Source organism: Opisthorchis viverrini (assembly GCF_000715545.1).
Source record: "Opisthorchis viverrini unplaced genomic scaffold opera_v5_1, whole genome shotgun sequence".
In the NCBI taxonomy this organism is placed as follows: Eukaryota; Metazoa; Platyhelminthes; class Trematoda; order Opisthorchiida; family Opisthorchiidae; genus Opisthorchis; species Opisthorchis viverrini.
The window spans coordinates 7,315,302-7,442,618 of NW_008751657.1; the positions used below are offsets into that span (position 1 = coordinate 7,315,302).

The 127,317-nt window shown below is 42.7% G+C and overlaps 5 protein-coding genes across 5 annotated transcripts in view; 3 read left to right on the top strand and 2 right to left on the bottom strand.

The window, feature by feature from the left end:
• Positions 1-3,341: 3,341 nt before the first annotated feature.
• Positions 3,342-29,821, bottom strand: T265_00124 (hypothetical protein; the record flags this gene model as incomplete). The annotated part of the gene is made up of 5 exons (XM_009163781.1): positions 3,342-3,962; positions 7,037-7,171; positions 9,273-9,419; positions 25,240-25,367; positions 29,681-29,821. 5 exons carry the CDS (start codon positions 29,706-29,708, stop codon positions 3,837-3,839), a joined length of 564 nt encoding a protein of 187 aa, XP_009162045.1.
• A 4,225-nt stretch (positions 29,822-34,046) lies between these two features.
• T265_00125 (hypothetical protein) lies at positions 34,047-42,566 on the top strand (the record flags this gene model as incomplete). Its single annotated transcript, XM_009163782.1, has 4 exons — positions 34,047-34,222; positions 39,714-40,445; positions 40,625-40,820; positions 42,247-42,566. The coding sequence occupies 4 exons, from the start codon at positions 34,047-34,049 to the stop codon at positions 42,430-42,432; spliced, it is 1,290 nt and encodes a 429-aa protein (XP_009162046.1).
• A 1,237-nt stretch (positions 42,567-43,803) lies between these two features.
• T265_12456 (hypothetical protein) lies at positions 43,804-75,287 on the bottom strand (the record flags this gene model as incomplete). The annotated part of the gene is made up of 6 exons (XM_009163872.1): positions 43,804-43,985; positions 54,223-54,543; positions 56,678-56,859; positions 61,990-62,151; positions 71,305-71,500; positions 75,101-75,287. Coding segments are annotated over 6 exons (1,230 nt in total), but the record flags the coding sequence as incomplete, so codon positions are not given.
• Positions 75,288-77,264: 1,977 nt separating this feature from the next.
• T265_00126 (hypothetical protein) lies at positions 77,265-83,764 on the top strand (the record flags this gene model as incomplete). The annotated part of the gene is made up of 2 exons (XM_009163783.1): positions 77,265-77,377; positions 83,533-83,764. The coding sequence occupies 2 exons, from the start codon at positions 77,265-77,267 to the stop codon at positions 83,762-83,764; spliced, it is 345 nt and encodes a 114-aa protein (XP_009162047.1).
• A 24,614-nt stretch (positions 83,765-108,378) lies between these two features.
• Positions 108,379-127,317, top strand: part of T265_12457 (hypothetical protein) — a gene marked incomplete at both ends in the record, with an annotated part of 25,014 nt that continues 6,075 nt past the window's right edge. The window contains 8 exons of the mRNA XM_009163873.1: positions 108,379-108,452; positions 113,566-113,641; positions 115,689-115,831; positions 118,584-118,686; positions 119,798-119,896; positions 122,343-122,441; positions 124,064-124,159; positions 125,605-125,695. Of these exons, the coding sequence (XP_009162137.1) occupies positions 108,382-108,452; positions 113,566-113,641; positions 115,689-115,831; positions 118,584-118,686; positions 119,798-119,896; positions 122,343-122,441; positions 124,064-124,159; positions 125,605-125,695 (778 nt within the window). The remainder of the gene's footprint in view (positions 108,453-113,565; positions 113,642-115,688; positions 115,832-118,583; positions 118,687-119,797; positions 119,897-122,342; positions 122,442-124,063; positions 124,160-125,604; positions 125,696-127,317) is intronic.

A 127,317-nucleotide genomic window follows, 5' to 3' on the forward strand; every position in this document is an offset into this window, starting at 1 on the left:
CAGTGAAGCATCAGTGCCAACACTGATGTTGCTGTCATTGATGATGATGATGTACTCTGAGAGCACGAGTGCTGTTCGACCCGAAGACGGCTAGTTAGATTGGTTGCCACCTATATTATGCATCCCGCAAAAAAACCTACCTAAACACCATGATAACTCCACTGTCTTTGGCTAATGTGTGCATCTCCTGCGTGCTGCCCGGTGCGCATCAATGGAATAAGAACTCTGGTTGAGGCTTATATTGTAGGGTACACCAGACGAAAAAACTGCAGCAGAATTACTTGGATACGTAATTCCGGCTGAATACTTGTTCTCACTTCGACCTAGAGTCGCGCCTTAAAGCTTCAACCTCCAAGTTGCCAGAATAAGCATCAACCACACTCAATGGCAAAGTAAAAATATGATGACTGTGTCAAGTACATATAGGATTATTCATTCATCCAATCACCCAATAGGTGATAGGCACTAATGCGGACGAGGTTTTTTGCACGGCGAAATGAATATACATATCAGGGACACTGCACAGCGAAAGATTGCTTGAGTCCAACAAGCCAAGGTCATTACCATATGTTCAGAGGCTTCTTCGAGTGTCACCCATGAAACTGTTGACTGTCGGTGATGTTTTCAGTATACATCAATAGTTCTTACTACCAGTAAGTCCTCATCGTCCCTGTTATACTGTTGTGCCATAAACTGGGCAATAACCGTTTCATTACACGACTCATAATGATGTTGAAACTTTTCGGGCAGACTACTTCCGGTTTCGCTCCGTTTAGGACACACTGGGTAAGCCAACCCCTCTACTTTCCGTCGATCCTATCTCGTATCTTAACAGTAAGTTAGTCGTACGTGGCGACAAACCATTGCCTGCAAATTGCGATGATGGTAGCGGATGATCCAAACGGATCTCACGTTTACGATATCCGTCTGGTTTTTCTCCACAAAGGTTGCCTCATTATTCAGTTTGAACGACCAATTAACCAGACTTATCGAATGAACCTTTGAAAGGGCAGGTTCAGGGATGGTGATTTGATCATCTTTTACGTCATGTCGGAGGAATTGCTTCAACACCTCGAATATCGTTCGAACTGAAGCATGGGATGGCTTTTGTATGGCACATTTAGTTGAAGAATCTCGAAAGGGGCGATTTACTAACTGTCCACTTAACACGGACTAATTTTTCAAATGCCTGTTAATCTCCACCTTTGATCACCAGCCTGTTTAGAACGGATACCTTAAGAGCAGGTGAGTATCATTGGCCACTTAGCGCAACTAGGTGGCTAGATTTAGCAGAGGCGTGCGACTGGTCCGCGGTACCGGTCGACATGAAGTCCTAGTGGTTAAGAGGTTGTATCTGGTATCTCGATGTGATTTTTTAGATCAGCCTTATATCTGTTTTGATGATAGCGTCATTCAGCGAACTCCAGACAGATTAATTGCACCCAAGCGGACGCATTCCAAATGGGTGATATGGATACAAAGACAAATTTAGCCAACTGAACCATTTGAATAACAGCTTGAGCAGACTGATGCTGAAGAACTGCGGAAATATCACTGGCCACTATGAAAGCTCTTTTCTATAGTTTTCTCAAGGGTGCGCATTGATCTGAAAGACGGGCGGAGTACTGGTTCATCATCGATTTGTCGGCAGCACACGAGCTACTTAAAATGTGTACAGTAGTGCGTGCCCATTGATTTTTTCCACGACGATCCGGCTTCAGTGATTGTCAGTCTCCTAGCTTGAGTAGACCGACCGAGTTATGCCAACTAAAGGGCACTTAGTCACCCACTAGAGGTTCAGCCAACGGGCTGTCGAATCAGAGTACACGCTCAAGGTATCACATCCTAAAGGATTTTAACTGTGTGAGCTACTTCAGACCTCAAGATGCTCAGTATAAAAATACTCAGTGTTTACTAAGTCTGGTGGGCTGGCATTCGTTCCCGGACTTGCATGCTACGTCGAACTAAGCCGATCGACCCATATGCTTAGTAGGTGGTGTCACGTGCGATTTTTGCCGAGCCACGTGTGCAATCGACTGAACGTCCCGTATATCCTGTGTGGACCGACAGAATAAGACCAAACGATAAAGAGGGACGGTTCTAAAACCAACAACACGCCGAACGGATAACGCATGATTGTAAACCCAGAAGGGGACAAATAATTACTTGGGATCTGCAGTGTGTTCCCAGCGTGACATGGTGACTGACAGTACTCATAGGACGCATACGCGGTTGACTAGTGCCTGTCAGTACTCAAATTCTCACAACTGTGGCCATGGAACGTCATTTCCAGTGACATCACAAGCTTAACAACAGCTCAGCGAAAAACGTAGTATAAAGACGATCCCCCTAACATGAAGTACTTTGTTTTTAATATACCCAGGGTATTCACACCTTTGCCGTTCGTAATTGGCTGACTGGTTACCCCATATGACCCACCTGTATGGACACAAAACTATGAGGAATCAGCAAAGGAAAGTTGAATTGTGCTGATGGGGAGGTACACTGACCTTGGAACTCTGATGTGACAAAACATAATTGGACCGTTAGTCTGTGGGTTTAATTGCCCAAACACTTAACATAACGGTGAGAGGAACGACATCGCTTTTTGGTGAGTTATTATACCCGAATTTTGTCTAACAGCTGATTATTTGCCAACTATTGCGCAATAGACTATTCTTATTGCGTCCGACATTGTGTGAACCGAGAAGTAACCTGCTAGCTCCTGGTCCAGTTTCTGCTTAGCCTCTCGGCCCAATAAAATTCCGCATTCATTTGATGATGTGCTTCAGACTGGTGCAGATTATGTGACCTGTCTAACTGAACTGCCAACAAACATGAGAATTTGGAGTAGGTAATTTATTAGTTACTTTTTCACCTAGTGGTTCTTCTTTTTGAGTCAAAAAAATACGTTTTATGAAAGACCGTTTTCAATCGATAGCTTTCCACACATGTACACATAACCACACAGGTTTACGTGGCAAGAAATGACGTGAGTTGCTTGGTTGTATGAAACATTATGTAATTCACCTTTTTTCCTGAGTTGCAATATAAAGCGAGTACTATACCGTCGTCGTGATAATTTACGGCGTTTAATGGGAGCGCAAAACCCATAGTTCTGGTTAACGAGAAATCCGGAATGAGCCGAGAATATCACGCAGGAAAAGGTGGAATTGATCACTTTGAAACGTTGAAAATAGAACTTTTTAGCTTGGGAAGCACTGGTCCCTGCTTATACTTGATAGTGGATCAAGGGATACTGCTTCGAGATTTTGAATATCGGCCCAACTGGATGTAGTCTTTGTGAAGCATATACATGAACCAGGGATACATTCGAGAATACCAGTAATAACATCTTCATTTGCAGGTGAGTGTTCAACTGTGCGAGGTTTCCGATCATTTTTTCACAGAGTTTGCTTCCTTCGCCGGGATACACTCATACCAAACTAGTTTTCAAAACCGTTTTCTTGAGTAAAGCCACGAACGATAACGGAAGTGAGAATCGCACAAATCAAAAGACTCCTGAGATGTACGCGGAGGTTTTTTGCGTGAAAATAGTGAGAAATATATCGTTCAAGTGAATTCAGTCTTCCTTTCGAGGAAACTTCAAATATAGAAACATATGGCTCCCACCAGATTGACCATAAAGACCAAAGGGGTTATTAATAACTTTTTGAAGAGCAAATTTATGATGTAAAGTGGATTTATGATGTGCTCGGAGATGATGTGTATGAACATCCGTGCTAATGCTATTCGTCATGAACGTTGACGGAGGGATGCGGAATGGAGATGTTGAAATGGATCATGTACACCAAATCAAGTGTGTCGACAGAAGTCTAACGCAGTTCCTGGTCCATCAAGAAGATTGCACTGTCACACAATTCCATGCGGGCAGCCATCGAGCGCAACTTGCTAATCGATTCAACTTGCTCCGTCAGAAAAGGATCCAAGAAATTCTGGGCCTGACGCAAAATAAATTAAAAATAGGGTGCATTTCTCGTCATTTGTAACAGCTATTTGCTAAGTAGTGTACCACTGACAAACCTTCGGTTAAGACCTCGAGCTACCTTGAAACACTACGCCCAGTTGCTCTTGATATTTTTCGAACAGGGTTCTGTATCATCAAGAACACTTAGACAATCCACTAGTGAAGACGGTTCAAGGTCATTCAATAAACGGTGCATTCACTGATTGGTCAAAGAATGGGGAACTAAGGAAGAGAACAGCACTGAAGATGGAATCTAGAATCTCTCGGACAGTTTATAAGGCACGTTGGGATGTAGCGTCATTCTAACCAGCTGAGTGCTAGTTTATGGCTAATCTCAACCGTAAATTCGGGAATTATCTTTGGTTCACGCGTTTACAACCAAACAGATGAAGCTCCCCGAACTAAACCAGATATGCGGTCAAAAAGTATTTTTCTAGAAAAGACTAACCAAAAGAAATGCGAGTGGTTTGTTGGCATTGTTCAACTTTCTCCTGGTTGGGTAGTTGGAACCTTAATCTTTGTACCAACAATCTGAGAAGACAGTTGCAATAGGCTTATTGTTTATTCACTCGTCAGTAGTTGTGCAACCCGCTTAGTGCGGTCAGGAGAGGACCACTGGTGTGCCTCTAGATCATATTACATGACAGACGCGACCGCGTGTAGAACAACACTGACCGGTTAACCATCAACACTCAGTTGAAAGCCAATGTGTAGATCGAAAGAACGAGGATAGTCTATACCTATCTGCAGTGGAACAGTGAACGTTCTCATAACTTGGTTGTTGATTTGTTCGCGGAGCTTGGAAGTTGGATTGCAACAACCATCGAAGAGACAGCATCCGCATGGAAAACAAACCAACGGCTTAGTAATGCACTCGGGAACTACCATATTTAGCATGTTGTGATGACCATTACGACATTCAGCGACTTCTTTTCCACAAGATATATCTAACTATGAGGAAAGGCTGGGAATCACGAAAAAGATGTTTCATCTTTTATTGGGAATCATCAACAGTATGCAGCTCACAAGACTCTTGGGAGACTGGAACTCACAACCCTCGACACAAAACTTTGATATTTCGCTGTCCAACGAAAGGTGGTCATCAAACAATGCGTGTATCTTGCACATTTTAAACTTGTATCAACCAAGAAAAACGTAACGTCTACCTAAAACAAGGTAAACCTATAATTGATTCGTTTTAAATGAAGGCATTCTCAACAAAAAAGAAAGTGTGGCTACTCGGGAAATATCGACCTGTGAGATCCATCAGAACGGAGAGCGTCAAACACACTGAAACGGGTAGATAGTATTGTCATTACCAAGGTCGATAAATTTAAAGCCACAGCAGTAATGAACAAGAACGACAATCTTCAAAAGGTCAGGCAAGACCTTGCCGATGAACCCTACCGACAAATTACCCGTAGCAGTAGTGGTTCAATAATGAATAAGAGTAAGGCTGAAGCTGGTAGACATTTAAGATCCATAATAAACCATTTAGGGCAAGGTAAGTGGTGTGGGTTGTTTCCAAAAAAGTGCTATTCAACCGCGACTCTATGGACTGCCGAAAATCCATAAAGCGGATTCCCCAGTAAGGCTAATAGTGGGTGTTATAGGCTAACCATCATATGAACTGGCCAGATTCTTAGCTGGTATACTAAAACCGCTCACGAGGAAATCAAGCACCTTCATTAGGAATCCGTACAAGTTTGCCAGCAAGGTCGCAGGGCTTCCTTTGGAGTTCTCGTGAGTTTTGACAATCTCAGTGTACACAAACATCCCTTGGGCAGATGCTCTGGAGATAACTAAGAGGTACTGGCAGATTTGACAATCTCAGTGTACACAAACATCCCTTGGGCAGATGCTCTGGAGATAACTAAGAGGTTGTTACTGGCAGACACGACACTGGGGGAACGGACACAGCTCTCGGTGGATGAAATATTTGAGGACATAAGAGTGTGTTTGGATCTCGATCAGTTTGTGTGGTTGTCAATGCACGGAGAACCATTAGCAACAGTAAGGGGTTGGAAATCCCAACCCGACCAAAGTTCACGGTATCCCTCTTTCCTATACAACTATCGTAGCGCTTGCTCATCCACGTAGACGGACAGGAAGTGCAAATGACCTTCAAGAGGGGTCATCAAGGGGACCGAAACAGAAGAACCAGACCCTAGACAGGACCCAATTCCATGTAGGTTTCCCATCGGCCCAATACTTGGGGACCCAGCCCAACACACAATATCCCTCGGCCGACACCTAATAGAGATTTAGCTTGAATTAGCTGATTGGTCCTCCTTGCACCTTAAATATCGACCAGCTTCTTACCCTGGCACTTGGAATCGACGAAGCTTTCGTGTCAAAAGCGAAACCCTGCCCAGCAATAAATGTACCGATTGTTACCAAACTTTTCCGAGCCTATAAATGATTCGTTTTAAAGTAGGCAGTCTCAACAAGAAAGGACGCGGTGCTGCTCGAGAAATATTGACATGTAAGCTGCAGGTCGGAAGTAACGATCTTGGCGCAGCTCATACGGTGAAATTGTCCAGAAATCGGGTTGTCTGAGAGCAGTCAAATGTTATCCTTAAATTCTCACGGCCCTCACAGGATGTCTAGTATTTGCTGCACCTGTGTGATATCGATGTTACGACGCTAGTTCTAATGACAACACTAACTACTATTGGCATCCATCCTTGGTGGAACAGACTCAAGCTGATACACTAGTGAGACTGCCATTACTGACACTGCATATTCCATTGTTTCCTTGTTCCTACGGTATGCGGCGGAACCAACGGACGCATGCACGTCGGCGAGACGATCACGTGAGTTGCCATGGTCTCGTCGATGCCGATCGCATGGATCAGCTAAATGACAGATAGACAAAAAAGTGATCGTGTTTCCTCAGTCTACTCAGCGGTATTGAAAGCTGAGTGCCCCAGATAGATGCGGAATGTTAAAAAAGCCAAAGGGAATGGAATTGAAGAGAACGTCTGTACGATAGTCCTTGGCTTCTATTAACTCGATTCATTCACTCTGTTAGTGCAAGCCACCTACCTCTGAATCCTTGTTTTCTCCAGCAACCATATGCATTGTGTGGATTTTCCTGCCAACTTCGATTTCTTTATCGATCGCTAGAGCGATGGCCTGCTTGACGGATGTAAACGATTGCGGAGTTGACTCTGGAGTTGGCTGAAAACAGTAATGAACATTAGGAAATGAGACACCATAAAACAGATGAACAAATATTGCACAACCCCTCACCCATCTGTCGACAACTTCTGTACTGGGTTCTTAGTCACCCAAAGAAGAGGTATAAATAGAGCAAACAAAGACCAACCATATAAGCACTGTATTTCAACAACCAAGGATGCCCATCTGATGAATTTATATGAAGACGTTGGTTCTTGTCTGTTGTTCACTCGTTTCATTCGTGGGGTGATCTATGTGGTTCTGGGACCAAAACAACTTAGCCTGAATTTCTCGTATACAGTACTGTAGTCTGAAGGCCAGAGCATCAGGGTCTCAGAATAAGCCCGTATAAGAAAAGTCTGAATTGGTGAATTGTACGGAGAAACATGTCCAACGGGTACGTGGTAACGTTTCAGATATCAAAATATGAATCTCAGGGTAGACAGGGTAGGGATTCCGCTTTCGAAACATTGTAACATTTGAAAAATTGCCTCAGTGGCTCCGGTGATTTTTATGTATTGGTCATGTGTCTCGAGTATTCTACAACTTGATTTCACTTGCATGGGGAATTCATACGTTGACATCGTATCAGCGGCACATGAACACACCGTCCAAGTTTGCCAAAGGACATGACTCCGTGTAACTGGTTAAGAAGGTGAATATAAGCTATCATTAAAAATCAGGCATGATTTTCTTTAAGACACTGCGCGACCAGTTGCTATACTCAGTCTTCATCAGCATGGATGCTTTTAAATTGGATGCTGGCCTCCATCATGGTGATTAGTATATGTTTTTCGGGACTAAAGAACTAGAGAAAACTCTCCATGTCTCCTTCTCGCCTGTGTCCGTGTGATCTGCAGCATAAGGGGTCGCGCTGGGATAAGTCTATCCTGTAGAATTTAACGCGTATTTTCGCGCTTCTGTAACCGACGAATGGATGAAACGGGAGCATGTTTACAACTTATCGGGCTCAAATCACGCCCAGAAATCCAGACGTGATTGTGTGCTTAATTTGAAGCCGCTTGTGGAGCACGTGTGTGCATGCACTAGTGCAATTGCGTGTACATATGCATTTATAAACTATAGTTACAAGGAACTAATTGAATGTCAGTCAGTATTGGTTACTGCAGCACAAAACACACGGATACTATCAATAGGAGTCAGTCTGTCGTCAAATGCGATTGAGGCATTTGAGGCTCGAGGGCCATTTGCTCTCTTCTCTGGATGAGGCGGAAAAGTTTCCACCTGACTTATTACCAGTGTTCTCCAAATTGTGTGTTGTGATCGTTCAAGTACCAGGTATAAAGTAGAGAATCTCAAACGGAAAGAACTCTGTCTTCGGCAATGGCGCTCAACTGAATGTCCCGATGTTATCACCTACATAACGAAAGGTTCGACAAGCAGCAATTCGCAAGACATGTTTGTTTCAGTGGATCAAAGCTAGTGGAAGTTTGGTTGTGATTTTCAGTCTCAAAAGTTCCAGGCTTTTACAGCGAGCTTTTATGCCTGACTTTCTTGCAGTGGGAAGCCTTTAGGTTGCCACTTTTGATAAGCTTCAGTGAATGGCGTCCACTTTAACGAAATACACTCATTTGCTGACGAATTCGGTTTTGACGGGAGACTCGTCTGGATACCAGATGAATCTCTCGTTTATCATGTTTTTAAGCGTCCAGTTTAATTTTTAGTCGGATGATCATAAGAGCTTTATCCAAGATTTCAGGAAAAGCTGTAAAAAGTTTCACCATGAAAAAGTATGTCGCATCCTAGTCAGAATATCCTTGGAAGGGGATGAGGAGGATGAATGGAACGGAAGTGAACCAACTGAGATATTGTCCAATCTCGCAACTATCCAACAGGATGAATTCGAGGGCCCATCAGCTTGTTGCGGTTTTTTATTCGGCCGTTCTTTTCAACTGTCCTTTTACAGAAAACCACCAAAACGGTCAATACCTGAGACTTCAATTGTTTGAATAACAAGGTGCGGGAAATATGAGGTATCCTTCGTCCTACCAAGCTACTTTATTGATCTTGGCACTTATCACTTGTTGGTAGCTTAGTGTTACTGCACCAAAAAACAAATCTCGAAAAGCAAGCTAATTACCATAATATGCTTCAACGTGACAACGCCTCCTCGTCGGTTGACAAATTCTGTGAATTTTCTGGCATGTTCCACCTCTTCATCGGCCGCCTTGCGGAAAAACTTTCCAAATCCGGCTAGCCCAACTGAAGGACGTGAGAAGTATGCCGCCTGAAGGGAAAATGGGAAGTAAAAAAGGGAAAAGTAGGCTTGAGGTACTCTATCAGCATTTGACTACTCAGTACCAACACAGACAGGACTCCAGGTATATGGATCCCTAATGTCACACCTCATACTATCAGCTAAGATGACTCCAGCAAACGCAGTGGTTTTCTGTAAATTACCGGCAGAACGAAAAAAGTAAAACCCTCATTTGCAATGAGTTTAGGAAAATCAACATTTTCATGCTTACTTTCAGGCTTCCCGAAATGCCACTTGAATAAGTAACATAACTAACCAAACACACTCGACTCAGCCTCGATTAGATGAAGGGATGGCGCCTTAAACTTCTTTTAACAGATATTACTCACGCGTTTCATTAGTAGCCTATGCAGTTACATCAGTGTCCCGCCATGCCATTTTACGTCGAAGTATTTGTGGTGAATCACTCACCCTATATCGACTCAGAACGAGTGTCTTTCAATACCTTTACGACTCCATCGCTGACAGCCAATTCAACTACAAGAAGTCCACGTTCTATGGTGCAAGCCAAAATTGTCATCCAAACTCAGCATTGATTCCGTTTAGGAGTCGACACTGGCCGTTGCCGTCTGCATGCTTCCATGTTTCCAAGTGTTCTTAAGTAGGCTTAGTAATTATCTTCCCTGCAGAACATAGGTTGTCTTTCCAAGATTGCGGGCTCTAACACACAAGGATTGAATCGACCGGGTAAAGCGTAAGGTTAACCCAATGAACTACTTGAAAGAGACAGGAGGTTAGGACGCGATTATCTAGCTGCGGCTGACATTCTTTGAACTCTCCTTATCAGGCTTAAAGGCTGTTGTATTATCCGTAAGATACCCTTTATTCACAAGCAGACTTCAAGTGAACCGCCACCAGTGCGTCACCATGCGTTCTGGTATTTCACCGAAATCTGCCACAAACTCAGTTGGATTGCTGCTCGTGTTTTTTCCCTTTGCAATTTATCTAGCAGTGTATGGATACGAATTCTAAGTGACATGTGAGTGCTTTTCGATGTCTCGACTGAAACTTAAGAAAGGCTTTCTCAAACGATTTTTCAGTCTGTAGCGTGAGACTCGAAGAGGTCCACATCTCTTAAGACTGTAACTTCACACCGTCTCGGCTGTAACTTCGCGTTTGGTGATTTAGAAAATCTTACTGAAATATTTCGCAACTGTCTAAAGGTCCTGAAATGGTAACAGCAAATGTCTGGTTGATGAGCCCGTATATCTTACTGCGCAGGAACAGGAAAATTGGTTGTATTTTTCTGAAAAGTAAGCCTGTCCTGCAGTTGCTGTCTGTTAAGAATGCTAGTGGTAAAGGCGACCACTTTCTGGACTTTTTGGAAGGTTTTACTGAGTCTTCAAATCAGCAAAAACTCGGGTGGCATGTTAAATACTGTTTAGGTACATTGACATATGATTTGATTGACAAATACAGAATGCCACAGTAATCCGTCCAAATAGTAGTTTAATTCAAAGCACCTGTCTACTGAAGGATTCACCCTGATCGTGTAGTTTTCCCTCTGAGTGAAACGAAGCTGCTGAATGTTGTATGTTACTTGTTCTCCCCATCGCCCACGCATAATCCAAAATGGCTGTTGGTCCCGGTCGCCATGACAAATCAAAGCTGACCCCTTATTCGAACCAGCCTTTCATTATATCGGGGGCTCATCAGCCGCTCAATGCTCTTAACTGCAAAACCTTTACGAGTGGAGTAAGACCTTTTGCGCCAAAATGTTGCATTTTGTTGCGTATGTGCTCTAATCTACATTCATATTTTCGCAACTCACCAAATTTCATTGTCCACCGAAGAAATCATAACTCTGGCAGAAAAGTCTGGTGGAATAAGTTCCCAGCATCACTGAGACCCCGAGATGCCGTAATGGGGCTCAAAAGTTTGGAGTGGTACTCTAAACCCAATTGGCCGATTGCTTTAATCTAGCAGAGACACGTCGTAGCTTTCATTGTGCGAAAACTGAGCGCCATTATATCGTTTACAGGAAAACATAAGTTGATTGAGCGTATTTCCTTCCATATTTTGTGACTGCCTTTTCCAATACTTAACAGGAAAGTCCACATGGCAACGGACGATCGTTATTTTCGGCGATGACCCTGATTCATTTACGCGGGAGGTGGCAGAAAACCTGTCATCCAGCCCGAACCGCAGTCGATCCTAATATGCACAACAGAACAGAGGATACGACAAACTCGAGAGGCCAATATGACAGTCCCACTGCAGGTGACCAAATACGCCAACACCGGGAACAATTCATGTGCAATCTGAAGGGTCTCCTCAGTACGTCAAGGTTTTGTCTTGTCAATGTTACACTAGCGTAATTAAAATCGGTCGCCAAAAGTGCGTGCAGACTGAATGGATAACTAGATTAGGCGCACAGTATGTCGGTAAAAAACAAACTCTGCTTAAGTCACCCCATATCCGGATGTGTGCCGTCGTCCACGCTGCTGATTACTTAAAAATCTTATGTTCTTTCCTTAGATTACAGGTTCGACTTTTCATCAGACGCTTTTTCTTCCCATTCAATAGCTACCAGAAGTCATTCTACGTAGCCAGAACTCTGCGCACCGAAAAAGCCTGTGAAACGTTTGGATGTGTATTAACTTGAAAAACTGTTTAGTTGTACACTCAAATATGGTATCGACTAAATTTGATTCATTGAGCGACCTCCACTGATCCATTGTTGCTCCCTTCACTAGTAAACGTTTACATGTAATCGAAGGTGCATATAACCACTGTTTATTCTAACATAATGCCGTATCTGTCTCCATGGTAATCATGAAAATTTAGCATTCCCCCAATGACTTCTACAAGTATCCTCTACTGCCACAAACGGTGATATTGTGGATGTACACTGTCCAAAAAGTAGTCTGTCTGATGTTGGAAGGCTTGGTCGCCAGCAGATGTGGCATTACTACACTATGTTGTTGGCGAAAAAAGCTAACGATACTGACGAGTTGTAGGAGTGGAAGAAGTCCTCGAAACTGTACAGTCTGCCGAAAAGAGACGCCACAAGCAGCGTCTTTTAGGTGCCCATTTTTCGCACAATGCTCTCAGCTGCAAAATCTTTCCAAGTGGAGTAAAACTTTCCTCGCCAAAATGTTGCATTTTGCTGCGTATGTGCTCAAGCCAAAAACCGTCCTAATCAACGTTCATATTTTTACAGCTCATCACGTTTCACTGTTCACTGAAGCAACCATGCCTCTAGCTGAGAAGTCTTTTGGGATAATTTCCCAGCATCGCTGAAACTCCGGGATGCCTAAATGGGGCTCAAAAGTTTGGACTGGTACGCTGAACTCAATTACCCAATTGCTTCGGTCTATCAGAGACACGTCATAGCTTTCGAAAATTCAATTCCATTGTGCGAATACTGAGCACCCGTCTTTTATTGAGTTATAAAACCTACTACCATTTGCGTGATGGACTATTGTAGATCTTTTTGAACTATGTAGGCACATAGTGTTTGACAGAATAGAGCCTGTAGCAAAATATTGTGTAAAACGTCATTAAACAGAAGACTTTTTCTATGGTACATGAAGACTTATCAGATATATGGAAGCGTAGCCCATTATCGCACGACGACTCTTCCAAACAGTTCAGACTACCTTCAGTAGACGTTTAGAACTGTTAACACCAACTAGGTTTGACAAAGTATGAATATGCCGTATGATTAGGAGCGTGTGTTTATCTCTCTTGTAAGGTTCCATCGTGATCCATTTTCATAACAGCGTGAGTAGCGCACAGAAGAAGAACAGCAACAAGACCTATACTGTTTCCCTGAAAAATGGGTTTCGTCTACCGACAGTTTTTGAAAGAACACAACTTCTTCGAGAAATACACATATTTGCAAGTCAGTTTGGTTTTCACAAGAGATTCAACCGAATTTCTCGTTTATGATACTCTGCAACTACTGTATACAGGCCGCCTTATGTTTCATTTGGCACGATTTTCAAGATGTCGCAGCATTTTTCATGAAGGAAACTACTCGGTCGGTCGAAGAGTGTTCATCAACCTTGTGAGTAGTTTCCCTCACGAAAAATCAACTTCTTGCTTCAGAAGGATTTAGTGAACACTCGGGGGATGTGTTTGTCTTTGATACAGAAACTTCACCTGGCGTGGTGAACAGTTTACCAGATCGACCGAATTTTAAGCTGAACGGAGAACCAAGCGATTAGATCATTTGTAACTAGCAGAGTTACTGAATGCTGAATGTTGAATTCGTCACACGTTAGTATGGATTACTAACACTTGTAAATTATGGGTTCATAACGTAAGGATAAATAGATTTTGGAGTCTTCCCTTTCGGACTCAGACCACCTTAATAGGAAATTTCTTCTAAGTGGATTCAGCCGATTCCGTTGAACTTTATAAGCTAATAAGTGCTAGGACAATCAGGGAAAGTGTGAATACCGCCATTTTCCGTCTGTTCGGGGTAATGGATTTCATTATGAATGTGAACGCCAAGCTAGCAAGACATTCACGCATAAATCACTTAGATATATCGTTTGTGTTTAATTGGAGACTTTAAATTCGATCCCAAAGAAGTTTCGTTTTCATTCGCTGAGGTTTCGTCCGAAATGCCACTTGAATACGTAACATAACTAACCAAACACAGGCTGATGAGAGTCGTTCTCTGAACACGACGTGACTCCAATTTACGCCCTTAAACGTTATGAAGAATCCGCTTAAATTCTAACAGGACCCTCAGCTTTACAGAAGTCAAATGAAAATCATCCAACACTCCAATGAACTTCAATCGGACTCCATTCCGTTGGGACATCTGTGAATCGTATTCAAACGGTTCAGCCAGGTGTTGGAATGTAACGGCCAGGGTATGAGTCACTGCTCGCGGGTTCTTCGATTTACCTTCCCTCAAAATAACGATTATGAAGTTTTCATTTGTCGTCAACACACCACCGTTTAGGCGACCCCCAACATGTATGGGTCGAGTCATTTGTGCATTTGTGTGCCTCATGAGCGTTGCTCACAGGTATTTCCAAGGTGGACATTCTCTTCTTCAATCGTAAAAGTGCACTGTTAGACTTCGTATTTGTTGTTCAATCTTAAGGTTATGGGCAATGGTTGTACCTGAATGTAAACACCTATTTTCCTTCATTTTCACAGGCCTCCGTGACCTCGATCACAAAACTGCCTTTGTGTCCAACCAGGGTAACGAGGTTACTTCGCTGAGACGAACCACCCGATTGCCAGATGCTGTTTATTTCTATTTCAGCCCTAGGCAAGACTGTCCGGCCCACCACGGTTCTACTTGTAGTTTTACATGAAAATGGGGGACGCTGACTTGATGGGGTATAGAATGGTGAGGACAAGAGCATTGAAGGAAACTATACCTTGCATTGAAGTACCACAGCCATGTTTAAAAATATGGATGAATGACCAAACTTGTGAAACTGCCCGTAGTGATTTCTTGGTAACGCCAATGGAAACCAGCTTTAAAGCTTTGCGTCAGACGGCATCCTCTTCAACATCTTGGCACGTGAAAGAGAATGCTCAGTACAGTTCACGTGAAATACACATACGGTTCAGTAAATGGTAGTGGCTTAACACCAACGTTAATCACTTAACATGTGGTCTTCATGAGACCGAATACCCACAGAACAGAATGGAAAGTGGATGGGTTTGATGAGTGTTTATCAGATATACACATCGAAAACTTTTTGGAAAAGTCATCTTAGAGATCTGTTGAGTAGTCCGTGGTAGAGAGATCAGGGAGAACCACCTTATTGGGGAAAAAAGGAACAAACAATTGGTTTCTAGTTTTACATTCAAAGAGAAAACACTCTTGGGAGAAGTAATGTAGATAAAAAAAAGTGCCAGTCTACACATTACGCAACCTGATTGAAATAACTTCACACTCTTCTGAACCGAAATGGGATACACTGTCTGAACACATGTGTTGGAAAAGATCTTTTTTTGGTGAGAAGAAAGCTATTTTGAGCAGTTATGTTACCTGAGGCTTCTACCGGTATACATCTCCCGGAACGCACTTGCTTGTCGTGAGATAGCTATACTTATTGCAAATCGCTAATTCCAGCGGAATTAGTTGTTTCAATTCAAAATCAGACCAGTTTCCTAGCTCAATACAGCTCAATATCTTTCATCATTGTAAAGAAAAATCAAGGGTGCCTACATTACTTAACGTAACCAAACATTCCTCCATGATTTTTCCATTGAAGAGGCATGAATTCGGTGCATAGTATTCCGGACATAGTTCTCACCAGCCTTGAAATCTTCGCAGTCGCCCTTTCGGACTGGAAAGTTAATCATCCCAGGCTCCTTGGCTCGCAAATCGGACCTTGAGGGATTCACTGCTTTCGGTTGAAGTGTGACGAATCTGGGGCCAAACAACGAAGTAAACAAAATGGTATTGTATTCTAGAACTCAAAGTCTTTCTTGCGGTGCTCCGTTGATGCTCCGTGGCAGCAAGATAAGCCTTCGTCAATTGAATTTATGCTGCACCGGGTGGTTAATTCTGGTTTAGTTCCGAAACAGCCGGCTGTCATCAGAAGCTAGACGCTCATTAGCAAACTGAAGCGTTGGTGACATTCAAACGAATGTGCTTCGTGAAACCTAACTTATGATTTATTTAAACCAATGTTCAAGACTACGGAGTAACACTACTTATAAGTTTGATGAGAATTAGATAATAGCCCGATGCAAGTTCCGATTACTCTCTGCTCATCCGGTAGTTCCAGCGCCTTAATTTGTACCCAAACACTAAAACGTAGAGGACGCCTTAGTTTCTAACTTTCTGTTCAACTCCGCGTCTGTCCATAAGAGTGTTCCATGTGAGAAGTTTGGACCGTGCCATCCAATGAGCTACCGAAGCGCAAAAGTGGCAACGGACTCTTGAAGTGTTTTATTAAACGTGACAAAAAATACCATATCAGAGGAAAGTGGCCTCTCACTTTGCGCGGGTACTTGAAACAGCTCTTGTTTCATCTGGTAACCCCACATCGAAGTGGATGAGGCAGTATTTGAGCACTAATTTCCCAGAAAACAAGCTTGTTAGGCCGCCATGCCTGTCCGGGTCATCCTATTTCTCCTGCGGCTCGACTGATGTGATGTTAAGTCAAGGGGGTGGCTTAATTGCAACTCACCTACAACCAATTCGTTGGTTCACTTCAAACTATCTGCTATAAAGCGACAGGTTGACTGCATTTTTCGGACGTCTCGCTAAATAAATTGCCATAGACTTTTGCTATTCATCACTTGTCTCATGCCAGTGGTTCTTTAATCATATGAAAGGAAGGATATGGAACTCCCCATGAGTTTCGGACGATGTAATAATGGTTAACACTACTCACTCCCTCAAACACACGTTGCCAGTTTGGGACATATTGACAGTTCTTTCTATCCCTTCGCGTGTATTAACAATTTAGTACATAAGGCGAAGAAGACAAGTTCTGGACAACTGTTCGTTTCTTAAAACCTGTTCTGGTTACTGAACACCCACTCCTTGTGCTGTACAAGTAGTCGTGGTCTGGAGTTGGAATCATACTGAGCTCTGCGATAGTAGTATAAAGGCAGTAAGGTGTTTCCTGCAGGTGGTATGCCCATGTTTATGCGGGCAGCCGTGTTTCCTTCTCCCGAAAAAGAGTGGGCTAAACAGCTCTCTCTAAAAACGCGGTTAATCGTCACCATAGGCGAATTATGCAATACAGTCGAATTACAATTAAAACTTGCCGAAAGCCCGATTAGGGTTCGAACTGAGCTTCCGTAATTATTAGCATCAGGAGTGAAACATCTGCGCTTTAGCTCTATTTACTCGGATCAAGTCGTCTCCCTACATCACAGCAGGTCGGATTATTGGGATCTGGGCAAGGCCCCTCAAGTGAAACCCTTTTACCTGCTGCTCCGTGGGTCAGATTGTTGAGCTCAAGGCTTCGGTAAGGGTACAGGAAGTAAAACCCTACACCCTAAAAAATCCTAGGTCAAACTTCCAAGTCAAAGCTTCTCCTTCGGTTGAGCAAACAGGAATTATCATTTGCCCTTGAAACCGGCCCTCAACTCAACCCCGCCCCTCTTTTTTCAACTAATCCATGGCAGTCAATCTATCTGCAGGCCCTCTAAACTTTGACACTTTTAAATTATCATCCGGATTGAAATATCTTCTTTCTCTAGACCACCAGGACTGATACGTCTACCCAGGAAGACAAACTTATCTACCTTCTCAGGCGGCTCATTCGCAGGCATGAGGCCAGGGTTTGAGCCTAACCTGTCTTGCAGTAGCACTTTAAACTTTGCAGATGTGAAGCGCATGCCGAACCGTGAGACAGAATTAATTAGGTTATTTAATATTGTTTCCACTACCAAGGGGTCAGACACAAGAAGAGCTATGTCGTCTGCGTACTCATTATCTGTGAGCGGACGACCCAGGAGATATTCCACCCCAAAGGCATTGGAGGCTGGTAGTGAGTCTTTCAAGATCGTATCAATGAAGAAGTTGAAGAGCAAAGGTGAAAGAGGACAGCCCTGCATGACACTTGATGTGGTGAACTCAGGTGAGAACCTCCCGTCACACGACCGCGGGAGTCGGCGTACAGCGCCTTAAGGAGGGTAACTAATTTATGAGGGACATTTTTGCTCCACAGACACTGCCATGGTGCTTGACGGTCTTCAGAGTCAAGAGTAGGTTTCAAGTCAAGGAACACTACCATTGTTGGCTGCTGGAAACAGTGCCGCTGTTGCAGAGTCTGTCGCATCGATGCATCCTCTAGCAGGACGGAATCCAGCTTGATTTTTGTGGATCTGTCTCTCTGTGTTTAGTCAAGGGATAAGACCAGAGAGCACCTTCGATGCCACAGCTACCAGGCTGACGCTACGGTGGTTTTCACACAGCGTCCGCGCACCCTTTTTGAAGAGAGGAATAACTGTCGACAATCTCCATTCCGCAGGCACCTTCTGTTCGTTCCATATAACACCAATAAGCTGTCAGATGGGTCACCAGGCATTCTTCGTCTTCTTTGAAGATGGCTGGATACAAACCGTCTGGTCCTGCTACCCTGTTACATTTCAGTACGGATATTTTGTACTTTATTTCTTGTTCCGACGGGCAATCAAGGTTAACATTACATTAGCCCGTATGCACTGTCTCCACAGGCTGGATTGTAGGAGGCCAACTAAGCTGTTCTTCAAAATGTTAGACCCATCTTTTCAGTAGACGATTTGCGAGTGAATTGCTGAGCCTTTTTTCACTTATCGTTTCACTGACCGCTGCTCTCCTAGGGCCAGTAGACCGTAACAGTTGATATAGGGTATGGCAGGTTTGAGTAGCAAAAGACTCCCCCATCTCCCGAACTTTCGATGTCCACCAGAGCTCTCTGTTATTCCTGAGGATCTTCACTATTTGGCGTTTGAGGGATTTGGGCGCGCCGTCGTACTCGGAGGCGCAGGGGGTAGGACATTACTCTCTCACTCCTGATGCGTTCGTACATAGTAAATGCCTTTTGAGCAGCACCGGGCCCTTTAAGTTTAAAAGTATTTCGACCGTATTCAATAATTCGCCGGCGGTCACGGTTAACCGTTGGGCGATCGGAGTGTTCGGTTTTTGGGGCCGACCTTTTCTAACCCGTCCTTCCTCGAGGGAAGGCAGCATCGCTGCTTCCATAAATATGAACATGCTGATCGCCTGTGGCGAACACTTTACTGCCTTCACACTCCTATTGCAGAGGACGGTATGACTTTACCCCGAAACTGCTTCGCAGCACGATTACTGGTAGTACGGGGTCTCGCTGCTCTTGGTTTGGCTGCTCCCTCAGGCCTTCCTGGCATGGTTGCACCTTGTGGAACGAATTTTTAGCTAGTGTAGCCCGCAGGATTATTGAAACACCCAAACCCGACCACCACATTAAGGTGGCAGCCTTAGGTCTGGAACTGAACTGAAGTGCGTTGAGGATACGTGGCTGAAAACAAGCAACGTCCTGTTTGTGACCTGGTACCTCACCTCTTCCGACTTCCAAACATTCACAAACTGACATAATTAGTTGTGATTGCGAACCTATTCAATTAGGACAACGCAGGACTCCTGTAAACATCGTCTCTTTATGAAGAACCCGCCTTCGTTTGCTACAAAACTATTCTTTTCTTCCTCTATCCCAATAGAGTCCAGTAGATCTGAACTTTTGTCTGTTTCTTCGGTTCGCAATCTGGTGCTAATTGTAATGGGAGTGACATTCGTCTGGTGCGCATGTCGCGGAAACATTGCGTAACTTTGGTAAAAAAACGGTGCTTTTCCCAGCCTAATGCAGGATTTTTGGGAACAACAATTGGGGCCTAATGCTGGATGCAAATAGTGTCCAAAAAGGACCAAATCGAAAGAAAACGGATGGTCAACGAAGAAGACAAAATAGGACGCAGCGAAAATCGTAAATAGACTACATTTAATGGTATTTTTTGAAAACTTGATACAATAAGGGAGGAAAATTAATCGGGTCTGATTATATCTTCTAGAGTGATGAGGCAACGTTTGCAAGGCAATTGTCAGGTTGAGTCAACAGATAAACAGCCATTAAAATAAGTCCCGTCATTCTTAAGCATTAAGAAAATTTGAGTCAGCTCGGATAGCGCAATGGATTATACTTAGGTTTTAAGTTTGAAAATACTGGGCAATCCGAACATGTTCTGGCTACGGACCATGAAAGGAATCAAACAGAGAGACGCTGATGTCTTAAAGCGTCTCTTGAATTCGGTGTTCTACGATGTCAAATCACTAAACCAGCCCCCCTGGACACATTGCATTTAAGGACTATGACCTCTGTGTGAGCTGCGGATAGCTCACTGATTTGAACGAGCAACATTGTACATGGTCATGCGACCCCAAGTTTCACTGAATTTCAAGATACGGCAGCTATTGTCTACCAACGAAGCTCTTCCTCAGAAAGACTTTGTGTAAATATTCGGACATCAATTCAGTTGCAGGCTACTCAAGAACGGGGATATCAGTAAGTACTTGGAGTATAAAATACCATCTTAATGATGCGTGACTGGGAAGGGGTTCCTAGGGAAATTTCTACGGTATTGTGAGGGAGGAGTTGTGTTTTTCTGAATCTCGACGAATTGATGTGAAAACTCTTATTTTAGTGATAAGCTTGTTTCTATTGATTTTGTCCCACTGAGACTGAATGATATTAAACAGCACGTCCCTACTCTGCCCATCTTGTTTCTCAGCTGACCCAACGACTTGCGTGCAAGTCGTTCGGTTCGGCTCCGAAACAACCGATTGTTGCTTAATACTTATTAGTAGGTGTCCGCTAGTTGAGGAACAAATTCGTGTGGAATAACAGTTACTCACTCAGCACTCTTTCCATAGCAGTCCTCCAAATGAAATTAAAACATACACAACCTCCGCGAATCACTGAAGTGAAGCATTATTGACAATGCGGCTCTCCAATAGCTTTTGTTATTTGGACAGCCGAGAAGGGACGAATCACTAGTTAGTTTGTTAGTAGCATAGACAAGTTTCAAAGATTTATTGTGGATTTCGTCCTGTAAGTGAAGTCAGTCACTGCCTGAACACCGATAAGCACTGTATGGCTGTTTCATTCGTGTTGGGAATCACTGGCAGTTTGCATGTCACGAACCTACAGGAGGTTCGAACTCGCAACCTCCCGGCTGTTAGCTGAATGCGCAAACTTTCGGTCACGAGCGGCTGCTCATTGGTGTGATTGACGGGAAACAATGTCATCCATTCTTCGGTCCTGAAATTCAAATCACGTGGTCACATGTTAACTTTTTCTTCGAGTGATGACTTCACAGACAGTCAGGCACGCCTTTCCGTTTGAAGTGTAGCGTTTACAAGAGCTGCGTGACGCATATTTTTTTCACTAGATTACCCCAATTGTGCGCAAGGGGGTAGTTGTTCGATCGTGCACCCTTACTCGCCCTCCAACCATCCGCTCTCGTAGTCAGATTCGGCCACTTTTCTTTTGAAACTTAGATTATACCACCTGTTTCTCATGACGTAACTTTGTTCATCCGACTGGTGTGTCGCGTGTACGTGTCAAGGTAGCTTGTCGGGTACACGTACGCGTCTCGTCTTGGTAACTTTGTTACTCTCATAAACGCTGCACTGGCGAACGGAATGTCTATCTGTTAACTAAGGGACAACATAAAGCAAACAGAAGGGTTAACCTTTAAGTAGACACACCTTTTTGAGGGGCCACATGATGTGAAGATGATGGGCGGTTCTTAGCAGGTGAAATAATCCGGCATGCGCTGGTCCAGTATCGGATCATGCGTCATATGCATGTCATAGTAATCACTGGTCGCGTCATTCCGTTTTTGGTCAGACATCTTCTCTTGCAGAGTGTTTCATCCAATACGGGTTAAATAGTAGGGAACCTCGAACCAGGACTAATCATCCTCATATGATAACTTCTCTCATAAGGGGTTCTTTTCAAATGATGTTGACCACCTTACAATTTGGTATTCAAACGTGACATAAGATTGATGGCGATTCGGGGACTGGGCTGACTTGATGGGCCCCAAGAAAGACAGATGTGGGCTGCTCGAGTTTTCACTGACCTTATGTGTGGTGCCATGTGAAGGAGCATACTTCACTACTTTGAAACTGAAACAAGACCTTTAGGTAGCACATTCGTTTGGGGAATAAAATACACGAGAAATGAGCTTAAATGTCAGTTGAATCTCCAGTCTAATTTGTTGACTGATTGTTTTCTGTCACATAGAATGAGCTTCACTGTCAAGTCCTCATATACAAGAGCTGCGTGACGCATAAGGCGTTCCTGTTGTGGAATCTGTATTAAACAGAGCACTTATAGGAGGAAACAGTAGACTATATACTTAATTACTCGACCAGTATTTAATAAGGTTTCTTTTCGTTATCAGAATTTTTAAAACATGATCAGTATCGTCTGAGTAAACTCCAATATCTGTGCTTAACTAACCGGATGAGTAAGACCCAGACATGTGGTGCAACTAACTCAGTGGCGAGCACTTACTCAGGTGGGTAACTGTATCTGATCTTATCAGTCCCGAAAAACAAAAGATATTGTGCTTGTAACGGAAAGAAGCTTTCATTTAGGCGTCTATTCCAAGAAACAAAGCGCAGTGCCTTCAGTGTGATCAAATGGCCGTGAAGGTATCTTGATACCGCTGCACTTCTCACCTTTTTGATCTATGCTGCTTCCATCCTCAAGCACAATTTCGAAAAGGCTACACTTCTCATCCGACGAACCGATTCGTTCACCTTCACACGGTTCAGCATCTCAGCAAGATTAGGACTAGATTATCTTATTTTCGCCCAATATGCCGGTGTTTGCTTCGTCATTCGTCATTTTCAACAAAAATTCCTTCAATCCTTTTTCCCAATGTTCACGGAAGGATGGATGTTGGCACCACGCCACGTCATGCTATACCAATAAATTTGTGACACATCGCAGCTACAGGAAGTTCAAGGTCTCCTGTGTACTTCAACTTCTATGCATTGGTAAACAATGCACTAAATTTACGATTACTCTGGGCTAGGGTTGTAAAACCCTCTGAGCTGAGTGGCTGACCAAACATGGTGAAGTGCGGCGGATTAATCACTTTCATGTCAGATGAGTGTGTTCCACTCTACATGACCATCGCTCATGCTCTATCTCAGAGAGGAAAATATCAGCGAGACCATTCGGCCAATTTCTCCGTCCATGTGAGCTTAGTCCTTGTGTGGGCTGCCCCGGTGGTCCGCCTTAGAGGGCTTTCTCTTCAGCCCACTGTGTACTTCTCACAGAATGTCTGCTCCCCACCCGTCCACCAATGCCACCCGCATGTTAGTTTTTTCACCTTTAGGTATTGCGAAAAGTACATTCCCACCCCACCCTCTGCCCCGGTGGGCGGGATTGCTTGTTCGAATTCTAAGGTCAAACAGTTGGCATCCTAGCCGGGGTCGCCAAACTGCTGGGTCTAATCAGCTCATGTCGGCCGAAGTGTTCTGTTGATTCGCACAATGTGGAAGTGCTACCCTGTGTAGAAAAAGGCATGGTTTTACCGGGTTGTGCCACATAAGTACCGATCTGACAATTAATTCCGCTCAGCGGTGAGTCGCTTTGTTGTTCGCTGTCCCAGTTCTGAAAGAATTGTGAAATTACAACTTCACAATCTCAGTTGTGGATCACTATTAGGTACCCCAGCCTTGGGCCGTTCGTGATCATTAATTACCAACCTAGCGGTAGCCAGGTAATTGAGTTTGAGCACGAGGCAACAGGAGGAGGGGGTTTCAAATAAAAATATCTTTTGAGTACTATATGTGGAATGCCATCGGTCCTATTTTCGTGCAAATGCATATAACAAGCTTGTATATGATGGCTGTGGAAAGTTATAGGATGAAGTGGACCGACCTGAGCCCAAAGTAACCACTGCAAGCTCCGTTAATGTCAGTGCGTACGAATGTGCACAGTTAGTTTGTTTGGGCAGACAAAGACCATAAAAAACCCAAATTGATTAAAAGAAGTACATGAATGCTCAAATAGTGAAGCAAACAACTCTGTTAACATTGCTGAATGCTTTGGATACATCCTTGACCAAGTGGGATACGCAACCGATGGGAACTTTGAGGGTATGCCTACCTAAGAAATATCAGGCGAGGCGGAATCAGCAGCGAGCTGTTGAAATGTTCTCACAAACCGTCTAGGTAGTGTTGCGTGAAGGAAGGCCGACTCTCATTTGGAGGGGATTTTCCGAAGGAGGAAGCACTATTCTGGTTAGTCTTGTGGGTGTGCTCCTGAATGCGAAGTCAATGTATCGTAATCCAGATCAAAGAATTTCTTGTCAAAAAAACAAATTTTTCCCCTAAATATTATTTGCTAGAGCACAAATCAACCAATTGGAATCGGCTAGCTGGTACGAAATTAAACGGTATGGATTCCAGGGAAAGATTTTGTCGGTTCTGTCCTTGTGGATTTCAGTCTCCCGAAGTTTTTACCATTTTCAAATAACACACCAAGATGGTAGCCCCTTCTTGGGAGACAGGGTAACTTCTAAAGCATATTTGAGACCAAAGTTCATCGTAGTCCTCAAAATTACATTTTTTATGGAATAGCTGTTTCGGATAAAAGTTTCTGTTACTGACAGTAGCGTAGACAAAAGATCTGGAAATCAGGTTTGAGTTGCTTTTGCTGACCACAAGACAAACAGCTAAATCTTCTGGTCGGGTGGTCGGTTTGCCTGTCAGTTCTGGCTCGGTAGAACTCAGTTCAAACAACTTTTCTAAAATAAATGTTGTTATGAACTTCGTTCAGTAACAACTTAGTCAGTGGGTAAAGTATTTTAGGAGTAACTTAGTAGAAGTTTGGTATTTGAGAATCGCCAACAACTTTGTACTACAGAATTCGAAAATCATGTGCGGGGAGAGACCCTCCAAGAAGTGGTCATTCTGTTGAGGAGGCGAAAAACTCTTTCTTCTGGGTCGTTTACTATGGATCATTTTGCCTTCTTTTAAAGTGCCTAATTGATCCAGCAGCCGGTAGTTAATCCGTTGGTACCAGTAAATGAAGATGTAGTTAAACTTTATCCGAAGACAGCCCGATTTCGCAACTTTATGGTGTGTGAAAGACTTCCTCGGGAAGGTTAACGAGAAATTTGGTTTTATTTCCATTGAAGAGTCACTTAACCCTCCAAAAGTTAAGGAACATTTCCCTTAGTAGGTGTCCATTCCTAGCTCTCCTGCGCTCAAAAGTAAACAGGCAGTTAAACTTCTAAATAATCCGCAAAATAGAAGGTTCATCAAAAATAGACGAAGGCGAAAAAGTGTTCAACGTATATAACTCACCATGTTTTCGTAAACATAAAATGCGTCGTATTCTGCAGAGATTTGTTCGTTTAGGTGACTTTGCATTTCCTTCGTTAGTGTGAACACATTCGGTCCGGATGTTGTGAATACCACGGTCCACTGCAGTGCTGCTCAAAGAATGGGAAGGTAAGCCAACTGAAGGTGAACAGACACAGAAATCAGACGCAACACGCTACTAATAAGGCTGCTGAAAACTCTTTAACAACCCTCCTTGACGATTTCGTCCCTCTTGAGGCTGATAAGACTGGTGAAGTCTCCTAGTTTCTGTCAAGCTTGTATACCGGTACTCTCATATATACAGTAATTGGGTTTGAGGAAGGATTTAAGTGAATCTCTCGTTTATGATGACCTTCTTTAGCTGGATATGGATTACAAGACTGAGAAATTCACGTCTAGCTGTAGAGCTCAAGAAGAATCAAAGTGGTCGTGGCCGTTGGAGGAGTTTTTGAGCAACCTTATGACTATTTTCTTTCATGAAAATATACTGCATCATCTGGAATATTGTGCGAACCGAAACATGAAGGAGAATCACATGCTATTAGAGAAGAACATCATAAACGGGAATTCGGTTGGGATTCGGGATATGTCTCCCGAGAAAACCATATTGTTATGCGAATGATAGTATTAGATGAGGCCACAAACAACTACTGTACACTGAGTGCAAAAAGAGAGCACCAGATGCACCAAAAAGACAAGTTATTCTTACGTGGTGAGTGTGAACAATTAAACCCACCTGGACACTGGTCATGTGTTACAGCAGGGATAACTATTAGGAAATGTTAACTAGAATACAATTAAGTAAAATATCCGCCCCCACGTCATCATCAAGCATTTTGACGTTGGAGAGGTGCGTGACCGTCAATTATGGTATACTGTGCGTATCCTTTCCGTTTTAACATTACAAGGTCAGTTGTAGCGCAAGCAGATAAAGCTGCATAGATGTCATTGCGATACCACCTAAACTATCGACCGACCGGAAAGCGAAAGGACATACGAGCGATAATTTGGAAGAGATTGCCAGAACCTCCAAATCTAAAAACATATTTTCACACGTGCATGAGTTCTGAAAGTCGAGAGCCCTGTGAGCTTCCTAGATGAAGTTCCAAGCGATGCGTGTATAAAGATCTCCAACATTGACAGACAGATAAAACACATGCACAATTCATCTCGAGAAAGTTAATGCTGATGAGTTGGTGGAGGATCAGTGGGGTTATGAGTTATCAAGGAACATGACGTTTCAAAATTTCTCTTGTCGCTCTGAAGTGACCAACACAACTGGCCTCTTCTGGGAAAAACTCAGTCACTGGAAGAATTGCCGCCGCCCATAGAGAGCATACCCTCAGGGGAGATTACGTTTCAGGAACCTTTACTTTTGGTCGTCCCTTGAAGCATACTTCTACAGTAATGACATTTCCAGAAGGGATCATCTAGCAGATCAGTCCATTTTTGCTTAGCTAATTGAATGGGTCCCTCTAGAAAAGCGTAAACTATTACGTATGGTACCGCAACCTACCCCATATAGATGACGCTACTCAGAAATGATTGATTCTGGTCTGTTCCTTGAATAGTTTATTGGTATCATGAGGCGCCTTGTAGAGGCTGTCAGTAGTCGGCCCTCTCGTGTGGCCCTCATAAAGAGAGATGACTGAATTCTTGTCATGCGTGTTTTCGGGCCATAATCACATGGGGACGCAGACCTGGCTGCGCTTATTCTGTGCACTGCGAATTCGGCAGCAGAATATCATAGAACAAAATATATCCTGATATATATATATATATATATATATATATATATATATATAAGGCGTTGTGGACCGGCCTGTCAGTATGCATCAATCTTTACCGGACTGCTTTTAACTGGAGGGGTATTCTGTCTATTAGGAGGGCTTATTGAGCAGGACGATTTACCTGCACCTATCTTGAGTGCCAGTGAAGACATACTTTTAAGCTAACGCAAACTTCTGGCACCTCCCTTCTACCATCATGCCGGTAAATCCTTCTCGGGACACGAAACCTTAATGAGTAAGAAATTTTTGTGTTGCACCAACATTAAGGCTGATTTTCTGGTGGCACCTATTATGAAGGAATGTTTTGGATCGCCATGCCAGATTTTGTGGATTTTGGTTACCGGTCGATATTAGCTTCAGATGTAATATTTTTACTGAGGGAAATTCGCAAATCAATGCAGATTCCAACGTGAGTGTTCGTTGAGTAGGTAGCCCGGATTCTTGTGGAGTGTGGAGTTTGGGAGGGTTTAACCGGAAATAAAAACTTAAAGATAAAATTGCAGAAATTGCAATCAATTCTTATTACCCTAGATTGTGTGTATCAAATGAGGCAAACCGAACTAAATTCATCCTTTATCTGAGTCATACATTGCTGGTCAGATGGGCCTATAACTACTATCCAACACTGGAGAATGATGTGATCACCTGATGTTTTTTTGTCCAAATCTAATCGTTCCATTGCTAGCCTACCTAAGCTGTTTTCTGCTAATTGGAGTTTGAATACCCGCGCTTTATGTGGTAAGTGATAACGTACTGTGCGGTTCAATATATAGATGAAAAAGTATTTTCCTGCCTTGTAAACTTTCTCAGTTTCCCATCCGGAGCATAACAAATGAGACCTTATAAGATTATTTGCTCTCTATTTTACACATGCTCTTCATAGCGGTTAGATAGAAGAATAGAAGAAATTATAATTAGTATAACATAAGAAAAGTAACATCTAACAATTATGGGGCTCCCGAACGTTTGCTGGAGAATATTAGGGATTAAACAGCACGCATGAGAGAAAACTGGAACAAAAGTCAATTTCGATAGGTTTGTTCCTATCACAAATTGCCTGTATAACTGACTGAGAAACTTCAGAGAAGTAACTGTGAAGACTAGCTACAGCAACACGTCAGGCACGTTTCAAAAGAAAACGATCACCAGGTGGAGAGAACATCGATACTCAGCCTCTGTGTGCGGTATCGTGCCAGAGTTAAGCATTCCAACTGATGTCACAGCTCATCTTGATTCTCCTCCTCCTCCTCAAAAGGAGGTAAATTCGATTACAACAAGCTGGTACAACCATGAATGGTTGTACGGCAGTGAAGCATCGGTGTTGAACACTGATGTCATGCTGTCGATGACGATAATGATGACATACGCAATGAACCTCAAGAGATATCGAACTAATCTACAAACGTCATTCAAATGTGAGTTTGATCTGGGTGAGAATGCATGCTCCTACTCAAACCAGTCACTAAATCACACAGGTTTATAAGATACCAGCAAGCTTATTAGATTGAACAACTTTGCATAAACGTCCAATATAATCTACCGGATGAGACATTCATAACTCAACGGTGCTTGCCTAGTGTTTTATGGAGACTTCGAGATCATTCCTACAAAAGGTAGATCAGTGACATTTTGTTCTGTTACAATGTTTGCTTTTTGATTATTTTCCTTGACAGCGAGAAATTTTTCGAGACCTAACACTGCTTCCCTACTTGAAACTACCTGATTTTCTCGCTCGCCCACATAGCTACGCCAGCTATTTTCACTGAACTATGACCATTATTAATACCAGGAAACCATTACTGCATACTGGAGATTGACTGTCATGCCATGGACGTAGGAAGGAAGAGAATAGCCGTTTTAAGCCCCACGGGAAGGTTAGATATTTTGGTGAGCGACATACGGACCCCTGCCAGCAAGCCGTTGACGGAACAGTGAACCCTGATGCTCTTTGATTTTCACCCCATTTCGGTTTAATTCCTAGACATCTTAGTGACAAAATCGAGACTTTTGGCTCACGGTCCACCTCCCTCCACAACCTTGACGATGTAGAGGTCAGGCTTTGAAATCGTTCGAAAAAGTCAACTGGGCTTTGAAAGTCAGGTGCATCGTGTACATTCAAATGGCAATCTTTTTGTTGACAGCCCACTGTTCCGTTCGCATTTAGAGCGGTCCATATTATTTCATAGTTGTTGATTTAGTTTCTAATTTTTAAAGGTTTCCGTATCATCTGGAATGAATTTTTTCGGGTCCGCGAAAATGGTAGATGTAGCCACACGCTGGTGTGGCTATACGGTCTTCAGTAGGTTGAGAACCACAGTATTAGACCTGCACAAAATAGTACTCATCGGATTTAGCTGCATACACCACGAGCCTGCGCTTCCACAGGCTTGCGTGGCGTTGTATCAATTAGGGTTGGCATATGTCCCATCTTCCTAGCAATTATATCAGGTATTTATAGAGGGTAATCATTGGCCGACCTCGTGGACCTATTTATCCACTTCGGTCATCTGCTGGAAACTTCATAAATGGACGATTTCGTGACACCAAGGTGGCTAAGACTTATGTTTATCCAACGGTTGGTTGCGAGCAAAACAATAATTCATTGTTTATAGAACCCGAGAGAGTAAACTCACCAAGAATCAAGCAAATCTTAGACATCATCACGGATTAAGTTACGTTTTGACGCACACAACGGCCGGTTGGAATTTGTTCAGTTCAACACTAACTGTCCGTTTTATATCTCACGCCAAGTCAGTCCACAACCAAACATTAGGTAGGACGTTAACTTTGTTATAACTCTGTCCACAGCTATTCCGCACTTGATTGTCATCATAATCGCTACGACCGTGTGTGCACGTTTGTATGTATAAATACATGTATAAATGGGCGCACGCATGGTGACTCGATGCAAGCTATTCGGATTGCTACTGCCGTCATATGTATCCTTCAGTCGAATCTGTATACAAACTAGGTATTGGGGTAGTTGAGCGAGACCAAAACGTTGTGAATAGGCACCGGCAACATTCGGAACCGGAACCATACAAAGTTCACGAGTGCAATTTTTCTGGTAGTGATTTGAATCGACCGAATCGGTAATCCGAGTGATTGGGTTAGAACAAAGATACTTGCCTACTGTGTCCTCGAAAAACAGTTGTAACGCTTGACTCCTCTAGCTTTACAAACTCCAGAAATAAACATGTTTTCAATCTATCTGTCAAATACAGTGCTGCCCCCAGTTTAGACCAGAATATAAAACTCACCCCCAGTAACACCAAGGTGGGCTAAAAGTCCTTCCGAAAATTTGCCGCGACTACAAGTATCGCTACTTTGACGGCTGCAAAACAAGAATTCCGCTTCTCTGGAACCATGCATACTGATCTGTCAACCTATCGAGCTTGTGCGCAAAATTATATTTCGACCTATTTGGATACCCTAATGAATAGGATGCGAAAATTTGGTGTGCCGATTTTATGTTCTTTATGAATGGGTGCTGACCTCAGATCACACGCTACGTTGAACCCGACTGATAAAGAAGAGAACACGCAGTTAACAAACGGTGTTTTAATGCGTGACATTAAACTAAACTGACAGAGGCGCTTGCTTGAAACGTAAAGAATTGGTTGGTAGTAGGCAAATAAATATGAGTGCAACTCATGCATGCATCATCGGCATTGTTGGTACGAGTCTTGAGTAGTGTTAACGATCACACCACCTTTGTTGAGTATGTTACTTTATTTTTTTAATATTTATTTCGGTGCCTAGCCGCCATCCACACGAAGGAGGCACGAGGTTGGGATACTGCCAGGTTGCCCAAGCCTAGACAGGGGAAGTCGAGTGGCAGGGGTTGGGTTCGAACCACGGACCTTCCGGTAAATTAATTCGCGCTCTTACCACTTGAGCCTGTTACTTTAATTGGGTGTTCTGAACTGAAGGAATCCTGTGGCGCTTGAAAACTTTATATATCCCTTCACACTCGCAGCAATGTAATGACAAAGATCGCATCGTTTTGCAATCTTTCCCGTCCTGCACCGATCAAACGTTTTTCCCACCCATGAAGTTAGTTCAACTTTCACCTCAGTCGCAAAGCATCAAAGACACTTGTCTTCTAAGGAAATTCAGTCTTGTGAATCATGGACAGGCGCAGATGTAATTCAAGCTGAATGAATTGTTCATTAAAAGCGCATTTGAAAGAGCACTGAACTTCATTTGTTTCCCCACTTTCCGAAACGTTTGTTCCAAGATATCGACAAATCTTCCTGATCATTAAACTGGAGATGGTATGCTGGACTGGGCATGTGATCAGCGGCTGAATTTAGACGATATGACTAGTAGATAGTGAATGATGCGAGCGAAAAGTGTTGGGCGTCAGAGTGACTTTCTTCGTAATTGATCAAGTGGCTGTCGACCTGTTCGCCGAGCTTGGCTATTGATTTGCAAACGTTTCATCACCATTCGAGGAGACATCTTCAGTGCGCTGTTTGGTGGGGTCTTGACTTTCTATTCATGGTCTCCGAGACCGATTCTATCTCTTTCTGACTCTGACTGTAGTTTAGCCTCGCATTAGAAAACGTACAAAATATGAGCGAGACGGCTTTTTGTGGTTCATCTAGCGATCGTAACGGCCGCTACAAGTATGGCCAGCTTAATCACAGTCGGATGTCTGATGCTGAAATACCCGCAAACGCTGCATGACGGTAACCCAGTTATGTCCTGCCGACAGATAATGGTGGAAACTTAAGCGTCGAGTTCTTAGGCACTAGAAGCTGGCTTTTGTACATCGAAACCCTATTGCATTGCAAATGGCTTTTTAGGAGGTTTAATTGTTTTTGTGGTTTTGAACTGCGTAGCCTGAACCACTGGGCATCGCTTGTATGGAAACTGCTGGCGCACGTTTTATGTTGAAAGGAAATCGCTGATAGGTGAGAAGTCTTGGTGTGTATTAATTTTTGTCAGTTATCGACTGATATCGGTGATGTAGAGCTGGGGATATGGATAGGATAAAACTATCTTTTTCAAAAAGCTCTTCTGGTGGATGCTTGTTCGCTCTCAGCACATGATTTAATTCTGTGGAGAAGCCCCAACTGAATCATTTGCTTTTAACACTGCGGCTATTCAGGCTCACTAACTTACTCAGTGGTCAAGTGCAGTAGCAGGATTGGACGTCTTGGCCGAAACAAAGGTCATACATTTGATACGAAAAAACGGTAATTAGGTTTCTTTGTACATTCTTTATTCCTTGCTTTCCATGGTCTTACTTTCAGACAAAACCGCATATAACTTCAAATAACTTCCCACTTTACCATATTAGTCAAGTAAAGCGAATGTTGTCCTTTTTGTGACTGGGGTTGTCCTATCCGGACAAAAGTCTGTAGCTCGAGTTGGTACCCGCTAGAATATTGGGAAATGACGAGGGCCATAGAAGGTCCCATCAACTCTCTCTTACCAACCAGAGTACTGCTGCTCAATACAAAGGAAAAATCAGATGAATCTCAACTAAATTTTTAGAGCAGTCCATCCGTTACTCAACCGGGGGTTTATTCACTGTACGGAGAGAACGTACACACGAGCGCATTACCTGAGGAGGGTCGAAGTGTCCTGCCAGCCCACGAAGCAGCGTGACAGTGTTAGCACGTCCAGCTAACGCTATGGTAGCTGGGCCCCGTGCTCGAACCAGAGCACCTTTCGAAAGCATGCACTAAAAGGGTGCATCACACAAAGAAATTCTACACTGGGCTCATACACCCAGCCAACCAGAGCACTAACGGCCAAACAAACCCTCACTCATTGGCTACGCATTGTGTAGGAATCAAGTGAGGACAGCACCAAGGTTGCAGTTAGATAAAGGGATAATGCCACCAACCTATTCAGTAAACTATCACGCTGACAACCAAATGGACCCCTCTACCAAGAGATTTTACCTGTCAACCTGAGTTGACCTTCGCTGTCTAGGCGATACTATCGGAATATTTAGCTGGTTGCAAAACAGTTGTGGTGGACCGATCTTTTAGAGTAGGCTCCTCAGTTAGTTTTTACCTGTCAGCCTACGATCAACCTGCAAAGCGCGCTTGTGAGTGCGCTGCCTTCTCACGGTTTCTGCCTGGACAGTTGCTGATATGACATGAAAATCTTCTAAGTGTACGACATTTCTGGTTATTGCAAAAGCACTTCGTGTTGGAGCCTGGAATTCATTTCTAGAAGATTCCCCATGATTATACATATAACATTCCAGAAATTTTTCTGTCCACCGTAGATGTTCCCTCCAAAGGAATCTCTTATGAAATACTACTGTAGTGCGGATATTCAGTTTTGATGACATGGGCAGGAAAAGTGAGATCATGTTCTGGAAGAGAGTTTAATCTTCTCGGAACGGAGCACTTTTACAGAAGCTTTGTTGGTACGCTCATTTTCAGTATACCATACGGTATTTTTCAGCATCCTTCAACTCGGGGGGGGGGGTTCGCATAAATTTGGTGGTTCATTCAATTGAGTATCGAGCGGTTCAACGAGGGGTCGGTGGGGCGTTCCCCCGACCATACAATATTCACGCATAATTTTCATTTTGGGAATGAACAGAGATGAAAAACGACGGAGTCTTTTACGGAAAACACCACAATCCTATATCACCACCTCGCCACAACGGCGACAGCCCAGGGGCCTTTACCCTACCTAACTAATCTGATCCAAACCATGACCTTGACAGCTAAAACCGACCCTATCAAATCAGAGCTAAGACACTGGGATCGAAAGTATCCAGGGCAGCGGTGGCAGCCAATCAGACGGCAAATAGCTCATTTCGCAGCTTATTCATTTGGGACTTACGATCGATAAGATGCACGCCACACACGCACCAGTTATCCAACGTCAACGTACTCCATTCGACTGGACCAGGTGCATACATCACTGCGTGGGTGACGTAGCTCACCGGGTTTTGAGAGGGGGAGAGTATAACGTGACCACCGGTGTTGCAGGAACACTTACCGGTAGAAAAAAATTCCTCAAATGGATCTGACCCTATTCGGCACATGTGATTCGCCCATTGGTCAAGACAAACCTAGTTCAAAGCCTGAGCTGGACGAGACTAGCACAGTACCCGGGCTCAAGCCTTCAGTGCCAACGCTTGAGGATCTCCTCACGACGAGCCCTAAAGAGATTGACAGTGGCTACAATTCACTCAGGTGAGTTACAGACTTGTTTTGCGCATGCGTCGCTGCTTATCATGGACTTGGGTGTAGGTGGTAGGGAATTCCAGTCGAGTGACTAAATTTATGAGAAGTTAGAAAACCCTGAATGACCTTCGATCGCCACATAGAGCTTGACAGTCTAGGTGCGATCACGTCTTGATTATACAATTTAGTAAGCGTGCATCGTAATGCGTTCGCAATCAAGGGCCATATGGGATGCTGTAGCACTCATGTTAGAGAACGAAATAGCGTTAAGCGAACAAAACATGAGTTACTGGAAAACGAGTGCTAAAGTAGCAGGATACGAACAATAACTATGCTCGTCGTTCAGCTTTGGAAGGCCTTTGGAGACCCATGTGTTCAAGCTTGGTCACGAAGGAACTGACGGTGTCTGAAATCTAAATATGAGCTGTTTTGCCTCGATATAAAACGCTGTTGTTCACAAGAATCGCTGTCGTTTCAGAGCCACTTAGATTGTGCTCAGTTCTCGCTGAGTGACTTACAGTATCATGATAGGTAGCTGAACCTCACCATGCGTCACCAATTGGTGCATCTGAAATATGCAGGTTTTGAACTGAAAACCCCCCAAAATACAGAGATATTCGGACAGCTTTCCATCCTATAGCCCCTCGAAAAAATTAAAATCATAAAGTACTTGGTAAATCCACTAAGTAAGTCACCCAACCGGAATGATTTTGCTGATCGGTTTGTGATTGTTTAATGATTGTTGTGTCCCTCTGGAGAGACCATTCACCAGAAGCGATCACGTTCCACTAGACTCCCGAAACTGACCTGAGCAGTGAACTTCCTGCTACAGGAAGCCACCTTTAGCCAACCCAGAGGGAATTACTACTAATCTGCCGATCAGGGATTGCAGTTGTTTCGCACTGTGCCCTAAATTAGGCAGCAGAGAACCGCATATGTACACGACGTCACACACTATTGTATTTAGCGAAGGCACGTAGCTTATAAAGATTAAGACTCGTTGAGCAGCAATTAACTTAGCTGGAGACAGACAGTTCTGAGCTATGCACTGTCTGTTTTGGCTCCTGAAGTTCAATGGGAAAGTAAAATTGCGACCAGTAGGCTCTTTGTCCCATCCGGATAATAAAACTAGATGTGTAGTTCAGACGAGGATTCTCTCCATATCACGCGTAGTTCGAGGGATACTTAATATCACACGAATTCGTGGTAGTTTTGTTACATTATCGTTGCGCGCAGGTAGTACAAACGAGATTGTCATATTTTCAGCTGCTCACGTGGCAAAAGCTATAAGATGGATTGTTTTACAGGGGTCCTTAAGGGGGTTATCCGCCAATAAAACCAAATTAGATTACAAATGAAAGTACTTGGTGATCCAGGGCAATACAGATTGACTGGTGATATCCGCCATCTTCTAGGAATTGATTTAATTTGCAGAAAACTGAGGAGGAAGTTTATAAAAAAACGCTGGTGAATAAAACCCCGCAGTCAACACAAGTAATGGCATCACATTTGTTGACCCATCTAGGATAGCTCCATTACCAGATCGCACCTATGAGAGACTACCTTTGGGTGAGCTGCAGGTCAGAGCGTAACAGGTATGCAATATATCGATGTTTTTGGCTATCATCATTCCACGTATGGTTTCGCTATGGTATCCTGAGTATCCTATAAAGTTCTTCGGAATGGACAGAACCTTTCCTTAGTCTAGTTTTGCTGAGAAACGTTTGAGAAATGCTACTTGCTGCACGGACTCCTGGAGCCCTTTTCCTAAATGAGCATCTGACATCTATGAGAGGTTAGCTACCAATTAAGCATGAAACGACACCAATTACCCGACCGCAGCACGTTGTCCTGATAGCATTACGTTAGTCTCCTTTTCCTTGACAGAGGAGTTCAGTTGTTTGAAAGGTATCAAATAAAAGCCAGTAACAGTGAAAGGTCTGTGACTGCTTGTCAAAACTAATCCACACAAAGTGTTCAGCCACAATTTCACGAGTTTACACCGAACTGACTGCTCAATATGAAGAAGATTGTGGCGAGTCTAAGAACCTAAAATCTGTTGTCATATAAGTCATACTTTCAGCAGGTAGCCAGTTTCTAGAGCCCTGCCAGACTATGAATTTCACGCACGCGTACCGCTCTATGGGGTCGACGAAAAGTCTGTTCCACGTACCAGGAATTACGCTCACATATACAACTGTAACGGTACATCCACGTGCTCTGTTCCACGTACCAGGAATTACGCTCACATGTACAACTGTAACGTGCGTTGTGAATCAATGTCTGTTTGACCGGTATACGGACTATACCCAAGGGACCCATGGCTTCGTAACCATGAACCAGCAAATTCACATCCCTAGTGTTGTGTTTCATCACCGTTTACTTTGGAAAGCTCGACTATAAATGTATGAATGCAAACCTAATAACACTTGCACACATGAGCATGCAGCGCATCACATCCAACCAAACCGCGGGGAGACAGTCGCTAGAGCCTACTTAGAACTGTAGGGCAATATCTTTTGACAGCCTATCTGAGGCTGGAGCACATCTGCTAAGGCCTATTCACGCCAGAGGCGACAGTGTCCTGGCGGTCCGAACCTTCGCCAGTGGGTTGGAAGAAAATGGCCGTGACCGATGTATCGCAGTTTCATCTATTGCATCTTCATCCCATATTTTGCTCTGATATTGCCACAGAAACCTAGCTACAAACTGGCTATAGACATTCACGTCCAACGATGAGGCTACGCTTTTATTTCTGTGAAAATCGACCGATTTTGGTCGAAAAGTTAAAAGTTTTATTTGTGTGCACCTCACTAATGACTGTGTTTGCCAGAACCTTCAAACCTTGAATTCCGAAGTATTGCACTCCGTTTAACGTTGCGCTGGCTCGGTCCCACAATATCTGTATTAACGCCTACATCATTCCCAAGAACTCTTATTCAAAAGTGTTATGTGGTACAACTTGGTCCCATTTAGCCGTATTTTTGCCCCTTTTTCTGTGCCCTTTTACACCTTTAATGTACGAGGAGTACATTTTGCGAAATTTTTACAGATATTTCAGAATGACTAATTAGGGAGTTTTTCAACCCTAGTTATGCGATCTTAAAGATGTCATCCCTGAATGGCAGCCAACAGTCGGGCATGACTGAAGTGTCGTCTTCTCTGTTAAAGCGACATGAGGATACAGTGGTCCCTCGTTGTAGGGTGCACTCAACCTTGATCATTTTATTTCAGTACCGCGAAATTTGTCGCGTTTCTGATAAACAATAGTTAAAAGTTAAAAGTTTTAGTTGTGTGCACCTCACTAATGACTGTGTTTGCAGCTGGGTTCCAGGTGAATCTCTCGCAAAACCAAATTTGTTTGCAAATGAGTGTATTTCGCTAATTCCGTGCAATTCGGTTTCAAGTAGAACATAAGGTTGACGGAAACTTGGGGACTGCGCCTACCTGATGAGCCCTAAAGAAAGCGAAACCGGTCGGACTGTCAACGAATTTTCAGCAACCTTATGAGTAGTTCATTACGAATGTTAGTGTTCTGTTTATGAAATTCAGACTCAAGTTGTCATCCATAGTACAGTCATTGAATCACCACGTATTACAATGTCCGTGGGTTTTGGCTTTTTGAATGTGTGCAAACAAATCCAGGTGGTCTAAGCCCAGTCGAGGTCAACGAACATGCGCATGCAATTACGCTTACCCACTTATCCATGGTTTGGTGGTAGACCTTATTCTGAAGCTCGTTCGTCTGGAATAATCCTTTTTTTAACATTTACTGTTTCACTGTGTACAAGAACAGAAGTCTAGCGGCTGACTAAATTTTAATTGCTTTTATAAACGTGAGATCCAGCGACAAGTGAAACAACTGAGGCTCTTGGTTGCATGACCAAATGGACGGACGCTACTCTGAATTTCAAAATGAAGCAAATTTTTGTTCATGATGTTTCCGAGACCATATTCAGTCGTGATGCTTGTTATTTTTGTTGACAGGTCACCTAACTGTCGGAGTAGACTCCACAGCCTTCAATATGGGAATCCCAGTTGTCTCATGAGTGACTATCAACCTAATTTTTGTATGCTGGTATCCTTCGCATTTTTCTCGAAACACTAAGTTCCTGAGACAGGCCATAGCGGGGAAAGCTGTGTAAGACATCCGCGGGGGTCGCCTTTTTTCCCGGACGGATCGCACATTATCCTTTGCCTGAAAAGGACACTTGATGTACTTTCCAGGGGGGGGGCTATCTTCACAGGGATTTCTCTTGGGAAGTTGCTTTTTCCGTTCATATAACGCACATTTACTGAGGGGGCATTAGCATCGGTTATGGGAAGAAAGGGGACGATCGTCAGGCAAGTCTGAGGACCAGTACGCTGGAAGAATGTTTGGTCAATTGTGGGAGCCACACAAGAGTTCACCAGCAGGGCTCACACACTTCCGAGGTAACGTGCTCATTTTCATGTTTGAGGCAGCAACATGCAACTCAAAAATCACCATGAGAATAACTTTTTTCGAAAATTTTGGCCGTTCAACCTTGGTATTTGAAATTTTCGTCTTCAGCGCGAAAACCCCTAGTATTGCGATTACTCACCTTTTCTGGTAGTATTAATGGAACTAACCGAAATCTTGCTTACTTGTGTGGAATGTTCTCTCTCTTACTTGGGTAAAAAAAACTCCTGCCAATAAGTCTAGTGTTTTTTCATTTTTCCGGTCGTTCATTAAATTTATTGGTATTCTCGTGACTTATATGAATCACTCAGTAAATGCAACTCCTCTCCAGCTGTCAGGCGTTAGCAGGTTATTTTTCATGATCCTCCTAGAGCATCTCACTAACGCCCATCTTGTCGGTAATGAATTTATAGAAACGGATAATGATTGAACTTCGTTATAAAAACACTAGCGATTTTGGTGGAAAACAAGCCGATAAATGATAGTATCGATACGCCAAATCCGACCGGCTAGTAATCTAATGAGAGACCAAATCAATGATGGCCGTGTTGAGTCTTGATAGAATCTCACAGCAGTTGAGTCCCATGTGGCGAAGCGATGAGGGAAAACTTTACCGACCTCATGGTTGCACCTAGAAATCAATCAAGACCATGTGGAGATAAGTAGCTTACTCGTATTGAGTTGATAATTATTGCATTCTGGAAGCCATTGGCGCCCGCAGAATCTCTTGCTTAAATAACATTGGCGATAAATCAGGATTTCGGAAACGCATACAACAAGTTAGGACTATTCATCCTGAGATACTGTGGAGCTAACTCTGAATCTGGGACTATCTAAAGAGCAACGGCATGGTTTCTACCTGAGTAATGAGCTGGGTGCGTGCAATACAAGACCGATTTGGAAAGTCTCGTCGCCTTTGACAATGTTCTGTATCATTCCCCCACTGCTTGATGGTTTAGTTGGTCTACGACCGATTTGGAAAGTCTCGTCGCCTTTGACAATGTTCTGTCATCATCACCCACTGCTTGATGGTTTATGTTGGTCTACATTCTCGTTTAGCTACATTCCTTCGGACTCTGCTGGAGTTGAGATGGAAACTCCCAGATTGCCATTCGATTCACCCGTATGCAAAAAGGATTCTCCTCCAGTCGACATGAGTTCTGCTGCTCCTCAAGCATCTAACGAAACATGGAACCTCGATAAAGGCAGACCGAACGAGACAGCGATTGCCGTCGCCTCAATTAGCGAATTCGCTTCAATACCAACTGCCGTTGAGAAAGGCATAAATAAGGTCGAAGTTTGCGGTAGTTGCTCACCCACATTGCCATGGGAAGGACCGGAAAACGCTGCTGGTATAGGAATCGCACAATCGGTACATCCAAGTGGAAACGGGGAACCTCAGCTTGTGGTTTCAATGCCGAACATGCCAACCAGTGGTCAAGAGTTTTCAGAAAAGAGCATTTCCATACAGAGGAATGACTCAATTGCCACATCCTATACGATGCACAATGAAGAGAATAGTTCTCCGACCAACTCAGAGCAGCCAGTCTCCTTCAGTGCATTCCAGATGAGACCACCACAGCAGTCAAAGCACCACGGGGACTACAGTATTTTTCAGCTACCATACAACGAAACTACTGGATTGAACAATGCTACCCAGCTGAATGGAATGCCTTTTACCAATGAAGATGCTATTACTCTGCCCAGCGTAGCGCAAGATATAGGATTTTCGCAACCCGGCAATTTTGGTCTTGGCACTGAACGGTTTTGCGCGGACGAGACAGCTAAAATGTTAAACCCCGGTTGGCACTTTGCACTACCCCTTTGATTTCGGATAATGGAACCAACCAACCGGCCCCAAATTTAAAATTAGTTGATAAAAAGTCAACAAAATCGGGCAATAAAAAGTATAATTTAAGAACTGGTATGAGAAGGGAAATTCGATCCCAGCCCATGTCATCGCATGGCAGATACAGTGATGTGGCGGAAGTCTATAACGCTGACGAGAGATCAAGCAAGAATCAAGGTTCGTCTCGAAACAAACCGCTGAATGAACTTGCTTCAAGTTTGATGGATCAGTGGTACTGTGGGCATCTAGATCATCCCTATCCAACAAATGAGGAAAAATGGCAATTTGCTATGCTGGGCGGTATTACCGTGGCACAGGTGAGTTGATGTGCGTAATTTCATTGTTTTTGCCTGTGGTCAGCCACAGAAACTTTGGATTTCATCAAGTAGTTAACCTAGTCCACTACTTTTATCGGGTGGCAGCTCTACGTAGAACTACCCTACCTCTTCTTAGGAATCTGCTATAAAACTGTCCTCCATCACTGATACCATTTGGCTCTAGAAAAACCCGCGAAATTAAGGAGGTGCTCCCCCCAAAAGGGACTATCAAGGGAAGAGTTAGCGTTTGTCTTATCGGGTGGTCCCTTTTCGAGTTACCAAATACCAGGTATTGGCTGATGAGAGATCATTATGGGCTCCGTAGGGAGTGGTTTGGCTTCCGAAGACCAGTTCTTAGGTAAGTGCTGTATAAAGACAACAGCATTCTGATACTGTTTACGTTACCATTCTAAGCATTGCATTGAACGTTTTGATATCAGCTTGTCGGATATGCTATTTAGCAACAACTTATCAACCAAAACATTTGTTGAAGGCTGTTTCATATGGTGGCTGTTTTTTCATATCAAGTAAACATATGATCTATGCGTATCGCTTTTACAAGTTTCTTACTGTTCGTGTAAGTCCCTATTTTTAGGACCATATTTTAAGACACAAAATAGTCTGATGAGACAAAACATGGTTTCTCATGAAAAACGACCTACTGCAATTTTGCTCCTGCTTGGAACCCCTTAGGTGGATCTAGCAAAATAGGTTGCGTTCTGCCTCTTCTGGCTACAAGCGCTGCTTTACTCATATGGCTAACATTTCCATTCTGTAACTTTACGTAACTTGAATGACCCATTTTACTGGGGGGAGGGTTCGATTGAATACGTAATCTTTACCAATGGAGTATAAGTTTTCAATTTTAAGCCTGAACAGGCTTACGATATTTCAAAATAGGAAACTTCAAGGGATTAGCCGGACACCTGAAAGATGACGAGCATCACAACTCAAGTGAAGTGGATCTCACTTCCTTTTACGCGCTTTCAGAAGTAACGACCCTTGAGTGCGTAAGTCTGTGGCCCCTAGTCAAGTAATGGAAACCCTTCGAAACCTCTCAGTAAAAGCAACCCCATTTGAGAATCCGTTGTAAATTACAACTAATTTTCCCCATATTTTCATCACACATTTAGCTTGGGGAATTTTCACTTTCGTGGAGTTGTTTAGCCCGAAGGAGTATGTAGAGAGCTCTTTAAACAGGCCAGATATTACGTTAGCCGTGAGTTTTCGTCGAACGGAGATATGTTTACTGCCATAATGTTGCTGAATCGAACAGCAGACAAAGATCGATTAGAGCCATGATCCTCATCGCTCATGCTTAAGTTTGTAGAACCCATTGTTTGCCCACTAGAGGGAGGGTATAATACAATATTCTGAAACATTTTTGTGTTGACAACAAGCACACGCTTCTGATTCATTCTTACAGGTCTCCTCATGGTTCGCCAACAGGAGGACTCGCACTTCAAACACAAAACCGAAGAAAAATCGTTCACTGCTCTTACGAAAACTACAAGACTTTTGCGGTGAACTGGAAAGAGCTAGCCATGGGCTGCTGAATGCGTCTGAGATAGAACAGCGATTTCAGGCGCTGTTCAACGAATTCCATCCTTAACTGCACAACCATGACAACTGTGACACGATGTCACGTAATATTCAACATCTTGAACTCAGGACGTTTATTTTTGTTTCTTTCGTATTTGTTTCTACAGTGCTTTGATTGAACGATTTCGTTTTTGTTGATCCAGAAAAAAATTGTCAGTTTTTCAATGTCGAAACTTTTGATCAAGTTTGTACCCAGTGGGAGAAAGCAGGAAGCAGATTGTCCTCACTTTAATTATTCCTTTGGAATTCCCGTTTTCAGGAACGCGATACTGATAGGGAAAGGGTCACAAAAATGGAGCTTTCCTAAAATTCACAGTTACACGCATGTAAGAGTAGTTGACAAGACCGTACAGGGTAGTCTCCAAATCACTCGTTGGAAGTACAATGAGCCACCTTCCCAGCGTATCTCTATTTCGTGATACTTTCTGTTGATTCCGATATTGATTTTTCCTACCGTTGTCGACAATCGGCCAATCCAACTTTCCTGCGGTTCATCAGCTACACTTAAAGTTCGACAGAGAACGTAAACAAGATGTCAGACAGCTTATGGATAAATGCTGATTCAAAACACCCTCCAGGGTTTGCGGCTGCAGAGGTGCTTCATCTTGGGTCTTTGACACCATTTCATTTTCAGTGTATATTCACTCGTTCCAGAGTCATGTAAAAAAAGATACCGGAAGCTTTTTTGCTTAGAATCTCGTCAAGCTGTGTTAGTGAAGTCGCACTGTTATAGTGTTTAACGAGTTACCTGAAAGCTGTGGTGGGAATCTTTATCAATGGCTTCAGAGTATGCACTGTCTTGTAGGTTCGGAGGTCTGCTAGATGCAGTCGAATAGGAGATCAATTTGGTGAGAGTGGCATTACCTGTTTGTACCAGTTTTGAAGAGGAGACATATCTAGTTTAAGAGTCACGTCTGAGCCGCTATGGCATGGTTACTTTTAATCATTCGTGAAACAAGCCTGGCTTATAAGTAACGATGTTCTGCCATAACATGCAAAGGCTTTGAAAGCTTGTCCTCCCTCATAAATACCTATGCCTTTTCTCTTCGTTGGTCTGTTCGCTTCATGTGCCCCCAGTGACACTCGGTTGTCACCACTGACGTGTAGTGACTTGGAACTACTGCGTCTGCTGATGGACGACTGTATCGGAGCAAATATGAGTGAACATGACATCGCTCTTCTTCAGAAAGTTCCACTCCATCGTATGCATCCCAACTAACTTCAATATTAATCCCCGTGTTCCAGAAACTCCGTGAGCGCGATACCTTGTGGAAAAGTGACTTTAAAGTATCATTAATGTATCTAATCTGTGAATGTACATTACAACGTTCATATCATAATCCAATGTTTGCTTCACAATAGAAGAACAGTTCACAAATTACGATGCCATTTTGGGATGAAAGACAAAGTAGCTTTCCGCTGGACCTCTTGTAAGCCCACGAGTTGCAGGATGAGGACTATTGTCCTCCTTGATGACCTCAATGTTGAATCGGTTGCTAACGGACTGAATAATATCAAGCAGAAGTTTGTTCGCAAATCGACCTCCAGGACAGGATCGAGCACCTGTATGAGAATGACAACACCAATTAGTGATACAAAGTAATTCATGAACTGTAGAATAAAAGCTAGAGTATACAACACCATAAGTAATGTTTACCTCTGAAAATGGGAGGAGAGGAGGCGATTATATCCAGCTTAGATATTTTGATGAATACCTTCACAAATGTGCGTCAAGACAATCTTGAAAGCTAGGACTCGTCTTATCGTAGGGAAATGATGACTGTACCTCGGATCACTGTCGATATCAATTGTCAGAAGGTGGAAGTGCCCATAGTGGTCTCTGCTGTTCGAGATTGCTCCAAAAGGCTGTACAACGGAATTAACTTTGAGGCTTATCTTGTACGATTAGCTTCGGGTTAAAAGCCATCCGACTGAAGCCTAGAATAGGTTTACCTGAGTGTTTTACATACTACATCACCGTGCGGGTTCTGATGCACTTTACCATATTTTAGGTGGACCATGTGCTGAGCGACTCACGAAACAGGGTTACTGGAAACAGAATAACCTCTTTGAAATTGCACCACTTACAATGGGGAGACGTCAAAATACAAGCTTCGTATACCTGCCAGGTGTGTTCTCGTCCAGGAATTAATCTCCATGCTTTGTATCTGCTTCACTGCATTGACACAATTACACCACACGAATGGGGCAGTCATCCTTCGAACATCAGCTGGCGGTTATTTACGTCATCGCTCTGGCTTCACAGCCTTTCAAAAGGCTGGGTCTGTCTAGTCGACTCGACGACATTTAGGTTGTTTCAGTAGGATAGTCATCCATTTATCCATAAGTCAGCTTCTAGTTTTGATTAGATGACTTGTATCAGTGGTGCATACACGTGTGACACACGTCGGCTACACTATCCGGATTCGCATCGCTCGTAGTGCACACATCCGGTGAGGGTGACAATTAATCAGCTATTTACACAGGTATTTCCATATAGAGTTAAGACCTAAAGAGATTTAAGTACCACAAACCGCGTGAAATCCACTTACAAGAACATGACTGGGCGGACAACGATATTAGAATGTATAAGAAGAGAAAATAAATCACCGCATCGAAGTCAAACTGATGACGGAAATGAAACATGTGCAACGCAGCCAAATAAGCTTGCCACACCGTGTTTCCGCTGCGATGCGCCAAAATAATGACTCAACTGCGGCCAGTATTCTTAAACAGAGGAATTGTTCATCGCCACACAATCTTTCGAACGTGGAACAAAAACACCGCCATTGTATACACCTTAGCATTCTTCAGAATGTCTACAATTTACTTAAATGGCTGTAAGTGCGAAAATTCGCCAAGTACGAAATAGCACAGCAGAAGGGCGGTTTCGTCCTTTGCGTTTTTCACGACTCAGAACAATCCACACACGAATTGTACATGTAGAAAGGATCCAGGAGTTTTACCATGTTACAAAAATTGGACGCAACTTTGACCTTGTTAGATCCCTCTATTTAATAACCGTTTGGTGTCCAGAAAAAGGAACACACTCGTATAGGACAACCTTGAAGATATTGTGATCGTGGTACGTTCGGGAGCTATACAAATCACCTACATATCACTACAATCAATCTAAACTCGAACTATTGATAATTCGTAGTGGTATCGAGTTGTATGCAAGTCGAATACCATCGTAATACAGACGTTACTGCAGTAACATAACCAAGAAATTTTCTTTTGGACATAAGTGACCTCAAAACAATTTTGTATTCGACGTGAATGGTTGAGACTTTTGGTTTTCCAGATCATGGTATCCATTGACGTCTAACGTTGATAGTCAGCTTGCAGGGGTGGTTCAAACTAGACAAGGAGTACACTTTTAAACAGAGTTTCGAAACATGTCGCACGGTGCAACAAACAGGGAACCTTTAAGGTATGCATCTCTAATCGGCCTGTTGCTAGGTTTTTATGGCACCATACAACCTGTGATATTTATCTGAAAGTTTGTTTGTGACAGTCCGGTCGATCAGCTACAGCCATTCTCGTTCGAACCAGAGATTATGGATGAGATTTAAAAAGCGCCAACAGTTATGACTGTTGATGAAGCTTTATTCATTAACTGGGCTCATTGTTGTCCGGCTCACGAGCAGCAAATAACCATGGCTGAAGTACCTTCAAGCAGCTCATAGTTGGTACTGCCGCTGTTACTATAACTTGACCACCGGAATGCAGTTATTTTGTGTAAGTATTATGTGATCAATATTGTCTACCACCTCACTGAGGGTTGAATTCAGGGGATGTACAATAGCAAAATAACACATGAAAAAAACGAATTTCCTTTTCACCACGCCACAAAATCTGCCTAATTAATACGTACAGTGTAAATTTACGTTCGCTAACATCACTATGTTTATAAATGGCTTGGCGAGTGTTCTGTGTCTCCTCCATTTTTTGGTTCCTTACGCGATTAGGCATCTGTTCTAGCGAAATACACTTAGTTACATACCAACTAAGTTTTCACGGAAGACCAGACTGAATCTCTCGTTCATGATGTTCTCATCTGAGTAAGCGTTTGTTTTCATCACACACTGGGTTCCACTGCAGTTGTATGCGTAGTTGTCTTCAGCAGCTATTGTCCAGAAGTTTCTTAGCACCAAAGTGGTTCAGTCCGTGAAGGCCACTTCAAATCGACACATCATTGCAGTCATTTGATGATCAATGACAAGAATTGATTTATATTCTGTGCCTAGTGAGTACAAAAATTAAGTACAGGAATTCCCGGGTCTCCATATTGACTACATGTAGTTCAAATCATTCTCTGGCAGTTCTGTGGAACGTAAAGACAAAAGCAACTAACCGACTTTTGTGATAAAAATCTCGCCATCTTTGGCCCAAGACCGAGGCAAGTTACTCAAAGCAAGTAGGGATTTTTTAAGTGCCCAGTTAGAAGGTGAAATATTTGTTAAGTGGTTAAAACTACCGGTACGTTCTACGCTATTTTGTCATTTTATTTCTGTAAACTCGCGCTCAGAACTGACCAGCGCCAGTCATATCAGAATGATGAGTTATGCCATTGTCCTAGTGTTTATGATTCTCTTTTTGATTGATAAATTGTTGGGAGAACAGTTTTCTGAATTCGCCAATAAGGCAAAACATCGAATAAACTAAGATTATATGCAGGCGTGAACAATCTTTGTTGATCGCCTGGCATCACCATACCCGGTGGTTTGTATGTACTGTAATACGGGCTCTATGTTATTCTGAATATCCGAATGCTTTTATTCCGGACTTTCCGTGTACACCACTATTTCAATGCAACGGATTGCCCATTCGCTTTGTATTCCACAAACGCACATAAATAGGGTGAACTGTTTTTGTCAGTGATGTGGATACGAATCAGACAAACGCCACAATCACTTATAAGTAATAAGACTTTCTTGGTAGGCCATGAAGACCCTAAAAGCTCTGACAGACTAATTAGGATTGGTTTCCTTTTGAGACATCGAACAAACCGCATTCACCAAGTACGAGCATGTCAACCTGTTCACGCATGATAATTCAGTTGGGTCTAACGACTGCTGACGTAGCATCGGAAGCGGAAGAGGATGTACACATGAGATAAACTTTAAAACGTACAAAACTTCAGTCGGTTGTTTTTAAATACTGGTGAGTCTTAACCGAAATAATTGCATCAGGTTAGGAAAAGAGCCTTTTAGCTTTTGGCTGTGATAGTGAATGTTCGACTCTGAGCAGGAACTGCAATGACTTACTTTCCTTACGCTCTTGGAAGTTAAAAGAAGCACAACCATGCCCATATCCCTACTAAGGTATCTTCCCTGAGACATAATGCAGGCACATGAGCTTCGGTTATTGGTAGAAGGTCGTCCCGGAACATCATACCGTACGTCCAAATTAAACCGCACTTTCATTCAGTGTACTCAGCTCTTAGTCAGAGACAGCTGTTTGAAAATGGTAATTCGACAACCACCCATAGCTCTCACATCCGAGAGCTGTACGACGGGACGACGATGGCAACGGGATTGTACTTGAAGGTAGTAACTTCAGTCGGCTGCATGACTGCATAACCTAGTTAGAGCTGCCCAGATTTCCCCTACAGAGTAAGTTGACTGACTCGCTTACACCAGGCAAGTAAGTCAGGTGGTTTCAAACTTCCTTATATATTATTATCGACAAGATGTCTGATAGTATTGCTTGTCAGTAGACAGGTGAGTTTGAATTCTCTACTGTTTAATGAACCCGATCCGGCTCAGACGAGGTTACGTGCCCAACTTGCGTGTGGTCTCAGCGTAACTCTCTGTTTATAATTGGATGCTGTTTCCAATGCATCGAACCAAACCTGTGACTGCAGTGAGTTTGATTCAATTTGTTGATAAGACAGCACTCTTCAGGATACGGCACTGATTCCGTCGTCAATTTGTTACGGACCAAGAAAGTTGAACGACAGCTTCCTTCCTAAATGCCTAACTCCCAGACTTTGATTCTCATCTATTAGGCTGAATTAGCTCTTCTAGTCGAATTCCACCCAAAACAAAATTCCACTTAATTAGCTTTCAACTAAAGTAGCATGGGTACAGGCTATCAGTCTACTATTATGTGAACTAAAGTGATTATTTTCACACTGGAGCTATCCAAACTACCAACTAGTCACATGATTATCCACTTCCACCTAATGGAGTATGTAGTAACAATCCCCATTTTAATCGTAATTTACTTGTTTCTGTTTGAAAGCCAATGGATGACGTTCAACATCTTGATAGCGCCTTTAATGCCGACTCTTAGCTTTAAGTTGACCTCTCAATCCCCATTTTAATCGTAATTTACTTGTCTCTGTTTGAAAGCCAATGGATGACGTTTACAATCTTGATAGCGCCTTTAGTGCCGACTCTTAGCTTTACGTTGACCTCCGCTTGCCTGATCTTATCCCCGAGATATTGATGGTTTGCGCTTAGCACCGAATTCGACTCCGTGTAAACCTTTTGGGAGACGCAAAGGTGACCAGTGCTCCATTCACCTCTGACAGGGGGATTCACCTGACATGTTAATCAACCATTGCTCTTTGGGTCCAAGAGCTACGACGCAATATGGCGAAACATAAAGGTTTGCGGATTGATGACGTTATATTTCTCACTATTCTCATGTTAACTAAAATCCTTGATGATGTCTTTGTGGTCATCTAAATTTCTAACTCGTTGATCACAGCATATGACATGCGTAAACCTGAAATAAAACATCAGTACGACGTCAGTGATTCTACCCGTATTGTTTATGACCACTATCGAGTGACTGTAGATCAACTCGAATCTTCGAACCGACGCATGCTTATCGTTCCACTTGCTACGTAGCCGGCTGGGTGTGGTTTGTCGCTTACGTATTGTCCCGATAGTTCATACACGCAATGTTCTTCCGGGAATTAAATGAACAATGACAGTGATCAGGTGGTGTGACGGTAGGTCTGATAAGTTTAATAATAAAGTGGTAAGTCATCTAAATTGTAGTCTGAGGAGGCCGAGATAATTGGGACAGTTTTAACAAAAGTAGCGGTGTAGTAGAGTGGGCAGTTACCTGAATCAAGTGCACAGAAAGTCAGGTCTCCGTCGAAATATTTTCTGAAGCCTTCCTATCAGCACCATAGTGCTAGTCATGAATGCCATTTTGTTGCTAACAGATAAGTGAAACTGTACAGAGTTTCCTTCCTCCACAGACCTGTGAGACAGCTTTTTCCTCCGTTTACTGGACGGTACTGCATGTTGGAGTAACTTCAAGAAACCCAAATCGTGTCACCTTTCTTCAAGTTCATTTTACGCTTTGATTGATTTCTTATTTTGCAAAAAGGACGTCTGTCTACGCTTTCAAAAGCTTCAGGATGGTTGTGGATGGCAGTCTTGAAATAGAAGTATCTTCCTTCAACTTAAAGCGAAATACTTCTGAAGTACCTGATTTCACGCAGCTGCCTCAGAAATTGTCCTTTACTACTTAATGTAGCTTTCTTTACTTTCAAGGTACCACAGTTTGTGAGAAGAGAGAAAAAAACCATTGGTGCGAAAGATACAACCGGTTGAACGAGCAGAAGCCCTCTGTGTGGTGAACAGTCATCACTCATCTAAAAACCAAACGAATAAATCGATACAACGCACACATCAATAAATTGATGCGAACATACGAATAATCGATACACGGACACGCATCTAACAGTCTGGATTAAGACGAGATGAGGACTCAATCACGTAAATTGTCATTGTTTGCGATCAGCCACTCAGCTTACTCAGCTAGATCAGCTGTATGGACAACGGTGGTAGATGCGTTAGTGTTGTATGATGGCTTGAGCAAGTGAGATTACATCCGTTTTCAGAAAGTCATGATAGCTTGCTGGCAAACTGTACAAATGCTGGGAACAGACGTTCAGATAAACATCGTCAAGCATTTTTATTTCCCACAAAACTGTACTGCTGTAACCAACTATCTTGCATGGGTATAAGTATAAAGTAAGTCTGAAATATCAGCTCATAAGTAACCAGTTACCACTTCCAAGAGGTGTGCTTGAGTCACTCAATGTCCATACAACTCAGTTAATTTTAACAAATCAAGTACTGTAAGCTTGTCACGGAAAAGCGGAAAAATGTCATTAAACAGGAAACAATCCTATAAAACGAGTGTTTTGGGTTCATTTGAGAATCTGAAACCGTCGTTAATCAAGATAACGGGTTTATCTGGTGTAAACTTTCAATAAATATGTGTTGATAGGTAAACATTGGAATAGCCTTAACTTTTTGTGAACTTCTTGAGCATCATCTGATGCAGGCTTGATTGCAAGCGCTAGCTGAAGCCTACCCACGTCCTCGAACCCGTGTATCTCTTTTCAAAATACTGGAGTAGGGAGATTATATCTAACTATTATATTCTGTCGGCCATTATCCCTAAGGGTTAACCTGGTTAGCAGCACCCTGTGATCCAACAATTTGAGCGGGTATTTTTTTACCGATGTCATACTGAGTGGAATCCGTAGCTGCTGGTAAGACCTGCAAGACTTCATTATGACTGACGTATTCACGGTCCACAATCTGATTTTCTGCGATCTTGATGCTACATTTTCAGATAATTCATGTACATGCTTGAGAACGTTCATTATCGATAAAAAATTTTCCACATCGCTTATTGCCAGGTCGCTACCGCACATTAATAGTTGCGTTACTGTAAACAGAAAACACTTACTGATGACAATCTTTAGATTACTTTAAACGCTTTCCGTTTAAGCAGACGTTAGAATTAACTGTTTGGAAACACTACTGTGGTAAAGCAGAAAGTGCTGTTAAATGTGCACAAAAATAGCATATCGACTCAAAGATCCTCAACATGAATTTCGCAAACTAGTTACGTCACTGCAACAGGGACAGTGCAATGGTGGGTGATATAGCGCATCAACCAAAGAAAGTCTCAGCAAAGCGGTCAATTCATGTATGGAATGAGTGCAACGTTATCCTTTTACCGAACAGTAGAATATACCCGAAATTCATCACCTCCATGGGATGGATTGCAGCCGCTTCTGACCCGCGGCACAACTAGCAACCTATTGACGGCGTCACATTGATACAATCAAGCAATACATTCCTTAGAGGACTTAAAGCACTTCTCAAGGGCGTTGCGAAACGCGTACAACGATGGAACATTTGCGACTGTCTTATTTGGAAGTAGCTGATACATGTGATTTTGTGCAAAGATTTCGAGGGTACTTGGTTTATTCCCACCGGACTGCCAGAAAAACTGATATATATTTAACGACAAACCATTAGTCCCGGAAATTTACCATTCTTCCAATAAAAAAAACTAATGGGTGTCTGTAGACCGTGTCCTGCTCTTCTCCAGAAGCGGAACCAGAACGCTTATTAAGGCTTAACGTTGCATGCACACTCACGGGTTGAATAAAGGGGCTGGCTAACAGTAACGAGTTCTCCGTTAAAACTCGGCCAATGAGACGATAAACTTTGTTTGGCCATATGCAGAAAGCTTGAGACGTACCCGATAATGTTACCTACCATGTTGGTTGAACGTCTGTGGACACACAATGTGCCCGGTCAATGAGTCCGTGAGTGTCACAAAGGAGAACTTGTTGCATTCGCAAGCAGAGCTGAATCCGGTGGTACTGAAATCAGGAGTTCTTGCGACAATGTCAGCCACCCAAGATGAGCAAGTTTTATCTGGTACTGGGTTACCAAGCAAGCTGTATACGTAGTTCTGTTGCAATGGCAACAGGACTCCGGGCTGGTTCAATACAATCACCTTTAGGACATGACCAGTTTGTGGCGAAACATGGTCTCAGTGGCAGGGTGCAGAATGACGTTCGCACAATGTTGCAGACGAACGGATTTTTTCTCTTGTGGTTCTCCAGGAAGTAATTGATAAATAAGAAGAGGGTTTACAAAAAGCTTCTCATTAGTGCAACGTCCAGCACTATGCGCTGTAAGATCAGGCAGGTCAACTAATACTTTCGCAGAGAGAGGATTTCGATAGTGGACATATTTCCTTTACTTATTTTTAATCCAAACCGGCGTAGCTTGCACTCCGATAAATTGGACAGTAGGCCTTACAATTAGATTTCGGGCCACGTGCAAGGAACACACTTGCACGTAAAATATGAGGGTAATTTGATTACTCCTACCAGTATGGTGCTGCCGCAACTGTTGGGCCCCTTATTCTTTTTGGACTGCTCATAAATAATCTGAAAGGTGAACACAAGCTCTCAGTCTGGGTATCAACGAGTTTGAACCACAATTTTTTTTGTTCCTGCATGGGCATTAAGCCGTCAAACCAAACGGTCAGTTACTTATTTGAGACATCGTATGCGTCACTTGGTGGATTTAGTGGCATGCAGTGATCAGACGTTTCGCCTGATGTAGTCTCCACTATGATCTTCCAGATAATCGGCAATTTGACAACTCCAGTGAAACAAACGCATGTTGAATCTTTATAGTCAATTAATCCTTGGGCTTTGGTAGCGCAAGTAGCCTTATGAGCCTACCATGCTGCTCACGACCAGGCCCAGCAAACAAAAAGAACATAAAAAGGGAAAAGGTACGGACTACCTACTGTGGCGTTCAAACAGTGATTTTTCGGCTAAGAATGTCTTTCTAAAGAGACGTAGAAAAACTACTCATATATTTACTGAGCACCAAGAAAGTCAACATTGCTTTTGGATGATGAAAACAGATGATAACGAAAAGTCATAATTACAATAAAGCCAAGTGTCCCAGCAAACCAACTCAGTTATTCCGAAAGTGCTTTTCCATTCAGACGTCGTATAAGGCGCTATTACACCGCTGGTACACTTGTTGAAAAACAAACTCTTTCCATAATCCTTGAGAACTGACTAACGCTGAAAAAATCAGTCAATTTCGCACTTTCACTCGTGAGCGGGAGACTCATTCGATACTCCAATGTTTGTGATTTTCTTCAACCGAACATATCGTCCAACATGGTCCAACATTCACGATATCAAAACAATTTTATTTCACAAGAGGTATTTCTTAAAACGTCTTTGTCGACTGATATCGCACCACCATTTTTCTTGTGCCTGCTCAGTCACGTGATATGGAAGACAGGCATTTTGAGGGATATACCATTTGTTGGCTGACTAGTGAAAAATCATTCTGAGAAGTCATTCTGGGTGGGATTTCGTAAGCACTCCTCAGTGTGTTAAATCACCCACCAAGCAATAAGACAAATGATTCCGTGAGACACTGATTGCTAGAGGGGGCTATTCTGATCCCAATTTTTAATTTCTTGAATTGCTACTTTAGAGGTCCGATTGAATATACTCCACTGTTTCCCTGCATTTAAAGTAGCCAGGGGACACATGTGAAACCTACAGATAGCGCGTTAGTTTCACCTTTTAACGTAAAGAACATTTGGCGGCTTTTGGACTAGAGGCCTACCGGTCGTGTTCGGTCGCCATGCATGGTCATATTACCTGACCATCCACACCGATGGTCAGTGATATATGGTCTGCAGACGGATGACTACACGCTAAGTTTGTCGGCGGAACCGTGAAAATGTCTTTCCGTCGCTGCGAGGTCAACGTATGTATGGACCAGTTACTCATATCCTGTGAGGTTGATAAGAACTGCCAACTTACCTCTATGTGTCTCAGGTTGATTTGTTTCGGCATTTCAAGCAGTCTAACTATAAAACCCCAGGCTTAGATGAAACGATACCCCATCCTAACCGGTCTCTTGTGAATACGCATAGATTTTAGTGACCGTAGCGCACAAAATGCTAATCAGCTCACCCAGAGAAAAAGGTATTGGTGGTGTCATGTTCCCAGCGGTTGAACGTTGTTGCTGGTGTACTGCATACAAGTTGAAAATGAGCATAGACCGTCTTGGAATATGGAAACCAGCCACCGTCATTGCCTCTTGGGCAATGTGGGGTAAGCCGAAGGGCACAACGCTAGCATATCGATGTATCGCGTCCATATTTTTCGTGTTCACGCTGTCGCTGAACTGTTCGGGGTGAGCTGCCAGGTAAGTGAACGCCCAAGTGAGTGTGAGAGAACTTGTATCGCTCCCTGCTGCCATTAGTTCGAAAGCCAAACGATGCAGTTCTGTTGCTAAAGTGGGGAATAGAAAAGATTTAGAAGAAGGGTCTTGAAAACTGAACAACGGAGATTCAGCCGCTTCTGACTGAATCACTGTCCTACAAACTTGTGGCTTGAAGAGAATCCCAAGGGATGGTATTTTTGCAAGAAAGCTTTCTAAAGAAGCAGGTATTGGGAACTGGATTGTTATGAACTGACAACACGTAAGTAGTGGCGTCTAACAAGCAGGTTTTTCGGAAGTTTGGAGAAAGAGTAAAGTTCAAGAATCTATATTGCGTGGATTAAGTCCAACTCAAAGTCCACCGCCGTTTACTGTGCATATGTTTTCTAACAGAATATTTTATTATGCCGTAGATCTGGTGCTGCAATCGTACAATGTCTGCCAGAACGAAATTGGATCCCAGAAAACAGCAGACTGTCCATTCAGTCACATTATAATGTTACCAAGTTTTACTAAATCTACAGGCCATCAAACCATTAGTGGACGATATGGTCGGCGTTATCCGGTCTTCTAGGCTAGGTGGCGCAAAGAAGGATATCTGAAAACCAGCTAACAGAAAGAAAAATAAAAAACAAGACACTTAGTGGGGATGCGGATGTTTGTTGCTAGACAGACGTCGAAAGCCTGGACCGAGAGCGGGAAGAATTATAAACGAGACAGAATGAGTTTAACCTCAAACGGATACTTATAACCGGGCGAAGCTAAGTATGAAATAGTAGTAGCAAAAAAGCTCTAAGAAACCAAATACTAAGAAATTGCACTTGTAATAATTTTGGTAAATCACGTCACCGGCCGATATTAATTGACTGCCGTGAAATGCTCTTTGATCGTTCGCGAAATCAGCTGGCAGTTTTAATGGATGCATTGCTAACACGTAGGTAGTCTACTAGTTTTCGGAAGAAGTCAACCTCTCTTGCAAGAGTCAGAGTATCACATCTTAAATTTTGTCGTTCGTCAAAACCTATCACGGATGGCGAGTGCATCCAAGAATTCAGGCAGCACAGGGCAGGATTCCTACTCGTATCATATCCATCCCAAGTAACTCGAATTACTTGGATCCGTTTGGGCTTTGCATACTTGACGTCCAGTCGATCGCTGATCGACATGGCATGTCAACGAGCTGTCTTAACTTTTGATCACTGCAGAGGGCAGCGATGAATAAATATGCATTTATGCCTGTCTAGAGGATTGTGATGGTGAACAAATCACACATCTTGAGATATTGACGGTTTGTTTGAATGAGGGATATCGCTCAGACACTGCGAGCAAACGACGCACGAACGGACAGTGGACGGGTGAAGGTGAAACGGGTTGTTAACTGATAGGAAAGCGCTTCCAGTCGTGTTGACGAGTCAGCCGTGGATAACAGAAGTTTATGAGAGAGATTTATATCAAATCATTGAGTGTGAATGTGTAAATCGAAGACAACTGTACTGCCAAACAGAATTTGTTTCCAGTATCACCTGATGAGAAAGAAGCTGAAATGTCTGGTAATAAGTGAGCATTGGTTGGAGGACAGATTAATACTCATTTGTGAAGAGTAAACGGATTCTAGTGACATTATTTGACTACTGCTGGTTGGGTGCAGTTCGTAGGATACATGGTCTGGCAGTGTCCTTGTTTTCAGTAAGCATCCAATAAGCTGAATAATTTGAGGTACCTTGTGGTCCACGGCCCCCTGTTCCCTTCCTAGTTCAAATAGGCCCACCCACAAGCACGATCTCGAAAGTCGAAAGTACCGGTCGACCAAGTTCACCTGGCCGTTGACAGTTCGTATCACTTGCTGGTCTGTCGCCTTTAACGCATCATTTGCTCGTTAGTTTATTGCTCACCCATAACGAAAATCTCAGTGAGTGTGAGTAACCCCACCCAACTAACAAAACCACTGACACTATTTCACGATATGTAGTTTGCCCACCAGGGTTATCAGCAAGACGAGGCTACGTTTGTACTCATGCATTGGCTACCGAATACACAGACAGCCGGCATCGGTTGTGAATAACAGCAATGCATATGAAAAGCCCAGGTAAGGACGGGACCGTCTCACAGTGTCCATATTTGAAGACATTCTATCAAGTCTCAAAAAGACTATAGGGAAACAAAATGCTTCTAAGGAAAAGTGCTCTATCACACCATAGAACTCACGTGTTAGCTTCAACTTATCATCCTCAGTAAATCGATACAATAGTGATTCCGGTTTGAGTCCGGCCTCCATGGATTTTGTGATCTCTTGTTGCATTGTACAATGAATAATCTTGTAGCGCTCTGTCAGTTTGTCCACTTTGAAGAATCGTTGAATATATGGGAAATATTTAAAAGTTGGCAATCTATTGGAGATTGACGAAAAATCTTCTGTTAGCAAGTATAATGCTACCAGACGCTGTGATAATGAAATGTTTTGAAACCTAGTACAACGGTTGTTTACTTAGGCGAGTCTCATGGTTGACCGGGATAAACAGATTCCAGTTTTAGAGGACATTTGTGGAACTCCAAAAAGTTGTTCTGTTGAGCGAGGTGTTTCATTTAAGCGTAAATGTGACCTCCGTAACCATAAATCAATCTATGAAACTTAGTCACTTGTCACTGGATAGTTACTTGTTTATTTGGTCATTCCTTAGTTTGTGTTCCTTACTTCAATTGGTTTACATGCATTTCACCCTCAAAAACGGGTTTCTCCTACCCTGGGCGCTGAGCTGCATCCATATATGTGGACCTGTGCTAGCATACCTCAAACATTTCTGTGCTGGTGGGTGTCAATGAAAGATATCGCTATACGACAAACCTTTTTTTTCGCTGACCGGAACACATTGTCAATTCCTCGGCGAGCAACGACGAAACCGAATACGGATAACCTAGATTACTCGCTACATAAATTACTTAAAAATAAAGTTCAACAGGACTCTCTTGCATTTACCCTAAAATCGAGGAGAGTGAACAAAAGCGCAGCTCAGTCTTGAGTAACTCTCACTTTCAGGTCTCATCTGCAAGGAGCAACCGGTAGACTTAGGTCAGCTTGCGGTTGTCCTCTTTATTCTGTGATTCTATCTCCTGAATCTAGTGTCATATTCAGCTGAACAGCAGTTTGTGGTGCAATCGGTCCTGTGGGCGAATGAGTTGACCAAAGGAATCCTATACTTTTATGATCGTAATACACCACTCATGAGGATGATGAAAACGTCGATAACCCATGACCGGTTTCGCCCTGTAGGGGCTCATCAGGTAGACGTGGTCAGCGATTTCCTGTCAACCTTGCACTTGAACTCAAACTGCACAAAATTAGCGATGTACACTCACTTGCATAGCAGTTTGGTTTTGACGGAAGACCTACCTGAGCACATACCTGACACACCTGAACCTTTCGTCTGTGATGTTTTTCAGCATTCTTATGAGTAGTGAATTACGTCTATGTATGTATCGCGACATCTCGAATATCGTACTAACTGAAACACGAGTGGTCTGGTGCAGAGAATCCAGTTGTTTAAAAATATCATAAACGAGAGAATCATCTGGTTTCCAAACGAGTCACCCGTCAAAACCAAATTAGTAAGCAAATGAGTGTATTTCGCTAAAGTGGACACCATCCACTGAAGCTTATCACAAGTCGTAATCAAACGGTTGCCCACTGTTACAAAGCCAGGCACAAAAGCTCGCCGAGAAAGCCTGGGACTTTTAAGACTGAAAATCACAACCAAATTTCCATTAGCTTTGATCCACTAAAACACACATGTCCTGCGAAATGCTGCTTGTGGAACCTTTCATTATGTAGGTGATAACATCGGGACATTCACTTGAGCGCCATTGCTAAAGACAGAGTTCTTTCCGTTTGAGATTCTCTACTTTATACCTGGTACTTGAACGATCACAACACACAATTTGGAGAACACTGGTAATAAGTCAGGTGGAAACTTTTCCGCCTCATCCAGAGAAGAGAGCAAATGGCCCTCGAGCCTCAAATGCCTCAATCGCATTTGACGACAGACTGACTCCTATTGATAGTATCCGTGTGTTTTGTGCTGCAGTAACCAATACTGACTGACATTCAATTAGTTCCTTGTAACTATAGTTTATAAATGCATATGTACACGCAATTGCACTAGTGCATGCACACACGTGCTCCACAAGCGGCTTCAAATTAAGCACACAATCACGTCTGGATTTCTGGGCGTGATTTGAGCCCGATAAGTTGTAAACATGCTATCCAGACGTCGGTTACAGAAGCGTGAAAATACGCGTTAGATTCTACTGAATATGCATGTCGCAGCGCAGCCCCCTATACTACAGACCAATTGGACACGGGCGAGAGAGACAGGGAGAGTTGTCTTTACTTCTTCACTCCTGAAAAACATGTGAATTACTTATCAGGACAGAGGCCAGGATCCAATTTGAAAGCACTCATGCTGATGAAGACCGGATATAGAAACTGGTCGCGCAGTGTCCTAGAAAAAAATCAGGCCTGATTTTCAATGATAGCTGATATTCACCTTCTTAACCAGTTACACGGAGTCATGTCCTTTGGCAAACTTGGACGGTGTGTTCATGTGCCGCTGATACGATGTCAACGTATGAATTCCCCATGCAAAAGAAATCAAGTTGTAGAATACTCGAGACACATGACCAATACATAAAAATCACCGGAGCCACTGAAGCAATTTTTCAAATGTTACAATGTTCGAAAAGCGGAATCCCTACCCTGTCTACCCTGAGATTCATATTTTGATATCTGAAACGTTACCACGTACCCATTGGACATGTTTCTCCGTCCAATTCACCAATACGGACTTTTCTCATACGGGCTTATTCTGAGGCCCTGATAGCTCCGGCCTTCAGACTACGGTGCCGTATACGAAAAATTCAGGCTAAGTTGTTTTTGGTCTCAGAACCATATAGATCATCATACGAATGAAACGAGTGAACAGCAAACAATAATCAACTCCCATATATGAATTTACCAGACGGGTATTCTTGGTTGTTGAAATACAGTGCTTATGTGGTTGGTCATTGTTTCCTCTTAATATCTCTTCTTTAAGTGACTAAGAACCCAGTGCGAACCTTGTCGACAGATAGGTGAGGGTTTGTGCAATATTCGTTCATTTGTTTTGTGGTGTCTCATTTCCTAATGTTCATTACTATTTTCAGCCATCTCCAGAGTCAACCCCGCAATCGTTTGCATCCGTCAAGCAGGCTATCTCTCTAGCAATCGATAAAGAAATAGAAGTTGACAGGACAATCCACACATTGCTTATGGTTGCTGGGGCAAAGAAGGAATCATAGGTAGGTGTCTTGCGCTTACGACTGCCCCCACTTGTCGAAGGACAGACGGAAGGCTTTGGGTCCTCTACCAATAACCGATTTGAAACCTTGAATCGAGGTTTTATCATGGGAGAAAAGTTCAGAAGCACGCTTAAAAGTACAAATTTCAGTGTCCTTCATGCCTGTTTCAAAGTTAGGAACTTTGTACAGCTGGCTAAAAATTAGTACTGCATGCAAAACGTCTCCCCATATCTACCGAATCTCCTTGTAGAAAACGACTTTTGAATATAACATATAGTTATATATATATATATATATATAGTTATATAGTTACATACGACAAAACGGGTACTATACATCAGTACACACGATGGTGTAAATCTGTGTGCAAGTAATGAGTTAACGTTTGTCAGGCTGTACAGAAAAAACAGGCAGTGTTTCGGTCTCCAGCGTTGCACGAGTCTCTTTTTAACTTGTTAGAGTTGTGACAACTCATGCATCCCAAACGACGGAGTGCTGGTAAGACTGGTGGCTATAAAGCAGCCCGACAGATCTGACTCACACGGGCAATACGGAAGAGCTGTCGCATCGTGAATAAAACGAATTATGCAAAAATGAAGAAAAATATGCTGTCATTGGCGAAAAATATTGATTTGTTACAATGTTGATGGAAAACAACGCTCCCTCACATGAGATCCTGCGGTTGTTCTTTTTATTCAGTGATTGTAGCTCCTGCAGCTGCTGTCATGCTCAGCTGTACAACGGTTTGTTGTGCAATTGCTTATAGGTGCGAGAATGATGATAACCGAAAAGAATCCCATACTTTGTTTCAGTGAAAATCATCCTTGACAGAATCGGCAAGTTCCAAATTTTCTGGGTCACTGTTCTTTCCCAAACAAACTTCTGGCTAAATCGCTATCTTCACAAGGCTCCTGGGTATTACTGTTAATCCTACCACAGTGGAAGAAAAGCATGCGTTCCGGTTCCTTTGTAAAATGTACCACCATCTCCCTGTACATTTGTTAAACTTTAAACCTCACGAAGCGGTGTGACTGACTTGTTTATTCCTCTGGGAGTAGACATTAACGTGCTGTAGTGTGCACGGAATTGTTGGAGTTTCCTTCTTTGTTACACTAATTTCAAGGTTGTTGAAAGCACTTTGGTAGCCTACTATTTGTTTTGTCCTTCTTGAAGCCTATCGGGTAGGCATGTACTCAAGGTTCTAGCAACCTTTGGTTTTAAGTGCTTACTACATTGTGCGCAACAGGAAAAACAAACTGTTGCGAATTAACTTGCTCCTAGCGGGAGACTCAAATGGATCCAAGCAGAATCACTCGGCTGAGATTCACGTCGGCAATCTGGAAATAAGTTGGGTCGAGGTAATTTTTTACAAGTTACCAAAAGAAATAGAAATCACCGTTTAACCGTTCCACCAGCTTTCCAGATGAAACAATAAGATGAGATAAACTACACAAAGTAAACTAAAAATGCCTTTAGAGAATGATGCACTCTTCTCATATTTTCAGACAGCATTGGCTAGGCACAGATAAATCACACACGTGTCTAGTAGGAACTAAAACATGCAGTGGCCTGGCGAGACCATATCAAAATCATATAATTGCAATCATATGATTAGATGATGGGTTAAAGAGTTGAAATATTATTCAAAGAGAGTCAACCAGTAACATATTTCAAAATTTTAGTTTCCCGAGTTCCATAACCTAGCACAAAGATTAGCGAATGGACATGATATCTAGGTCTATCTGTGTCCACTTCCCAACCAACCGATCAACAACCCAGACAGATTTGTGGAATCCATAATAACTCACGCGTCTGTCTTACTGTTATGCTCTATGGTGATGCCACAAGTGAACTATAGTACTAAACGTCTACACGAATTATGCATGGTGTCAAGTAGGCTACCCCACCAGTCCTAAAAGAGGGTTCTTGTTTTAGAAACTACTATTCACCTTGTTTACTGTACTTTACTGTACAAAGCGATGAAAGGACATAGAGGACAACTTGTCTCAATAGTCCAGTCGGTTGTTCAATTTTATCCAATGTTTCCGAACCAAATGTGCTAATTTGTTACCACTTTAGGAAAAAATGTCGCTTATTATATCATTGTCGACGGGGTGATTGACTGATGATAGTCTAGCTCATACTACAGTCACTGTTCGGTAGAGATTACTGAATTGTCGACTCACATGCATTTGGGAAGTAACTGACTAGCCTGGAACATTGTATTTTCCATATTATTGCAGCTTATCTGTTGGAGTATGTGTTCGATTTCTCCGTTCTCCATTTCGCATACCGTACCAAACACTACTCTCCACATAATCTTCCAGATGGTGCGGCGAATAATCGGCCTGTAAATGAGGAGAAAATGTGTATTGAGTTAGCTGTTCTAATCGGTCAAAAAATGTATGTGTATAATATTTCCCTTTATCCATTTGTTCCACATTTCGAGCTTACTGTTGGCCAGAGTTTCCAAGAAATTGGTCAAGTAATCTACGTAACTATTATACTGGCTGTCAGTGGGAAAGCACTCCAATAGAAAATTGAATAATTGCTCAACTGTAACAGGCCCCCGGTGCATAGCTGTCTGCCAATCGAAAGAAGCTCAAGGGCTGAGTTGTTTCCCAAGCCTAAATAGAAGCAGTCAAGGTGCCGAGGTTGGGACCTTTCGGTCAATCGGTCGGTGCCTTAACCACCGAAGCCTTCTGGAGCTCAAGCAACGTAGGACTGAGCCGTCCAGATGCAGCAGACCTGAGCATGCAAGATGTTTTTACTAGACAGGGTCTTTCTGGAATACAATTTATTTTTCATCTTGATCGGTGTAATGGTTTGAGTTTTTGCGTTTTTTGTAGGTTTGAGACAGACCTAGACAGAGGATAGTTTTGTGTTAATCTTATACTACGGTACTTTTACCTTCTGGAATAGTTCCAGCTAATACAAGCACCCTATTTTACCAAATATAGTCTATAGATAAATTTGCTCCATCATGACATAACTACACATATGAAATTTAAAAAACCACCATTACTTTCACCCTCTTCTAGGCTCATCAGGTAAGCGTCACCCCCGAGTTCCATCAATCACATTTTCTAATCGAATGACGTCCCTTACGCAGGTGGAGTTACACACGCATTTTGAAATTAACCCGGTAGACTCATATAGTTATTTGAGTCCCTTTATCCTAATATGCCTTACCAAGAATGTCTAATGTATACCATAAAACTATATTAAAGATATTAATGTGGTATCCTCCAAGAGAAATACTTGAGTTTTATTCTAACAGAACTATGAAACGGCGTTTTTCGAAGCGCATTCAGTTGAAAGTTATGCTAAACGAGACCTTCAGGTGATAGTCATCCAGGTCTATGATTAACCTCGAGTTAATCTATAAATAGTGAGATAAATTTCTACTTTTATTAAGTGTGTGCATGACATTGATGTCTATGTACATTCATTAACATTTCAGAGCAACCATAGTTCAGTCTGAGAATCATAGACTGCTGCATCTTTGTCTCTGAATGAGATAGTATGTGTATTGTGTTCTCGATCGGGTTGATATCAAGAGAGTAGGGTGGAAAATCCTTACACGGTAGAACAGGAGCTTATTTCCGGTGAGGCGAAATATATAAAACAAGGCTCTCTGGTTAAAATGTTCCAACTTACTGCACTCTGATGGTTTTACAAGGTAATATTAACTGTACGCATGCTTACATCAAGAGACCGCGCATTGCACGAGTGGACAAGAGCAGAATGATTCACGCCTCTTGTTATCTGGAGCAAGATTCTGGTGTGTGATATCAAGCTAGTTGACATATAGTAGTAGGCTCAGTGTACAGTATCAAATAGACTGCGACATCAAAGAAGAGCTGGTGGCTGCCACGAGACGGGAAGCGTCCGTTGAACTTCATCCAGACGCTCAATAAAAGTAGAACAGCCCGATTAAGTAACGGAACAAGGAACTGAAAATTCGTCCAAAGGAGCTGTACCTTGGTTGGAAGGTACTTTTGTTGTACTATCCAAATGTCACTTCCCACGAAATAACCCCTGCATATTTCACATTTTTCTTTCAGTTGTGCCTCCATCTTCTAGCGAAAATAGTCCCTTTCCGCACACTGGTGGCAGGTTTACTGAAAACATTCACGTCTTCATATGAAACCGAATATGGGCTACGAATACACGTATCGATCGAACATGCTTTTTCCAGTGATCGATTTTTTATGTTGTATTGATTACTTCGGTTCAGTGTCCCAGTGTCCCTCTGGTCATTTTTTTACACTCGCACAATACATTCAAATTTTCATGAATTCTTCGTCACCTGATCATAGGTAGAACGAACAATAAGTTTATGAGGTAAACACGAGTTTTAAAAACACTGTATTATTCATATCGGGTTAAAGCATAAAGCGCATTTGGCCCCAAAATTTAAATAAATAAAGTTTTACCGGATTCGTTCGTTATCCTGGGTTCCGAGGAACGCCACCAAGTCTGATGTTTGCTCTGGTCTATTCCGAACCCGTTAGACTTGGAATGTTCATATTTTTAGGATGTCTCGCACACGGTAAATGTCCACTGAATGATTTATTTTAGCCATGAAATACATAGAATCTTGGAAATACTCTGTTACGTGCTGAGAGTAGAAAAAACGTTTGAAGACACTTGACTGATTTGGTTGATAATTTTCTCTGATGTGCATTGGACATAGGTAGTGCTCATGCATTCCAACAGTGATTCACCAAGGTCACAACTAGTGTGTTGTTGAGCACAATTACCACTAACTGACGAGTAATGTTCTAGATATGAATAACCTAATAATTAATTTGAATTAACTGGAGCACGTGATCATTAATTTCATCGGTGAAAAAGAAAGTATCTACATGAATGTCAAATCCTGCAACGCAGGTGTTGCAACTAAACTTGGTGAAGAATATCTGAATAGGGTAGTAAAACAATGCGGTGAACGTAAGTCAACCCTATTCACTTCGAACGTGTACGTTTCTAGCTTTCCCGTCAGAAGCCCTCACATTTGGCATAAACTCCCTTGACTACACACGAATCAGAGCAAGGTCAGTAGAAGGTTACGGAATGGTGAATTGCATTTTTCTTGACTCAATGCTACTTATAGGGCTGCTGAAAACTCAAAACGACGTTGCCTCATTTTGGAGCTCATCAGTGGTGGTGAGGCCGCGATTCTGATGCTTTATCTGGTTTGAATGTTTGTTGGCATGATAGGGAATAATAGAGAGAATTCACAGCGGTCATATTCAAAATCGTGCATCCTCCGTGCTCTAAGGTTCTTCTCTGTGTCAGGTAAACATAAGGTGAGTCAATCGGACGGAAAATTGCGACACATCGGGACTCTTGATGTTCGTCTACGTTCACCTTTCTGTACTGATCTAGGGGGATACTTCAAGATCACAATACCTCGACTCCTACCGTCTTATTAAATCGGCCATAGTCTCTCAGAGGTATTTCATTGTAAGACTGTCCAGAACTCGGGTGGAGAACTAAAACTGTTCGGGAATTTGTGGAATATTACATTACTGGGGTAGGGTTTTCGATAGACTGGTGAGAGTCACCGTGTGAATGGAGCGAAATTCAAGGGTAGAGCATCTGCTTAATTTGTTGAAAGCTATGCCAAAGCCGTCATCTTGTGGTGACACGTAGCCAAGGAGTCCAACTGCTCCCAAATGTGATGCTTTTGCATTTAGTTTGGCCTTATCTTAATAGCATTTCGCAGCCTTTCAGCGATTAATGTGGTGCTTCGGAAGTCCTGTGCACACCTAATCAATGAGTAACTTTTTTGAGCGTTGTCGAAAATGTGAAACTTCTAAACTAAACAGCAGCAAAAAATCAAGATAAACTGGTGGCCCCAACGGCATCTTGCACACTTTCTGGAAGCTATCAGACCTGCATCATACTAGTCGCTAGCACACACTTTGATTAACCGAAGATGTGATTAAGAGACTCAGTCCGTCTGCGGCGTGATCGTAACATGACGCCTCTCCCCCAATACACACCTCGGTCACTGTCGAAGTTTAGAGTCGATCCTCGTAGGGCAATGAGAATTAGACAGCCTGACCTTTACGCATCTTTGTAACCCAACTGAGTTTTCCTCATCGAGCAATCTTTATCGTTTCAAATAACAGCTTATGGCAATTTCCTCTGATGGACGACAAGACAAATGTGAGCATAGCTCACCTGGTAAAATTCCTACTGACCATCTGATTGTGACCTCAATTGCAAATATTTTTCGGAACTATTTCAGTACCGGAAGTGGCTGCGCAGCTCCCCATCGCCGGCTGTTTGGTCACCTCGGATTGCTCTTGTTTACGATCCAATCAACATACCCAGTCAACCAAGTGACTCCGGCTTGTTGAGGACAAAGATGTGACTAGCTGAACGAACGTGGTTTCCCTCACGAGACTCTATCAACAAGCTAGCCTACAGCAAACGCAGAATTCTGATTTCAAGGAGGATTTCTGTAAAGCTCACTTCAGTAGGATTACCTTAACCAGAGGTCCCAGCCGCAGCCAAGTAGCACCCATGCTGAACAGAACGCGAGTTAGACTGACCGAAATGCGTTTCATCGGGAAGGAATCCAGAGAAAATACCGATGAACAAAGGGACACTCGTAGTTTATACGAAATGCTAGTGCAGCCAACTGTCCTTGATAATCATTGTTTATTTACTGGACGCCAACAAACACGATTGTTTACTGAATTTATGACTAGCTTTGGTCTGATACACACGACTATCCTGAAAGTTTATGTTTAGTACTAAGAACATGCGAAGCGTGTTTAAGACCATTTCTTCCCCTGACCCTGAGCTAGACTCAGCATGTGCTCCGCTCTTGATTTCGCCCAAAGAGGCTTCAAAATCATGAATACTGTGGTCCACTCGTATGTCACAATCTGGACATTAGAACTGACGTTTTAGGCGGCCGACAGTGCATACAAAGACGTTAAAATAAGCGACTGATACATTGTAACTAAAATCACTCATTTGAATAAAGATTGGAAAACAAGAGGTTTTCATAAGATCCGCTTGACACAGTGCTGATTTATAGCAAATGACAAGAACTTTGGCCATACGAAGTTTTTTGTGTTGATTGGTTACTCGGCTTGTCGACTGAGCATCTCAACCTACTCCGTAGTTGACTGGCTATCACACAGGTACGGAAAATGATCTCAAAAATTTGTGAGACATGGTAATGAGTTATGTATACATTTGAACCAGATTCTTCGCTGCGGAATTTCCGGATGTAAAGAGGAATTCCTGAGTGGAAACCACAAAAATTAGTATATAGGCGTGTCATTTCCTGGTTATCCGTGAAGCTGTCAGAAACTCCGGAAAATACTCGTGTTTATGCTAGATTTCATAGTGTTTCACCCTTTTTCGGTACGAAGGCTAGGTGAGTCACGTGAGTGACATGCTCAACTGGATCGTAAATACTTTGGTAATGCTTTAAAAATTCCAATTAGGTCCTAAAACATCAAACAAAACTGAAGCTTCTGGGTGCAATTTACACAGTATATTAATGGCCCATCTTCCTCTTCTCTAGTATGATATCCAATGGCCACTAATTTGGTCGTGAAGCAGTTGGAAACCGATTTTTGGGCTGAAAGAATCTATACTCTTTGTAATGGATCTCGAATTTTCAGCCTCTTTTTCGCCTCTTTGGATCTGCTGGTGAAGATCTTTTGTGTAAAATAGAATAATCGAAATGATCCGCAACAAATTCAATTGGTATTGTGTTGTCACCCAGTCACACATACATGTCTTATTACACGTATTCAGACGCGACACTTTAGGTGCGTCTACTGTTGGTAATGCACTGGTCTCGGTACAGTCGGAAGGCTACAGGGTTGATGAGGCCTAAAAACAGATCAAACATCCCTTTCTTGTAGTCTTACCAGAATAATCCCAGTGAGACTGGAGAATAATGGTTCCAGTATAAGTGGTGCCACGTGAGATCTGAGAACTTTGCTTTGCCAAGGGTACTCTTAACTTCATCCCCTAATATAAGACAGTTGATCTCCGCACTGTCTTCCAAAATCGTACGGTAACATAACTCGCCTCTGATCGTACGGAAAATCCAGTTGCGTTTTCCGTTGAATATCCCTTGGCTTTATGTTAACCGGATTTGTTGCTGACACATAAAATTGTTCAATTGGGCACACATTCGGCTGACATCTATACGGCTCTTGGTGAAAAACAAATCGAAAAGCAGTCATTAGGTGGACTTTGTTCGTGGTCTTTGTCGAGGATCTAAAGTGTATCGGCGGTGTCACGGTTCAAAATCCATTTTCTTCTGGAGAAAACTATTTACAAAATTATTGCATGCAAACAGTGTTCACAGTAATCCTGACCCTTGGAATCCTGGCTTTCTATGACGCAGAAAATGCTGAACCTAGCTCACCACAAGCACTGTGTGACGACAAGTGGTGCACTTTCCTTCCTAACCCCGGGCGAATAAATTTTACAAAGCAGTTACAGAGGTTTCCATGATGCACCCACTCATTTGGACACGAGTTATTGTTGGGAATGCTTCTTAAGAGGTCGAAACTAAGCTGGTGAGATGCTTGACGTTTCCTCTGGACCACATCTCGTCACAAACGATCAGTTTAACACCAGAAGTGAAAATCAACACATTTTAACTTGAAACGAATGGAGTTTATGGTGAAACTAATGGCGGCTAAACAACTTTATTTAGCTTTTCTCAACTGCTTCGCTCCGGGGTACTCACAATCATGGTCGAGTTCTATTGCGTGCTTGAGGTGTGATGACTCAAATGATTTCGGTATGCCAAACAAAATTGAATTCATTAATCTAATGAATTTGTTCCTGCTGAGTGACTTGAACAGCATTCTGCTTTCTAATTTTCAACCTAGAAGAGAACGTTAACCTTAGCATACACCTGCTTTGTGGAAATAGGATCACGCAGAATTTTATTTAGGCGGTGCAGAAAGTGGAGTTTTTTGGGGTATGCACTCATCCTAGGAAAACCTACAAACTTCACTTTTCAGTTCGTGACCAATAGGCTTTTTCTGCATGTACGTGACATTGCTGTGATGTGGGCCGTTGGAATACAATTTGTATTCGAAATTCCACGGAAAACGTTGCTTAGTGCATGAGTCTACGGGGCTAATTTATTGTGACCTGCATAGTGTACTCAAACATATGTGTTTGTGTAAGTGCGGGAGCACTTGAGTGAGACAAAATGCCGAGCACGAGGTGGTTGAACTGAAAGGCTCCTGGTGTAGACAGATGCGTACACATGAGTGTAGGTAAAACTACAGAACCTCAGAAGGGGATTATATGAAACCGCTGTAGGCGATAACATGAAGGAGGAACTGACTGATGCATTTGGAACGTAGCACGCGCCTTTGCCTGGGGAAAGCGTATGCTTAAGCGGCTTAGTTTCAGTTGGATTCACGACAGCTATTTTAGACAACAAATTAAATATCATCGTTCAGTTAATTAAACAGGTGGATATCGTAAAGTGGCACAATATTTAATCCGTCAGCAGCATCTGTGGAAACGTTTCAGTGGGTTTTAAATAGAGCAAACTCTTTGATGCTAATATTTTCTAAAATACTATGGTTTGTAATAGACGAAAGACGCACATGGCCTGATTGGAGACCCGAGTAACGTATACAAATGAACACTAATCAGTTCACACAGCCTGTATGAGACGTATGAAGTCAAATGCCAGAATGAACATTCACGAATCATATTCACACACAAGCCCCTAGCCCATCGTGGTCTTCACTATTCTGTGAATGTTCATCATTCCGATTCAGTCACTGAATGAAATTCCTTAAGTCAAAATGTCCTCCATTCCTGTCGATGACTTAAAAATACGTAACCTCCTCTTCCTCATTTACTTTTGTTCTTTTATTGAAAATGAGATTCCACTTCAATTATGGTTGCACGGCAGCAAAGCACAATAATATGTTGTCGAAGATGATAACGCTGAACCTCCTTGAAAAGTGTAAACTTGTTTGAAAACTTCAGCTTCTGCGGCTTCTGTTCATTCTGGGCCCTCCTGTAGAATATATAGCCTCTATTAAACACATTCCGTTGAGAACTATACTTGCCACAAGGAACAGCTGACTTCAATTTTTAGCGTTCACATTCTCTGAAGTTTTCTTCAAAACGGTGATCTCGTTGTTCTTGGTGAATTCTCCACTCTGCTCGCCTACTTTCGTGACCGGCATATAATATGTGCATTGTTTACGAGTCCTCCGTTTACACACTGATTTCAAACAATTTCAGTCCACCTCATAATGCACTTACCAGATCTAGTTGCCTGTTTGTTGTGTGTGAACGTAATCCATGCGTTTAAATGTAACGCAACATTTAGCAAACTGATTATTCGTTCGGTTCAGCGGTGCTTTTTCTACTGCCTTCCTGATGCTCGTCTTGATATCTTTTACAAACAGTCTATTTGCGTTCCACCAGGAAAGATGCCTTCTGACGATGTCAAAAACATTAATAAAGTTTTTCCTACCAGTCACTATTTAAGTCATGCTGATTTTTACATCGCTTCCATTATCTGACAGATAAACCTTCGATCATCCTACCATCTGCATCCATAGTAAAGTTAAATAGTAAGTTAAATAATGAATGCTGGAGATAAAGTTGTTCATTTTTATTCATTTTCTCCATTGACCTTCCTTCTTATGGAACAGAAAGGACTTTTCAGGATGCGATGCGATGAAGACTGTCCAACTGATCCACTTAACGTGAGGAGCATTTAATGAGGATAACAGGTAGAAGAAATATTCCTTAGCTTAACTAAGACTATGGCATGTGATCGACTACTTAGTGATAAAACAATGATCACTTTCATGTACTTAATTTTCCTCAGCCTATGAAAAGTGATGGCCCAGAGGAATACAACAATCGGATGATCGATTTTCGTTGAGTCGTACTGGGAAGCGGATCCTAACTAGCGGCACGTGAAATGTGAGCTTCGTTTACGGCGTTTTGATCCTGAAGGTCAAATGAGCCGAGCCACTGCGTTATGGATCGATAAAAATCGATTAAATACGACTTCATTCCAGCCCTGGATGATTGAGCTCGGTTCTTATAGAATAATCAGCTACTACACACGGACACCGAAGTAGATGGTGGAGTAGCAGTGTGAGGAATGCTTGGATTATTATTTCTCACAGCATTAACGTGCACGCCAGTCGATATCATCAAGTGCTGGAAGTAGAAAGACATTTTCAATCACAATTGATCACCAAAGGGTAGTTACTAATTCGGTGATACTGAATGGATGAAACCAGGTGGACGCTTCTGCGTGCCTTTATTAGCTGTTCTACTGTAGTTCACTTAGTGAAAGTGATCATGTGAGTAGTTAAGCAAACTCTAACCAATTTAATGAAGATAGAATTATTAGTATCGTTGACAAAACAGTGTTTCACTTGCTTGATGAGACCAGTAGGAACAATCTGAATGCATTTGCCGCAAAGAGAAGAAATTCGTCAACTCACATTACTTTGATTGGCCTTTGGTTGCTGTTCTCCAGTTCACATATTAAACCGTTTATTTCCTTTCTGATTGGAGCAGCTAACATGTTGTTTTCTGATCTGTCTGCTAGATAGGCGATCATATGTTCATGTCCATAAAGATGTCGAAAGAGCGCGTGGCGGAGTTCCACTGCCCTTGGAGTATTGTAGTTTGAAATTCCTGATGAGATGTTTGAAAAAAATTGAATTTCTTCTGAAAAGTGTACCACTAGCAATCTCAGCAGCAACTAGAATGATACAACTACTTAACCTGTCATAAAAATGAGTTTTGGGCTGAAAAGGTAGACGGATGACAGCATTTTCGGTTTTCTTTCCAAATCATTACCCATTTGGGTTACCAGTATTAATGCATTCATCTCATACATCTGCACAGAGAAGGTGACTTCAGGGGTAGTCACCAAAGATCCCTAGCTTTGTGATCTGTGGTCTTGTCACCCCACAAGAAAACCTTTTTGGTTGGCCAAACAAATTAAGAAAACCTCTTTGGTTGGCCAAACGAATGAAGACTTGAACTGTATCTTTGAGAACTTCCTCCGTCACGTGTACAAGACAAACAGACAATTACAGGTCACAACAATTTCAGAAACGTTTTCTAACGAGATCCTGCATGTACCTTAACACCAGAACTCTTGTACACCGACTACTCCTCTCTGGTCATTTTGACCCGATTGAACATTGCCGTTGAATTCAGCGTCATACTCAAACAAACTTAACTGATTTTTAAAGTGCTTGCATACTCCTGTCAGATTTTGCAACCTAATGAATAGATTCAAGTCCTGAACACGGAATAATGTTTTTTCTATAGTATAATATGATATTTTGACAGGAAAAACACCGGGAGCTTACACTTTGGCAGGGCTAATGCTTCTCTAGATGTACACTCTCGAAACCAATCTTTTGGCTCGTGCTAACAAAAAGTGTTAGAGATGAAGATAACCGGGCTCTCTCACATTCCATATGAAAATAGTGACATGAGCACTTTCATCCCAATAGAACGTTGGGCAAATAAGTCATGAACCGGTCAGTTTTAAAGTCCCTTCATTTTTAGAAATGCACTCATTTGCAAATCAATTTGGTTTTCACGAGAGACTCAATTGAATCTCTCGTTTATGATGTCCTCCAGCTGAATGTGCTGCACACAGGCCTCCTCATGTCTCAGTTGGGTTGAGGGAAACTCGGGGACTGTGCCTACCTGATGAGCCCCAAGGAGGGCGAAACCGGTCGTGGGCTGTCGAAGAGTATTCAGTGGAGGACATCATAAACGAGAGATTCAATTGAGTCTCCCGTGAAAACCAAATTGATTTGCAAATGAGTGTATTGCTCGAAAACAGTGCAATTTGGGTTCAAATAGATCATAAGGTTGACGGAACCTCAGGGACTGCGCCCCAAGAAGGACGAAACCGGTCGTGGGCTGTCGAAGAGTTTTCAGCAAACTTGTGAGTAGTTTCCATTCATTCCTGTCCATGATGAACCGAGAAAACCACTTCAAGGTCATGAGTTGCTTGTCAGTTTTCGAACCGAAATCAGGTGGATTAACAGATTGACACTTGGCTACGAAGTGCTTGCATGTCGCGCAAATACGTGGAGCCAATTTACCTAACTAAACTTGTGTTTGTATCGTCGAGCCAAAAATGTTACTTGATCTCGAGGAATCGATCTTTTCTGTGGGAAATTGGCACACCAAAATTGTCGCTCCACGTAATAAAGGGCCGAGCGACGCTCTTCGCAATTTCAATTTGCTTATAGTAGTCCCGTGAAAGCCATTCATTTGTCTGCTCACACTTGCAAGACATCCCTAGCACTGCACTGCAGTGCAGCGTGAAACTGTCGTCGATGAGCTAGTAACTACGTGCAAAGCAGTGCGCATTCTTGCAGCACGTTTTTTTAACCAACAAAGAATTGAAAGACGATTCTGAATACTCAACTCATCAAGCTAACTAGGCTGTAACCTAGATTCCAACCCCGCCAATGACATGCAGGCAAGCTCGGCGATCCGTTGAAGCCTGGGACGAGTCGACATCCCCAGGCGGCCTATCTAGGGGCCAGATGTTTCACAGTAAGCAAGAGCGCACATACGAATTGACCTCAAGTAGGAGGCGCTCGAATCGCCCGTTCATCGATGCCTCACTAGGGGCCAGATGTTTCACAGTAAGCAAAGGTGCACGTACGAATTGACCTCAAGTAGGAGGCACTCGTATCGCCCGTTCTGAGGCTTTTCATCGATGCCTTACCTTTATAAGCCTCGCGAGCGAGCGAGCCCTTCATCAATTTACTCGTTTCTGCAGCAAGAACGCAAAACGCGGTCTGGCCGTGGTGAGTAGGCTTCAGTCAGGCCCTCAAAAATTAGCTGCTCGCCCTTAGGTTGTGTGGTGGATTTAATATCTTGTGCCGTAAGCCCCAGTTACAAGTGCTGTCCATACAACACACAAACCGTTCGGCTAGCTGGGATACAACTTGGACTGCACGCTTAAAACAGGACTTTGTACAGTTATAAAATCACAAAAACTGCATTTCAGACATGAATAAACTACGGACGCTTAGGCGGAGTACTATGAGCCGAGAACAGTTATCGATTTCTGTTGTTTTCGGCGGTACACCAACCTGCCGTCACAAAGCGGACTATTCGGAACATGTATTTCCATAAGGAAGTCTTTGTTATCATAGCGTGGTGTTGATGCTCAGTATGGGATTCTTATGAAGAGCTATTAGCCAGCTGTAGGCTTCCGCCCTACTCCCATGACTCAGGAAGTCTCCCATGTGAATAAAAGACAATGGACACAAGTAGCCCTCCACAGCTTTACAAAAATGTGATCTTTCGAACGCTGCACCTGATAGGTTTGAACGGAAACTAGCCGTAGCGCACTCAAATGACTACATAATGCAAACATGTGTTGTAGTATCACTGCCTTGAAGTGAACTCAAGGCGGTACTAAACGCAATGCACCCGAAAACTCCACATGAACTGAATGTGCAGGCCGTCTGAAATTTCGGGTTTCTAAACTGCTCAAAAGACTACATTGATGGGTGAAAAATGAACACTTCACTGGTGTGCAATAAGGAACAATGCCAGTGTTAGCAATATACCTACTACTACCCTGTTAGCAAGTCTGACATATTTTTCTCATTCTTTCATATCCATATCATATTAATATCCATATTCGTATCATTGAATACATCATTTTGATACATAAGGTAGTGTCTTCTCTGTCCTGAACAATTCAGTGAATTTTTGGCGTCCAAAGATTTTAGTGCTCCATTAACACATGAAAACGGTCACGTTAGTTGTGACGAGTGGGTACACACAAGCGGTCATGTGTATAGATGGAACCTTACCGCCGTACTCGGGGTAAGGGTTTCAATGATTTTGAAGTTTTCAGAGATTTCTTGGTTTGGAACGGTCATAACAGTAATAAGACAGTAAAATTCGACAGACGTGTAACTAACAATGGATCGGAAATAATTTACTATTCCTTATATGATCCCATCAGAATACCAGATTGCTAAAGTTTGGAAGTTATTCAACTCCTACTTACCAGTTATCCAGTTTAAATGTTACATCGATCAACTTTTGATGTCAAGCTCTCGAACACCACCTGGTACCTCCTCACGATTGGATTCTCGAACAAGCTGGTTTCTACCGTTGAGTTAGACCTCTGCCTACCACCCGACCTGACAGCTGTAACCAGAAAATCGTGTTAGCTGCCCATATCTTGTTCGAAATCTGGTCGTGTCTCAGACCACGAGATACGGCAAAACTTACCATGACCTTGAGCCAGCCAATCATTGACTGATAGCGTCCATCGCCCAACCTTACGGCGGTTCACTACGGCAGCTTCATAGAGTGTCTCGTAGCTATTGAAAACAACCACAGTAGTTCCGAACGCCTTGAAACAAACGACGTCTCCAAATGACTTGTGCAGAACATCAAGCTGATGGAAGGCGGAAGGCCCTGCAACAGGGGCAACAGAACACTGCGTCAGGTACGAATCAGATATCAAACGACGTCTCCAAATGACTTGTGCAGAATATCAAGCTGATGGAAGGCGGAAGGCCCTACAACAGGCGCAACAGAACACTGCGTCAGATACGAATCAGATATTGTGGAGGCAAGTTATCGAATAAGGGAACGTAGTATCAGTGGTGAACAAAATTATTAGTCTACAAAATTTAGAACGCTTCCAATTATAAACGAAACGTCCGAAGAATAGTTTCAGTTTGTCTAAATTTATGTTGATGAGACCCCTCATACATCGAGCCATTTGTGTGTTTGAAAACAGTCACTATCCGAAGTTCTATGCAGAATTTGCTATGTTAATGCGGAATCGTCAGAAAACTGATGAAACTTCATTCAACCAACATGGTAAAATATAGAGAAGCGTACGTTGATCCATCCAGTCTGAAATGCTATCAAGTTCTGAAAACGGGCAAATCCCTACTCCTCCCTATGAAGTGTACGCATGATGTGTGGTGTGGCCAACAATCATGTCTAAGCCTGCCGCGGAGAGGCCATGATCCATGGGTTGATTGCATTTACCAGTGCCGAGGAGGCTTATATACACAGGCCAAAAGTAGGACAACCATAAATCTAGAAACCGGTCAAGTGTAGCGCAACACTTATAAACCCATGAACCTTGAAAATCCTCGTCTATTTGACCTAAATAACGAGAACCTATGATATGAGGGCTAAGACAATTTCTGGTTGGTCATACATAAAATACGGTCCACGAACATATGGACACTGTGCAAGTGTCACAAACCATGAACAGTAAATTGGAGCAGAACTTTTTTCATAACGGAAACTGCTCACAAGGTTGCTGAAAATTCTTCGACAGCCCGCGACCGGTTTCGCCCTTCTTGGGGCCTATCAGGTAGGCCCAGTCCCCGAGTTTCAGTCAGCCTTATGTTCTACTTGAACGTTTTGCGCCGTATCAGCAACAATTGCAGTTAGTTCATGTTCCTGATGTGAAGTGGAAGCAACTAAAAAACTGGCCTTATGTTCTACTTGAACTTGTTGCGCCGTATCAGCAACAACTGCAGTTAGTTCATGTTCCTGATGCCGTCTCTTACTTTGGTAAACTGAGCTTTTCTGGAATTGTGTGAGGTGGAAGCAACTAAAAAACTATGCGGTTTTCAGCCGCAAACTGTGCGCAGCCGATTTCCCCTTTCGGTCTGGCCGCGATGACAACAGTCACTAGGGTCTAGTTCGAGCTGTGCCGCTCTGATTTTGCCATGGTTACTATCATTATGTGAACCATGCGAGGTTGGGTGCGAGAGCAGCACACAGCCCAGAACACGCCAGAAAAAACCACTGATATACTAAGGCTGCCAAATTGTTACTAGGCCCAGCGGTAAAAGTAGATCGATCGATCGATTGGGGGTAGTACAAAAACCCACTTACTGGTCCCGGTAAAAAAAAGTAATGGTATCGCTGACCTCGTCTCATTTTCCTCTATTTCTCGCTCACCACCAAGATGACAGTCCGCTACCCCTGTGAGAAACAGTCAATAGTCATTTTTGACCGTTTTCAGCCACGATTCTCCAAACTTTACTAAAAGTTGGTCAACTGTAGTAATGGTGCTCTCAAAGAACGTAAATTGTCCTGTTCAAAAGATTGTAAACCTGACATACTACCTCATATTTTCAACTTAGGTAATAATGTGCTTTGTGGTCAAAATTAAACGAAGACAGTCCAATCAACAGTCCTGAAATGATAGGGATAAAAGTTTGTACACATGTATTGAGCGATTCAGACTGTAAAGATACAGAGTAATTTCTGGTCCCCACATATGGTTTTAACGATGGTAGTACTGAGCTACGTGTAAAAAGCCATGTTCTTTCCGGTGTTAAAATTCGTTAACAAATGAGGTAGGTGTCTTCGGGACAATTTTGAATGACAGTTTTACCAGTTAAACGTTCACAGAAAAATGCACACAACTTGTTGCCGAGCCTACACTCAGAGTGATGTCATCTCTGTTTCGCATAAGTACAGGGAAGCTAACCTCGAAGTCATCACCAAGTGCATAAAGTTGGTTGCCGTGTAAGTGTACTATGACACGTCTCATATCACCGCCGACTTGGTCGTGTTCATTTGGTTTCAGGTCCTGATGTTATGCCTGTAACTGAAAATTCAACCTTCCTGAAATGCGAACTACGGGGCTCGTCAGGCCCCAGCCGCTACATCACTTCTTCGGCTGTTGGAGTGTAGTAACACTAGCCTCTTTCCAGGTCGAGTACCGAGCTCATTCTGGAAACTGTTGCAAGGTTGATTACGCACATCTAGGTCATATTCATGTAGGATATTTGCTGTGTGGACTTCATTTACGTGCCTGTCGTTTTCATGGGAAATACGGAAGGTGGATCCGGCCATCTCACGCGTTGAGTAAAAGGTATTAAAATCTGATGGAGAAGTTCTGGTGTGGAGGAAAGTGTACCATTTTGTTCATGAGGATTGTGATTAGTATTACAAATGACTGGATTGCGCCGAATCATGGGTTTGGGAATAATGATGCTGCTTCCCTCTATACACCCTGGGATAAGCAGAAATTATGACTGCACCAAACTTTATCAAAGGACATTTTCATATACACCCTGGGATAAGCAGAAATTATGAATGCACCAATCTTTATCAAAGGACATTTTCAAATTCCGCATGCATACAAGTGAAAAATTAACGAGTTTTCAAGCTAGATCTATTCCCCATATCTCCGGAAAACGAATATATGGGGAAAAGCAGAATCAGAAGAACAGAGGTGAATAGCTTGCACATGACGGGAGAGTTGGAACTCGTGTCTGTATTATGTAGCTTGTTCAACGAAAAGTGCTCAGAGAATAATTTTTTGGGATAAGCATGGAGACTCTAGCTAGCAAACTCGATCACACTAGTAGTAGGCACTCCGGATCTGGAACCCTATGCTGGTACACATTCGTTTTTAAATAGCCTGAGAGATGTGAACCAGTAAGTGGTTAGCAACGCTCCTCTGGGCAAGCTATCGAATCTAATGCGTCGTTGTTAACTCTCACCTTCTTCGAAAAGAAGTCCCAACCAGCATGCGGCAAGCACTCCATTCTATTACATCTTACGACTTTTATTACATTCGTGTACTTTTTCTGTATTGTACTGTTCATAATCAAATATGCGACAGCTTAAACCATACTACTTTACGAGTACGCAAGGTGCATTTAGGCAACTGAAAATGAACCAACTGAAGTAGAGTATTACATATGTTGATTCCGTGGCATGTAATATATTGATTAGTTTCTTGATGGACCGAGTAAAGGGCACTAATCGGGTTTTACATCCCTTTTAGCTTGAGAAACTGGATTTAAATTTCGGGTACCTTTTCTAGTGGGGCTCTTTCAAGTCGTATGAGGGCGGTAATCTCACACGGGGCGCGGAAAATATTGTGTCAAGTGACCGATGGACGTCCTGTTCCAACAAAAGTGGAACAGGATGCATGTGAGGACTGCCTTCCCATGTCACGGTAATTCACCCATCGTGACGTGGCGCATTTCAACGCCAGACTCTAGAACAGGCGCACTGACAGCAGGTAAATATAAGTCTCAAGCACTTTCAAAGTAACGTCACTCCTTCCTATTTTGAAAAAGGTGCCAGTAAGTGAGAATATGGATACAATGGGACTGAGTCAACAACAAGGCCTCAGATAAGATTTTACCTAATCAATGCAACAAAGAAATGTCTTGATATATTGTCTCACGGAAGGTGTGCTGCATGTCGACTTTGACTGATTCATCTCTTCAGTCGGCTTTGCTTCGTTTGCATATTAAAGTGGACCGTCTCAAGCTCGTATGTGGTTAGACTGACTGTCACCAGAAGGCTAACTCCTCAGATTTCATTTCCCACAGTAAGTAATTTATTTCATATAACCGGACTGACAAGACTGTTCAAATACTTCTTGTTCCCGTTGTCCTCTGTGAAATCAAAGGAGTTTTCATCTTAAATAACTTGGTCAGATTCTACTAGTGAATCAATATAGATGAATTCGTATTATGCCCGGACAGGATCCGAGAACGATGATCTCAAGCAGTGTACTGCGACAGAAAAGAAGATTCACAAATTCTTTTGTAGGAATTGCTGTAACTTCCAAAGGTATGTCCGTTCCAGCACAACTTACGGGTAGATAAGTCGTGAATAGTGAATATCTTCTTTCCATGATTGTTTTGTTCATATGCCTCCTGAGCGGGTGAATTTTGTCAGATACGCATTTTTGGATCATTTCGGTGGATAATCGTTCTGACTTGCTGGGTGGCAACACATCAATGCATCTCATCATTGTATGGGTATATCATTAAGTGTGTGCTCACAAATACTGTTAACGTTGGTTTCGGAAGCGTGCACTTGTCCCTTCCATTGATGATGTCAGGTGACAGCGTTTAAATGTTACTTCGCCCGTTGGCGCTACCAGCGCACAACATCAGAATGGTTGGGGCCAGACCATAGTTTTCAACAGAACTGGTTCAACGGATTAACCGGCCTTAAACTCTGTACACTGCTATGGTTTGTCGGCGTCCACTTACAGTCAAACAACGGAAAAGATAGCTGGCAAAGGAGCAATGACCTACCTGGAAAATTTGGCCATATGGCCTTGGTGAATGAAGGGTAATGAAAGGGTGGATATACGATGAAGGAAACGATGTGAAAAACCCAGTCAGCCTCACTGTGATACTTGGTAGAAACCATTTTAAACTTGATAAAACATCAACGGTTCTTTTTTTGTGTTGTTGCTTCTGAAGCAATATGTGGCGTTTGAACTCGGGCTGTCAAAATGTATTTCACGGACATATCCACCCGACCTTCCAAGCCTCGTTATGAGGAATGTAGCTGTATTGGATCAAACTAGAAAATAAGGTTTCTACCGGATTAATATTGACCGATATTCTGACACTACCAGGTGGATATGATGCAACTTCGAACTGGGTTTCATGGGTTCCTTGGATTAACCGAAGGATCAGACATCACAACGTCACGGACAAAGTGTAAAACATCAAACGCCAGAGAAAAAATGAATAACTTTTGGTTGACTGTGGCCTAATCAGTCCCATCAAGGCAAACACGCTTAAGTACCATAGACGGTATGAGCGGAATCTGCGTAACCCATTAACGTATGAATATACAAATTTTCTAAGTTTGAATTACTGCAGCTGCACTTTTTGTATGAAATCTTGTTGCAAGCACGTCTAGTTCCAGACAGAAAAAGTTAACTTAGAGCACTGACGATCACACTTGGCTGCAGATTCCATCGTGACCCAGCTAAACCGAACCATGTACGCAATAACTGAATCTTTTCCGGGGTGGCAGTAATCGTTGAAATGATGACAAAGGCTGTGTCGAATGCTTGCGGGCGCTCAGTGTCATTAACTCGCAAAGCGCGGTTTGTGTGGGTGAGTATAGTTCGCCAGAATGTGGTGGGTATAAGTTTCAGCTGTTTACTCGATAGTGGCATCCGAATGACGGGACATCAGATGTTATCATGATTGTGTACCGTTTTTCACAGGACATTTGGGAAATATGACTGGTATTTTTCAGTCCTGAGTGAAACTCACTGTCGGTCTGAATTGGTTTATCATCTTCGGATAAGCATGCACTGGTAGTCAATGCACGTTACGGCTTGGCGTACTTTAATTTACGGACGATTATTTGCGGCACTGTCACGCCGTACAGCTTGTGATTTCAAATAGCTGAGCCTCCAGCACAGCAAAGTATACTCATCGTGTGCACCGGTCGATCATTCCAACCCAAGCTTTGCGCCACGCGGCTCATTTGAAATTTTGTTGATGAGGTTATTATCTACCTAATAGGCATGAGCTTAGACAAAGTTTATCCATTCGCTTTCATAAGCTAAAAATACCGGTTCGCATGAACTGAGCTCGGATACTGAGACCACCCAAATGCCCCAATCAAACATTTCATGCTAAGCGTTGTCGTTCTACAGGCTTAAGCTGCAGGATTGTCTTTGGTGACCACTCGCTTACTGGAAAATTCGTATCCATCGACTTGGTATCCGCCACAGGTAGTGCATTCAACCCAGAAGCAGGGGCAGCAGTTCGAAGAACTATACACAAAATGGCACAATATGGTTCTCACTCCAGGTAATACAGGAAGCTGCGGTTTGCTTCCCACTTCATCGATCAGGTGTTCACTACTACTTGGCCTTAAGTGACAAAGATCCGTTGAATAGCATAATGAGAAAGCGGTCTGTGAACTGAGTTTGCGAATATCAGCTGAGGGCAATGATGGACACATGGTTTAAAAGTACAGGTCGTACAGAATAACAACAGTGCGGGTGGTCTTCAACTAGTCAGTCGAACAAAGCAAACGACCATTATTATAGGTTCACATCCCTGTAGAAACATGTAACCTGCTTGTATATGAGTCGCACTTGTAACGGCCTGTGTGCACTTTGTGCTGAATGATTTAGCTACGGACACTCTCCCCATGCAACGTTTGAGGCTGAGCGAAACCCACCGCAGTCCCTGTAGTTGTCACCACGTCTAGTTGTTCTATCCACGTGGTCGATGATGACCATGTTTGGACAACCTGTGTGATGAGTAGAATTTTGCATCCTGTCCTGTGAGATGTTCCCTGTTGAGTTAATTCAGTGGGAAGAAACTGAGACCGAGGGGAATCGATCCCACGATTATTTCTCTTTACACAAGTTCTGATGAGGTCGCTGTATTGAAAAAAGGACTCAAATATAGAACGGTTGTTTGCCTTCGAGGAAGTTCCTTATCTCGTGAGTCAAGCACCTGTAAGCTGGCTGACTGCCTTCAACCATCCGGTTAGTAGTTGTCCTTCTCTGAGGACTGACCTAATTAGTTTCACTCTAGATGGCGACCTGCCTGCTGTGTTTATAAAAATCAGTTTACAGGACCACCCAGATATCGATGTAACTAGAGATGAGCCAAATTTATCTGACCACCTAGGTAAACGGCCTGTCGGAACCAAAAGCGGCTCCAGTACAATCAGTTTCATGATTTGTACAGACTAGAACGTTAAATTATATCGTGATCCGTCGAACGCTTACGTGTGTCATACACGGTGCTCTGGGTGTGCACGCTCCTCGCTTCGGAGCAGATTCTAACCCCCCTACACAGGTATGTCTCACAGTGAGCATAAGTTGCGTGGCATAACAAGTGTTCGAAAGAGAATACCATAACTATAGTATCAGATTAGCACACTTCGCCTGCCGTCACTGATATCGTTAGAACCTTCATTCACTCAGTTGTTTCTAATCCGGTGAATCCTGGAACTTCTGCTTAAAATAACTTGGGACAAAAATGTATTGTGTCACAGCGAGAACAACCTTAACCACTGAAAACTCTGAGTTATCGTGTGTTAAGTCATTATGTCCTTCAGTTGCATCACCCTTATTTGGCACGAATGAAATAGACCTATTGTTATCACAGGTGTTTCCGCTATACAGATGTCCTTCCAGTGTCATTGTGGAGAAATTACACCAGCGTTATTCTGCTGGTGTTTGGTTGAAACATTTAGGGATGGGCCAGCACATAACACTTGTGACTTTTTGAAAAAAAAAACTATTAAACTCTTATACTTTTGGATGATATTTGGTCGGTCTGCGCCTAATTTGTGGTCAAACTCAAGGTTACATGGAATTTCTTCGTAGTCCTTCCGCAGCACTTCTTTGGTTACGGGCCTTCTGGAGAGTAGAAGGACCAGAAAACTGGAAACTGATGTGAATTCCTCGCCCTTATTTGCTGTCCGAAGACCGAAGTAGTGTATGAAAAGTCGAATAATGGTATCGCACTTTCTTGAAAATTTGTGGAATTCGAACTAATTTGCTGCCCATCGGGCTGACTGCTATTCCATCGTTTGATACTGGTTTTCAACGATTCCATAGCTAACGACGTTAGCTAGTTTTTGAGCGAACATATGCAACACAAAAAAAACAAACTTTCTCAAAGACTGCGTAGAATTACGAATGTTTCTTCCATTTTGTCACAGTTGTAATCAAAGTTGGAGATAATCTATTACTCTCATGTGACCGCATATCAATACGATAAACCACTTTCATCTGCTATGTGAAGCGTTCAAACACCCTGTGTACTTGCATGACGATCGTTTTTTTGTAGACCCTCCATCCGATTCGGACTCCCTCTGTTGAAATCTCGCTTTCATGTGTATAGTAGAATGGTGAATGAATGAAAGTGCAGATCCGGAAAGTCCTTCTCATTTATTGGCTCGAAACAACAACAACAACAACAACAACAACAACAACAACAACAACAACAACAACAACAACAACAACAACAACAACAACAACAACAACAACAACAACAACAACAACAACAACAACAACAACAACAACAACAACAACAACAACAACAACAACAACAACAACAACAACAACAACAACAACAACGCAAAATAGGCAAATGTGGGTGACCGTAACACACACTTACGGGCTAATTATCATGGGCTCAGATTACCATGAGAGCATTGCCGACTCATTTTTGTAATACATAACCTAGATGTGCCCACCAAACATGCTTCTCGTGAACGAGTGACGCTAAAACAAAGTGCTAAAACATGCGATGTCTTGGGAACACGTGAACCTAGGTGAATTCAGTGATGTTTTCATTATATGTGTGCCCTTCCAGTATAACAATTTTCGTCATCTTTCACAGACGCAGAACGCATTTTCATGTTCCCATTAAAAATTGAAATGATTTTCTACTACTCTTTGTCATAAAGTAGTGAGACACCCGTTGATTATTTCGTGAACAGCGGAGGCCGTGCGATAATTTTTCCATAAAATAGCAACTGTTGGGGGATCTTGCTCGGGAGGCGTCATTTCTGATAAGTGGCGATATTGTAGGAGTTCAGCTGACACTCTGTGGCCCCTGCTGAATAGCAAGGTCAAAAATAGGTCGAAATGGGTCAAGAAGCCACTAGCTTCATCTGCTCGCTAGGTAGCCATATGGCTTCATCCTGATGAAAAGTGCCTCTTCGAATGAGGGCATGTGGCCAGGTGCTTTGTCCAGTTACGTCAGGTAACCAAAACGTTTCATCGGAGTGATGTATTCAAGAGTCAAGACATCAAATGAAATCATCATACCATTCTCTCCGAAGGTAGATCTACTCGTTGCTTTTATACCCATTGGTGTTGGCTGGATCCATCTATATAAACACTGCTACTTTCTCACGTTCATTGCAGCGTGTGAAGGTCACTCAATCTAACCCTTTTGTTTTTGGCCGTTGATCGTCGAACAGCGTTAGTTTACAGTAAACTGACTTGCATACGACGTCCGGCTCACGCTGGATTAGGACCGGAGGTCCTTGTCAGTCAAGCAGGTAAAATTAGGTCAAGGAGAAAATATAAATTAGATGGCGTCTAGATGAATGGAATTGGACCCAGTGGATAGTTGATGACTGTGTGCGTGCTTTTTTGATAAAGATAGAGTGTTAGTTCATGACAATAATTTAATTTCAATCGGGCTGGTTCCTAATAATGATTATGGTTCCACAAATAAGGTTGGTAGCTTCGCTTTGAAACAGTTACCAATTCGTTATACGGATCCTGAACTCAACTGCACCAAGTTCCGAATGAATTATTTGGATAAGAACAATGAGCCACTGTTTTTTCGATTAGGAGAACAAGGATGGGACAGCATATCTGGCATGTTGAGCCAGCATGCAACAAGTCTTACCCGAGGAAGGGGGATTTTTGAACTAATCTGCAGAGTGGAATCTTCGAAAAACAGTATCTATATTGGGGTTACTATGTCAAACAAAGTAGTGAACTCTAGGCGGTAGTTTCTCTGACAGAAAAAATCTGTGAAGTTCTCAAACTGGTTTGCTCATCTTGTTTCCTTCAGACAGGACAAATAGTTTAAGAAAAGGATTTGTTGCCGGAGACGACAATGAACATTAGATGCATCTTGAAACAGCATTATAAAATGCCGACGAATCTCCTCCAGCATCACTGCGAATTGGCTGCGACTAGTCAAGATTAAACTTGCGGGAGCGCTGGAAGCACTCAGTGCACGAAAAGTGGATGACAACATCTAAGTTTATCAAGCAAGACCGATGAGGTGTAGTTGGAGAGCAACAGAAAGTTACAATATTATCTATATATATATATGCGTATGTAACACGTAATCTTGAGGACGACTTTGAATAATTATCACAAAGACTAGATCTCGGAGTTGGTTTACTCTTAACTGTGGCTCTATCACTGATACTCAGGAAGTGATCTCTTGGTTAAATAAGCAAGATTGCGAGGAAAGTAAACAAGCTTTGAAAATCAAGTAATTAGCGTGACGGGCCTTCACCTTGCCCCTCAGGATATAGGATAGGAGTCGGGTGAATTTGCTCTGTTCACTTAATTTTTTTTCATTTTCAGACTGAACATTTTCGGTCGATTTTTTGATTTTGTAGACAATGCAGTAACGAAACAGTGGTATGGACATCACTGTAAAAGGTCTCAGACAGGGATATCTTTAGGATGACTGCATTATGACTTAAATACCTGCCCCGCGCACCGTAGCGCCAGTCAATAATAGGAAAATACCGGCCACTGCGAAATACTTGTTTGTGTCAACCAAGGTCACATTCTTTGGGGTTTTTGAAATTCAGTGCATTTGAGAACCTAAAGGAGTAGACCAGCATTGTTTTGATGTGCTCTTTTTCATGGTAGACACAAAACACACTCAGGTATTTTGAAAAAAGCTACCACACGAGAGAGCTAACTTTGTTATTCCAGTGTGGTTCTTATTGAATCCCTGTTAGACAGACCACGGTGCACAAGCAAGCGTTCGATCAGAGAGTGGTCTGTCCAAATGAGACCTACTAAGGTTCTTTTTATGGTGACATTATTCAGGAAGCACCATATTGGTCGATTATGGTAAATAAGCGAGCATCTGGGACGTTCAAACGGACAAACATGGATTACACCGATCTCAGACACTCCCAAAGTTTCCGACTATCTTTTAGTCATCATTAGGATTATACGTTTATCTTGATTTTCCGGGTTTTATCAAACCTTTGAGGTGATAAGCAGGGCTGTTTCTACCAGCGGCTTTACAGAAAGTAGGACCAGTTTTGATCCGAGACACACAGAAGCCTTAAAACGACATCCTAATAGTTTCAATCAATAACTGATCCCAAAACGAGGTCACTATGCGCGATAGTGACGAAGTCGATCGACTACTCAAGGCTAAGTGATGTCAAATTAGTAGTCGAATCATGTGAATAAGTCAACTTCATGGATCATTCTCTGTTACGTAGTTAACACCATCATTCAGCTAAAATAACTTCGAATTCGGGAGCTCACCATGCACAAATTAAATTTTTCACGATTTCCCCAAACAATCTATCGGGGATGCACCTACCTCATGAGCCCCAAGAAGGGCGAAACCTGTCGTGGGCTGTCGAAGAATTTTCAGCAGCCGTATGAGTAGTGCAGTAGTAGTCTATTAGTTCGTTTTTCACCTCAAAGGTTCAATTTCCACGTCACTTCTGTTGCTCTTGGTAGATTGCACGCACTTGGAATAGTTACTGGTGGATGAAAACTGCGTTTGAAAGTATGGTTAGGCTTTACTGTTTAGTCATCTTCGGGTAAGCGGCGGTATGCGCAAGAGATTTTTAGAATAGGTAAAATGTGTTAAGAACTCATTTTTAGTTAGCAGCAAGAGGGAGTTCAGTCTTTGGAGCGGGTTCTATGACATGTGGGAGCGGATTTGACAAAATCCATTAGGATCCTGTGAGGACGAGCATCGTTGTTGAACGCTTCGCCTCTCGGGGAAATTTCTAAATCCCAATAAGTGCCTTACAAAAGGCCTCTTACTGCAGTCAAATTTCCTACGACAGAGCCAATCCTGATGTCCGTAAGTTTGATATAAGAGGGTACTTTGTCTTAAGTCAACGTCAAAGCCCATGAGTGGTATGGGCCATCGGTTTGAGCACAGAGCCTGTTGGAACACACCGAGCTGACCTGGATTCGTACTAAAATTGTACGCATAACCGGAAGCTGATTTAAAACATAAGTCAACGTCAAAGCCCATGAGTGGTATGTGCCATCGGTTTGAGCACAGAGCCTGTTGAAACACACCGAGCTGAGCTGGATTCGTACTAAAAATGTATGCATAACCGGAAGCTGATTTAAAACACGTTGTTTGTACCTTATACTCTGGGGTTAGATACCAATGTTAGAACACCGGCTTAGAACGATGTTGGCTGCACAAAGGATCGAATGGAACGCAGAAACATGATTACGAATGTCACTAAAGTGGGTAGAAAGCAGTTTGAGTTTGATGAGAGAACTAATGCTAGAGTAACAATAAAGAGCAGAAACGTATGAAATGGTAAGAGAAGCTTTACTACTTCCGCGCAGATTTTGCTGAAGAGAGTTTATGAAACTTTGGTCCATCGAAAAAAGTTTCCTCATTGACTGTGGGGAATTCTGCTGACGCTCAGACGCTCTGCATGTTCCAACACTAGCAACCCTCAACTATTTCTGGGAACGCGATGGTTTCACCGAAATTTTTTAAAGTTTACTCCTGTCAGTTTGAGATTCGGAGGTTGTATGAATTCCTGTCACATCACGTTTTGAATATGTTGTTCAAATATTATCTTTTTGGCGAGAAAAAAGCAACTTGGTAACTATTAATAACTGTCTGGTTCCTGGTAATCATGTTCCTAGAAGCGTTCAACTTATGAAAGCGAATCGCACTTTGAGTCAATTACTTAGTCCCATTACACAGTCTGTATTCAAATTAAATTTTATCCTACTACCCTTGAAAGCCAGAGTGTGAAAGTAGGCAAGAACCGGGACCAAAACCAGAAACATCTTTGAGGACTTAGAATTACTTGGCGATCTCCCCTATGGTTCAGGCTTTCTGTGGCTTACTTCACTGGTTAACCGAAATAATTGGAAAACAGATAAATTTGGAACAGAGTTCCGAAGAAAGCTACATCCAGGAATATCCTCCACACTTCGTACTAACGGAAAGGGAGAATTTTTGCAAAAATACATTGATTATTTTCTTTTCCATTTGGTAATAAAACGAGGACGTTTTAGATTGTGCTGATAAACTTGAAGAAATGAAACATTCTCTACAATATCTCGACTATTGTACAAACTTAGACATGAGGCAGCACATTCAGTTGAAGAATAGCATGGACGAAAGATCTGGCTGGAATTTGTTTGAGTCTTCTGTTAAAATCGGATCGGTGTGCGAATGTATATTTTGCAAAAAATGCTTCATTATGATCAGCTTGTCTCATGAAAGGCAAAACGTAATTCATTCGAGCACTGGTCCGGAGCGGCGTAAACCACATCGTGTCCTTATACTGGACCAAAAAGAAGCTCCCCAAAACTACAAATAAGGCCTTTTTCAGTGATTTCGCATCCTGTGGCCACTTGATGTTACGTCATTGATTTCAGTGCAACGGTATCCGACAAACGAGGCCAGAAGACTATGGGTGGTTACCTGGGCGTTTTTCAGCGGCTGTCTATCCATAGTATTTGCTCGACAGTTTCCCTATCTAATTTTCTGTTATTATAAAATTGATGGACAATTTTTTGTTTCTTTTCCAGGATTTCGTCAGAAGATTCATGTGTATGCTTTAAAGTACGAGCTTCGACGTTTGTGTGCAGCCCATTGTTTTTACTGTTTTTAAGGTAAGGACTGTACTCCCTAGAATTGCAGGAAATCCAGTTCAAAATAAATTGTGGAGACATTTTTGCTTCCACAGTGTATCTTAATACTGTCCTGATTTGACAGTCCTCCAGATTTGTCCTCGTTAAAATTAGGACTCAGATTAGAGTAGTCACGAACACCGAGTCAGGTGTAAATGAAAAGGCAAACTTAACTGAATAAGTTCAGAAGCATAGCCTCTCGAGCCATCTCTTGATCTTTCAACAAGCGTACGCTGACGTCATCGTTATCATCAGAAGGTCCTCCCGAATTTAGTGCGTTTCAAAACTTCTTGCACCACACCCAGTGTTCACTGCATTAAAAGTCAAGCAGGCCACTGACTTACATCACAGAAAATTATCATCAGAAGGTCCTCCCGAATTTAGTAAGTTTCAAAACTTCTTACACCACACCCAGTGTCCACTGCATTAAAAGTCAAGCAGGTCACTGACTTACATCCCAGAAAGGTTTGTATTTCCACAACATATCCATTAGATCTGAGTTACAGCTGTTTTAATGGCAGAAATACATCAGAGTCCGCTTTTGTTTCATCTGGGTCCTAGAGGTAGCAGAAGTGGTTTTTGCCTTTAGTCGACTGAGGATCAGTGAACGTTTAATCTTCATTTTTGGTAGAACATGCTATCATATAGTTCCAGTCTGTCAGAAAGCTCATCTTATGACAAAACCATGAAACCACTCATTGTGTTCATTATCACTGCAGTTTTATCAGCAGGTAGTGAATACTCTTCTTCTAGCATAAGCTCCATCCGGACAAAAATCAAATCCATATTTTCTCTGAAACTCAACGTTGATCAGCTGGTGAAAACACACCAAAAGTGAAGACTGGTAAAGTAGAATTATCGGACTACAGCGTGACAATGATTTTTAGAGAGATATTTCGATTGTTGTTCCTGGTGTTCCGCCTTACAGATCATGCCGACACATTCGGTGGTTGTGTGGATGACATTTCCACCGACTGTTCCTTCCAAGTGTTTCAGACCAGCTACTAGCCAATTTTGACGCAAAAGAGGCTTTGTCTTTGCATAATCGATATGCTAGCTCACTCAACAGCGTCCTCACCGGAGTTAGAGCAATATTTCAAATCGTTCAGGCGAGTACTTTGATGAGGCAAGAGGTGGAGTCCACTATATCCATTGAGTAACTATTCCGCCATCCTGTCTTTTCATAATAGCGAATGGTAATTTGAAGTATTCCAAAGACTGGTTACAGAAGAGTAACTGATTCGAATTTGGAAAGTCAATAACCCATCAGTGGGAATCTGGTCCTGTCAAAATCAAATCTACTGGTTTCACTGTGGCGCTCGTTTCGATTGTTAGCCACCAAGAAGCCCTAAGACAGCATAGAGGCTGAGTTACTGCCAGGCTGTCCATGCTTAGACAAAAACAGTCGGAAAGTTAGGACTAGGTTGGAATCACAGAATTCCCGGTCATTAGCTTTCTTCTTAGCAGCTGAAGTCTCTTCATTTTGTCACCAACTGTCTATCAGTCTCTTAATATCCCAGGCTAAAATAGCCCCATGAAATATGCATTCCATTTTCATCCTTGTCCACTTACTTTCCTTGACCACAAACTTAAATTTCTTTAAATTTTCCGACATTGCCGTTTGACCAGGATTATACCCTACTTCTCCTCTTAACTTAAAGGATAACAAGATATGGAATACAGTGTATGCTGATGTTCGCTCTTTATTCCATTTTCGAGAAATCCTGCATATATATATACTGCTGCGAATTTCTATGCGAAATCAAAGGTAATCTGATATTAAGGGGTGTACGTTCGGAGTTGTCGGTGTAGTGGGTATCCGGCTACACTCAGTTTGCCCCCACAGTAAACTAATTTGGGTGAATCATCTGACCAGCTGACTGTACCAGATCATGGAGCTCGAGATGGCTCGCTAAGGGGGGGCGAACTCAGTTTGCCCCCACAGTAAACTAATTTGGGTGAATCATCTGACCAGCTGACTGTACCAGATCATGGAGCTCGAGATGGCTCAGCGGCTAAGGGGCGAACTTACTGACCGAAAGATCAGTGGTTCTAATATGATCTCTGTATCTCAACTTCTGTCCAGACTTGGACAACCTGGCAGCATATCGACTCTCGTGCTTCCTTTGGGTGGCATATCAGCCAGGTACTGAAAGGGTGCTACAGCTGAACCATTATTATCATTCCATTCAACAGGTCGTCCAATCACGCTACAAAAAAGGCAGAATTTCTCAGTGTCTGAACTGCATTTATAAACCTAGGTGTTCACGTACTGCATTCACGATGAGTGCCGATAGACTTTCGAGTTTAGAACTAAATTGGACCCAGGGGCTAGAGGACCCAGTGGTTAGAACGCAAATTTACGGAACGGAGGGTCCGTGGTTCGAACCTGACCTCTTCCTTTCGAATTCCTCTGTCTAGACTTTGGCAACCTGGCAGTGTTCCAGTCCTCATGCTCCCTTCTGGTGGTATGGCAGCTAGGCACCGAAGGTGTGCTACAGCTGAATGATAATGAAATAAGACCCAAGTTTGCGGGAAAAAGTTTAGGTGCCCGAAGTACCTGTGATTCCTCATGGGGAAAATGTGTCCCACTCGGTCCACTCCTATGGATATAGCGCACTCAGCTATGTCGATCATTTAGGTAAAACACAATTTAAGTTGAATCTATAGAGGAAGCAAAATTTTCAATGGTTGACAAACTGTTCTCAGATCAGAGATCACCTCGCACACATACGGCGGTCTTTTACCCCACGAAGAACACCCTTGGCAAACAACTTTATTCTATATAAATGGTGAGAACGAAATGAATGGACTTGTATGTTTATCATTTTAAGGTACCACCGATCTTGCGAGGATGTCAATAGTCATATTGTTTTGATGGTGGCGTGGTTCGGTTTGTATTCAGCGTGTGTACGAGGACCTCCGAGTTGGCAGTTACTACAGTCCGATGCAATGAAACTGTATTCTAATAATGTCCCGTTCATCGTTGTAAATTCTTCCTATGGTCGTATCACAAATGTACAGGTTTTCCGAAACGTGATGTTTGATTTACCACCGGATCTCTTGGATACGAAGGTGTTTTTATCACTTGAAGTTCATATTATTAAGGCTTCCTATTTGCTCTAGCAATGGTGATAAGTTTCGTAGCCCGTATATGTGGCCCTCTGCAGCAGGCGTTCACTGTACTATGTGTTGTAAAAATAGACAACATTAGTGGTGTACAAACCTTATTGTGTCAGTATAGTACAACATCGGCGTTGACGCTGATTCTTCATAGTCGTACCATCATAAAGTGTATTTAAGAATCAGTCTCAAAGTGAAGAAAAAAGTGTGAGTGATGAAGGGACTTATGACGAACCCATCTTAAGCTTTCTGAGAAGCCTTCACTTCCGAGCTCTCAGTCGGACAAGCTGAAGAGAACTGACAAGATGAGCGACACTGACAACAATCAGCCGCCATTATCTCCAGCCAAGCGCTGAAGGTGGTCATAATGTAGACCACATCTCGAATCAATAAAGATTATGAAACTTCATGACGAGAGCTTTGGTGCACATCTGAAACAGTGTACATGACTAACTTCCGAGGCTTAATGTGTCGGGATGTGCGAGAAGGTGCGCAAGGTTCGTTGTAATTTTTAAACAACCCACATTGCTAACATAATTTGGAGTCCTCAATGGGTTCGAGAAATCCACTTGTTTGCAAATCAATTTGGTTTTCACAAGAGACTCAGCCGAATTTCTCGTTTATGATATTCTACAACTGAATGTCCTGCACACAGGCCACCTCATGTTTCGAGATATTGCAGTATATTTTCATAAAGGAAACTACTCACAAAGTTGCTGAAAACTCTTCGACAGCCCACAATCGGTTTCATCCTTTCTAGGGCTCATCAGGTAGGCGCAGTCCCCAAGTTTCTGTCAACCTTATCATCTAATTGAACCCAAGTGAGACATGAGGTGGCCTGTGTGCAGGACATTCAGTTGTAAATTCACATAAACGAGAGATTTCGGTTGAGTCTTTTGTGAAAACCAAATTGATTTGCAAATGAATGTATTTCACTAATTTCGTCCAATTGGGCTTCAAGTAGCTGACGGAAACTCGGGTACTGCGCCTACCTGATGAGCCCCAAGATGGGCGAAACCGGCTATGGGTTGTCGAATAGTTTTCAGCAACCTTGTCAGCAGTTTCCTCAATGGGTTGTTTTAGCTTAAAGAGCCTCTAGTTTATTTTCAGTTCTCACAAATTAGGAGTAAGTACGTCACACGGATGCCACAACTCAGAGGCGACTTTGAGGAAATATCACCCAAGCCGGCAGAATTTTAACCCGGAAACATGTATTTCACTGAGATGGCCAGATAAAATATCTCGGGGCATAGTGTACGTTTTTGCTTGTACTACTAATTTACAAAAAGAATTATTTGAGCCAAATACACTCATTTGCATACCGGCCTGGTTTTGACTGGAAAATCACCTGGAACCCAGCTGGATCTCCCGTTTGTGATGTTCTTACTCAACTAAATGTGCTTCTACAGGCCTCCTCATTTTTCCATTGGTACAATATTTGATATATGAAAATACGTTGTACAGACTACTCGTTAAGTTGTTGAGAACTCTTCGACATCCCACAACCGGTTTTGCTCTTTTAGGGGTCCATCAGGTAGGTGCGCTTCCCATACTTTCCGAAAATTTTATGTTCAAATTGAACCCAAAATGTTCAAGAACATCACGAATGAGAGATTTATCTGGGTTCCGGGTGTATCTCCCGTAAAAACCAAATTGCAACGCAAATGAGTGTATTTGTCGAAATCTGTCCAGTTTAGGTTCAAGTAGAACATAAGGTTGATGGAAGCTTGGGGGCTGCACCGATGAGCCCAAAGATGGGCGAAGCCGATCTTGGACTGTCGAAGTATTTTCAACAACCAAATGAGTAGCGTATTACGTCGATACTATGATCTTTGGTTTGCGCCCACGGGTTAAAAACTATGAGGTTCTATTGTGCACAAGAAAACACATCCGATCGAGAGCATTTAGCAACCCTATGAAAAGATCACGAGTCACGCGGTCTGTTCATATCATTTTAAAACTAGACAGCCAAAGATACATCTAACTACAACAACAGTCTTCAAGTCAGTTTTGGAATCGGTGGATGAACGCATTTACACTTCACAGTTGAGAGTCAAACAACGTCATATACTCACGTGGACAGAGTGGAAATAAAAGCCGCGGTAGAAAAGCTCCTTTCCAGTACTTTGGCCTTGAACAACATGTTGTGCACTTTCGGGTTATCAAGCGAACTGGAAAACCTGTGGATACGCGTCAGCGTGGTCCTCATATATGCTACCTGCTGGCGTTCAGAACGTCAGCCACACAATGGACAAAGTTAGCCTCATGATCTGTGTTTTGAATTTGTTCGACACTCATCCCAGAAAATTTGCTTTCTGGATTAGTGACGTCTTTCCTGCGGGACTTTAAATGAGAAGAATTATGGGATAAATTCATACTTATAAATGCCGAATAGTACTCATACCCAAATGAATACGTCCATATGAAACAGTGGGCGCGCACCGCCTATGAGTTAAAATCTGGTCGTGTGTCACGGACGAATTTCAAGTATCTACTAATGAAGCCCTAATCAACCGGATGGAACTCCCCATTGGTGTCAAAGGAATATGCACGAACCAGAGATGTCGAATCATCCTTTTTCCCGATCTAATATATCTCATTCCAAGGAATATCGAGAGGTTTGATGAGGTTCATGCTTTGGATACAACAATTCAACGCCTGGTCTGGGGAAACCTCAGTGGCCCATTGTAGAAGAATCAAGCCGACCGAATTGCCGCGGCTTCTGACTGGTCTTTTTCATTGCTCTGGTGAAAAAAGACCATTAGCAGCCTGGAAGCTAGCTCGTCTTGAACGTTTCCAGAAGAGGAGGTGTGAAAACTGGTTTGCTTGATTATTGTTCCCTAGTTAAAATAGTGTCAAAGGTGACAAAGAGAATGATGAGACCATCAAACGAACAGAATTGTTTTGTAAAAGTCCAATGGTTCATCGAACGGCATGGCCTTGTAACTGGCCAGCTTTATTTTCCTTATCGCCCGGTGTCAATGGTTCGTGGCGTGTTTAACTTTATGGGAACTATCTGTTTAGGTTTTGGTAAAACCGTTGATGACTCTCAAACACATGACTGATAAAGAACCACACGATCGTAGTGTTCGGGGTGAGCTGTCGGGATGGATTCAACCGTTCCTCCTGAGGGGGACGGGAAGGACATATATGGACGGTGTAGTAATTCCAGACTTCCGAGTTAGCTGAGCCCTACAACTCTGTCCCTGGGATCGTCATAGTTAAAGCGTGGTGGTCAAAACCTGGCCATTGTTATATGCTAAAAACTCAATGTTATGGAAGACGGGTCACAAAGACAGTGAAAGGGACTTTCTTCAGTGGGCACCGGATTCATTTCCCAATGCGTAACGCGGTAAATGCAGCCCGTCAACAATGAGTCATCTTTCGTGCTTCTCATTGGACGCTCTCAATCACAAGTGTTCTATTACAGAATGTATTCCTTCTGAGTAAGAAATTCACACACAAGGACCTCAGGGTGGTCGTTACTTCCATCTCCAACTAGAAAGCAAGATGTCTTTTGTGGTGCAGATGCCTAAAAATTCTCCTTCCCATCAAGCCTTGCAGTTGGACTACAGGGGTATCTTTGCTAATCGCGGTGACTTCGTCGATGCACGTCCACAATGTTTCTTTCCTTCTTTGTAACTCACGTGTTACCTATTTCCTGCCAGCAAACTAACCGTAATTCACACAGAAGAGCAAGATAACACTTGAGAGTCGTTGCCTACTTGAACTTGGGTTGCGACGCATCCGAAACCCCATAATGTACACCCAACGAATCCTTCTTGGGTATCTAGAAGGAAGTTTAAAGCTCAAAGCAGAAGGCATCAATTAAATTAGAGTAACTTAAGAGGGAATACGCTAAAATCATCTAAAAGGATTTATTCAACTGTGTGGTAGTAGGAGTAGAATCAGGAGAATATTCCATGTTTCAGTAGTATGATGTGACAACACACTGGTCTCACATGTCAGATGTTCGGGCTCAAAGTCTGACACGGCTAAGGAAATCCACTATTGTAGACTTAAGTAAGAATGGAATTTGATCCCAATGCTCCCGCTGTTTGATGTATTAACCTGAAATCGCATTTCCGAGCAGTCTGTGTGAAATGTTTTCCTTGCCAGGTAGCGCCAAACTGTAGTTAGTAGATGGAGGTCCTCACCAATACGCAGCTCATGAATGTCAAAAGAGATTTAACGCTGTACAAGTATGGTTAGAGTTTGTAATTTCCATTCTTCGGTTGGTGGCTGAGCAACAGTGCAGAATTTCGAAAAAATACTACTCTAAGCTTCACCCAAAAGACTTACCAAACGCGGGTGTATATCCAATCCAAGGCAATCCATAGGGGCCAGGCGGTAGACACCGTAGCTCAGCCAAATGTCGGATGAACACAAAAATGCCGTAGCAAACTAGCACAGCGATTGCTGCTTCCGGTAAATACTCACAAAGTCTTTGCAACCACATTGGATCGATTATAATTGACTAGATAAAAGATAAGTCAGAGTCTGCTTTCTGAATCATTACGTAATGCGACACAGACAACACAAGCCAGACTTAACTACATAGAACTGAACACAATGACAATGGTATTTATTGGTTGGTACTAGCAGGGAGACGTCACGACGCACAACAGCAAAAAGCACACGAAAACTAGATAAACGCTCAAGTATTTGTACGCACGTTCGCATACAGCCAGGTATGGATTGTTGACAGCACGGGTGAATCAATGCATCTGTAATTATCTGTCCGGCTCGTATCTAATTACAATATAAGTATTGACTGGTTAGGCCGACCACATGCAAAAAATCGGTCGTTAGAGCAAGGCGATCAATGCCTGCGTGACTCGTGGAAGTCGAATGGTTGTATGTCTTTACGGTGAGATATTGCAAGATTGCTGGTTGTTAACATTGACGAGAGAAACGATTTTGTATGAGAAAGCTTGTGATAATCATTTGCGTAGTATCCGTAGGAAAGTGGAGCCTCATGCAGAGAAGGCTCATCACTTGGACTACGGTGCCCCCCTTGTGGGAATCCAGTGCAGACTCCAAAATAGAACAAATCGTTCCTGGAGGAAGGTCCAATTACTAGTGGTCTGAAAGGGATAGTCGTGTCTCATAAGTTCCAAACCCAGGAGCATTATTCCTGACCATGAATCAGCTGAAACCAAACATATCAGCAGCATCGTAGTGACAATCAGTTCTTAAAAAAACAGTCACACGTCGTGTCCGCCAAGGTTGATTCCTTGAGGGCGAAGGACAGTTCTTTGGTAAACCAGGGAAACTGGTCACCACAGCTTAAGCAAAAAGACTATAGCTTTTTAGTCGGGAAAGCTAGTTCATCTTTTCTCGATAGGGAATTAAATGAAATGAATGTTCAGTTCATTTTTTTCAAAACTGTTAAGCAAAAAGACTATAGCTTTTTAGTCGATATTTAAACCAACAAGTAGCTGATGATAGGGAATTAAATGAAATGCATGTTCAGTTCATTTTTTTCAAAACTCCTCAGGGGACTTCCTGAATTACATCGGCCTGCTATATGAAGTTACAGCTATCCAATGGCTTGACCATTAATTCCAAGAAATCACGTTACTTCTCCGATACTACTCACTACAAATAGCAGTTGCGCGCAATAAAAAACCAGTTACGAAATTGACAGCTTGTTGCGTAATTCCGATTCCGAAATGGGTGTATGATTTCTTCCCTTGGTTGCTCACCCATGATATTTCTTGGCAGCATCGTTTAATGAGTCCGCCTCCGGAACAAACCCTTACTATGAAATCTTTCCTTACTATCAGCAGTGGTGCTCGAAGACGTTTGGGGTCTACCATTTTTTTGTCGTGTTGAGCATTGTACCAAGATGCTAAATTCAGTTTAATTTGGGACGAACACTGTGCTTGTCTCTAAAGGCAGCTGTCATCTTACCATACCCAGATTAATTAAAACCAATTCCACCTCACTCGAATCGAGGTATGAACCCAACTTCTGGAAGCATCTCAGCCTTCTGATTTTTCAGGACGTTGGTCCTTTTTTACAGTTGCTGCTTTTAGACTCGTACCAGACACTGATCTGCCAGACTTTTGAGGACCTTAGAGAATCGCTGTTCGCAAAAGCCAGCTTCCTGTCTGGATACACCAAGCCGAACTGACTTCACTTGAAACATCCTCTTTCGAGGGGGACAAGCATCTTCAAGTAACCTATGGAAAGTGGCACCGCCTGGGGGTAGACGTCTGTAAACGTATGGTTCATGATACAGTGACCACTTATAGAAATTGTTACAGTTTTCATTTGGGAAGAACGTGACATTATTTTCTCAAAGGTACTTTGTTAATGTGCATCCTCTATTCAGCTTATCGAATTCTTTGACACAGAACCTAGTGTTATGTCCACGTTGGTTCAGATATGGACAGGCTATTCTTCGAAGGTGGCCACTTTTTGTTATCCCGTGTCCTTTGTTCATTTCTGAAACCCGTAAAATTCACACTTATATCGAACGCTTCTTGTGGTTCTTCAAGAGAATAAACGCCAGTCGCTATTTTGTCTATGGCCGTACCACTGCAATAGAGCATAACGATGCGGTGAAAAGTAAAAACTGGGCCGGTAACATTTGGAAAAGTTACGATTCACCGACTCGCTCTTCTAGCAAGTCCTATGGCGTGAGTCAAGAATTAACGGGGACCGCTCCAATGCTGAGCGGAACAAATCAGTTATTTGGTAGCAATGCACGGATAATCATAGCTACGTTCTGTGTTTTTTTGAACTGATCACTGCTGGGCGGGAATAAGGTGATAAGCGAAAAATCTATGTACTTAAAAATGCCAACAAGTACGGCATGGTTACAGTTACGAAGGATTCGGTAGACGGGTGATTGTAGGAGAAAGGCAAAAGTTGAAGTAATGAAGCTTAGATTGAAGAATTCTCAATTCAGCTATAGATCTTGGTAATAGATTGCTGCTTGATGACTGAATAAGGACGTCTTACTTGACAGTGCTAGACGCGACTTTGTTGCTCGTTGTCATACTGGGAGGTGCATATCAGCGATGCAACGATAAAGTGCAAGGCAACCTCTGTTAAAGTATGTATCGGACTGAATGAGATGTGACCAAGGGCAGCAGTCTACATGTTGCATGCACTGCAGCAGGTGACTGTTATCGTTGTCATACTGGGAGGTGCATATCAGCGATGCAACGAGAAAGTGCAAGGCAACCTCTGTTAAAGTATGTATCGGAACTGAATGAGGGTGACCAAGGGCAGCAGTCTACATGTTGCATGCACTGCAGCAGGTGACTGTTAGTCCGTGCAGAAAAACGCGTACAGCATACGTTCTGCGCTTGACCAACCAGGGTACATTCGTTCGATTCAAGATTTGTCTTGTAAGTGAAGTTAGCCAATACCGAAAATCCGGGAAGCACAGTACATCCTAGTTACATCTCCGTTGGGATTCACCAGCAATTTGCCTCTCGCGAAACTCCTGGGAGTTTCCAACCGGTGACCTCCAGGCTAATGGTTAGACACAAAACCGTCTGACCACGCGCGGCAGATCAGCGGTATGACCAACCCACACCTGAACGGCAGAGCACTATTCATCTTTCGATCACGAAGTACACACCACACGTTCACGTCATAAATCATTCAGTACATATTCAATGCGAATCACTGTTTTCGCTGTTGTTGGTCTAGGCTATGGGCTGGTCCGAATTAGGCACAGGAATATACGACCGCAGAGTGTACGCTAGTGGTTGTAACACGGTTCATACACGTACGAATAAACTGACTCCATGTTCTTACCAGTGACTAATGCCGTATATGTAGCTTTTCTCGCCGATAGGGCAAAGTTCACTTAGACGTCCAACTTTGTCTTCCCTAAGGTAAGCTGGGTCTCGAGGATGCGCTATCTGCTTTTGTCACCAGGGTTACCTAATCACGACGGGTACTTCCAAATTTGTCAGTCTATTCGCATTACATAACTATTTCCGGAAAAAATAAATCTAGAATGTCTTGGAAACAATATCCGGAAAAATCCCATTGTATTTCGATCGCTAATTATATGGAGCTCTTAACTTCTAGCGTAACCAAGGTCAAACTACCATGCTACCAATAAAAAGCCATTTTCCACAGTGTAGTTTCGCCTGTCTGAATGACTTTCCTCATTTAAATAGGGAGCGTGGATGTCAGAAAATGCAACCCTGCCAGTAACAGATCCACAGATTGTTTGGAAACAATCCCTAAAAAAATCCAATTGAGATTTTTCACCTAACTTACACAAATGAGGAAAATTTATGGCAACATCCTGGTAACCGCTACCAGTGTGAACAAAATAGGATATTTCTACCTGCTGAATAAAAGCCACCTTCCCGAAAAGGTAAGGCTAGGTCTAATAATGAATATCTTCAATGCAAATGGATTTTCATCAACTACAGAATGGTTGTACTGGTGTCAAAAGCCATTCTTGTCCTGAGAGTCTTCGTTCAGGCTTGAAACCTGTGCTCTGATAATCCAACTAAGGCATTACTATACCTTTGTGGAAAAGTTCCCAGAACTGACTTTTTTATTTATTCTTTGGTTTTTAGGATTACAACAATGTTACTAGTTCACAAGCTTCTGTAACCAGCTTTTACGACCGTTTGCGCTGCCAACTGTATTGAACTGAACCCCAACAGAATGAGACCCTTTGGGGGGGGGGGTGGTGGCGGTTAGACAAAATTCTGTCTAGTTCAAGCACCTGAACCTATTCAGTTTGGAAACTCGCTCTCAAAACACTGATTTGACAAGGTGGATGTGGTAAGGACTTCATAAAATGCGGAAAAATTTCCAGGGGTAGGACTAGTTCACAGGTTGCTCAGCACCAAGATGTCGAGCGTTCCACTGCGAGTCAAACGAAGATATTTTGCACTGAGTTTGCCCGACTTTCAATCGCCAGGAGATTTCAAACGAAGTCCCCATTGAGTATCTTCGCTATCTTCCTCCGACCTGCAACGCGGAATCACCTGTTTTGACCCGGAACAATTCTGGTATCGACATCGTTTCCACAAGGCGAAGTCCTTTGAATTTCACGACTTCTCAAATGTTTTTACCGGAAACTTGTATCCGGATTTTAGTTCATCCATCACTTTGTACACTGCTGGTCGTTTCATACTTCTTGCTGTTTTGACCCGGAACAATTCTGGTATCGTCATCGTTTCCACAAGGTGAAGTCCTTTGAATTTCACGTGTGGGTAGGATGCCCCCGGTACACCATGTTAACGAAGTTGTGTTGGCTAAATCGGATGAAATGTGAGCTGCAGAAAGGGGGTACCCTAGGAGTAAAGAATGCGAACCTGCCGCCTTCAAGGGGAGTTACTAGTACCTAATTTTATAAGTACGCAAGAAACTTAGTGGACTTTTGACATTAGAAAAGGTGAATAGGAGCACAAAAGTAGTTGACGAACATTCGAAAAAGTTTTTGAAACAGGCCCAAGGCCACAAAAGGTTGAAAAGTTAGGACTGTTTGATTCATGTGTGACATGGTTCTCCAAATACCCTCCACTTCATTGTGCTTTTCTGGAACATCTTTGCGAACTAAACTGGTAGTTGTTTGCACCTGGGAAGTAAAATAAGCTCAAAATGTTTTGGAATCATTGTTGTCACCAAAAAATCCACAAAATTTTTTGTGCCTCCACGCAGGAATCTTTGTCCGAAATAGGGCTTTGGGGAACTTGCCGACGTGGTCTTTTGAATACTACAGTTGAAGCAATATGCTGTTATTGTAGTGATATTAGTCTTACATTCTCATGAAAGGGACAGAAACCAATGAGGCTGTCCGGTTCCCCTCAAAGAGATCGAAGCATAAGTAGGAAAGTGGGCAATTTCACGGGTAACCAAAGGTACTTTTCACTTTATAACGGAAAGCTCCAAAGTCGCGATAATTGCGCATATATTTATGCATTTGTTCCAATCGTGTGGATAGCTAGAATTTTGGCGATCTTTAATAGCTACTCGCATTAGTTTTAAGTAGCATGAACAAATTGCGAAGCTGTCCGTCGAATGGGGCTTCAGGCCATCGATCGCCGCAACGGCGTATGCGCCACGCGAAGAACAGAACGAGCTGAAAGCGCAGTCACGGCATTTTCACTTCAGCACCCATTTTGGGTCTGAAAAGTTCGAAAATCCTAAATATGTTTCTCAGGGATAATACGTCGTAAGCAATCCCGTATTCCGTGGTTACGCACAGAAACTGGGTTATGGCATTCACAGTTCCACTGCTTCCCCCAAAATTATTGCAGTGATAATTGCTTGGAATTTTGAGATTTACAGGAGAAACTGTCTTCGAATAAAAGGAACGAGGACGTTTCGTTATGACTTATAACAACTGCTTTCAAGAATGAAACGATGGAAAAAACGTATAGCGAAGTATGAGAATGCTAAGCGTCACCGGTACTGTTCAGGGATTCAGTCATTATTTCATGGATACCAAGCGCTGGCTTACCTTGGTGAGTAAAAGTCGCAGATTCGTTCGTTTGAACTTCAGTCTGGCGGTTAAACGAACTGTTTGGACAAAACATCACATTAATTTCCTGATTACATACGCGGAAAATTATTTCACTGCTTAGCTTTTATCACAGGTACATTCGAAAATGAATTCAGATGGCGAAACACTATCCAGCAAACGGTTCTGTAAAGTTGGCGAAAGCTACATTTCTTTTCTTGCGTCCATAACACATGTTTTATCATTGAAAGCGCATCCGGATATCATACAACCACATACCCGAATGAATGTCGTGTTAGTGAAAAGTGCATTTCTTGCCAGGCTGCGAAGACGCATTCTTGGCTTTCAGAATAACACCCAGTTACTTTGTAATGTACTACTCATAAGGTTGCTGGAAATTCCATCGACAGCCCACGACCGGTTCCGCTCTTCTTGGGGCTCATCGGGTAGGCGCAGTCTCCGGGTTTCCGTCAGCCTTATGTTCTACTTGAAACCAAATTGCACGAAATTAGCGAATATACACTCATTTGCAAACTAATTTGGTTCTTTCGAGAGACTCACCTGGAACCCAGCTGAATCTCTCGTTTATGATGTTCTCAGGCAACTGAATGTTCATAAGGTTGCTGAAAATCCATCGACAGCCCACGAGATTCAGCTGGGTTCCAGGTGAGTCTCTCGAAAGAACCAAATTAGTTTGCAATTGAGTGTATATTCGCTAGCACGCAGTTACATTCAGATTAGCGCAAACAGGAGACTCAAATGAGATTCTTATGAACCGCTTGTTGGTTACGCTCGTCAACCGGATGGGCATGCCAGGCCATATTACGAGGGATGACTTCTCCGGGAGATTTCAAACGACCTGTGTGATTTTCTTCTTAATGAACCGATTTCATTGTGGTAGACAGCTAGATGGATCTGAGGATAGGACCGATATGTTCGTATGCAAAGTCAGGACAGCTTCCCCGATGAAAACTATAAAACTACCCAAACCCGGACAGGTTTCGAGTGCAACACTGAATTCTCACGCTGTTCCTGTATAATCTATAATATAAGTGTGCTGCAAAATGTCGGAGGATTCAGTTGAACTTATTTGGGCTGTTTTTTGGATCCGAGTCATTCCATAAGAACTTATCTGACTGCAAAACGTTTGAGTCCAGTATTTGGCTTGGTTACCTCTGTCCCTAGCGTTCACAGCTTTGAAACTGCAGACGGACGACACGACTAGAAGTCACACAGTAATCCGAGTTCGAGAAACTAGTTGGAGTGTATAGTGGAAGTGCTCGGGCAGGTTGTGTACCCCTGATTTAAAGGTCGCGGAAAGCTTTTGATGGAATAGTCAAATGAGGCAATCAAACTTTCAGGCCATCTGTAAATTCATGAGTCTAATGGACGACCTCTGAGCTTTTATCAGAAGTGTTTGTGCTAGCAATTTTGCGACAGCTGTTATCCACACGCGTGTTGTGTGTTAGCCTGAGTAAAGGTACATACATCATGTCTTGTTTACGCTGCCGCAAGATATCATAGCATTGGTGCTTCAAAAATTCAAGACCCTGTCACGTACTTGTATGTAGCACCTACTATATATTTTACGCATTTTATGAACCTGATGGCAGTACCAAGACCTAACTGCAAGTTCCAGACAGGCATTAATGTTACCGTTGGATTCCTTTCAAGTCCTGCAATTCACTGTGTATAATCGCGATAGCTATCCTTTAATTTGGTGGTATTATGATATACATTTGACGAATGATTCGGTTCTTCTTTGATTTCAGCCCAAGTTATTAGTTAGCCTTTGTAGTCAGCCAAGCGTGTGAGTAATAATTCTAAAGAATTTGAAATTTAGTGCTGAAGGTTGCATGAATCTAGTATTTGCACACGAGGTCTACAAGCGGAGTATTAAAGTTTGTTGACTACCATCAGTTCTATTATCACTCCGTCCCCACTTGACAGTTTTTGACGGTATCCTGCCCGATTGTGAGCTACATTAGAGGTATCCCAATAACTCTCCATCACGTATCTTCCACCAGACTAATGGTTAATGATTCGATAGACACCTACCTGACCAGAGATAATTTCGGCAATAATAGGTAGAACAAGGTCGGCTACCGCTTCTTGCGGTCAGACTTTCAAATCAAAGGCCTGGTACGGCCATGAAATACAAAAACAGAAGTGAATTTATGCCTAGTTCTTCGTTGTGTGGCGGACTCAGTGGGGCCGTCTTATTCTCTGCATGCAGCAGGGTGCATAAGAAAAAACTCGCAACTGCCATCTGCCATCACTCATAAAACCCTCCTAACACATTCCAAGTCCTCTCTTTTACAGGATCAACAGTAGGGCATGCTTGTCAGATAAGCAAAAAAGTAGTCGATTGTGCGACACCATTTCACGTTCATATTGGTTTTGGTACCGCTAAGTGGGCTAGCAGAAGGCTTATTTTACACCCACTCGTAGCAGATTGTCGATATAAACTTGCTGCCTTTTTGAAAACCGAAAATAAAGTCCAAGTACAGTAATTAAGCTTTGGACACGTTCGCTACCCACATGCTATTGACTACGAACAGGTTATTTTTGAATTACTGTATTGGTCTTGGTGCAGCTTTTAGCTTGGCATTGAGGATTCATTACATAGCCGAGCACCTGTGAACAGTGAAGAAATTGTCTGAAATTTGTACCTGGAGCGATTGTTGCACCTACACGGGGCCTAAGTCGCTCCGTCCATTGCATGGACAACCTCATCAGTAGACAAAATTCAAAGAAATTGTCTGAAATTTGTACCTGGAGCCATTGTTGCACCTACATGGGGCCTAAGTCGCTCCGTCCATTTCATGGACAAGCTCATCAGTTGACAAAATTCACTGTTTTAATCGTTACTTTGACGTCAACAAGCTCCATGGATGCTGTTGGGTCAGAACCGTTATTCTGCATCATATTAATCAGGCAATGAAGACACTTACTCAAACCACTTGCTAATGGGTACTTTGTAGAGTGATAAGAGTCAAACTGTTTCCTACACTGTCATATTTTCACGCAATTTTGCCGAATCAGACTCTTTTTAAAGCTTATTTCCTCGGACCGAGGGAACTAAACCGACTCGACTGACCGCCGAGAAAATATCATTGTGTTTTGGAAGTGGAAATTGCCTCCGTCAAGTGATTTCATCACTACGGTCGTATTCGGTGAACAATTACTCAAGAAACGCGTTGGACATCAAGACTGATACCTAAACATAACCGACATGTCTGGTCAATTCAGTAGCATTGCATACATTAGTAATGTGTTATTTCTAGGTGAAATCATGCTCACACATCTTTGAAGCACCCGATTACTGATGACTTTGGACAGCTTACTGAATTGTGAGTAGGGACACCAAGGTTTCCGCATGATAGAAGTATTGCGGCTATCGTTTATCAGAGCGATAAACTGATGTGCAGAGTGTGGCACCGGAGACGGTTGTTTGAATTTCGGATGACGGGAGGTGACAGAAGACGGAATAACAAAATTTCTAGTGGAAAACCATTTTGGTAGTGGATGACGGCGCCGATCTCAGGAACACACTATTGATCTATTTCGTCCTAGCTAGAAAGAATAGGCGATACGCGACTCCGCGAATCGGTACTACGATTCGAATCGAAAACCTTAGGCTTTTAGCTGAAACCTAATCTATTCAGCAACGACTGGCTGGTCAGTTGTATGATTTTCTCACGACCGGACCTCACCGCTCATCTTTCGATCACTCGGTTCACGTCACGTGGTCTAGTGTTGCTTGATTCATCGGGTGTCAATGTCTCAGATAAAATATCTGTGTGGCTTGCAGTTTTTTCCTGCCTTATCGAATTACTCCTATTTGTAGGCTGATTATGATGATCACGGCTATTAAAAGTAAACAGAATCTCTCAACTTGCTTCAGCTCGGCGCGCCATGGCAAGAATTACCAAAGGTTAAGCTCATATCTATTATGCAATTGGTTTTGGAGAGCTGCAATGTTTTCATGTTTGACCTTAAATCTGGATATTTTCTCAATCAGTGAAGAAGTATCGTGTTCAGGCAGAAACCTTGCTGCACTACCAAAATACACGCTTGTCACGACCTGTTAGGTTCGGGGACACAGCACCTTGTCTTTCGGCTACCTCTCAATCGACGGCGAGTTGTGCGGTTAAATTCCGTCTGATCGACCTAGGTAATCAAGAGGAATATACAACTTGTAATTCCAAAAAAGTGCAGAACATTTTCTAATGGTTTTTCGCCTTCCAAGCATATCACAACCCACCACCACTCATTGAACATGTTGTTTCTAGAATCCATATATTTTCTATACATTATGTATATAATATGTTTTTTATATTCTTTCTATTTTCTCAGCTGGTATTATTATTAAGCTTTGTAAAATGTGATGCTTGAACTATTTTTTCGGAGGTCAAGTTGGATAAACCTAGATTAATTTGTGTTGGAAAAAAATTGTGCATTGTAGCACTATGACGGGCGTTACGGCATCAGTATTTGGATTACCTGTGAGGTCTTGATTGAACTACTCTACTTCAATGGTTATCCATCTATATAGATGTTACCGTCCCGACCCTTTGTGCGTCATCGAAAAAGTGAATAGTTCACAGGAAGACTTCCATTCAAAGCGCGTCCCCAAAAATTCCAAAATACAGGTAAAATGATATGATTATACACAAACAACTTCAAGGACTTGCCAACAAACAACAGGAACGCCTTCCTCAAGCCAACTGCATTGTAGTACGTCGGTGAAATCTTTTTTGGTTGTTGGGCTACTTGAACTGTGGTCGCTTAAACACGACTCATCGAACTACCAGTCTGCGTAAACGACAAACCGTTATCCGAGAAAACGCACTACCCACAGGGTTGCTGAAAGCTCTCGACTAGCTGTGTTGTTTATGAAAAACTAGAACCTCATAGTTTTGAATCCGTAAGCATAGAACAAAGATCATTGTCCATGCGCAGTATACTACGCATAAGGTTGCTGAAAACTCTTCCACAGCCCACGACCGCTTCCTCCCTCCTTGGGACTCATCCGGTAGGCATAGTCCCCAATTCCCCTTCACCCCAAGGGTTCTACTCGGACCTAAATTGCACGAAATCAGCGAAATACCCTCATTTGCGCACTAATTTAGTTTTGGCGGGTGACCCAAAAACAGAACATTATGAACGAGAGGTTCAGCTGAGTCTCCTTTCAAAACCAATTGGCTGTGGGTATGAGTGTATAAGTCAGGGAAAAAATCATTTTTAGTTTTAATCTCCGCTCATCTTGTTGAGATTCTCATCTCCATTATTATCAAATGGATATAGCATCTTCTCTACCCAGTTGAAGCAGTATCATCAGTCTTTGTATTGAGATATTGAAGGCTCTCGCTTTGCCTTCTGTTGAAGGTCGTAAATAGAGGCAAGTTATCAATCTGGGTCAGGAGGTGGGAGAAATTCGCTGTTCTTCGACCAGCTGTTCTCCCCCTTCCAAGGACTTCGGTGATTCGTCTAGAACTTCGGCAGCTCGCAGAATATTACTCTTACAAATGCACACATGCTGGCACATGTTAAGCTACCACGTGCCCTAATGTGTCACTCAACATTTACACGAACCGGCGAATGATTCGAATTTGTTTACGTTAAGGCCACTGAACCCTTTAAGCAGCCCGGCTACGATCTTAGTGATACCACTGGATGTTCGATGTTCTGGAAATCAATAGCGCGAATCACGCGTTCTAACAGCAGTATGTTTAAAAGGGCCCTAGCTATGTTCAGTAATGTCAAATCAGTGCTAAAATGAGATGTTTCGTCGCTGCATTGTGCACTTTAGTTCTACATATTTTGTGTGTGAACGCTCTATATGAGGGGTAAGTGTAGGGTGTGGATGATAATGTGTTCAGTGATTACATCAACTTGAGTGTAGATTTTTTAACGCCCGTTCAAATTGTATAGACCGCTTACCACATTACCAATTAGAGACCAGAAGATGGATATATCAAACGTTTATGATTTTTAAAAGTTCTGCTATATGTCACTTCATTGTGTAATGAATGAAAAAAACACGGTTAACAAGTTGCCTGTATATGCGGGGATACTTTGTGCCGAAACGAGAGTTCACCAGAATTACCGGTTACGCAGCGAGAATAGACGGCAGTCGTGGAAGACGGAAGGAGATCCACGTGTAATCTATAACAGTTTGTTTGGTGACTTGGTGGGGACTTTCGGATGGCTGTGTTCATTTTGTCCACATGTTCATCACTGGTGCGCACACACACTGACCAAGTCGGATGGATATTTGCCGACTCTTTCGACACCAGGTTGGAAGCCAGCCGATCATCATGCTCATTCTGTGCTATCTACGTCGTAGACACCAGCTCCCTGTTTCTTGCATGAAAGCGGGACGGTACTTGCATTTGAGATTTGAATAGGTTTTCCAAAACTGGCACCTACTCTGAGACTTATGTGGTCCTTCTGCCCGATTCAATCTTCTCAGAGTGGCTAGTAACAGTTGTAATAGTATTTCTAGGTCAGCAACGACAGATTTCGTCTCTGTTTTCTCTTTGTAAAATTCCTATAATAAATAAGAAGCTGTTTTTATAAACGAATACCTCCGAGTATCCTATAAAAATCATCCTCGTTGCCTTTTTTCAGAGGCTCAGGTGTTCAGTAAAAATCTATGTGCTTTTCGAGGTTTAGTAATCATGTTTAGGAGCATATATAAATATATATATATATGAAGCGAATTTATTGACTTTTTAAGCAGTCAGGTAGAAGTTCGCTTTTTGTAAATGTAGATTTTCATACTCATTGTTTTTTTCTTATGTTTGGTTGGAAGTTTTCATTTCAAAATCTTCGTTCGAAGCACTGTTTCTAAAAGTTCCATTACTTCACAAAACAACGCTGACGCAAAGTTATTCAGAAGACGATTTGCCTTACTTTCCGGATCATCAAATGTGAGGTCCAGCTAAATGAACTGAAGTCCGTTTCAGTAACCAGCTGTATCGGGAGTTACTTCATTGGCTTCCTCGTGTAACGGCACTCTGCAGGTGAATTGATGGGACATGAGTCTTGCGAGCAAGCCATGTTGGATGTGGGATCTACTTAGCTAAATTTGCACGCTTTTTCATCATCATCACCATCATCATCATCATCCTCTTGTGGAAATGTGTAAAAAATTACTCACCATTTTTGGATCTCTGTATTTACTCTAACGCAGTATATCCTGAAGGCTTTTACCTCTACAAAGCCGCATGATATGGTTCTTCCAGGTTAATGCCTCGTGATAATCAGCTCTTCCGCAATGTCCTTTTTTCAACAAATGCCGGTGTTAGCCCGAGTTTCTTGTCATCTAAATAGGAGATACATCCCCTTTCTAGTTACCCGTGATTCTCCGTGTATATGTTGTCTGGTGCACATGAGAATAGTACTGATTCCGTGTGGCTATCCGATTGCTGTTTCCCGCTTCATGGGGTATCTGCTCTTTGGCTGGGTTTATCATGCGCCAGCCAGTCTAACGAGCAAACCTTCGACTAGCTTGTCAGTGTCTCCCCGCTCAAGTCACATTGAAACGAAGATAAAGAATCAGTAACATATGCGAGCAAAAAAAACACCGATAGCACTGGTTGAGGACACTGCGTGAACAGTTATCGCTCCTTAGTTCATCTTCGCGATTTTTTGTCGAAATAGGACCTTTCAGGATCTCGCGACAACAAAGATACGGAGATCTTGGAGAAACAAAACTCCGCCAGTTAACGAGGTAATGTCTCTTTATGGAAGGCTGTCAGGCCTCGTGGAATCGTACCAGACATTCATTATCGGATTTCGCGAGGTGTAATCGATACCCCAAAAACAAGAATAAGATTAATTATCGGAAGTCTTCTACTGGAAATTTTGCTGTGTCGACTTGCAGGGAAGTCTACTACATAGGGATAACAAACTAAGTGTTAACGTATCTGTCACGTGTTTCCTAAACTGGTTCGTCCATTTTGTTGGGTCTGATGAATACTAACAAGGGAAAAATCACGATAGAAGGTCTGAGATTTATGAACTTAGATGCTCTCCCTACATACGCCCAGAATCCATTAGAATGTACAGTTTTTCCTTGGTAACGTCAGTAGTGGAGAAGAAGTGCCGGTTAACAATGCATTTTCCCAAAAGGAAGGCTTAATGTTTGTCAACTAAAACGGAAGAGTTTCATCCCAGTTAACTAAGAAGAAAAAAATGTTTTAGCAAATATAAAGTACTAAGCACACTGGACTACTTAGTAGAAATGGATTAGAAGGTCCTACTCTAGCAGATTCTTTTCAGCAACCTAGTAGCTAGATTTATATCAGGGAACCTGCTGCCATCGTGGTGTTCCAAGGAATTTAACATGACTCTGCTCGCTCAGGTTTCTCCGAAGAAAATACCCGGGTGATCCGCCCAGTTGGTGCCTTCTTTCGGAGACGGTTAGACATCCCTCGCTCACACAGACATGGCAGACATCAAGTCACATAGATGCGCGATAAAAGAGTAATTAACAGTGATGTTAATGGGAAAAATATCGCGGCTTCTGAGACTTCCGAATGGTTTGAATATCTCCTATGACACTGGCTGTAATTGCTTGTTAAATCGAGAAGTATTTCGGGGAAGATTGAAATACAGCATTTAGGAGGCTGTCACGTAGGGAACTGGTTAACTCATTCCTTTCCATGACATACTGGTCTTTGTTTTAGAGGACTGTTCTGCTTCCTGCATGCCTTCTGTACTATTCACACGGGTGTGTCGTACCGCAGTTGGTTAAAGCCTATCCTTAACCATACCAATCAGAGACTGTCTATTCTTCAGAACTCAGGTGGATAAGATAGTCTCGATACCTCAGGTTTGCACTTTGGCCCTATGGTTCCTTACAAAGACGCTTTTTAATTCAAACCCACTACGTACTAACATGGACTACTCTTCATTTCTGTGTGAACAAAACACTGTGATTAAGTTCGACGAATCGTACAACTGTTCAAACTCACCTGCATTTGCAGTGAATCGTATATCGGCAGAACCGACACTGGACTTGCCCGCTGACCAGATATCACGTCCTTAAGAAACTTCGTAAGTTGCCAGCTGACCTCAACTCAGCCGAGGTTGATTCCGGGGTCACCGGCCATCTAGTCAACATTGGGTTTCGTTTCTTTTAGAGCGAGGGAAAACACAGATATGGATGTTAGACGGACGGGATTGTACAGGTCAGAATAACTTCTCCTGAAGTAAACACTCAAAATCCAGCATTCACAGCGACGACTACAAGCAGTCTGCTCATAAGGGGAACTATTTCACAACTTGCCTTCGAGAAGTCCCCGTTCGAGCGACCAGTTAGCACGTGAAAAACGTGACTGAAGGGTGAGAGGTGCAGTACATCGCCTGAGTTCTAGGTAATCACACTACCAATCGTAGTCGAACATATAGTCGTCAAATATCGGTCGAAAGTTGCGAGGTCGTATCATCCAAGACATTCATGGGATGAGTGTCGTTAGCAATTTCCAACAGGGATGAAACAGCTGCAAAGTATTCCTAGACTTTTAGGGCCGAGTGACGTCACTTGTAGGATTGAATCTGCGGTACGATTACCCAATCTTTTATGTATCCAGATCCTCCAAAATGTACCGTGTCTCTAGTTTTGACAAGTCTTGTCCCGATCACTTGCTTGTCGTATGGCAAAGGAACAGCCAATCGGTCTTAAGGTCCGAGCCTCATACTGAAAAGAACTGTCAGACAGTGTACCTTTGTTCCTGCCAACAGTTTCAGTCTGGAGCACACTAATTCAGATCTGATCACTATTTACCTTGCAACGAGAACAAACATTTAAAATGCAGAAATTGAATTTCGCCATTACGTTTTTCATATAACTCTGGCATCAAAATATTCCATTCAAACTCGTGAATCAGATCGGTTGATCTGAAACTGGTTGAAGTCAGGAAAGATGAGTTGTATGACATGATGCTGGGACCTTCATATAAAAAATTGTACAGTGAAACATGTGATTGCCTGATGTTTTTACTTTCTTAGTAAATGTTTTATCCGGAGGCTTTATTCCCTGTTGTCCTTTTTTGTCATCTCACGGTCGTAATTCCTCCAAGTTGTCTGTTTCTATCCGTTACGCTGACTGTTTTTGTGCTAAAGGATCTAACCGCATGGCCTTAAAATAGCATGCAAAGCAGCAGATTTGGAAGACACTAAGCCTGTTGAATTTTGGTAGGCGTTTCTCAGCCCCAAGCCTGTATTTAACAAAACTAGAATCAAATTATGTTGTTGGTAGTATGAGGAGATTTGGGATTTTTGTGGAGATTTCGTCCTGTAAGTGAAGCCAATCTATGCTGAAAAGCCGAGAAGCATTGTACAGCTGTTTCATCCTTATTGGGAATCATGAGCAGTGCGCATCTCACGAAACTCCGAAGAGTCTCGAACCCGCGACCTCCCAGCTATTAGTTTGAACACTTAACCTTTCGGCCACGAGTGGCCGGACGGTTAAGTGTTCTGGTGTCCTAGGCGGGAAGAACAGGCAACCGAAGCACTTGAACTGATTCTATCTATATTAGAAAAGCTTTTCTGCCTCTCCATTTGTGAGTCAATGGGCCTCATTCCAAATGCTTCGTCAGTGCCGGCATGTAAAGCTTTAAACTTGAACGACATTTTTTTCAGACTTTCCTAAAACAACGATATCCCGATAGGTTCCAAGCGTTTTCCAACAAACTGCTTCCCTTCAAGACTTGTTAGCATGATGTTTGACAGTTCCAACAAACTGCTTCCCTTCAAGACTTGAAATCATTTTCTTAGCATGATGTTCGACAAGATAAACCAATCTGGGCCTGAGAAAGATTTTCATTTGATTTGGGTCAAGGAAAAAAGCTCTGATAACAGCAACAGACAGCGAGGGAATGCGGTCCTGGTTCTGATTGGCCATAAACTGGTGTGCAACATGTTTCCAACATTCACTGTCTTCCTTTGTAGCTACCGACTGGTCAGAATCTTTCCCCGGGGGGAAAATGAAACCAAAGCAATACAGGTACTGGAACACCTTGGAAGTGTAAGTAAGCATGAAGTTTTTTCAATTGCAAGCAGTTATTTATAAGTAAGCAAGAACCGATGCAACTTTTTGGCACACCTAAATTCAGAAACGATAACATTTTCTTGTTGTAACCATAGACTGTTGGTCCAACAGAGCCCAAAAGTCGTGATGTCCATTTTTGTGCTTCACAAGCTACTGGAGGCTAGTACAAGGGGATGGGTCCCGAAACCATCGGTATCTAGCGACGCTTTCGCTCAGCAATTTCATAAGCCTCGACTAGCTAGCCTCTAAAATCCATTGGTTGCTTCAAATGGAACTCAACTGAACACATGTACTACTTGGTGCCTTGTTTATTTACAACATAACATGCGTTCTTCAGAGATATCTCATGGATATGTTCTGTCACATTCAAGCCTTTTTTAACTACATATTAACTAGCACACAAATGGTAATCAAGGCTTGTGAGCCCATGTGAGGGAGCCGATAAAAAGTTCGCTTCTTTGATGGAAATCTAATAAGGCCGATCACAAGAAGCTTCTTCTAAGTAATCATTTTTGGACAGTGGTCTCTCCAGAAGATTATCTTTTCTACCGTGAGTTTGAGATCCAGAGGGGCTTGATCCGCCTTCACCAACCTATATTTGCCCTGGCGAGTTCCACTGTAGGTAAGAGGTCTTGCTGATGCGAGCCTTACGGGATCCAACAAAGCTTGTTGAATATGATATCCGTTTGTAGGCCTGTCAGTCTGGTGTAAGAAAAACCAATACAGATGCACTTTTGGTTCACTCATCCCCCAGCTTTATGACTTTGAGGAGTCCAACGAAATCCAGAAAGCTGGTTGCAGTGGGGACGGAAGACATCTGACAGCAAACATCTGCTATTGAGTGTCGTACGATGCGCAATCACCGGTATAGCCTTGCACAATATGTTAATCTAGAATCTACTCAGTATCAGACGTTTTGTTGACACTCCATCTTTGACTGCTTTGAATAAGGCGACAGTGAAGAAGAATTTAAGAAAGTCAGTCCGCTGGCTCAGCACTTTTAGATTTAAACGACGATATGCTGATCTTCTTTCCACTTTCACCAGTTGTCTACACAATATATTACTAGTCAACAATGAAGAAATCACGTAAAGCACCCAAAGAAGGGTTGCTACTCTGAGAGCACCATCAAGGGGTACCTCTCATGAACAAATTACTTGTTCTCTAAACTCAATCGAGATTGCTTCCCTGAATGCTGGTAACTTGGGCGTTCAGCTGTGTAACAAAAATGAGTGACTTGGGACTAGGTGTCTGACATTCAATGATACTGTGTTTCTGATGGCTGATGACTTGATGTTGACTACCTCAGTCTGCATATCAAATAAGTTGGAGCATTTTCAGAGATTTTCTGACAGAGGTACCGGCCTTATCTGTCAATTTACATGTCGGAAGTGAACTGACTGACTGACGGGCAACAAAAAAGTTAACCTTCGCGGTCGAATGGTTGGAAATCTAGCAAAATTAGTCGTCCCTAGTTGCGCAAGTACTGGATTAAAGGCACCAAATTCACTAAAGGTATTTGGAGAAACTTCTGAGGGACATAGTACTTCCTACTGGAAACGGCTATTCTGGTCAGAAATAATGTCACATGACCAAGTAGAACGCAAGATTGACGGAAACTTGGGGACAGTGCCAACCTGATGAATCCCAAGAAGGGCGAAACCGGCCGTGGGTTGTCAAAGAGTTTTCAAAAACCTTACGAATAGTGTATCACGTCTGTCCAAGTAACCAGTTTTACAATCCGCAGAATTAGTGAATGCACCAGACCTACGGCTAATTTGGAAGCCATCTTTTGTTAAAGCTCACTAGTATGTTTCAGTTTCTGATTTGTAAGATTTCATTTTTTCAGCCAATTTTTCATGTGTCCTTACTGAATTTAATACCACCCTGCTAGGATGAGTTGCTCCGAAAATCATTTCAGGTATAGTCGGTCTTAGGAGTTTAAAAGTTAGTGGACTGTTTTTTTCCACAGCAATAACAAATTTGTCTAATACGTTTTTGTGCGTCTCTTGGTCTCTCACAGCCGCACTATGACATCTGGAGCATAGATCGAAGGATGGATCGACCCGTCTGTATGATGGTTTCACCGGAAGGTTGGAATAATCTGTCGAGAATTCTGGACCGGTTCAACATGACATGCGAGGTTTTGATAGAAAACTTGAAGACGTATGTTTAACCTGTTATGATTCAGTCAAGTTCCTTGTTTTCGCGTATTGTAAACAGAGCGCTACTTTGAAACCAACTAGTGAGGAACCTATGAGGAAAAAACGAAACTTAGGCACTTGCTGGCAATTTGTAAACGTGTATCTCATGATTGGATGCAAATCTTCGCTTAATTTTTCATCGATATTTATCAATGTTTGTAAGGCAAACGGTCGTTCTATTTTAGACAAAACATACTGTTCCGTTGCGTTCCATACCTTGGTCATATCACTGTATTTAAATATGTGACTTCCCTGTATCAGCCTGAATGCTCATTAGACGCACTGCCACTGGTTTCGCAATCACTATGATATTTTTATTGAGTGCCGATCTTCCATATTAACTAACGGCGGGCTGTTGCTCAAAGGACACTTCGTACCGGGTTTAACTATTTGTTATTCTGTTCGTAGTTACATCACTCTCGTTTGAACGGCCGTCCTCCTGTTCTGTCGCGATAATTCTGGTGAGTTCGCGCCTGAGGGAAGCATCTTACTCGGGTTTCGCTCTTATTGGAACTCAACAGCACTGCATATCCAATGGTTGTGCCGGGATTTGAACCCCGGACATCTGACATGCGAAGCGAGCGGGTAACCACTACTCCACCAACTCACTGTGCGCGCGTCTGAATTTTTACGTCTGAACAGGCGAACGTTCACACTTGAGCAATGTGACTGGTGTGCCCGACCTATCGAGCGACGACTCAGTAACTGTCCTCGTTGTGACGACCGATGGACCCGCCAGTCAGGACTTCCCAGTCAGGTGGCGTGACACACGCTTGAAACCCACTGGGCAACTTTTTGGTTGCAATTTTAGGGTTTTGCGGGATAGATATTTTGTTCGTAGTCACACCACTGTCGTTTGTTATTTCTCTCTGGAATACGCCCCCCCCAACAGGAGGTGCTTCCTTGGGGGAGACTGCTCTCGAAGCACGGAATTCCTTTCTGTTGTATTCCTGTTGGAGCAAACAGGCACTTGGAAACCGAATAGGAGGGACTTTGTGCTTGCAATTTGAGAAAGTTACAGTAGCGGTAATGACGAGTTTCCAGCAGGCTCACAAGTAATCTGTCATGGAAATCTCATGTGCCGTTTAACCATATCTATCAACCGACCATCACTTTATATGGGTGACGACATAAGCAAAGTTGATACGTCACAACAGCAGTGAACAAATTCTGGTGGGATTTGGGTATTGCCTTGGATGTGGGAAACAAGTGTACATGGCGAAAGTTACAGTAACGGTAATGACGAGTTTCCAGAAGGCTCACAAGTAATCTGTCATAGAAATCTCATGTGCTGTTTAGCCATATCTATCAACCGATCATCACTTTATATGGTTGACGACATAAGCAAAGTTGATATGTCACAACAGCAGTGAATCAGTTCTGGTGGGATTTGGGTGTAGCCTTGGATGTGGGAAACATGTGCACATGTCAACCTTTCAAACTTTAGAACATCCTTGTCCGCAGTAGCAAGACGTTGTGCAAGAGTCTTCTCATATTTGGATTAAGGTAGATTTAGAGGCGTCCAGACCGGAAAACTTCTACGGTATCCCGCATGTGAGGTCATCATATAAAGTGGAATACTTAAACTTTCCTTAAGCCTCGAACAAATCGTCGCTGAAGAGGAACTTCACGGTTGTCTCCCCAGAGAAGTTGCCCCTTCCATGAAGGATATCTTTTTGAAGAATTAATAAACCCTTATCACAAAGGTGTACTTGGTCTGCTCAAATGCAGGCATGCGAGTGAAGGCAAATGGTATTTATGATTGTGGATCCTGCCCGGCCTTTCCACCGAAAGCCTGCTTCTGTCATTTCATTTCATTCAGTGTATACTTTTGAACGATGGTATGCCAAATTGGGTCCTTTATATGATTCAGTCTGTTAGTGGTTTACTCTGTTCACCGAAACCTACGCGCAACTTCATGAAGCTGTGCCATAAAAAATGTGCACAGCAAAATATCGCTTTGCCAACTTACGTTTTTCTATCCTTAAAGGCTATATACAGCCGGAGAATGTCATATGACGAATGCTTTTTCAGCCGACAACTGTGAGAAATGGAAGTATGCGGTCCGACAAACCTGGTCATGCCGTTGTGTCGCAATGCAAATACAACTGCAGTAGGCAGTGCGAATCACACTAAACGGGGTTTTGATGACTAACTGAAGAACAGTAGGGACCGAAGTTGGTTGACTTCAACGAGCGTAATTTAAAAACATGCATGTTCATGGCTATCAAAAATGCAGTGGGCCTTCAATTAGGTGGTTAATTCTAGTACCTAACTAGATAACATTACAAATCCATGTACGAAGGTTTCCTCTGCCTTCTTGTTCGTACCAGCGGTTGACGTCGTGTTGGGAGTCTTAGGCGTGCTTTCATCGTTACGTCTGCCTATCCCATCACCTCTCATTCACCATAAAAGACGGTCTTTTGTGAGTGATTCGCTCAAACGAACTCTACCAGTACCTTAACAGTTTATAAACGTTAAATAATTTTAGGTAAATGTAACACGATGCTAAAGGTATGACGTCAAAAACTGACTAATCTTCTTGTGGGACCTATTTTCAAAACACTTACTGCTATGTGTACGCTTTCATGAGAACATAGTTGCACGTTTGTGCATGGCAGATGATGAATAACCTGTCCGATCTTATGTAACTATATTTTTCCATATATGTTTCCAGTGAGTCATTTCACCAGTATGCTTTTTCATTTGCTTAGCGAAATCGACCATCAGGCACGGGAAAAAACCCGTCAGCTTCGCTTGCAGATGTTCAGAACGAAAGTGAAATCGGAACACGATACGTACAGGACAGTAGAAGAGGTAGGTCAATGCAAATCACGTCACGTGCTCATTTTCCTCTACACTCCCTCTGCTTGAAACCTGCACCTATTAGGGACCTCAAAGAGTACGATTCTGGTGAACCTCTGTCTTTTCGCCTTTCTCTTTAGGATATCATTTCTTTGTAGGGAACCTCAAACCCCGAATATTTTTGAGGTATCAAATTTAGGAATTCGGCTTTTGTTAGCCATATCAAATCTTTGTGCTAGCAACAAACTCCAGTAATTGAGCAGCAGAAAATTTATATCCACTTCAGACACACATCCAGGCAAATTACGATTGGGCATGCATTTGTTCGCTTCCCACTTGCCAGATGAAGCGAAGTGAACTGAGTTGTACGAATAAAGCTCACACATTTGATGAACCGGTGCTTGAATCTCCAAGGTGTTTCAAGCTCGTAGCATTTCCGCTAACAGCTGAAGGCCAAACCATTCGACTATTTAGAAGACGAAATCTCGATCGAAAAGATCCAAACTTTCCTGACGTCACCTACAGTCAACTGATGGTTCGGCAAATTCTTCTGAGGTAAAATTAGCATTGTCCCTAGTTATTCATTACATGATGCTTACTTGACCCTGAGCTTAGAGCCTTCAGGAGCAATAAGTGTGAGGCAGTGGTCACTCCTAGAAGAACAGTGCATTTTGCGTTTGTTCCCGACTAAATTTGAAGATCATAACCAAGGGGTCACCAATCCTGCCTATATGCATTTGTCACATGAATTCAGGTGGCTTTTGCTCGGTTTAGCAGCTGCGTGGAAACTTGTTGAGAGCCTGACAACATGTTAGTTGCTAGCATCTTCCCCAACTTCTCTTGATCTCTAAGGGGGGGCTTGTATTCACTAATTCACTTTGAACATAAGGCAATCGTATATGCTCCACCAGTGTGACGAGTGTTACTCACAGGAAGACGGGCAGTGGATAGGTTTGACAGGGTTGTTGTGTTCTGCTTTCTGTAGTCTTGTTTAATCTTGGCTTCTTTTTGGACGTTAAGTTAAATGGTATGACTGCTTCCAAATGCTGGTTTTCATGATAAGAAAGTCCTGTACTGCATTAACCTGCCACGATAATTACAATCTATTTTGACTTCGCATCAGATCGAAGCCGCGGTGGATCGATACGCGAGGAAACACCCATTCGTTCAAATAGAAGTTTTGGGTTACACGGCAGAAAGTAGACCAGTTCGCGCTATGAAGGTATGTTACCTTGCACCGAGCCGAAATTTTTTCGCCTTTTCATTGTTAATTATTCACTCATGTTTATATTTACCACCTTTGAATCTACCCAGTTCAACACACTATCAATAAAACAGATTACATGGCTAGAAGATCATCCGTCAGAATGGAAGAACTAATTTGTCCGGTTTTTACCTCATCCAATACATCACTCAAACCACGTGACTGGAAGTTGAATATTTAACATTTCCTAACCCCCACGGTTTTACATATTTATTGCCCCTGAAACTGTGTGGTTTTCTGTTGCTGTACGCAAAAGATGATCAAAAGATTTGGCCTGTTCTATGTCTTATTCCCCAGATGTCTTGCTAACACGCCCAAGAATGATGACGAGAATCTAACATGCACCACTGTGTCTCTTCTTTGTTAGTGCAACAACAATAGTTTCATCGACTGAAAGTAGGCATGCATTGTACCACCTGAAGCCCAGGCTATGGATATCTGAGGCATCTGACGCCTTAAGCCTCCTATAGAGACCACTTACTGAGACTTATTTTCATCAGAATATGGGATTTAGTCAACATCTCGGTTTTCACAGTTGCAAATAAACAAACAACTGTCAACAGAATTCAGTAATACAGACTCACACAGCTATAAGGGTAAATACTAGTCAGCTGTCAGAAGTGTGACTCGTTCTTTGTTGGTCGACCGATGGCAGATGGAAAGCGCATTTTCGGTTGTACAAAGCGTAGTTCCATTGAAGAATGTGTCCAGCACCAGAAGCTGCGTTGGTTAAGACAGGTGTTGCGTACTCCGAATCATCGTTTGCTGAAGAGAGTGCTGTTTTCCATGCCCAATTGAGAGTGCCGTAAACAAAGAGGTGGCCAACCCTTGACTTGGCAGAGGAATATGAAGGAGATCACGAAACGCTTGGGTGCCGTCGGTGCTGCTCGACTTCCAGGATGGGGACCGTGTGATCCTCACTGTGCCTGGTTGGAGACACCACAAGATATGGCTGCCAACCGATGTCAGTGGCGTTCTTGTTGTCAGTTTCTACCCAGATTGCCTGAGTTAATGTCTGGAGGTGTAGGCACCTCGGAATGATTGTGTTAAGCTGGCACTAAGTCCCTCCCCCGTCCATCCTTATTCTTTTCTTTACAATAAGGCTTTCAAATAAGTCATGGTTGTACGGCAGTGAGGCATCGGTGCTGAACACTGATGTCATGCTGAAGCTAACGGTGTAGACAGTTTGGAAGTTACGTGCCAATTCAGGCCGAGAGCAGAAGGAAAAAGAAAAAAAATGAACAGGGGATTCTCAATCGAGAATGCCTCACTTCCGATCCCTTGAAAGGTGCGAGTAACGAAGCTAGGTATGGGATGACGTGCATGTGAGTGTAATTCACGCAGTCAGCCGTGTCACCGAATGATGAAGTACTATCGTATCAAGGGACAAATTGTTTCGTTTTTGTTCAAGAAACAAGTCAAGTAAGTATTCTATGAAATTAGTGACCACGATCAATACCATCAAGGTAACCATGGAACACCTGGATGTGATCTTTTTAAGCTATGCACCACTAAGAACAGACTGGCTGTCTATATATGCAGGCCGTGCTTCAGATTGAAATTCATTGGCTACTGAAGCCGACTCATCTTTCTTCAGGAAATAGTCACTTGCCTTGATCAGTCATTCCTTCACGAGCAAGTTTATTAGGGGCTGTTTACGGGCCTCCTGGCTCGATCGAGGTGACTGAGTAAGCTGCTTCTGCTCAAACAGCTGCTTACGTAAGGTAATAATAATACATATCCGATACCATGTATGTTGTCTTCACAACCTTGTCTTTTGTCAAATTGGTTTTGACGTCATTCACCTACAGCATTTACCTACAGCCATTGTCTACGGTTGCTTCGCTATCGAGTCAGCCAGAATGGTTTCTTGAAATCTACTAATAACTTTGCACACCATAGTAGTATACACATCCAATAAAAATTAACTACTGGGTCATTTCTTTCGCCTCAGCTTGGTGAAGCTCAAAGGACCATCCGTTGTTAGTGATGGTCTGGCTTGGTAGCAACTTGTATACAGACTGTATGCTTGATTTGCTCAACAAGTTTGGTCGTATTGGTCATTACAACATTTAGCAGTCTTGATGAATGTACATTTTTGAAAGTGCAGTGCTCAGTATATCACACAGCCTGATAAAAACAAGCCAGTCTTCAGAACCCATGCAACGGTTGTCCTGAAGCTCGTGTTTTGTACTCCGAGGCATTCGAAGTGAGTACGAACCAATCAAATGTTGAGCGTCAATCAAGTAAAGCCGGTCATATTCAAAACAGAGAGTGTTATAATGCTCTGCGGTGTAGAGAAAGTTGTGATAGCTTTATAACTGGAAGTCAGTTAATTAACTTGAAAGAGCCTACCGAAACACTGAGTCGTGTGCTGACATTTATCACTGACTTGTCCTTTCAGATATCCAAGGATACGAGCAAGCCAATCATTTGGATTGATGCTGGAATACACGCTCGTGAATGGATCGCACCCGCAGCAACACTATATTTTGTTGATCGGGTAAGTCAACATAAAACCCGTGCAGTTCCTGTTGGAGTTCTTAGTTGTGGTCATCATCATCATCATCATCGAGAACATAATATCAGAGTTCAACACTAATACTTCCATGTCGTTAATTTGTGGTCACAGAAGAAACAATGCAGTGTGTCCAGATGAGTATGGTTGACCATCCGCGGTTTTCAACTGAAGACCTGCTCCGCTCATTGCGAGTAGTGACAACGCGAAGGAATTCAGTGAGAAAAAAAACAACGGGAATACTCATCTTATATTACCCTACACCTTCAGATAAAATGTCAAAAACGATGGACCAGTTCTCTCACCAGCTTTCCCATCAGCACCCATCTTTCGCGATTCTTTCCATCGACGGTCTAGCCCCTGTGAATATGATTTTAAACATTTGTCTACAAAGCACGTGACAACCTACTCATAACAAGTTGCCACTAAAAAACCCAGAAAACATAATCTTTTGCAGCAAGGTATCTCACATTTGGGGTGAATGTGCATATCTCCGCTTTCCAGTATCGTTGAGACTGCTTGAACCTCAGAGATAATTTTTGAACCCGAACGCTAAAGATCCAGATCCCTTCCATTTACTTTAGGATTGAGCTGGTATGGTCCCTTAAGTCATCGAGTTTGGCCCTGCAGTGTTTTTCCTGGAGCAGTAGTTTACTGGACCATTGTTTTTTTACTGAGTGATCTTTAGGTGATCTATAAAATGCTTCTCAGGTCGCAAAATGCATTGAGAGCGTACTGAGAGAACCTCAGACTCCCGACGGCATCCGTTTGCTTTATAAACGTTGCTGTACAACGAATAATATTCTGCGCTTCTGTCCTCTGGTTGAGAAGGACCAAGAATTCCATTTTAAAGAATATGCTGATCACAACGGCACCTATTAACCAGGAAACTAGACCTTTGTTTTGTTTCATACACCGGAACCACGTTAATCTCTCGATATGTGCTGAACAAGTGTGAAACTATTATAAAGTCCTGTTAGTGTCTTGCTAAATAACTAACCTCGACTTTACATTGACCAACCAAGGGTATTTTAACTCACAAATGCAGCACAATACACTTCAGTTGAGTACGTCAAGATATTGCAATCAATCACGCGTTTGATGAGTCAAGAAGGAACCTGTTTTGGCTTACGATGCCGTCGTGTATACAAGGAGGTAAAATTAGTTGGAGTGAAAGCGTTTACTCTCAACGACCAAAGTCTTCTGACTTGTTAATGATGCGGTCTGAATAATGGAGAAAGGACGTGTGAGAGCCAAAGACATTCTAGAATGTGTCGTGGTCCTTATTCAAGTCAATGCTTGAGGTTATTCGCCCATGAGAGTTAACTGTTTGAAAGCTGGTTGGTTTGCTGCCCATGAGAGTGGTTTACCTTCGAAGCCCATCCAAGAGAGCAACATTTACCTGGAGACGCATCTACTGGGGAATACAATATCTATGTCCGTCTGTACGGTCAACAAAGCACGACTTAAACACTATGGTAACTCCACCCGATTAACGAAAACCTGGTTACCCTACTGAAGTATTTGATTGCTAGATTATTCCACTCAATAATTTCTACTATCTGTATTTTCCTCCTCTTTCTTTCTCCTCCTCGTCTTTCTTCCAGCTGCTTACACGAGGCGGGCAGGCCTTTTTGAAGGACTTCCAGTTCTTTATTGTGCCTTTGGTGAACCCGGACGGCTATCACTACACTCACCAAGCCGTAAGTCAGAGGGCAAACACAAGTGTTGTGAATCTGACAGCCATAAGTAAAATAAGCCCCAGGTGACTTGAAAAAATTCATGTTAGTCCCGAACTTTCAAGGGTACCCAATGGAAATCAGAACCACTCAGTGAAAAAATTCCATAACTTGTAAACGCTTGCAAACACATTAATCTGCAGAAGTAGTTCTAAGGGGCTGCATCCATTTACACACGTCAGAGTGAAGTTATATTGGCTAGAAGTAGAGCATCCATCTGTGACTGGAGTCGTTTGCCCCCAGATCTATGGCATACACACTCAGCGTAAGGGTTTCATCACCAGTCGGTGATGAGAATTTTGGAATCCAGCTGCCAACCTTGGCGAACAGACAGACAACCAAACACCGCATTCGGACTCCATTTAATTCTGTAAAACTGGCAACTCAGTTTGAACTTTATGGGCGTTATCGGAGTGGGTTATATTCTCCCAAACACACTAGAACTGGCATATCCAAGTTCAATTAGTACTTATTGATTGAACAGTAGACACACACGCTGGCATCGCGTGTCAGAGGAGCGGAGTTGAACCTCCGGTACTATGAAGAATATGCATTTAACACGCGTAAAAATCGGACCTAAGACTGAGTAGAAGTCAACCAGAGAAATCGCACTGGACTTCTTGGGTGATAAATCGCCAATCAAAGTATTGTTTTTGGTTGTTGGCCTGTTCGCCGAGCTTGGCAGTTGGATTGCAAACGTTTCATCACCAATCGAGGTGACATCGCCAGTGCAGGGTTGACGATGTCAATGCACTGACGATGGTGACGAAACGTTTGCAATCCAACTACCAAGCTCGGCGAACAGACCAACAACCAAACAGCGCATCCGAGCTACCTACATTCCACAACATTGCTAGTATTGTTTTCCCTCAAGCCGTCTTCTACTTTGACGCATTCTGCCGATGGCTGCCGCGCAAATGTAAAAAACCCTGGCTGAATAGTTCTCTTCGACATACTTTGCTTAGATTTCGTTCACGATGAATTGTTTTTGAACGAGCGAAAGTGACTGAGTAAGAATTTTCTACAAGTCTTCTCTCCTGAAAGATTTCAGAATATCCATGTAAAACGCGCCGTTTCCTGGGTGCAGAGTTGGTGTGTTCTCAACATATTTCAAGCTCAAAATTTCGGGACATTGATTTTCTTATGACAATTCATCTCTTGTGGTTAGGAATACAGTGACTGTTGCAGAGTTGTGTGTTCTCAACATATTTCAAGCTCAAAATTTCGGGACATTGATTTTCTTATGACAATTCATCTCTTGTGGTTAGGAATACAGTGACTGTTCCGAAGGTACAAACTCTGGAAATGCGGGGAGGAAGTTATTTAGTAGATGGAATTTAAATTTGACCAAGTTAGTGAGCATGCATACTTATATTTTTCTGCGGTTTGATTGACTGTTTCTCACCAAGGATCGTCTTTGGCGAAAGAATCGTTCACCCACTGCCGGGGAGCATTGCGTTGGTGTGGACCTGAACAGAAACTTTCCGTTAAAATGGGGATGTGAGTTGTCGTGGTTTTGTCGTTTATTTGTCTTTCGGAACGTGTCAGACTAGCATATGTTCCACAGAAATTAATCAGGCCAGCGAATTTGAAAGGAAAAAGACTCGGGATTCTATCAAGAAGTCCTGTGAACAACTGAAGAGGCACTCATCAGTCGTTGTAATAGCATCTGGAGGCGCCCTGACGGGAAGTTACTTGTCATTTTAAAATCTGACCTAAATGAACGAACAAACTCGATCTACGCAATGATCTACAATTTAGCTGTCGATTTTCTACGAAGGTGGCGTTGCGCATTACAAACACATTGTTAACAGGGTTTATCAGTAGTATATGGCCTTAAAACAGAGTGTTGATGGTGGTAGTATGGCACAGGCATCTACAGTACCCATTGAAGTGATCGGTTGAAGAGCGTGGCTTCTGAAACGTGCAATGTACGTTATTACTCGTTAAAACTACACTTTTCGTAATATTCCATGACATCCACCTGAACATTTTTAGGGGTGTTGCTGTTATCTGTGTGTTACGTCTGTTGCTGATAGGTTTTAAAACATGATTTTGAGGAAAGAAACCAAAACGGCCACTCTGAGGGGTGAACATAATGAACAGGCACACTGTGGGTAATTTTTACTGAAGCTTGCTTTATTCTACTAATAACAGCAAGAGTAGTGTGCTAGCTTACTTTAGTGTACTGACCGAGGGTAAACGTGGAGCTTTGCTGACCCACGTATAAATGCCTGACCAGTGTTACTTCTGTTCATCCAGCAGACCCATTCGTGTCATTGTTTTCCGAACCTGAAGTCTGCTCTGGAGTCCTTATGGTTGAGCAAGCCAGTCAAGTGCGCAAATTTGAGTAGGTTGTATTCTAGCTTGTCAAGAATGCATCATTTCGAACTGAGAAATCAGTGCCATACTTTAAAAAACAACGCAGCTAACAAGATAGAAGTGTAGTAACGGCCACTACATGCTTCATGATAGGTAACGAGTTTCCTAGTATAAGTACAACACCAGTCACGTTCACAGAGGAGGACTGGACAACATTCCAAAAGAATAATCACCCAACTAAAAACGTCCTCTCCTTATTGGTGCAAAGGTAGTGTACTGATATTACAAATTGATTCGTACCGGTTCTACCGCGAGCGCTCACTCCTTGGTCGTAGTTTGGATATGGGCATCTTATGCTTCCAGTAAATTAAATAACTGAGCGCTCTCCAAACGTGGGTCGATATAGGCATCCTCAGCAAGATGGGTAAATTTTGCCTCGTGTTCACTTCTTCGCAAATTTGAGAGCATGTAGTTACTTTCATTTGGTTTGATTGTGGGGCTTTCCAGCAGAACTTATCATTTAGAAGACTGACTTCCCAGATATTCATACATTTAATGTTAGGAACAGTGTCGTCCGAATGATGAGTTGTTCCGCCGGCCCCGTCTAAGCAAAAATGCTAAGTTTCGTCTGCTATTGCTTCCATTGGAATGAGATAGCGAGTTGGGGAGCGGACAATCAACCTTGACTTCGAAATATGCCAAATCGACCACTACAATCCGAAAACTGCCTGACGTTGCAGCAGTGCCTACAATTTTACCTCACTGAATGAAGCAGTCGTTGGGTATTTTCATAAACTTTG